Source organism: Labeo rohita, chromosome 9 (assembly GCF_022985175.1).
Source record: "Labeo rohita strain BAU-BD-2019 chromosome 9, IGBB_LRoh.1.0, whole genome shotgun sequence".
NCBI lineage: Eukaryota > Metazoa > Chordata > Actinopteri > Cypriniformes > Cyprinidae > Labeo > Labeo rohita.
In genome coordinates this window covers 20,825,539-20,947,434 of record NC_066877.1, presented here as the reverse complement: position 1 = coordinate 20,947,434, position 121,896 = coordinate 20,825,539, and the positions used below count along the sequence as shown (strand labels likewise).

The following is a 121,896-nucleotide window of genomic DNA, read 5'->3' as shown; positions in this document are numbered from 1 at the left end:
TATATTGTTTGTTCATTTAAACTGCATATTTTCAAGACACTATTTGGTAGACTAATCTTTTAAAAAATTTCAACTACCGACGTTGCAAACCTTTAGACGCTCCACTATCAGCACACTTTGGTTTCTTCTTCATCTGCTGTCCCATCATTCCAACACCGAGGCTAATTTAACAAGGGAGAATTAAGAGTGTAAAAAGTGCTTACACAAAGGTTTCCACGTTATTTGCTTGGAATTGATTTTAACACTTAAACAGAATCCTAACTAAGGGCTTATGTGTGCCAGGCCATCTGCATTTCGCCGTAAACGCACACACATACATATTAGTCTATGGATATCTATCAGAAATGCCAGCTGAAGCTGGCAATGTGTTTCCAAGCAAAGCATAATTTGTTTATTTTTACCCAACAAACATGTTCTACAGCGTCCTTATGAGCGATTAGCAATGTTGTTCTTCAAAGGTCCTTAAGAGGAGTTTGATGCAGTTCTTGCCCGTCCTCCCATTAATCCAAGCTCAGTTAAGAGTCTGCCATCTGGACGTGTGTTCCTAGCGATAAATATGATTTAGAGTTGATTCAGACATGTTTTCCGCACCAAGTGTGTGTGGATTTCTGAATTAAATGGCACAAACAAATGTGGAGTCGAGAGCAAATTAATATCTCTCGTTTTAGAGCTCCATAACAAAGCCGCACCCTTAATTACAGCCTGTAATCATTTCCTGAAACACAAATATCAAGGAATTCAATTACCATCATGCAGCTCTTACACAAATAAACTGATCTTATAAATGTAAAATATCTCCTGACGCTTGTTTAGATGATTCAGATTGTCCTGCAGGTAATTCTGAAACAACACTAGATGCTCAGTTGTCTCTCAGCTGATGCTGGATTCAAGTTATGTGAGCAATCAACACGATTTTGTGAAATATTAAGTGTATGTGTGAATATCAGATAATGTTGGATCTAATTACCTTCCTTTGAGCTTCAGTTGTTTTTCAGCTGTGCCAAGCAACAGTGACCTCTACAGGGATTGAAGATGGAAAACCCAGATACACTCTTGACTTCCTGCAGTAACCTCCTTAAAGAGAGAAAAAACAGATTTAAAAAGTATATTAAAAAGTCAAAATAAAACATATGCAGTAAAAAATACAGAGTGAATGCTAATCAAAACATTAGTTTACACACAGACAGTATATTGAAAAAAAATTTAGAAACAATTTTCACAATTTTTAAAGAAACAGCAAGCAACAGATTGAATAAAATGTGAATTTTTTTAAAGTAGAAAGACTACTTAGTCTTAGAGACTCAAGGTTAAAACCAGTAAAAAAATACAAATTAGAAGCCTTCTTTGCACATTTATGTGGCATATTTCTAGCATCTTAATATTTAAATATATTTTTAGAATTAAATAAAATACTAATAATTTATTCTGTAGCATGTCAAGATATTTTTCAAAATATTCCTTGCTAATTAATTTATAAATAAATAAAAACAGCTAGATTTTTAACCACAATATTTTAACAAAGTAATATTGAAAACTTCTAAGTAGCAGCTCTGTGTATCTAGTAAGCATTTCCACATCATAAATAAATAAACAATATTTAGAAATACAGTAAACAGTAAGACTGTTTCACAATGTTTTAATCAAAATGATACTGAAAACTGTCATTGTCAATTCTGTTGTTTACTGCAAAATAAACAAAGACGACTTCATTTGTCCAGCGTTGCAGGAGAAGATCTCCCTGTAGACAAAGTCTTGGCCACATCCAGGTGTAATGGCAGCAAACCCAGAAAGTGTTGCCAAGACGTTTCTCCCTCGCTTCTAAACTTTAGCACAGGAGGACAAAGTGTCTTTCACAGAGAGAGGGGGGTAGAAAAGAAAGGGTGCCAAACACCACAAGGCAGAGCCAAGCGCTGTATCAAGCAGGAGGAATGACTGATGGAAAGATAAGGGACAAACCAAAGAGAGCAGACCAAACAGGAAAAGCAAGCAAGCAGCAAATGGAGGGGTGTAGCCTGGGCCGACAAAGAGCGCATGGTGGACGCTCACGTTGCATGTGTCTGCTTTTGTTTAGAGTGGACAAGAAAGCAAATCTCATAAACACATTCTGCTAACTTTACTCTTTGTGCTGCATATGTAAAAACCTGAATAGCTAGCATGTATCTAGTATGCAAATCACTCAAAGCGTAACAAGTAACCTATCTAGGATTAAACTACGAATGCGGACGCATTCTGTGCTGATTTGTACAAAAGACACACAAGCCATGTTGTGCCCTATCCCCCACTGCTGCCGAGTTTTCTTTTATGCATTCACATTCACTTCGGCAGCATGGAATCCTCCAGAGAGCCAGCATTGTCCTCTTGCGTGTCCCCTGGGTTTCCCATCACATAGCTGCATCTCTCATGCACACAATATAACACCCAGAAGATCCAGCGGCGAATGGGCTCCTTTTAAGCGCTCGCACGCAATTTGAGGAAGATTAATTAAAATGCTATTAAAGCCACTGCTGATTGTGTTGATTCTCAAAGACTTTGCAAATTATTCCACTTTTACTGCGGCCTTAAACAAACGGATTCAATAGCCTTTCACTGATTTCTCCCTCTGAATAATAAACATCTGTTATGTCATTATGCGCAGAAATAAAAGGGACACATACTTTCCCCGGCGATGTGGAAAGAACGCTTCGCACAGACCTTCGACAGAAGATCTGCGACTGTAGTGTTATAAATATACGAGAACCGTGGTTTCATATCGACGTGGTTCAAGCGCTTTCAAAGGCCGGGGTTTGCTCTAGTGGACTTGAATGTGTAGTCTGTGGTGCATAAAGTGAAACGTAAGGCCTAGCAATGACGCTTTGTCTAATAGGATACCAAGCCCGGGGCATTAAGGAAAAAGCAAGCACCGTGGATATGAAAAAAAAACGTACATAAATGGGTGATTTAAAGTGATTGAATTAGCCTCCGTTTTAGTGCATCTGCTATATTTGTCTCTAACAGTGCTGGGGAAGCTACTTTGGGACTAAATGTACAGTCAAGTAACACTTTTTCTTACAAATAAATTGAAAAAAAAAGTAGTACATATTTTCCTTTTGAACCACAAATACTAAGAAATGTGAATTACTTAAAACTACATTTTAAAAAAAACACATTAGACCAACAGAATTCCCAACGCTAAAAATAAAGGTGCTTGTGCTTGTCCCGAGAAGGTCATGGACCTTTCTTGATCCCACCCCCTCTCTCTCTCCCACTCGCTTCCTGTCCGATCGCCACTGTCCTATCAAGAAAATTGCAGAAATGCCCAATAAATAAAATAAAATAAAATAAATAAAGGTGCTTCACAATGCCTTAGAAGAATCTTTTTTGTCTAAATGGTTCCATAAAGAACTTTTAGATCTGAAGAACCTGTCTGTTTCACAAAAGGTTCTATGTGGCGAAAGAAGGTTCTTCAGAAAGAGCTGGTTCTTTAAAGAACATTTGACTGAATGGTTCTTTGTGGAACCAAAAATGCTTCTATTGTGGCATCGCTGTGAAGAACCTTTTAAAGCACCTATTTTTTTAAGAGTGTATCTAGTGGCTAATTCATACGGATTCGTACAACTTCACTCGTAATTAGCCACCTCGTTAAATATGTACGAATTGCCATGAAATCATAACTAGCATGTTATTAGGAAAAGTGATTGCAGAGATTCATAAAAAAAACCTTATACTCACTTCTGCTGTAGGTGAAGCTGGATCACAAATGATTTGCGTGAACATAGACACATTTATGTAGTTTGGGAAGTGCATTCCCTTCACAAACAAACATAATCCACTGCTTCAGTAGTAAATGACAACCACTATGTTCATTATTACATGCAGCAACACAACACCTCAATCGCTCAATCTGAGATATTCTTGTCTAACTTACATCCCTGCTCCGGCATCGAAACAATGGAGGTTGGACTGTGACCATTTAGGGCAGGTCTGAGGTAAGAAGCTCATGTCAATCAACTATCGTGGGAGCGGCCTCTGTGGGTGTAACATCACACCGACAGGCATCTGAGAATGGCTCGATTTGAAAAAGGGGATATTGTTTTTACAGATTAATTAAAAACCACTGCATGGATTTTCATCATTATAGGGTACACTGTAAAAAACAATTTGTTGAGTCAACTTAAAATAATTTGTGGCTGCCTTAAAATTTTAAGTTCAGTAAACTCAAAAAATGTTTATTCAACTTGAAATGTTAAATTATACTAAGTGACAACTTAGATATTTGAGTTGAATCAACTTGAAATTTTAAGGCAGCTGGGTTACTTACCCATATGTTAAGTTTAGCAAACACAAATATCTAAGTTGTTACTTAGTACAACTTAACATTTCAAGTTGACTAAACTTATTTTAGTTGACTGAACTTAAAATTTTAAGGCAGCAGGGTAACAAATTATTTTAAGCTTACTCAACAAATTGTGTTTTTTATTTTTTACAGTGTAGATTTGTACATACACTGCCAACACACAATAATGTTCAAACAACATGTAAAAGTGAACTTTGCATCCGATGACCCCTTTAAGAGCTCATTTTGCACTTGTTGACTACGAACATTAATGTGTTGAGGTGTATGTAACCATTTAAAACTACATCCCAGATATATTTGATTTCTAATGTAATTACGCCTTCTGAAACAAATATAGCATTGTTCACTTCACATATTAAAGGAGAAGTCCACTTCCAGAACAACAATTTACAGACAATGTACTCACAATGCGGCTTCAAACGATCCCAAATGCGGTTGTAAACGATCCCAGCTGAGGAAGAAGGGTCTTATCTAATGAAAAGATCAGTTATTTTCATACAAATAATACAATTTATATACTTTTTAATGTCAAATGCTTGTCTTGTCTTGCTCTCCCTGAACTCTGTGTATTCTGGCTCAAGACAGTTAGGGTCGAAAAACTCTGACTGTATTTTCTCCCTCAACTTCAAAATCATCCTACATCGCTGATTTACCTTTTTTGTTAAGGGTGTTTGATCTTCTTTACATGTTCACTTGGCAAAGACTGGGTCGGTACTTCTGCAGCGATGTAGAATGATTTTGAAATTATTTTTGAAATGTTTTCCTCAAAAAACACAATTTCTTTATGACTGAACAGAAAATCTGTAGTTGCCAAATGGACCATTTCAAACCATTACAAACACATTCAAACTGCCAAAAAGTAGTGACTATTTTTTAAAATTGGGAGAAAGATATTAAAATGAGCTTATGTTAGTAGCATCACTATTTTCAGTCAGTTCCTTCTCTAAACTTTAACAATCCCTTCATAACGTGTGTGTCTGTGTGTTTTGTGTTATTACCACACATAAAACACTAGTGATCTTTCATCTTTCTATTATCTTTAAAATATCTTTGCTTTTAGTAATTCAACAAAGACTATGTACCAGTGGGTAAAACCAGCTCCGTTGTTTCATTATCTCCATACTCGCATATCACTTTGCAGTATACTTAGCCAGTTGTGCGATACAAATGCGCTCACAAGTCTGGTTACCCCTACAAAACTCTCCCCGAGGATTGAAAACTCTAAGTTCAGTCTCATTTCCCACTCGGCGCTCAGCAGTGGCGAGTCCTCGGCTCTCTGATCTTCTCTAGACAAAATGAGACACAGCAGCTCGAACAGAGGGAGCCTGGCGTACGCTATTCCCTGCGCTACTTGAATAGATAATGCTTCTCTTTACTTTCTTTATTCCTTCAAAAAAAAACTGCATCAGAGGCCAAATATTAATTCTCCCTGTCACCCAGCAAAAGCAAGGGGAGCGCGACGCACCCGGCATACCAGCCTGTGTTTTAGCATGATTAAGGCACACATAAAGGCCTTTCGCAGGCTGCTTTGAACCTTGCCATTCAATTCTTTTTGTTTTTTGCGCATATTCAAACTTATTCCCCTGCACTGCTGGAAGCTGATCCTGAAAGACAACGTTAATGAAACATATAACAGGTAAAGACAATGGGATTAGCGGCGTTCGAGCGCGGAGCATCTCCATCCGGGCTGGCAAGTCCGCTCTTCCCCCTTCCCCACGCCCATGAATCTCCTTTTAAAAAATGCCAATAGTTGTGATTGCTTAAAGCTCGATCCTTCGGCTCCATAAAGATGTGCGTGGAAAGAATCACATCAAGGAATGACATTGACAGAGGAACTGCTGACTCGCATCAGTGTTTGTCTTTTGATGTGAGAGATCAAATCGATGTACACACTCTCGTCGAACGGCATGCTGGGAGGGGGGAAGATGGGGATTAGCATTTCGCATCCCCGCGAGTCGAAGAGGTGCCTGCTTGCCTTAAATCATTAGCATTTATGTCCTCCTGCACCAAATAATCAGGAGTTTTCTTGTGGGGAGCTGGAAGGAGCGAAGTGAAAGATCCTCTTCGCTTCCTTAATTATTAAGTGGCTACATGGGAAATAGGGAAACATTAGCAGGTGTGTAAAAATTTTAAAAGATTAAGTGCTTCAAAAGAGTCACCCAGGGGAGAAAACAGGAACGTGAAACTGCTTTGGCAGTAACCAGGCAGTGAAACAAACGCTTGAGCAGAAAATGGTTATAGGAGATACACTGCCAAGAGTTAAGTGCATTTCTGAAGTTAAAGCAGTATAAATAGAGAGATATGAGAATGGTCCAAATGAAGAGTGCTAGGAAGAAGAAAACAAAATTCAAAACCTACAATACACTTCAAATACATATTGTCCTCAAAAGAATGGCCAATATCACCCACTTATTCCCTCAACAGTGTGTCTCAGTTATGCATTGTTCATGAGTTATGCAAGTTTTAAAAAGTAAGCAACAAACATTGGGCCTTATTCTTGAAACAGAACAAATTTCTATGCAAATAGCTCTTAAATCCATTTGTACGTAAACTGTGACATTTAAATATATCTGACAATTTATCTACAAAATGTTTTAATGCATGATTTACACTGAAATTTGTTTCACTTTATTAAATTGATGTGTGCAATACCTTATTCTGACTGGTCAGTTTGCCAAATCAAGATTATTATAGTTAACTAAAACTAAAACCATAAAAATAATTTTGTTACTTGAAATAAAATGAACCTTAACTAAAATTATATATATAGTATTTCACCTAATTGCCACAATTTTTCTTTTAATTTAATTTAACTTGATGCACTAAAATAACTAAAACTAAACCTGAAATAAAACTGAATGAAAAACAACTATTATTAAAACTTTAACCAAACATAAAATTAAAATGTAAAAATAAAACTGATTCAGAATATTAATAAAAACTATAATAGTAGCTCATTGTTAGTAAATTTATTTATTTATTTATTCATTCATGTTTTAATGCCATATCAGCAACAATGTCTATATTCATGGCAACATTAACGGTATCATTTTAATGCATCATTTAATATAACATTTTCTCAAGAAGTAAACACTATACAAAAACATGCAAGTAGCAACAATAGTACTGATAAAAATCACAGAATCTTTCAATTTAATCAATGTTAAAATTCTTACAGAGAGACCTTTTTGAAAATGCCTTTTATGATAGTAAAATAATACTGCATCAAATTATGCATATGAATTTACTGTACATACATACACACAGAAATATTACACACTATAAACATATATATACACAGTAACTATTACGATGTAAAACTGTTTTTCTATATTAAGATTCAAATTTAATTATATCTGTAATTAAAGTTGCATTTTCAGAATCTTTACTTCAGTCTTCAGTGTCATATGATCCTTCAGAAATCATTCTAATATGCTGATTTATTATCAGTGCTGGACACAGTTGCACTGCTTAATATTGTTTTGGAACCTGTGGTACTTTTTTCAGGTTTCATTAATCAATAAAAGTTTAAAAAGAACAGCATTTATTTAAAATAGAACGGTTTTCTAACAATACACATCACTGTTTAAAAATTTGGGGTCAGTACATTTTTATTCTTTCATTTTTTGAAAGAAATTAATACTTTTATTCACCAAGGATGTGTTAAATGAATAAAAAGTGATAGCGTAGATTTACATAGTTAGAAAAGATTTATATTTTGAATACATGCTGTTCTATTTAACTTGTTATTGATCAAACAATCCTGAAAAAAAGAATCACAGGTTCCAAAAATATATTCCGTTTCCAACACTGATAATTCTAATAATAAAAAAATCAGCATATTAGAATGATTTCTGAAGGATCATGTGACACTTAAGACAGCTGATGAAAATTCAGCGTTGCATCACAGGAATAAATTATATTTTAAAGTATATTAAAATAAAAACCATTATTTTATATTGTAATAGCATTTTGCAATATCAATGTATTTTTCTGTATTTTTAATCAAATACACTGCCCTCCAAAAGTTTGGAAACACCCCTGGCACAGTGTGGTTTTGGACAATATCAGCATTAATCCTTATCATTTTTTGGTGCAAATACATTAAAGTAACTTGACATTATAATTGAAGACCAGCAATAATAATTTTCATTTTGACTACATAATAATGGCAATATATACATGTCAAAGTCAGACATGCCCCTTTGCCAGCTGTGATGCCTGGTTACTGGTTTAAACTTGGCCCAGGTTTTTAAAAGATTTTTGGGTCAGCACACCATAATAGCTTCAACAATTGATTGCCAATTAAGTTTAGAAAACAATGAATTTATGCAGAGCTGTAATAGCTTCTGATGGTGGATATTTTGATAGTTTTTTCTATGTATAAACTGTTTATGTAATAAAATATGTTTTTGTAGTTTGTCCCTTATCAGTGCAAAATTATCACAAATTAAAAAGGATTCATGCCAATATTGTCCGAAACCCCACTTTTCTAGGGTGTTTCCAAACTTTTTGAGGGCAGTGTAAATGGAACCTGGATGAGCATAAGAGTCCTACTGATCCCAAACTTTTGAGCGGTAGTGTATATACATACATATATGGGGGAAGCCGTGGCCTAATGGTTAGGGAGTTGGGCTTGTAATTGAGAGGTTGCGGGTTCAAGTCCCAGGTCCAGGATTGAAGGTGGAGGGAGTGAATCACCAGCGCTCTCTCCACCCTCAATACCACAACTGAGATGAGTCCCTTGAGCAAGGCACCGATCCCCCAACTGCTCCCCAGGCACCGCAGCGATAGCAATATGGCTGCCCACTGCTCCGGGGGTGTGTTTGTTCACTACTCACTACTGTGTGTGCACTTGGATGGGTTAAATTTGAGTATGGGTCACGTCCTTTCACGCCCTTGCCCCTTTATATGGGGGCAGCCATGGCCTAATGGTTAGGGAGTCTGGCTTGTAATTGAAAGGTTGCAGGTTTGAGTCCCAGGTCCAGGATTGAAGGTGAGAGGAGTGAATAACCAGCACTCTCTCCACCCTCAATACACCGATCCCCCAACTTATAGCTTATAACTTTGCGATTGTTCTTCTCACATAATAAACGAATATTCTCAATAATATGTAAAAGTCCAGCAATTTATTTGGCACATAGTTGTGTAACGAATGTGATAATGTACAGTTACTCCACAAAATAAACCTCAGCAGTGTGGTCTTGTATCATCCTGAGTGGCTTTATTTTGCAATAATGATCATCTGACTGTATATTATTCCTTTACTTAACTACATTTCATGGCCTTGAATTCCTTCATTGTGTACTCATCTCTCAAGTAAAGTACTGCAATCCTACGGGCGGCTAATGAAAGTATCAGAGTGTGACATAGAACAAAGTTGTTAAGAGTGACTTTGCGGTTAGAGTATTGCGCTTTTCCACACTATTTGAATGCAGAGGGCTTGCTTGCAACTCTACGCTAATGATCAAAGTTGAGAGGGGAAAAATCTCCTGAGTGTAAGTTATGAGGATGAGACGAGCAGAGGAAAATGCTTTGCTACCCAGCTTTGAACACTTTTACACTTTCCAATAAGCTTTGTTTTTTAATTGGCTGAAATTAATCTTAGGGATGTAGATGCCTGATTTGCATTCATTAAAACTCAACCAAAGAAGTCATGCTTAATTCCAATCAAATTTGCTTAATTATGCATGGCGAAAGAATCCCAAATGAGCTGAGGATTTTTGTTAGCTTTCCTTTTTTTCTATAGCAAATAAAAAGCTTTTTTTTTTTTCTTTTTGTTTCCTATAGCAAATAAAATGTAATGAAGCTGTCTCTTTGTGTTCTGCTGAACGTTGAGGAGCTGGGCTGCGGCACCTTGAGTCTTTGTTGAAAAACAATATTATGGCTAAAGTAATTATAGGAATCTGCATTTTTCATTGTTAATTGTGGATGTCAGCATCATTAATTTTAATTTACAGCGGGCAATAAAATTAAGAATACTTTGTGCTGATGTTTTAAATCATGCCAGTGAAGGCGATGCATTATGCAACTTAAATTTCAAGAAGATATTGATTAGGGCAGATAGCCTTTTCTATGAATCTTAAACAGGCAGATGCAAGATAAAGCCTGAGGTATCACTTTCGCTCACTGTCACTGCTCCGGACGAGGGAAAGGACATCCATATTCCCCGTGATGCTACTTTGTCAGTGAAAAATAAGTGATGGGAATGAAATGTGGAATAAATATACAGGAGAAATAAAAAGGGACGCAGAGCTCATACTAGATTCTGTAATTTGTTGTAAGCAACCTCACTCGAGTATGCATCTGAAGACTATTTATAATATCAAAAGTACTGTTGCAATATCCAGAGTGAATACGTTTGTGCTATTAAAGTAAGTTATTGATCAAGCTCAGCTAAATCTTTGAAATAAATAATAAAAATGGAAATATGCAGTTGTGTGGTGGCAGAAAAAGATGGCCCAGAGAAAAAAAAATGTCATATCTTAAAATATTTCAATCAGTGCTTATTTGTCTCAGCCAGGCTCGCTTCAATATGTCCAGTGATCTACGTTTCTTTAGCTACAAAATATGTGCGACTGGCAGCGTAACAAGAGCACTTTAGGTTGTCTCTATTGTGCAGGACAACACAATGTGCTTGCACCAACACCATTTGATTAATAGCCTCTTTTCTTCTTTGGTGTACAGGATATATCCAGCTGCAAGAAGCTTTGGAGCATTGTACTTGGAAAACAAAGGAAGAATAAAATTGATCTTTCTGGAAACAGAAATCAATGAATAGTTATTTCCTGTTTCATGCATGTTATTTAGACAGAGTCACTGAGTTACAAGAATTCCCCTTTCTACTTTAAGAACAGCTTAAGGACTTGACGGTAAAGTGCAGAGGTACATTTAATGTTTTTGGCCTAATTATGTTCCAACACACTGCAACTTCAATGTGAAAAAGGAAACTTGTCACTTTTTTCTTCTGTGCAAAATAAAAGATATTTTGATGAAGGTTTGATGGAAGAATCTTTAAGAATTACATTTTCTACGTGAAGATCAATAAGGACTTGACAGGAAATGTAAAGCATAGAGGCATATTTAATGTTTTGGCCTAATTATGTTCCAAGACATTGCAACTTCAATGTGAAAAAAGAAAATTGTTGATTATATTTTGAATTACTAGTCATTTTAACAAAATAAAATCAAAAAAGTCAAAAATGTGGAAAGTTCAACCATGTAAATTGTTGCTTTTTTTCTTCTGTGGAAAATAAAACATATTTTGATTGAAGAATCTTTAAGAATTCTCTTTTTTACTTGAAGAATAGCAAGGACTTGACAGGAAAAGTAAAGCATAGAGGCATATTTAATGTTTTTGGCTACTTATGTTCCAAGACATTGCAATTCCAATGTGAAAAAAAGAAAATTGTTAATTATATTTTGAATTATTGTTCATTTTAAGCAGATAAAATCAAAAGTCAAAAACAAGGCAAGTACTTTTAAAGGGAAAGTTCACCATGTAAATTGTCATTTTTTCTTCTGTGCAAAATAAAAGATATTTTGATGAAGATTCAATAGAAGAATCTTTAAGAATTCCCTATTCTACTTCAAGAAAAGCAAAGACTTGACAGTAAATGTAAAGCATAGAGGCATATTTAATGTTTTTGGCCTAATTATGTTAAAGACATTGCAATTTCAATGCAAAAAAAGGAAAAAAATGTTAATTATATTTTGAATTATTGGCCATTTTAACCAGATAAAATCAAAAGACAAAAACAAGGCAAATACTTCTAAAGGGAAAGTTCACCATGTAAATTATCACTTTTTTCTTCTGTTCAAAATAAAAGGTATTTTGATGAAGGTATGATGTTATTGCCCCAATTATGTTCAAAACATTGCAACTTAAGTGTGAAAAAAAAAAAAACAGATTTATAATTTGAATTATTGGTGATTTTAACAAATTAAATGTCAAAACTGGTTAGTAATTGTGAAAAGAAAGATTTTAAAAGAATAGTTCACTCAAAAAAATGGACACACCTCCATGTTACTCCAAACCTGTCTGACTTTCTTTCTTCTGTGGAAAAAAAAAAAAAAGATTTTTGATGAAGGTTTTGATGGAAGAATCATGTAGAATTTGCCTTCATATTTTAACAATAGCAAGATCGTTATGGTAAAGGTAAAGCATAGAGTTATATTTAATTTTCTAATATGTTTTAAGACACTGCAACTCAAATGTTAAGATTTCTCTCCTCACATCACTCCAAACCTGTATGACTTCTTTTCTTCTGTGGAAAATCATAATAATATAGATAATTTGATAAAGGTTGGACACATTTACTTCATTTGTTTGGACAAAAAAGACATGTTCCAAATCATGACTATTTTTATTTTAAGTTGAACTGTCCCTTTAAGAAAGGGAGAAATGAAATTGTCAGATTTTTTTCCCCTTGTACAGAAACAAAAACATTACTGCCAAGGAATAAAAAAGACATCACAGCCAAGCACGGTTATAATTGCCATGTTTGTGGTCCCTGGTTAGATTTATGTCTAGAAAGATTTGCCTGTGCCTGTTCTGCATACAGGACTATTATTTCTTGGGGGTGATTGTGTTGCTATCACAAAAGCTTCTCTGCTCGATTGTTCTGTTTCGAAGTTGGAGGGCTGCCCGTGGCCTTTTTTTATTACTCAGGCAACTCCAACTATCAGCTCCATTTTCCTCTTCCTGCTTTTTTCCTGTCAGACACTGAGACAAGTCACTCCAATGTAACAATGAGGGTGATTTCATTTGACTTATCACACACACTAACTGCTAAACCAGCTGCCCGGACTTTGATCCAATGCACTTCCTGCAATGGATTTCCTAAAACAGGCGGTAAACAGGCTGAGACTATGCTGTCATTACTTCAGAGCAGCGAAAACATTTCAAATTGATTATTTTACCTGTTGCCTGCAGGGTCCCGTCGGACCTAGAAGAAAAAGCAGGCCTGGTGTAGCAGTGCTCCAACCTTCACATTTCCCCAATACAAATCTTGAGACAATGGTGTTAATTCAGCCACGTGATCAGCGAATTCCGCAGGGGCATTACAACAGGAAACCATACGAACGTGTAGCGTTAGCATGCCTCCGAAGGAAAAAAAAATAGCCCGCATGGATTGGGAAATGCCCTTTTATTCATACCACTGTCCTTCGTTCTCCCGAAGGTTAACGTGCAGCCATTACTTCATTGTATTGCGAATGAGAGAAAATAAGTCACACATGCTCTTAAGGGATTTTCCCTTTCTCCATTAACCATTCTTTTTCACGAGGGGCTAAATCATTGACATCGCTTTAGGCTTTCTGGTCAACACGGTTGAATATAAAAGACTCAAGATTAATTCGGCAATCTGTGACATCATTGTGTGAATAATTCATTCTGAAGGCCAGATAAGAAATGATCTGTGTGGAAATTAATAGCGCTTATTTAATAACATTCTCCCACGGATTTCTGGGCGCTACACAACAGCGGCGGAGTCGCGCAGAGCGAGTTCAAAAATCAAGGCGGATGATTCATTCGCACTCCTCTGGTAGTTGAGTTTGATGGATCATTCTTAAAAGCGTCGTCGCTAATCTTCGGCTCCTCTTTTTTAGGTTATTCACAGATCAGTGAGTTTTCCGGCTAATCCGGGTTTTGATGCTCCCCTGTCTGTGTACATGGTATTCATCATATCTTGACAAGAGGAGTCCTTCAGACAACAAATAACCTTCAGTAAGGGGACGTGAGCAGTAGATGTGCAGTTATTTTGGATATGTATCACAGAGGGGTAAGAACACAGCGGGAGATGAATGGTGTCCTTGTTGGCAGTGGGAATGGACCCCTTTTTTCGGTTCCTCGGAATAATCATTCTGAACCTTAGCCATGCCTTCGACAACTTAATCAGACAGCCTACTACCTGTAAAGTGGCTGGGCTGATTTGATTGCCATTTTTATTGGATCTCCCGCCCATAAATCAAAGCAATGGGGACGGCTCTACAGACATGACCACTCGTCATTCGCTAGTAGCCTTGGAAACATTGTTGCGGGAGTTGTGCGACTGTCAGTGGGGGTAAATCAGACTTTGGAAATTTTGCCCCTTCTCCAGAAGAGCGTTATGGTTAGAGTAAATCATCTTGAAAATTGATGTCACTTTGCCAAAGTGGTTCACCTATCCCTCGATGGGGCTCTGTCATCCCATGTCAATGTCAGCACTTTCATCTTACTTTCTAAAAAGTGGCTTTTCCACATGATGGGCGACTAAGGGATCGCTAAACTGCAGTGGGGAACTTTTCTCAAACAAACTGCTTGGGAACAATGCATCTTTAGAGTTCTCAAGATTTATCCTTATGGTGCGTTCACACCAAACGCGAAGCGAATATGCGCATCGCGTCACTCGCTCTAGATTACTTGAGGGATGTTTTCTGCATCACTCACGCAAATAACAACAAGGCGCGATCAACCATGATAGAGATAACTACGACTGATGCTTTGTACCTGCTGTTGAAGTCCCAAATACTCTGGAAAGCCAAACGCCAACGTGTCTGGGTTCACAGCACCATCCAGAGGTGGATGAGTAGCCTATTAAACCTGCATTAATGTGTGTTATATTTTTATGCTGTATATACACTGCTATTATTATTATTATTTTATTTTTAGCAGCATCTCTGTAGCCATGCTAATAAAATACAACTACCACTACAACTGATTTTAATTGTTTTCTATGATCCAGATACCTATATTATAAATTTTCTGGCTACAATAATGCTCTCTTTTATTTGCTGATTCAACCGGACTTGTCAATAAGCTCTTTGCTGATTGGCAAGAACGTGTCATGCAAATTTTCCACTCGAGTTGAAATTTTTTAACTTTCGTGGAAGACGTGTTTGAGGTAAATCTCGTGCATTCGTGGCAAACGCAAAAGGTTATTGAGGAAAACTTGCTAGGATTTTTTTACATATAGTGGAGTTTAATGGGGATCAATGAGTTGAAGGTCCAAATTGCAATTTCAATGCAGCTTCAAAGGGCTCTAAACAATCCAAGCCTAGGGTCTTATCTAGTGAAATGATCTGCCGTTTTCTAAAAAAAAAAAAATATATATATATATATATATATATATTTAACCACAAATGCTTCTTTCGCACTAGCTTAGTCTTGCATAGCCAGACCTTCAGACTGACGGCAGAAGGTCTGGAAACCTAGGCTGCTTTGAATGGCCAAGGCCCATCCAAGAGACTGAATGACTGACAGGTAAAGCAACCAATCACGTTTCGTTTTGTGCTGCATCATGTTTAGTGGCATGGAAATGTCACGACAATAACAGACTGGTGTGTAAAACTCTCTGACATATTTTAAAGATTATATATACTGCAAATTTAATTTTTTTCACATACTTCAAGCAAGCATTTAGTTGATCCTGAGGGGGTTTGACACCACATAATTTTTGTTTCCAGACGGAACGTTAAAGAATGCGACATGCATCTGCCTGAAATCCTGTATAATCTCACCAATCCGATGACGACTTCGAAACTCCTGAAGTATTTCATGCATGACGTCTGAGAATGAGACTAGCACTAGCTTGACTTCACGCATTACATAATCACACTGGAAAAGATCACACGTGACGTAGGTGGAAGTACCACCCCAGTGTTTGCAAAGAAAGACAAACGCCCTTTACAAAAAAAAAAAAAAAAAAAAAAAAAGGTAAAGCAACAATGTCAGACAATTTTGAAGTTGGGGGACAAAATGAGATGAAGTTTTTCACCCCACCCTGCCTTTTTCAACCAAAGTACACAGATGAAGAACTAACTGCGCATGACTCATAGACGCACATTGCAGAGCTAGTGCAAGCATTTGAGGTGAAAATCTGAAAAAAAATGTCTTTTTTTAGAGAAAATGACCAATCATTTTGCTAGATAAGACCCTTATTCCTCGGCTGGGATTGTGTAGAGCCCTTTGAAGCTGCATTGAAACTGCATTTTTAACCTTCAATCCATTGAGCACAATTAAAGTCCACTATATGGAGAAAAATCCTGGAATGTTTTCCTCAAAAACCTTAATATCTTTTTTGATTGAAGAAAGAAAGACATGAACATCTAGGATGACATGGGGGTGAGTAAATTATCAAGAAATTTTAATTCAGGAATGAACAAATATTTAAAGAAAGCAAGATATGAAATTGTCAGATTTGTTTTACATTCTTAAAAATCCAACATTTTTACTAATATTTTGATCTAGATGCTTTTTGAATATTCTCTTATATTCTGAAAAAAGTTAATTATTAACATAAAATAGGATGTAAATGACCAGTCACACTGAATATAAAATATTAATTTCAAAAAGTAATTTGATAGGGAGAAAAAATCTAATGAAAAGTATTAAAATATCAAGGGGCTCTATTGAGTTGTCCTTTCCAGTAGTGTGTCAAAAGTGAGAGCGCTAATGATATGCTAAGGATTGAAAATTACCATCTCGGATATGTCTAAACCAGTAAACTGGTAAACAAGCCTCCTGTTAGGAACAGGGATGATTTGAATCAACAAGGGTGAACAGATATGGATACTCCCTGCATTAGTGTTAATAGGAATAGATTATGGAGGGATTTGGCGATGTGACCTTCAGTGTACTAATTGAAATAGTATTCAGAGTCAGCAGTGGAGTAATCAAGTTAAACACAGAATCATAAATCATCATGAGAAGCGCTGTCACAACTAAGCCATTAGCCCCCTGTTTTTCATCCACACACCCTCATGGAAATATCTGCCACGCTGCTCCGTAGGTTAATAGGAACAGAAATGGCATTTAAAGTCTATTTGGATCAAATGTACTGCGCGCCTGAAAGTAGAACTTCGCTAATTTACAGGTAATATGAATTGATGTGGTTATGCTAGGGGATACTTGAGCCGACTGTGAAGTTGGACTTGGGACTGCTGGGAGTTCAGAGTAGCAAACAGGATTCAACAGGTAATCCTGCAATAAAATAATTTAAATAATTTAAAAAAATGTCATTTAAATATTATTAACTTAAAATCTCAGGAGGTACTTCAGGTGAACATTTCCAGCAATGAGGTTCATCTGATGAAAAATGAAAGTCTTTTGGAGCAAATCGGGCTGAATAAACTGTGACGTTCAGCATTTTCGGTCACTTGTGCCTCCTGTGATGCATACAGCGGCACTCTGTGACACTGGGTGGTTTGTCAAACTTCCTAACATCTTTATTGATATCAACAAGTACTCTCCTAGCAAATAGCTTTTTAATTGTTGCGAAATGAGTGAATTAGATACTAAACAGTCGGTTAGCGTCAATGAAACGTCTTTCACACAACAGTGACCACCAAACTTGTCAGAACGCTGATAAGAGGCTGAACTGGAATGCTTACATGGCATTAATCAAATAGCTACGTCTAATTAAACGGGTTTAAAACACGGCTTTTTCTAAATGTTGCTCAGGTATTGCAATAATTTTTGATCACCCAAGCCTGGAAGACAAATAATTAGAACTGCCACACCATTCTGATGAGTGATGTCAGCGTCTCGGAGTGACCTTCCCACTGCTAATTAATTTTCATCCCGAGAAAAAAAAGACCCTGTTGTTGCACATTATTAATTGAGTTCATGAAAAGATGCGGCTGATTAATTTTTGTTGATAATACTTGTCATTCCAGGGAGCGTTGGTGATCATTTTATGGCTTTTTGTTTTAGCGCTCCTCAAAGTTGGTCCGAGTCATCTGCGGTGCCATTAATTTGCTTCAAAGCTGGAATTACAGGACAAACTACATTTTAAGTTAATTACTAATGTGTTGCTTTGCTTTTGAAGTGTATTTACTGTGTATACCAAAAAAAAAAAAAAGCAATGCGTTCCTGTTAAACGTCTGCCAAGCAATGCGTTTCTGTTAAATGTCTGCCCGGTCATATAAAAATTACTGTCATGGACTAAAAAAAAAAAAGACTACATAGGTGGTCAAAATCACCATTTGCATATACTTAATTGCTAGTCACTTTATTTACATTAGCTGTGAGGAAAACTTAGTGAACCCTTCAGAATTATCTGGAATTCTGCTGAACTCACAGGACTGTCTGACTCCAATTACCCTCATTTCAAGCTGTCAATATCACAGAGCTTTATATCTATTACACTTTCATATCTATCTATCACAGCTCACTACGGCAAAATGGCCAGTAAAACATTGTCCCGTCAATGATCTTGATTGTTTAAACCATTTATTTAATAAAAGTATGGCAGTTCTTCTCATTATCTCAAATAAGAGAAGTGGTGCAGCGGTTTGCTCCAGAAATATGAGCACCAGAGTAAACCTGAGAGCGTTGGATCGTGTCATGACCCGATCCCACGCCCCCTTTTCTCTCATTCATTTCCTGTTCGGCCTAAATCAATATGTGAGGCATAAAAAGCTTCCCAAAATAAATAAAAAATAAGATCAACTTTAGTTATTACTTACAACAAGATCATATCACGCTTCAAAAGCCATGCACAGAAAAATCCAGAGAATTCCATATAGGCTACAAAGTTTCTTTCACAGCTGCATGGTGTGGTTGTAACCGTCTCCTAATGTTGTAGGCAGTCAATGGCACTCACAGAAATATTAGAGTTCTCAGGAGGCCTTTCTCAACATAAAATGAGTCCCCAGCTCAGAAGGGCTGCTATTCTTTGATAAGGTATAGCTGCAGAATGCTGTAAAGAAAACCATTATGAATTGATAATGCTGGGCACAGACTTGTTAATAGAAAAAAAAAAGTCATTTATCTGAAACGTCTCACAATCATCTGTGAAATGCAAGATGTCATTGAGCTGGTGAAAATGTGTCCCTTAATGAATATTCTGACAATTTCCAAGCATTGTCCTTGACGGCCTAAATGTATGTGAATAGCACAGCGTGTCATGGTTGTAAAATGACATTAATAGAACTGTAATTATACAGCAGCACTGTTATATTTCACTGCTGTATGTTATTATGCTTGGCATAATAAAATAATACTTGAGGACTAATAAACAGAATTCTCTGTGTCATTTCTATAGCGACGTACAGTTTACAATGAGCAACACTGGCCTCAGCCTGCAGTCTTAAAAGTGCTCAAAATATGATGATTTAAACTGGATAAATATTCTTTAATTAAGTCTCATGTGAATTGATAACACCTCAGTTGGAGGGAAACATAGACTTTATGGCTTTACAGTATTAATCCACTGGTTTGTGGTTTACCTTAATTGTCATTCCCAGAGAAGCTTAAAACACAACAACACATATACAGAGTGGTTTACATACAGTACTTATTTTTTTTTATAATTTTTGTCTTTTGTCTGACGTTTTGAACCCACTTTTTTGGAGCCTTAGTTCTGCAGGTTTTAAAGGGGTCATGAACTGAGAAATCAAAATTCCTAAACGTCATTACGTACTATAAAAACACCCTGTAAGTTTCAGAACTCACTTTTTTGTTAGTCTAAAAACAGCTTATATTGAAGCCAATCTGCAAAACAACAGGTTGAGGAATGTGCCACTTTATGACATAAGAGTGTGTCTAAACACCGCCTCCGCAGAAGATGATCAACGCCTGTTTCTACAGCACTGCCCGCTTAGCCCCGCCCACTGATTCGCGCATATAGTGTAAATAATGAGAGAGGCAAAGTCAGGTCTATGCAGAAACCAAACGATAAAGATGGTTTCAAAGATAAGAAGACACTGTGCAGTGCCAAGTTGTGGACAAACAGTCTTTGCATTGCCTTCCTTCTGATCCCAACGTTAGGAAAGAGTCGATTTACTTTTTTGAAGTTCCAGACTGTGTCGGTAAGAACTTGGTCCTTTGTTCAATTAATTTTACCACAGATTTGTTTACAAACAAAGCACAATTCGACAAGGGGCTTTCAGAACATTTGAAAGTAAAAGACAATGCTGTGCTGGCTATATTGAATCCGACAGTAACTGTTTTTATTATGTGGCCACTATTGCTTTGTCGGTTATTACAGATTGTTTGATATGTACTGAGTATTTATGCATCCATCTACAAAGGATGTAACCTGTCAAGCATACACAACTGTTAGCCAGTCATAGCACTGGGCGTTTACTTCCGAGTCTACAATCGGCCATGCCTATTCAAACAGAGTGTTCCAATGAGGGGGCTCAAAACAGAATAGAAAACAGCCTATTACTTATAAATTATGATGTTTTTTGATGTAAAAATCTTGATAACATTATAAGTGGACCTCAAAGAACAGTACAAAATAATAAAAAAGGCAGTTCACGACCTCTTTGATCCACCTTACTTTTTCTCAGAAAGCAAATAAAGAAGCATACACTGTGTAAAAAAACTCATATATCATAGTCAGTTGGTCCTGAAAGTCTTGTAAAGAAACAATAAAAATATTTCTGTGAAAAAAAATTAATGGGGTTTTTCTTCCGTATGCCTGTTACACAATACATTGAAACAACTGAAAGCATGCAACTTAACAAAACGACTTTAACTACAGCAAATACATACATTAATAAAAAGTATATAAGTCCAAAGTATGCCATGAAAATTCCTTCCAGGGTAATATATGGAATAACAAATATTGCACATGACTTCTGTATTTATACTACAGGTAATTTCTTCCTCATTGGTGAGATTTCCACAGAGCTGTATCTAGAAAATGTACTTCTAAGATGTGTTAAAGGATAAGTGTTAAAGTACATTATGTTTGTTAAGATGTTTGTTTTTCTTTCTTCAGCTGTAAAGAAATGATGTTTTTAGAGGCAAACATGGATTTTTCTCCATATATTGGACCTCCCAAAATGCATTTTAAATGCAGCTTCAAATGGCTAAAATGATTGGTTATTTTCTAAAAAAAATTACAATTTATATACTTTTTAACTTCAAATGCTCATCTTGTCCAGCTCTGTGTGAACTCCGGGCATTCCAGGTCAATACAGTTAGGGTACACTTAAAAAATAAAGGTGCTTCACGATGCCATAGAAGAGCCTTTTTTGTCTAAATGGTTCCATAAAAACCTTTAACATCTGAAGAACCTTTCTGTTTTACAACAGGTTTTTTGTGGTGAAAGAAAGTTCTTAAGATTATAAAAAGGTAAGAAAGAGATGGTTCTTTAAAGAACCTTTGACTGAATGGTTCTCTATGGAACCAAAAATGGTTCTTCGTATTGCATCGCTGTGAAAAACCTTTTAAAGCCCCTTTATTTCTAAGAGTGTATGTCGAAAAACTACATCGAAGGATGATTTTGAAGTTGGAGGAAAAAAAATGAGATGGAATTTTTTTGACATACCCTAACTGTCTTGAACCAGAGCGCCTGGAGTTAGCAGAGCTAGAGCGTTTGAGGTTAAAAAAGTATATAAATTATAATTTTTTTTAGAAAATAATGATTGTTTTGCTAGATAAGACTCTTCTTTCTTGGCTGGGATCATTTAGAGCCTTTTGAAGCTGCATTTAAACTGCATTTTGGAAGTTCAAACTTGCAGGCACCATAGACGTCCACTATATGGAGAACATCATTCCTCAAAAAAACAATTTCTTTACAACTGAAGAAAGAAAGACATGAAAATCTTGGATGACAAGGGGGTGAGTAAATTATCTGTAATTTTTTGTTCTGGAAGTGAACAACTTCTTTAAAGTTGTGCTAAGTTGTGCTAAGTTTGAGTTAAAATAATAAAAGTGGCAGACGTCTATAATAAAGTTATATAAAAACACACACACACACAACAGGCTCACTTTAAAGAGTCAAGACTTTGAAATGCTAAAGAGCTGAATAAAAGAATAAAAGTATTGGCGAGCAATCCAAGAGTCTAAACAGAGGGGATATCAGGGGATTAATGACTGATTGCCACTCATCTCTTAACCTGAAGGAGATCGGCTGCTTGATTCCTCCTTCTCTGGAGGTGAGCATATGGACAGTGCATCTGTTTTTGTGGCGAGTTGAGCGATTCTACGTCGAGTATAAAACTGGGATTCTGTCCAACTCAAGAGTAAGTTGTCCCCACCTGATAAATGCCGTACGCTTTCCAGATTGCACGTTTGACCGTCTAAACTTAATTAAACGCTAACGTTCAGAGATATCGTTTCATGTTGTTGGAGGCTTAAAAAGTGTTGTTTGTTTTCAAGTTCAGGAACAGAAAAAACTGGTAGCAATAAAAATACTACGCGCCACTTCAAGGCTGCTTCAAGTTTGGGCAGCCATACTGTAGTCAACAAGAGCAAGCGTTTGTCTTTGGAAACATTAACCAAACATTGAAAGCGATTCAGAAAAAAAAAAAAAAAAATCATTAGACTAGTTTCATTTGTCTCTTCAAACACAAGCCCCTGAATAAACCATGAGCGCTCCCCAAAACAATATAGCTTTCAGCACCACCCACTGGTAAGAAACGACCCATATAAAAACTTCATCCAACAGGACTGCAGAGTTTCTCTGAAATGATATTCTCACATGCTCTAATCTCACAAGACGTTGACCCTCTGTCATTTCAGAGCGCCTTTCACCTCTCACTCACCCCATCAGAGAGCATTCAATCATCTGTAATTGTGATCACACATCACCCTTACAAAACAACTGCTGCAAATGCAATCTATAACTGGACGCGAACAGGGGGAATGGAAATCCCATTCCTGGGAGCTCTAAAACAAACAATGTGTTAGTCCTATCAGTAACCTCTATCCTGAGAGGACAAGGTTAACATCGACACTCTGTGAATTGGTGCACCCAAAATAACAATCGCACCGAACAACACAATCAAAGCGCTCCCGCGTTCCCTCATTGTTTAATTTTCTGGTTTTTATCTGCGATATCTCCCAGCGTGCTCTTATCTTTGACCCTCAGCTTGTAGCTTTGTGGCAGCTTCCCTTTTAGATGGCTGATGACCTTGGGAGGGATGTCATTAAACCCTGACCCATTTGATGATCCCCTCATGTGGAATACATATGCCAAACAGGAGCCGCTTTCACGCAGCAGGGGTGACGTGAAATACTTACAAAAATATGACTTGACACACTTTATCAAATGGGGAAAGATGAAGACAAAACAGCTGCTGCTGCTGTCGTAAGCAATCTGGCCGTGATTGAATAAAAGTGTCAAGAAAAGGGCCGCTTGATGGTCTTTTGTTCTCTCCCATCCAGGTTGATGTTAGTTTGAGCTGTCAGGGGGGAATCACAGCTGTGTGATTTATCAATACTCCAGTGACCTTGTAGCCGGTGGAGGATGAGAGCACAGCGCCCCCCGTTTGAAATCTTGCTGAATGCCCAGAAACCATCCACATTTTGGCTCTGCGTGCCAACTGGCGCGTCGGCCAAAAAGAAGGGAGTTTGCTTGCATTGTGGATTTCTCTGAGAGTTGCAAAAAAAAGCAACACTAAACAAAAAGGCTCAATCAACAACAATTTTTGCGAATGATTATTATTGTAGCTTTATTTATAAATATACTATTGTTCATTCATTTTAATTAAACAAATTAAGAAAAGACACTAAAGGCAAAACTATTGTATTTTCAGGCAAGATTTTGGGCTATTTTACTATACAACTTGCCTTTGTTTAGACTAGTGAAAAGAAAACACATTTAAGTGTTTAATGTATTATACTTGGTCTACTTGCCTTTCATATTTCAAAAACATGCACAAAACTTTCCAGTTTCATTCCTATGTGTATTCTAAAAGTTTTTGGTGAATTGGGAAAAATATGGTAATATCTATTAGTTAAAGTATTTACCCTATTCACCTGTAGTGTCCTGCATTAACATTAAATAAATTAAATAATCATTTTAATAAACAATCAAATTAAGCCTTAATTACCAGAATAAGTTTAAAATAATAATAATAACACACAAAACATATTAAATATGATCATATATTACAGTTTTGTGGTAACACTTTACAATAAGGTTTGTTAGTTAACATTAGTTAACTACTTTAATTAACATGAACTAAGAATAAGCAATACTTCTACAGCATTTATTAATTAGTTAATGCCAATTTCAGAATTTACTAACTGGTTATTAAAATCAAAAGTTGTGCTTGTTAATATTAGTTAATGTGAACTAACGTGAACTTATTGTGAACTAACATGAACTAACAATGAACAACTGTATTAACATTAACAAAGATGAATAAATGTATTGTTAATTGTTTGTTCATGTTAGTTAATACATTTATTAATCACATCCAAAATAAAAGTTTTGTTTACACATGTGTGTGTGCAATGTGTATATTTATTGCGTATATATATTTATAAACACACACATATGCATGTATATATTTAAGAAAAATATGTTTATTTATTAAAAATATTTATATTTAATATCAATTATATGATTACAAATATATACATGTAAATACATATTAATAGTTAATATTTTCAAAATATATACTGCATGTGTGTGTATTTATACATAATAAATATACACAGTATACACGTTTTATGTAAATTTTTAATTTGGAAGTGATTAATCGCAATTATTAGTTTGACATAGTTACCGTCTGTCAAAAAAAAGATAAATATTTAAAAAAATATATATTTAAAATAAAATAAAATAATACAGGTACTTTATTCAAAGAAAAAAGACACACAAAGTCAACTAATTTCTGCCGCCATGTTTTTAAACCTGTTTAAAACAAAGTATCAAACACATTCCCACAAATGCGTCTTCATTTTTTTTCCAAAGGACAAGCATTGTTATGATGAACCAGATGTTATACCAGCATTGCACATTCATTACTCCCATAAACCCATCTGTGGAATAGATTTTATGCAAATTTTTCCGGAGATCTGCATAAATAAAGTCCTAATTAATACCTTTGAAGAAACCTCTGTACTGTTTGATACTAAAGTGTTCTTAATTATGAAGGGGAAGGTAAGATGCCCCCAGGTAAAACTCAACAAATGGATAGTGATCAAGAAACATGGCGAGTTTTGTACTCCGGACTCCTTTTGTTCTTCTGACCTGTGATGGAATAATAATTAAAATAATGCAGCCTAATGTATGACCCGCTGTGATCATTTCTCATCGGATGGCTATTTGATAGATTACTGCTTGTGTTATTTAAGTGGAACGCCAGCCTGCATGTTTAAATGCCGTAACGCATATAAGATGCTTAAAAAGAGGGGGGAGAATTGTTATAATTTATTTTATTATATTTCTACAGGCACACATGAATGTCCTACTTTGAATGAAAAAAAAAAATCCATTAGAAATAATTGCAAAAAAGAAAAAAAAAAAACGGCTTAGGAAAGTGTCCAAATGCATACATTGTATCCAAGAAGTGTGTCATATATATCTGATTACACTCAGTTCAGAACAATCACATTGAGCAATTTCCCAGGGTACACTGGAGTCTATTTAAAGAGGTTTTTGTATCAATGCTTCTAATAAAACCTAATTAATTTCCCCCTTTTTCACTAGGAATGCACAACATGTTTAACCAGATGCCTTTGGAGCAGTCCATTGATTGGCAGGTCTGTTTTTCACCAGACACTGATGGCTTTAATGGTGAAGGTGCCCCTTTGTTCAGATTTTATTGACTTGAGCCAGAAGAGGCTTAGCTTTATCATAGTATTCCACATCACTTTCAGGGCTTAACCAGCGCATTTCACATGACAGTAAATAATACTGTTGGTCAAATAATTCATTAGCACAACAATAAAGAGAATAATAATAGGCAAATCTGTGCATGTACTTGAAGCTGAACAGAGACGAGTGAAGGGAAGGGAGGGGTAGACAGAGGCTAATAGAGACAGCTTTGTCATGTGATTAGTGGTCTGCTCTGAAGGAATCTGGCCAATGACTAAACAGGAGGAGGTGTGGACAGATCAGCTAATGGCTCGGAATGCGGCGGCTAAAGAGGTACCAGTTACTCTTATATTTTCTCATATGCTTCAGCTCATATATCATATATAGCGGTTGACCAAATACAGCATATAAATTAGGTAAATAAACAGTGCAAAAGCAGTGAAAGCAGTTTTTTAGATTAATAAGCAGATAATCATAAATATTCTGAGTAACAGAATCTTAAAATTACATAAAAAATGTTTTTGGACACTTAGAAGTCACACTTAAAAAAAAAAAATTACTGCATTAGAATTACAATGCCAAACCAAGAAGCATCTGTTTTAAGAAAGACATCCCAATTTTAAAGAAATTTTTTTACGGAAAGTAATGGATGCACTACTGTATATATCTATACCATATTGGTTATTTTTTTAAATTATACTGGATATTTAATTGTGCATATTCGTCGTGCTTATTTTACATTGATCACTTAAAGTTAGTCTTTAAAGACAGTAATAATTTAAAAAAATAGTTCACTTTGGCAAACCTGTAAATGAATATTTTTGTGCTGGGCAAAGATTAATCATGATTAATCTCATCCAAAATGAAAGTTTTTGTTTATATAATATATGTGTGTGAACTGTGTATATTTTCTATGTATCAAGTCACATACATATATTCATATTTAATATTATTTAATATATAAACATAACATATATAATCATATCTTAAATATATACATCCATGTCTGTGTATTTATATATGCATAACAAATATACACAGTACACACACATATATTATGTACACAAAAACTTTTATTTTGGATGTGAATAATTGCAATTAATTGTTTCCCCCCCAATATTTTTTACTATTTATAATACTGTGCATTATACTTTTATGAGGCCTAAACACTTGCAGCATAATCTAGGCAAAATTGGTCCCACTTTATATTAGGTGGCCTTAACTACTATGTACTTACATAAAAAAATAAGTACAATGTACTTATTGTGTTCATATTGTGGGCTGCTATATGGGATATGGGTAAGGTTAGGGACAGGTTTGGTGGTATGGGTAGGTTTAAGTGTGGGTTAAGGTGTAAAGGATGGGTCAGCAGTGTAACTAAAAATGTAATTACATAAATTAGGTAATTTGTAATACACAAGTACAATGTAAATACATGTACATACACAATAAGTGCATTGTATCAAAATGATTCATTTAAATGTAAGTACATTGTAGTTAAGGCCACCTAATATAAAGTGGGATATACGTTATATTATATCAGCCATTTATCAGTCGTAACATGGATATAATTACTCATGTAATCATACACCTGTGGTACCTCGGCTAGGACACCTGTGTGAACTTAAAGGGATCTGACAGCTGGTTAAACGTAATTTCAAAAATGTCTGAGAAAGTTCTGAGAAAATCATTTGTTTGCAGATGCCGTTTGGCTGAATAAAATATGATTTGGTAATTTAAGTGTGGCTTAAGTGTCTAAATACTTTTTGGGGCCAGTGTAAGCTTTTTCAACACATAACATCTGTTGTGTAGAGTCTTTTTTCCTGCTGCCCTCAAAACTGGCAACTGTTTCCTCCAATCTCACAGCTGAATAGAGGCATAATGATCTGAGCCTTCAGTGAATATTACAGCATTATAATCTTATTCGTTTGATGCAGCAATTGGACAGATGTTCTCTTGATTTGACGCTTTTTCGGTTACAAAACGTCCTCCGTGAGGCTTACAAATATTTACCCATGTAGCAGCGTGAAACTCGTTATGCCGGAGTAGATAAGCTTTGTATGTTTGACTAAAGCATTGCTGTGCTGTTCCTTAATTGCTTCAAATATACAAACCGCTCAGAGACGTAAATACATTGTTTTGAAACAATGAGTTAGCGATAAGCTCACAAATTTAGCTTACTGTTTCAACACTCAATTTATGAATAATCATTTCCTGAAGAAACTTTCTTGAGTGGGTATCAGTGTGCAAAACGGAATTTCGTGAAAATACAATATGATTTCATGAAAATGTACTCTCAGGCTACACATGATGGATGTGTTTATTACAAACTTCACTAGACATTGTGAATTGTGAATTTTTGTTATGTTTTTATCAACTGTTATGACTCTCATTCTGATGGCATCCATTCACTGCCAATGTGTTCTGATGAAGAAAAACTTATCTACATCTTGAATGGCCTGATGGTGAGTACATTTTTAGCAAAATTTAATTTTTGGGTGAACTATTCCATTATGTGAATAAAAACAATTCGACAGACGGAGGTTTTCTTATATTTAACTTCATTTTTACGTTTTGTACTTACATACTGTACATGAAATATAAAATATCTCCTTTCAGGTTATTAGACATATATCTACAGTGTATATTTGAGTGTCCATAATAGAGAAAAATACTGTAAACAGGAAAAAATCATATTGCGTTTTGTTTTTTTTTTTATCTATTTTGTACTGCACTGTAAAAAACAATTTGTTGAGTCAACTTAAAATAATCTGTAACCTGGCTGCCTTAAAATTTTAAGTTTAGTCAGCTCAAAAAAAGTTTATTCAACTTGAAATGTTAAATTATACTAAGTGATAACTTAGATATTTGAGTTGAATCAACTTAAAATTTTAAGGCAGCTGGGTTACTTACCCATCTGTTAAGTTTAGCAAACACAAATATCTAAGTTGTTCCTTAGTACAACTTAACATTTCAAGTTGACTAAACTTATTTTAGTTGACTGAACTTAAAATTTTAAGGCAGCAGAGTAACAAATTATTTTAAGCTGACTCAACAAATTGTGTTTTTTTTTTTTTTTACAGTGTGGGGAATAAAAAGGGGAATTATTAGTCCATTAATGCTTTTCATTAACCTACAGGAGGTACCTTGCAAATTAAAATCTCAGATTTTCACGAGACGAGAATATCACTACCAGACTAGATGCTAGATCTTGTTCCTTTGAATTTGAGTGTTCCCATATCATTTTGTTCATTCCAGCTTTCAACAAAAAAGCAGTTTCTGCTATCAGATGAATCCTTTCTCTCTTTCCTAAACAAGGGATGGGTTGTCTAGCAAGGAGAACACCTGTATGAAACCGATGAGCGTACCTGAGCCAACCGTCCCGAGCGTCCCTGAGTCAATATGCAATTATTTCAACTGAAGATCCACCACTGTCCACATCAAACACTCCACATTCCTCAGGCAGATTAGCCAAAATTATCTTTTATTATTTTGGCCTGCATGGACGAATTGAAGTCTATCTGGTCGGCATTGCGATGAAATTCGAGACAGCTTGAATGGCAGTGGTATGTTTGGAGTTTAGATAATACTTACCTTTTATGAAAGGGCCAACGGCGGCGGGAGATTAATAACTGAACACTGAGTGCCTTTCACTGATACTATCCCTCTGGTCGTCTTGTAAAAGCCTGTTGAGAGGTTAAATTAAATTGCTGTAATAAATGTTTGGTTTCAGCGACGCTGTATCATTGAAAATCAAACAAACACCGACAGGCTTTTGTGCGATGAGGATCAGAGAGGGAAAATGAATAGGCGGCAAGGGGTGGGGGGCATGTAGGCAAGTATTATGTACATTTGAAACTGACTTGTTTTCACTTAAACATTAATTAAATTGGAGCTAGAGGAACAATTATATTGATGAATGTTTTCGGAGCTACTGTAATTAAATTAATCCATTTAATTAACAAATTATATTGAACTTTTCCCCAGAGAGCAACATTAGACTTGTGTTCTCTCTTACAAACAAGCAAAAATAATGTTGTGGAAATGATTGCAAGGATCAGAAGGAAATGAAGCTGTGTCAAATAAAATGCACAGACAAAGACAAACCGATGGAGTGTGCATTGTCATCCGTCGTAACACAATCACGGATGATTGTGAAGCACGGGGGAAAACATAATTGGATCAAAACTTTTTCATACCTTAATAGGCTACTCTAGAGAGATCCAGTTCCCTCATTTGCAAATTAAATTTGATAGCATTCTGACAGCACGTTGCAGCTCTATAAATGTATTTAAATCACTAAATTATTACAACAGCTTACACTATGCTCAAAGCAGCAGTTCAAATGGCTTAAAAGACTCAAACTTGAATTCACTGTGTACTGTATCAAGTAACTGAATTACATATAACACTAATAACACTTACATATACATATAATTCTAATAGTACTATTGTAATGCTACTACACTTTGACCCATTCAGTAACTACTAGCCTACTACTAATAAAATTATTAGTATTAGTACTATTAATAAGCATAAAAGCATAACAGAATATATTTGAACGGAATATGATCCTATTAATAAAAGAAAGTGTATTTTTTATTCATGTGATCATCACATTCAGCGTTAGATCCCAGATGACTGGCTGTCTGACGACTAAACAATGCCATCTAGAGGCAGAGGGCTGACACTACAGTAAGATTGACCCGTGGCCTGCCCTAGATCAAATTTTCACGATTTCGTGTCATTAATAAAAAACCATGGCGGACGAACCAATGATTGAAGGTGTTATGTGAATCTACGCTATATTAATCAAGACTTATGTACAAAATTACAGAAGTGACAAAACAAACATCATTAACATTCAGAGAAAGCGTTTCAGTAACATTGTAGGTTACCTCAAGCTGCGTTAAGTTTTCTTGTTGTGTCTCTTTTGGATGTTGATTCTTCTCATTTAAGTTGGGAGTCCGTCGGGCCTGTTTTAAATGTTGTTAGGAAAGTTATACCACATGTTAACCACTTCCGGTAAGAAGGGATATAGAATAATATTACCATAATAATCTTTGTCCTTCAAGAGCCTTCAAGATTATTATTGTAGAATCCCATAACGCGGCGTAAAAGAAAAACCAACGAAGTAGATGCCGGATGTTGATTAAACTAATTTTGTGTGGAAACAGCTTGACATTTCGGGTTATCTTTAACTTTTTACATATTTATGATGGAGTGTTTATTACAATATATATATTGTCCTATCCTAACGTATCTGTTAGGATAGGACAATATTTTAAAGTCTAGAATGTGAGGGTGCAAAAAAATCAAAATATTGAGAAAATTGCCTTTAAAGTTGTCCAAATGCAGTTCCTAGCAATGCATATTACTAATCATAAATTAAGTTTTGATATCTTTACACTAGGAAATTTGCAAAATATCTTCAAGGAACATTACCCTACTTAATATCCTAATGATTTTTGCCATAAGAGAAAAATCGATCATTTTAACCCATACAATGTATTTTTGGCTATTGCTACAAATATACCCGTGCTACTTATGACTGGTTTTGTGGTCCAGGGTCACATTTATGTCAGTGACTTTTTTGCTACAGGTGATTTAATGACATCAGATCCGTTGATTCGCTTACAAAGGCTCACGTGATTCACGCCACTTTCTCCAATGATAAGCTAAAGTTGTCATCTCCTACTTTAGTAAGAAAATCTTCAAGTGAAATCTTAGATTTCAGTGACAGTAGAGTCATTACTATGAATTCTTGTGTGTTAATTTATATATCATAAAACCTGTAGTGTTTTATATACTACTATAAAATATTATTTATTCTTCTCATATATAGTTTGCTGCTTATGTTTTCTCATTGAAACTCAGTTTGTGGCTCACATGTAGTTATGACATCCACCAGCAGAGGCTAACTGGTTCAGCCAAACCTTGACCTCTTGAGAAAATCCAGTTGCTTTAGAGCGCCAGCCCAGATGTTAGCAACACCTTTGTTCCCTTGAAAACACACACACACACACACACACGTTTGTTTTTGTGAATTGTGGGGACTTTCCATAGACTTCTATAGATTTTATACTGACCAAACGATATTGTCTATCCCCTAACCCAACCCTAACCCTAAACCTAGCCCTCACAGAAAACATGTTTGCATCGTTACACTTTCAGATAAACATCATTTACTATTTTTAATCATTTTTTAAGGCCGGTCCCCACAATGTCAAAAATTTCAGGTTTTACTATCCTAGTCCCCACAATGTAGCAAAAACAAGTACACACACACGCACACACACATACACAATAGCATTTCTCCATTGGCTTTTTAATTATTGCAGAAAATAAGATCTGTGACCAGCAGAAATGTAAAATTCTTGCGTGTTTCGTTTATCATTATAATCTTGACAAATCAATTTTGAAGCCTAAAAACAATTTCCAGACATAAACAAAAAACTAGACGTAGGCTTATAAACAAACTAAACCACCACCACCATTAGGCCAAGGTAAAAAAAAAAAAAAAAAGTGCCATAATGTACTTAAAGTGCTCTATTTACACGCACTAATTTTGTACTTAATATACTAAAAATTACTTCTTAGGATAAACAGAAGATCATCAAGTGTACTCAACCTTGCTATTTTGGGACACCATAAAAATCTGCTAAAAAAAAATAAAATGTACTTTTAACATAACACAGATACTCTGTATTTAAATAATGTATTAAGTTACCAGTTGTAGTACACTTGAACCCATCTTTCATATGCTAGTACACTCAAGTGGTAGCTAAATACATTTTTTAAAACACAGAAATAGTATGTTACAAGCACATTTTAGTTAATTCATAGTGTCCCAAAATAGCACAGTTGAGTACACTTAGATGATCTTATAAATGATGATCTTAAGAAGTACTAAAGAATAATTTTAAGCATATTAAGTACAAAATTAGTGCATGAAAATAAAGCAATTTAGGTATATTATGGCAGTGCAATTTTTTCACCTGGGGGCTTCCCACAACACTTTCAGTCTTGATTTAAAAGACAGAGTTAAAAGAGTTTGCAAGAATGTGGTTATAAACACAATGAGGCTGTGAAAGCAGTAAAGAGGTTTAGATGTTCATGATGATGATGTTTAATGTCCATGACAACCTCTGTTGTCATATTTAGTCACTTGAGGAAAACTTGAGGAAAAAAAATGGGAAGGTGGTATTAATGATGTATTTTATGCCAAAGAATAAAACGTGAAAATATTTTCAGCTTGTGTTAATCACAGACCTAAATTCATCTTTTTAAAATAAAACTCATTTAAAAAACCCACTGACTTCAGGACGACGGAACCCGAAGTGTTAAAATGCAGCAATGTAGCATTGCTATGACATTATTCTCTAAGAAGTAACATTATTTTGGTGGAAAAGCAACAAGAGGGGAAGACATGAATAGTCATGTATAGGTTTTATGAATAATCTGGCTGTGGGAAACCCAAAAATAATTTTCACATGATTGCTTTTTTATTACTTTCAAATTATCATAATTTGGCTTAAACTGCTTCTTAATTATTGTTTTCTACAGCTAGGATTGGTGAATTTGAAAGATCAAAGATCCATAAATGATGGCAGCCACACTTTCATACAAAAATTTGGCTGAAGTTTCATGCATTTGCTATGGCTTACAGTTTTAAACAGAAATGTCTACCCGCTCATAATTTCTAATCTGATAAATGCTGGTTGGTAAAACAGTCTACCGGTATTTTCATATAGTTATCACTCCATAATATAATTGTGTTGACAGAATTAATTGGTGGTTAAATGTGACTGTTATTGATGCATTTGGTGACCCTACACTTTATAACCAGACAAAAGATGATGAGCCAGCTAATGTGAGAGTTTTCAGATTTGTTTCACGTTTTCTCTAATGTAGCTCAGCCAAACGTGAGCCTGAGAGTAACCTATGATTGATATCTCCTGCCAGACAAGTTAGGTTGACAGTGTTTATATATAATCATACAAATCTCCTCATCAAAAGCCTAAGATTGACTCTCACTCCTTTTAGTCATTAACACGCAACCAGCTTTTGTTGTAAATTGCACTGAGAGTACATGCTGAACCTCTGATGACTTTGATACTTCTGTTGAGCCGTCATCTTTTAAAAAACAGCTTTGATATTTGTTTGCTATTCCGTGTTTTTTTTTTTCTCTCATATGCCTACATAACTGCTGTTAAATCCATATGTCCAATATGTTCATATTTAAAACGTAACAAGAACAAAACCAAATTACAATAATGTCTAGATGTCTCAGTGGTGCTCTGCTTTTTGCTTCTAACAGTTTGTACATGTCTAATCTACATTTCCCATGATTAGAAATCCCGAAGACGCCCATATTCATCAATAAAACCAAAGGTAATTTACACATATCTCTCTCTATCTGTTTTTTCTGTGTGCTAGTTCACGTCACATGAACACAAATACTCACATGGATTAAATAGGTCTTTTTCAGTGCCATCAAGCATTAAAAATTATCTTAAAAAGCTCTTTCAATAAGCCACCCATAATCCCACTGACAATGTGGGTTTCCTGACACACCACACCCTTTAAAACTACAACTTGACATTATAACCTGCTTTTTGAACATGGTGATCAAAACAATCCTTTTGAGAAAACAAAGAAAAATATTGATTTGAATTTCAGGATTAAACATCTTTCCTTGTGCATCAATATTTGTTGTAGAGCTTGAAATAACTTGACCACTTAATGCAAATGCTTTCACCATCATGCTGTATATATGCAATATTGTTTTAAAATAGAATCCATTTGCATTATACATGGCATTTACTATGACCTGCAAATGATAGACAATAAGAATTCACAATTCATCTGTGGTAAACAGTTTTTACTCATGTGAGTTTCACCTTATTAGTTCATGTACAGTAGATGCTCACTCACATGCTTTGCATTTTCTAAAGCCTGGCATCCAATTGTCGGCATATCCTGAGTTTTTAATGACATGCAACATGAATTACTTGCATTCATATGCGGATGTCCGTGTGCCAACATCAACAGATGCTCTCTGGCTGCTATGATCCTTAAATTCTCTAATGAGCAACAGAAAATACTCGCCTTTGATGCGCATTCACTGCATAACTAGATTCAGTGGATCCTGATTTAACATTTGGCAATGTGGCATAGACATGCCAAAACAAAATGTTGGTGCATGTTGTCACAAATAGACTTCATGACATCAATGAAATAAATGAAAAATCAGGTTTTTGCATATTTGTTTATGCTCCTCAATATCACAAGCAGTATTTTATGAAAGTCTGTTATATGGCAGCATATGCCTACCACAGTCAAACCATTATAGGGAACTTTTTTGTCCATACAATGAAAGTCAATGGGGTCCAAAACAAAACTGGACTCCATAGACATACATACATATACATACATACATATAAATGATGACGAAATGTTCATTTTTTAGTGAACTATGCCTTTACAGACAGAAGTATTATCTGATAATGCTGCCAATGTAAATAACTAGCAATTTTTAGAAAGTCTAACCTCACAAAGACAAACATCAGAGGTCCATCACATTGTTCCAGTTTCAGTGGTTTGTCCAGCTCCATAACAAATCTTCAAACCTGTCCAACGTGTGTCTTTGTTTTCTTAATATACCTGTGTTTGGTTTTCAAATACTTCTGTAAAGCAGGACAATGCAGGTTCACATATGAATGATGGGAACGGCCTTTATTTCGAGTTCACAATTCATTTGTCATGCTAACACATACTGTATGTTTCACGTATTGTAACATTGATTTCCTTTCATTGTAAAATGAAACTTTCAGGCAGAATTTTACTAATCAGGAACATTTTGACGGATAGGATTAATGTTTTCTACATACTTAACTAGAGCATGGAATCATCCTGCCACAATCATTCATGCCTGTTTGACTCCCTTTAACTGTAAATTTGAAATTTTTTGACATTTTTACAGCGTAACAGGTTTTATGAACTAAATTCTCCTTAAGTGACATCAAATTTGTCCACAAATCAGCCTACCAAGGCATTCCAAGTGATCGTTTATGATCGTGTGCTATTTTAATCAAAACATTCCTGATATTTGTCCCTGGCAGCAACTTTGCCTACTTCAACACTTCTCCTAGCATGTTGGCATAGAACACGCAATCCACACAGGCAGCTGCAGTGCAGTCAAGCCGTTTTGCATACCAGCACATATGGCCCAAGGGAGAAAGAGAGAAAGAGAGAGAAGAGGAGAGAGGGCATAAATGTGGATTAACCCATTCCATGGAATTCCATACTGTATTTACATGGAATAAGGGTCTTATCAGTCAAATACAAAAAGAAAAAAAAAAGTTTTAGTTGTGTGGTTTATCCAGACTGATTACCTTCAAGTTCTGTTATGATTAAATAATATTAAGATGATATTGCCATTCATTTAGCTTAAACATTTTTGTAACCAACAATTTAGATGTTTAATCTCACTTTATTTATAATATAAAAATGTATTCATTTTAATGGACGAATAATATAGAAATTCTAAAAGCATGTTATTTATTGTTGTACTGTAACATATATACCACATAAAATGGTATTTATACAATATACATACATCTACTGGAAAATTAAAAAAAAAAAAAAAAAGTATAAATTACCAAAAATGTACAAATGCACTATTTTTCCACCTTATCCCAGGGGGAGAATCCCTGTGCAGATCATCACATTTGTCTGGATTTTTCTTTAAAAAGTTAATGTATTTATTTAAAGTTTTGTTAATGTATTAACTAACATGAACGAACAATAAACAATCCATTTATTACACTAATTATTAATCTTTAATAATGTTAATTGTTTGTTCATGTTAGTCCGCATGTGCGTTAACCAATGTTAACAAACACAACTTGTGGTTTTAATAATGCATTAGTAACTGCTGACTAACTGCTGATTAACTAAGATTAATAAATTCTGTAGAAGTATTTTTATTCTTAGTTCAGGTTAACTAATGTTAACTAATGAACCTTATTGTAAAGTGTTACCGTTTCTTATTATGTTTTTGTCTATAGTGTTTTATTTTCTAGTTAATGCTCACTGAATTATTCAAGGATGTTATTATGGTGTTTTGTGTTTGTATGTGGGACACTGTCTTTATATTTTTTTCACAGCTGCTAAAAAAAATGCTATGAAATGAAGTCAGTTTTGATGAATTTTGAGTTTCACAGTAACAAACATTTTTAAAAGCTAAAATAGGATGGTGTGTAAAATTATATGATTTAATGGCATATTCACCACTAAAGATATGCAACACCAAAATATCTGTATTTGCATATTAAAGTTTTGTTAATCACAGCAGCCAATTTTAATCATATATAATAATATTTTTATTTTTATTTGTTTATTTCCTTTACAGTGCATCACCACGTTTTTTCTTTCTTTACAAGACTATTACAGATCCTGAAAACCTGTTTGGGTGAATTATTAAATGTATGATGACAAAGCCCCGCCCCGTTTTGAGGCATTGAAACGAGGCAGTTGCGTAATTTGTCTTGTCAAACGCGTAAAGCGCTTGACATCTCTGGCTGGCTGTCGTGTCGTTCTCATTTGCGGCATATTGAATGACGTGATCTCCAGCTTATTTCAGCGGAGGACATGCGGTTATGGGCAACGCTTTGTTGAGCAGGATCCACGGCTAGAATAAAACACCTCTAAGAACTGAGCGAGGCATTGAGAGAGGACGATTACAGTGGATTTAATGACACTCCATCAAAGCATCACATTCTGGTAGAGTGAATCTGTAATCGCATGTTACATTGGTAAACAGTGCTGGGTGGCAAGCTTTCCGAAACGCCTGTGTTATTTATGCTTTTGATCTAAAACATAACATAATCGCTGCAAAGCTTATATTTTACACTAATGTTTTCTATTGGTGTTCTCTGTCTAGTACGTTATATATGTGAAGCATGCTGGATGAATTGTGCTGAACTCTGCACTGACCTTAATCTGAAAACTCCATAACAGCAGAGCAGCTGTAGGCTCTAAATTCAGATGGAGTATTTCCTAGTTTATGGATGGCAGAGACAGAGAGAGAGAGAGAGAGAGAGAGAGCTTGCATGAGGGTTCCTTCTTCGGTGTAAGGTAGCAACAAGCCTGTGTATTTAGAGATGCACACAAGCTGACTTGAAAATGCCAGAAATTTAAGTTTAAGTTGATCTTTGAGTTTATAAGTGTGTGTGTGTATACATGGGAACACAATGGGCGAAAAAGTCAGGTTGGAGATGCATTCCAACAAACTTGTCTTGTAATTCTCAGAAATATGTGCATTGTTTATTAAAAAGGCTTAAAGGATTTATGCCAAAGAGGTAAATATAATAAGTGAAGAAAGCTATTCATTAGCATTGCCATGTCAATGACAGTTGCTTGGGTGAAAATATGCAATGTTTTAAACCAATCAGCTGAGTGGTAAATCCCATGTGACTAATGACTATAGAGTTTCATGCTAATGGAACCATAAGAGCCCACACAGTTCCAAAACCATCACTGAGCAACCGTCCTGAACTGTGATGAACACAGTTTGTGCCCTAAAAAGAATCATATACTGGTAAAACTGAAATATTTATGATTTTGGGTACGATTAGTTGCTGACAGGGACAATCAGCGAAAGCTTGATTTTTGCTACGTTATTGTTGTTTCTGTTCATGTATGCTTTTGTGGTGAATGAAACCCATTTTTTCTGTTCCTCAGATCAAAAGAGATATGGATGGGTACCTGCCGCCTCAGTTTCACACGTTGTCAGACCACAAGAAGTTTTGTCAAGAGAATTCCCTGACGATGGACCAAGGCACTCCATACAGCATAAACATGAATGTTTTTTTACCGGACGTCACCTATCTACGGACCGGCATGTGCAGACCTGTGAGGTCTGCGGCGCCGCAGATAAAGACAGAACCTCTACATTCGTCTTTCAACTACTCCAGTTGCCACGGCTCGGTTGCGCCCACCATGACGCACCCAGAGTACACAAACCTCTACAGCCCAGCTGCAGAAACAGGTAGCAATGTTTACGTGAAGCAAGAGACGCCATCCCTCGAATTCCCAGACGTTCCGCTGTTTCAGCTGTTGAATTCAGAGCTCGAGCCTAATGTGCCTGGTGGCACAGATTCCCACAATGCCGCATGCCCTCCGATGCCAACGTATAACGCCATTCATCCGCAACCCAGCCATATTGCGGAACGACCGCTTTGTAATATGAGCAGCAGTGGATATTCGCTAACTGCCCAGTTTGCTCAGCATCCTCAGAAGAGGGCGGCATATTTACCACCCTCTCCTCCAAACTCAGAACCAGGCAGCCCAGATAGAAGGAAAGAACTCATACAGAACTTATCGCCTCCTCCATCATATGCTGCCAGCATGGCATCTAAAATGGCAGGTCTTACCCCTGGACCAGCTATTTCTGTCCAAACACAAGCAGCACCTGCCCAATACAACCGCAGAAACAATCCAGACCTAGACAAGAGGAGAATACATCACTGTGATGTACCAGGTGAGACTGAATTTGGCATCTAGATGCTTTAGTACAGTACGTGACACTTTATTTGACAAAATATTCAAGGCCTTAAAAGGAATCTGCAGCTTTTTCCACATAGTCCGTATGACGCAGTACAGGCTTAAATAGCTATTCAGGTGATTTAATAGATATTGTTGAATTGATATTGTGGACTGACATGACTAAACTTTGGGCAATTACCGGTCTTTAGGTTGGACTTTGACTGACTAAGAGGCTTAGGACACAATGGTGAAACCTTTTGACATTGTATTTGAGGCCACTGGACAAGTCAGAGCTAGCTAGAATGTTAGTTCAAAGGGTAGTTCACCCCGAAATGATAATTTCCTCACCCTTGAGTTGTTCCAAACCTACGTGACACAAAGAACCTCTTTGACTTTATTTATGGACAAAAAACAGACATTTTTCAAAATATCTGCTTTTGTGTTTCTCAGAGGACAGAAGGTCATGCAGGTTTAGAACGAAATTAAGTTGAAGAAATCTATATTAATACTATCCCTGTAATGTTTATATAATAGATATGAGCCTTAATGTTCAAAATTATGATATATATTAACATTTATTGTCTTCTTATACGTCAGGATGTAAGAAGGTCTACACCAAGTCCTCACATTTGAAGGCCCATTTACGTACTCACACAGGTAAGACATTTAATAAGCAATATCACACAAGTTGTTCACCTGTCATCAAATGTCAAAAAATAGAAGTAGAGATGACAGATTTTGAGTCATTTCAGACATATAACAGTTACAATGTCCATTATGTCCACAAATTTTCTCTCAGCAAATGTTGAAAATTATACAAGGAGCCTTCTAAACAAACCCAAACTATGCAGTTCAACTGCTATTTATTTAACAGATATACTAATCAACACAACCAAAACTTATTTTTACCAACTGACATCATCTGTATTTATTTGTGAAACATTCTTATATAAAGTATTATACATCCGTATTTATTATTGATGCTTTTTTTAATGTCATCTATTCCAATGCTGAAAGTAATGATAAACTGATGTTGATTCAGTAGCCAGTCACAGAAATGGTGAGTTCAATCAATGAAAGATCCATAAGACTGATTCTGAGTCATTTTGAATGATTCATTAAAAGCACTGGCTCATAAGGGTCATTTGGTCATGAAAGGTACTACAGTGGTTGTGCTCCATTTATTTGATTCACTAAAAAGAACCAGATTTGTCATTTGTTTGTGTACCAGACTTTTTTATTGCATGCAGCCTGAGTGTGACTCTATAGAAAGACCTTTTCTTGCCATTATTATGCACAGGGTTTGTACAAGGTGCTTAAAGTGCTTGAAGAAGAAATTTAAGACCTGGAAAACTCGTAAAAATAATAATATTCCTGAAGGGGTACTTGAGTGTGCTCGAAAGTGCTTGAATTATTGAAACGCAATCTACCTATAAAATAAGTGTTAATTTTTGTCAATAAGCACATATCTTTCATGCAAAATTCACACAATTTCAAAAAGCAGCATACTTTTTCTGCTTATTTCAGTTAATGTCATAAAACTAGTGAGCTAAACCAGTAGTAGTACTGACAGTGTCGTGTAAACATGGATGAAGACGTGAAAAGAGAAACAGATTAATCAAATCAGTTAAGTGATTCAAGTCATTTACACTAAAACCACTCCAATTAATTAAAACTTTGATCATTTATTTCAAGCGATTTACTAGCAAAAACCAGATCAAATTAAAAGAGCCATTCATTTTCGAACTTCGGCATCGCTTTTCATGATTTTCAAGGAGCTGTTTGAAATTCCGAATCAGTTAAACCGTTGTGTTGCAAATTGATTCACTGTTTCGAAGCGCTCAAATCGGATCGCGATTCATTTGATTCAGATCGGGACTTCAGAGTGGGGTTGTAAATCATTCTGTGAATAAATGATTTGTGAATAAATGAGTCCTGATCTGAAATGATGGTTCGCAAATCATTATTCAGATCAGGACTTCAGAGCGCAGATCGCAAATCATTTGATTTAGATCGGAACTTCAGAGCGGGTTTGTTAATCTTTTACTTCAGATCGTAACTTTGGAGAGCAGATCTGAACTTCAGTGCGGGTTTGTTAATCTTTTACTTCAGATCGGAACTTCGGAGCACACATTGCAAATTATTTCATTTAGATCAGAATGGGTTCGTGAATCTGATTGCAAATTATTTGATTTAGATCAGAACTTCGGAGCGGGTTCGTGAATCTTTTTCTTCACATCGGAACTTCAGAGCGCGGATCACAAATCATTTGATTTAGATCGGAACTTTGGAGCGGGTTCATAAATATGTTGCTTCAGATCGGAACTTCGTAGCGTGGATCATAAATCATTTGATTTAGATTGGAATTTCGGAGTGGGTTTGTGAATTTTTGCTGCAGCTCGGAACTTCGAAGCGCAGATCGTGAATCATATGATTTAGATCGGAACTTTGAAACGGAGTCGTGAATCTTTGCTTCAGAGCGGAACTTCGAAGTGCGGATCGCGAATCATTTGATTTAGATCGGAACTTTGGAGCGGGTTTGTGAATCTGTTTATCTTTTTTTAGAATTTGAAAGATAAGACATTGTTTGATAAGTGAGATCTCTGAAGTGCTTGAAAATCCAAAAAGTAGTGCTTGAAAAGTCCTGGAATTTCGTTTTACAGTATCTGTACGAACCCTGTATGCAGTACATGCCGTTTTCTCTCATTATGTTGTTGTGGTGTTCTCCCCTAAACCTGTATTGGCCTGTGTTTTATTGCAGGCGAAAAGCCATACAAGTGCTCATGGGAGGGGTGCGACTGGCGATTCGCCCGTTCTGACGAGCTAACGCGCCACTTCAGGAAGCACACGGGGGCCAAACCTTTCCAGTGCGCCGTATGTAGCCGTTGCTTCTCCCGATCGGACCACCTGGCCCTCCACATGAAAAGACACCAGAACTAGAGCCGCCTGCTCTCGTTGTTCTGACGGTGCCGCAGGAGGGCTATCAGGACCTCTGCTGATGATACTAATTAGGATTTGGGTGTGTTGGTTAATCTTGGGTTTTGGCAGTTCATCAGGTACAACAGGACCAAACCCTGCCGTCGGTACGGCTCCTGTGGTCATAAAACCAGCTAATTGATGAGAACTTGGCTCATTTGCCAGATGGGACATTCTTTTGACATGTTTGTTTGTTTCTTTGTTTGTCTGCATACTTTAAGGTCATCATTTATGACGTAACTACTTTTAATGTGCCTTTTTTACCTTGTAGAATTGAGGTGCCACGTAAAATGTACAACGTTCAACAACTTGTGGGCAGTTTTAATCTTCTTCAAAGCAATATTCCAGGTTTAATACAAGTTGACATGTTATTGTGGCTATACCTACTGCAATTAATTTTTGTGGTAATCAACATTATGCCACAAGGATTATCAACTTTTATTGAACCCAGAATATTCCCGTAAATGACTACTCGTACTTGTATCACAAGGTAAATCATAAAATGAGCTGTAGTCGTGGTTGTAGAAGCAAACTCCAAGAATGTGAGCCACAAATGCTGAATCACAATGAATTAACGTCTTACAAAAGCAGCACTTGATAAGAAACAGAGCTTCAGAAATTTGTGCGGGAGCCGCCAGGTAATTAGAAAATTAAATGTAGCTTCAGAACACCAAAGAGTTGGATGAAATCCAAACTATGATATGTTTGAAGAGGATTCACTTGACGTAGGCAAAAAGAGCACAATCTGAGGACTGATCGAACTCCTTTATGTTAATCCCTGTGTTTTACTGAAATGCAATAAGTGGTACAAATGCTGTATTTTTCCTGGCAAGACGACAGGTCGGATATCGATTACTTCCATAGTTGTTTATTTTTCCTTACTATGCATTTGTTTGGGATAAATGATAGCTTTAAATGTACATATGACGTGTATTTATTTTTTTTTAATTTCCATTTTATAAAATGTAACTCAAGGCTTACATGCACCGGGTTACTGGGAAGTGGTTTGTTCAAACTACTAGTGCTCTAAATGGCCGCATTATGTGGAACAATGTGGCAGCTGATTGTTTACATTAGTTGGTTTGGCTTATGGTGTGTGTTACATCTGTATGTGTGGCCTCATAAAACCTCTTATTTTCCATTACAGTGATAAAAATGTTTTCCGCCTTATTTTTCAGAGATTGCAAATGTGTAACAGAAGGGAATCGTTACAGATGACAAGCTGATGTTGTTCCTGAGATGGAAGTAAAATAGATTGGGGACATATGGAGTTGGTTTTTATCTGAGGTAATGTAATGCGAGGATCCACGGTGTTTATGTGTTTTAGAGAGGGAGGAAGAACATATAGCTCTAGAAGTTCTTGATTCGGTGACCAAAACCGAAAGAGAAAAACTCAAATTGCTGTAATTAAAGGTTCAAACTGCTTAAGATTAGAATGTTAAACACACCCATTAATCACTCTAATTTGCAGCACTTAGATGAGTACAGTTACTGTTAAATATGTACATCATTACTGTTATTACACATAATATGGAGGCAGATCTTTAAAGTCTTAGTCTGTCGGGTTGAACTGGAGTGTCCAGTCATCCTGGCTCACATGTGATTAGGTGAATAAATGGAGGTGTGGTTACAGTTGCTAATACGGCCTGTCAGAGTTAAAATCACAGAGTTAAAAGTTGATGGTGTTGAGCGGCAACACCCAATTAAATTGATACTATAATTATCGCGCCTGTATACAAATCACTGAGTAACAGCAGAAAGGCCTCAGTCATTAAAAAAAATAACCTGACATTTTCACAATGCATTCTTTTCATCACTAGGGTGTATATTATTTTATGAATCAGTTCTTACATAAGCGACCCATTCTGAACATGAGCAATTCACTTATGCTATTGTCCAGAAATACATAACAGTTAGGCCCACACAGGAACAAATACACCAGAAACACCAACTGAATAGACTATGTTGTTATACTGTTACATTTCTTTACAAGAAACTTTCTCTCTAGGATTATATGTGTGGAGATAACAGATACTGTACTGTAACTTCACAAGTATGTATGCTGACAAATACTAAGATGGAAAGGTATTGGATTTGTAGTATTTATCAAATAAAAGTACAATTTTTACGTAAGATATAAGACAATCGCCACTTTTGAGGACGTATTGTCCAGCTTATGGTGTGAGCTTTATCTGTCTGGCCTCTTTTCAGCAAGGTTAGCATGCTAAGCACAGAAAATACACGGAAAATCTGTGTATTCAAAAACCGTTCAATCAATCCCGGAACATGTTTGCGTTCACACAGAAGGCTCTCCGGCAATTTTCCGGAATCAACGTGCGGCGTAAAAGGGGCTTTACTGTATTGCGCCGACTCGCTGGCCAAACAGACTGATGTTATTTGATTATTAGTGATCGCCGACTAGTAACTTTAAGACTCTGTGTTATATAATGCTTGTTAAACATGCTCGGAATCAGCAGAGCTGCTTTGTCTCTGAGGAAGATTGTTATCGTGAAGTCAATGCCTTCATGTTTCTTTGAAAAGCCTTGTGTCAATAGGGAACTCATTTATTTTCTTTCATGGAAAGGAACAATAGTTTAATTCACTATTTGACCTGACATTTAGATGATCTTTGCAGATGAGAGTATGGATCAAACAGTAGCTCAGCTGTGATCCTCTTTAGTGAATGCCATTTACTGAAAGCACTTCTAGGATCGCTGTGATGTTGCTCATACCCTTAAGGGAAAACTATCGAGTTATTCCCACAAAAATCACACTGAAAGCAATTTCAATGGAATGTTTCATGCAACACAAAAAAATGTAGTAATTCTATTTATATGTTGTTCATCTGACTCAAAAGTTTTATTTCTTATAAAGGCCCTGAGGTGTGGATAAATTGAGATTTTAAAGTTACAGTCTGTACAAGGCTGTATTTATTTGAACAAATTAGTTATATTGTGAAATAATACTACAATTTCAAATAACTGTCTTTTATTTTAATATTTTTTTATAATGCATTTTATTCCTGTGATGGCCATTACTTTACTGTTTAGTGTCATGCGATTTGTAAAATTCTGATTTGGTGCTTAAGAAAATGTTATTTCTATTATCAATGTTGAAAACAGTTGTGCTGCTTAATATTTCTGTGAAAACCATGATTTTATAAATGCATTTAAAACATTATAATTGCCTTTAATGTCACTTTTGATCAATTTAATGTTTGATTAACTACATTACCAAAAATAAAATAAAATAAAATTTATATGGTAGCTTTAGTAGGAACTAGCATGTTATGTTACTCAAATCCAAAAAAAAAAAAAAAAAAAAAAAAGAAAAAAAGAAAACATTAAAATTCTCATGGGAATCCACAGGGCAAAAATGCTAAACAAGTAAATGTAAATACATGACTTTATGCCAATATGTTCCATACAAAATGCAAGTTTATTAACTTCCATGCCTCCGATTAGATTATCAAACAAGTATAATGTGTAACCTCAATTTCAATTCACAGCTCAATCTTCTGGAAAAAAGAAAAGAAAAGAAAATACAGAGAATAGCAAAAAGCACAGAATATTTAGACAACTTCTGGAGAAGCAAAATAAAGCTGAAACACTTTTTAACCTCTAAAATGATTGGGACGTGACATCTTCCAACAGAATCCAATGGGAAGGGAATCCCTTTGAAGTGTAGTAGGGTAAAATATCACAACTTTACAGTAAAACCCAAAAATAAAAAGAAAAAAAAAGCTCTGAATATATTTACAATACACACACTATACATAAATACAAGAAAGATAATTACAGAATATCAGCAAAACAAGAAACAAAGGCCATTGAGTAAATACTTGATTTCAAAGAAAGTAAAGTAAATACATAAACAAAGGCAATATTTTACAGAGACTCGAGGGGGGAAATGCTGTTCACGGAGGAATTATGCCGTACCACCAGTGTCTTAACATTCAGATTTCCATAACTGGGGACGCATGAGAAGTTCACACGATTTTATAAAGTTAGAGGTAAACCAGAGTCCTGTTAATTAAGCAAATGTGTCCTTCTGTAGGTGAGTAATACCATATAAATCTTATGCAGCTTCCATAGGAGACACATAAAGAATGTTCAAGAAACACCAACCGGGATATTTACAGCTTCAAAATGGTTCATAAGGCTCAGTGCATTTCAAAGGAACATGTCTGGGTGATTAAACCAGGGAAACGGTGAAAATCTTTATAATACTAGGCACTCGTCATTATTGCATAACTTTGACCCTGTTTGCCTTTACAAAATTATGCCACAAAAAACATAAGAATGCCAAAGGGGAGGGGAAAGTAATGCAGAATTGAGTTAAACAAATTTTTAAAAATTGCAATCTTACCGGTGTAATATTAATCACTATACTTGTAAATTTGTGGCTCGTGACTCTTGAATACTATGTTGGAAACCCATTGTTTTTGCTTTCTTCACATTTTTAGAGTCAGTACTGTATAAAAACATTGAAATTGTTAAATATGAGGCAGCACCGCCTGAATACTGTAAAGAGCTGAACATTTGATTCGATTGTTCATAAAAACTGCATGCAACTGCAAGCGGTTTCACTCGAACCGGCTCTACATGTGTGTTTACAGGGATAGCTCAGTTGAAAATGAAAAATTGTCATCCTTTACTCACCTTCGTGTTATTCTAAATCTGACTTTCTTTCTTCTTTCTGAAGAGTGTTTTTGTCCTAAAAATGTCCAAACAAAATTCTTCTAAGTATCTTCTTTTGTGTTTCACAGAAAAGGTTTGGAATGACATGAAGGTGAGTAAATGATGACAGATTTTGTCATTTTTGGCCTAAGTATCCCTTTAAGATGACAAGCCTTTGTTGTTCTCACACACTGTTGAACGTTTTTTATTATAATAGCTGAATGAATGTCTCTGAAAAATCTGCATATTACGTATAAAGATAATCCCTTGTATTTTTAAAAAAAGCCCTATTTTAATAGGTATTTACAGCCTGTAAAACTGAGCAATATCTTTTCACTTTCACATATATTACAACATCTTTAAAAGTATTTTTTTTGTACAGAAAATAGTCATATGCAGATGAAGTGCCTCACATTACAGACACGCTTCAAAATACAGAATATGATGATAAGATACATTGGTGATTAATGTCACGTCTATCTTAAAATAATTACTTCCATACTTCATAAAAACAAGGTGCTCATGTTATGTTCAAGCCCATATACAACAGAATACGCACATGTGTACACAGTGAGGAACATAAAACATGGTGCATCATAATACTTCAGAATGAACAAACAAACAAGAAAATGTTAGAAATGGATTGGTCATCTCTAACGGACAAACGGTTACTAAGTAAAGAATGTTTCTACTGACACGTTTCCTTTCACAGCATTTAGCTTCCTTTTGTTGGTGACTAAATGTCCCTACATGCCCCAGCAACTGTGTGACTGATTGTAGATTTAGTCAGCGTGTTTGATCACCCCTGCATGCACAGGCAGACCGTGAAGTCAATGTGAATTCTAGTAATATGTAATCGTCTGAAAGTGGTCACAAGGCTTTCTGTGGCCACTTGAAAGTGCATATGGATCAAAGGGACAGAAGACTTCGACAGCTTATGACAGCTCTCCTTAAAAAAAAAAACTTCTTAGTGAAGACCTATGGAACACGGATCATACAGTGAAATTATCTGGGTACAGTATGTAAAAGAATTAGTTGTATTCACACGTGCGGCATATTGCTTTTTAAGTATCTTTTAGTTAGTGTAGTGTGTGTCTATATGTGTTTAAGTTAAGAAATCCCTCTTAGAAAGCTAGAACGAACGAACGAACGAACGATAGATAGATAGATAGAGAAGAAATTTCTTAACTAAACATTAGAACAGATTCTAAAAGAAACAGATATGGCTCAGTAAATATTTGAATCACTTTAAAGAAGATGTAAAAAAGAGAAGAAAACCACTAAGAGTCTGTCAGGGATCCTTTTGTAATTCAGCTCACTGACTGCACTCTACTGGTGACTTTTGAGATCGTTTAACTGCTGTGATGCTAGGATGAAATATATTTGAGTGGAAAAATGTATGAACGTTGGTAACACTTCACAATAAGGCCCATTTCATTAATGCATCAGGTACCATGACCTAACTATGAACAATACTTTAAAAGCACGTATTTACCTGGGTTACTGATACACCAATAGCCAAAACAACAAGTGCTAACTAACATTACTGTATGATGATCAAAGATAAATAGTGTAATATATCATGAATAGAATAATGGTATTTTATTTATAATTTACCTAGAATAAGAATTATTTAAAGTGTTGTACATTCAAAAGTTTGGGGACATAAGGATTTTTTTTAAATAATCATTATTAGGTTTCGCCATTAAAAGGATGCATTAAATTGATCAAATGTGACAGTAAAACATTTATAATGTTACAAAAGATTTCTATTTCAAATAAATCACTTTCTATTTATTTCAGAATCATTAAACAAAAACATACGAAGCACAACTGTTAATAGAAAATGTTTCTTGAGCAGCAAATTAGCATATTAGTATGATTTCTGAAGGATCATGTGACACTGAAGACTGAGTAATGAGCTTTGCCATTATAAGAATAAATTACATTTTATATTATAATATACATATGTATAGTATCTACACTACCAGTCGAAAATTCTCTTCTGCTCACCAAGCCTGCATTTATTTGATCCAAAGTACAGCAAAAATAGTAAAACTGTAAAATTTTTTTGCTATTTAAAATTAAATTAAAAATTAACTGCTTTTTATTTGAATATATTTTGAAATTTAATTTATTCCTGTGATTACAAAGCATCATTAATCCAGTCACGTCATCCTTCAGAAGTCATTCTAATATTCTGATTTGCTGCTCAAAAACATGTATTATTATTATTATTATTATTATTATTGAAAACAGCTGCGTAGAATTTTTCAGGTTTCTTTGATGAATAGAAAGTTCAGAAGAACAACATTTATCTGAAACAGAAATCTTTTGTAACATTATAAATCTTTATCATCATGTTTGAACAATTTAAAGCATCCTTGCTAAATAAAACTATTAGATTATGATTTCTCTCCCCCCCCCCCAAAAAAAAAAAAAAAAAAAACTGACTTTGGCTTTTGAATGGTATAGTGTATAATTTTATATCAGATAAATGCTGATCTTTGAATCTTTCTATTCATCAAGGAAACCTGAAAAAAAATATTAACAACTGTTTTAAATATTGATAATAATAATAATAGTAAAAAATGTTACTTGAACAGAAAATCAGCATATTAGAATGATTTCTGAAGGATCATGTGACTGGAGTAATGATGCTAAAAATGTAGCTTTGATCACAGGAATAAGTTACATTTTAAAACATATTCAAATAGAAAGCAGTTATTTTAAATAGTAAAAATATTTCAGAATATTACTGCTTTTGCTGTATTTTGGATCAAATAAATGCAGGCTTTGTGAGCAACAGAATTTGTTTAAAAAACATCAAATTTGTAATATTTTACAGACTGGTAATGTATATGATTATTTGAATTGATTAAATTGTAATATTAATTCAATATTAATTCATTTATATAATATTTTTAATCAAATAAATTCAGCCTTGGTGAACTTCAGAGATTTTTCAAAAACATTAAAAATTCTTACTGACCCCAAACTTCTGAATGGTAATGTACACTGTTAGTTCACTGTTACCAAATGCATTAACTAACTGAAGTTTTATCAAAATAATGATCAAATGGACACACTGATGATTGCAAAGACACTTCATAAATACAAAGCGAAGGACAAAGCCAATGACCAGTGCTGTTGTACTGACCATAACTGACATCAGGCTTCATAATTCAAAAGCAATCTCACAAAAGGAAAAGAAAACAAAGGACATTCAAGAGATTTCCTCAGCATATTCTAGAAAGTCGTGAGAGACTACACCTCCAAAATGTGGCAGTGAGAAATCCACTATAAATAGAAGAGGTATCTGAAATATAGAAAACAAAGCGGCACTGGTAGAAATCCAAAGTTTTGACTGTGTAGATGAGTGAGGACCAGGCCAGCTCACCCCTGTGGTGCTCAAAATAAGTATATTGCTCCTCCACCTTGAGTTACCTGACCCTCATTATCCAGATTTACACATATTTTCCTAATTAGTGAGTCAATGTGATAATATTAAGACAAATGTGGAGAGTAGACTGCAGAAGCCCACCTATGTTTTATCAAATTCAATCAATCAACAGAAGATATTATGACCAAAATGAACACTATGATAAATTGTTCGTTGTGTAATCTCATTCGCTGGTGTGTTAACCTGTAAATGGCAACTTCGGAAACCTCTAGAATCACTGGCCCAAAGTCTTCATCATTAGAAGATCCGCTAAATCCTTCTCAGATCTGGCTCTTGATGTTCCACAAAAAGGTAAATGTAAAAAACTGTGCAAGCATACCATTCACGGTCACGCTCCCCTGTCAGAACGACACGTAAAGCCATTCCACTCTTCATTTCTTCACATTGTAGATGTTGAGTGAGAAGCAGCCATGTTAAAACAGACCACACGGATGATTCGGAAAGGAAAAACCAGAAAACAAAACCGTTTGTCCGAGTGAAATAATCCTTTACACAGACACGAGACAATTAACATCCTGGACTCCAATGTTTCAGGCCTGTAGATGAGCCTCCTCCCTCCCTGACTGGACCCTGTTTAGCTCTGCAAATGTGGGGAAAGCATCATACTCCTCCTTCGCTTGCTCTTTTACCCTCTCTCTCGTTCTTTCTCAGGGGCAGGGATGGCCGTTTCGGTGTCCAGCCCAGCTGAACGCTATTGGGGGAGATCCAGCTCTCCCGTGTGTGTGAGCGAGTGGGTGGCTTCAAACCAGCATGTGTCTGCGACGGTGCAGGGCCAGATGGTCTGAGCGGGAAAAGCTTCGGTCGCAGTCCCCGCACTTAAAGGGTTTGACCCCTGTGTGCTTACGGTAATGCCGTGTCAACTCGTCCGAGCGGGCGAACTTCCATGTGCAGCCGTCCCAGGTGCACTTGTATGGCTTCTCACCTGGTGGATATAATGAGCCATATTTAAACAAAAATAAACACCAATGTAATTTTGGAAATATTGAAGAAGTTCCAAGAACCTTTGTCATCCAAAATGTTCATGTCTTTCTTTCTTCAGTCGATAAGAAATTATGTTTCTTGAGGAAAACATTTCAGGATTTTTCTCCATATAGTGGACTTCAATGGTGCCCCCAAATCTGAACTTCCAAAATACAGTTTAAATGCAGCTTCAAATGGCTCTAAATGATCCCAGCCGAGGAAAAAGGGTCTTATCTAGCGAAACGATATATACATATATATATTTTTTGTACCTGTAATGCTTGTCTTGTCTCGTCTAAGTGCACACATGTCTGTGTAATCCTGGTCAATATAGTTAGGGTATGTCGAAAAACTCCCATGTCGTTTTCTTCTTCAACTTCAAAATCATCCTACCCCGCTGTTTTACCTTTTTTTTTTTTTGTAAAGGGTGTTTGATATTCTTTGCATGTTCACTTTGTAAACACTGGGTCTGTACTTCTGCAGCGATGGGTGGCGATTTTTAAGTTGGGGAAGAAAACAAGATGGGAGTTTTTTGACATACAGATAAGACCCTTCTTCCTCAGCTGGGATCATTTAGAGCCATTTAAAGCTGCATTTAAACTGTATTTTGGAAGTTCAGATTTGCGGGCACCATTGAAGTCCACTATACGGAGAAAAATCCTGAAATGTTTTCCTCAAGAAACATAATTTCTTATCGACTAAAGAAAGAAAGCCATGAACATTTTGGATGACAAGGGGGTGAGTAAATTATCTGTACATTTTTGTTCTGGAAGTGAACTTCTCCTTTAAAGGGGTCATCGGATGCCCATTTTCCACAAGTTGATATGATTCTTTAGGGTCTTAATGAAAAGTCTATAATATACTTTGGTTAAAAATTCTCAATGGTTGTCTAAAACAACACCTTTTTTACCTTGTCAAAATCAGCTCTGCAAAAATCATCCCATTCTGAGGGACTGTTCCTTTAAATGCAAATGAGCTCTGCTCGCCTCACCCCTCTCTTCTCTCTGCTACTCAGAGAGATTGTTTACTTTAGCCACATTTAGCGTGTTTAGCCGCGAAACTTGCTAACTAGCACGTTATTAGAAAAGGTGATTGCAGAGATTCATTAAAAAAACTTATACTCACTTCTGCTGTAGGTGAAGCTGGATCACGAATGATTTGCGTGAACATAGACAGATATGCATCTGGGAGGCGCATCTACATATAGGCGCAAACGTAATCCACTGCATCTTCATCGGCTCAGATGTCGGGAATAAATGACGACCACTATGTTCATAATTACATCCAGCAACACAACACCTCAATCGCTCAATCAGAGATATTCTTGTCTAACTTACATCCCTGCTCCGGCATTGAAACAGTGGAGGTCTGACTGTTACAGCTGATCTGATGTAGAAGCTCATGTCAATCAACTATCGTGGGAGCGGCCTCTGTGGGTGTGACGCCACAGAATGGCTCATTTTGAAAAAGGGGATATTATTTTCACAGATTAATTAAAAATCACTGCATGGATTTTTATCATTATAGGGTAGATTTGTACATACACTGCCAACACACATTTATGTTCAAACAACATGTAAAATTGAAGTTTGCATCCGATGATCCCTTTAAGAAAATCCTAAATATATATATATACATATATATATATATATATATATGAAAATATGAAACAATCAAGACTGGTTAATGGTTAATGGAATAGTTTAGTGTTTCGTGTGCTGACGAACCTGTGTGTGTCCTCCGGTGTGCCTTTAAATGGGAGCTCTTGGTATAAACTTTATTACAGCCGGCAAAGTCACACCTGTGGATGCGTCTCTTCTTGGAGTCCGGAGATTCAGGTGGCTGTGGCCGTCGAATGCTCTCAATACTGAATGGTGACATGGAACTGAGAGAGAGAGTGGGATTTTAATCACCCTGTAGAGGGCATTACAATATCGCCAAGTGACCTTATTTAGCACACTAAGAAATTAACTGAGACAGCAACATGTATAGTTGAGGTCAAAAGTTTACATACACCTTGTAGAATCTGCAAAATGTTAATTGTTTTACCAAAATAAGAGGGATCATACAAAATGCATGTTATTTTTTATTTAGTACTGACCTGAATAAGATATTTCACATAAAAGACGTTTGCATGTAGTCCACAAGAGAATGTAATAGTTAAATTTATAAAAATGACCTAATTCAAAAGTTTACAAACACTTGATTCTTGACACTGTGTTGTTACCTTCCACAGCTGTGTTTTTTTTTTTTTTTTTTGTTTAGTAATAGTTCATTCTGAACAGTTAAACTGACCTTTCAGGTCCCATTTTTTCAGCATTTTTGTGTATTTGAACCCTTTCCAACAATGACTGTATCATTTTAAGATCCTTTAAGAGCTGGGGGGTGAAAACTTTTTGAATTTGAAGAACAGGGTAAATTTAACTTATTTATGGGAAACATGTATGTATCTTCTTTAGCCTCTGAAAGGCAGTACTAAATGAAAAAATATAATATTTAGGCAAAATAAGAAAAATTTACATATCTTCACTCTGTTCAAAAGTTTTCACCCCTGGCTCTTAATGAATCGTTTTTGTTCTGAAGCATCAGTGAGCATTTGAACCTTCTATAATAGTTGCATATGAGTCCCTCAGTTGTCCTCAGTGTGAAAAGATGGATCTCAAAATCATACAGTCATTGTTGGAAAGGGTTCAAATACACAAAAATGCTGAAAAACTAAAAAAAAAATATTGTGGAACCTGAAGGATTTTTCTGAAGAACAGCTGGTAGTTTAACTGTTCAGGACAAACAAGGGACTCATGAAAAACTATAACAAACAACAACAACAACAACAACAAAAAACAAAAAACAGCTGTGGATCATTCAGGTAACAACACACTCAATTTTATAAATTCAACTATTATTTTCTCTTGTGGACTGTATGTAAACATGTTTTATGTGAAGTATCTTATTCAGGTCAGTACTAAAAAAGTAACATGCATTTTGTATGATCTCTCTAATTTTCGTAAAATATTTGACATTTTGTAGATTCTGCAAGGTGTATGTAAACTTATGACCTCAACTGTACATAAGCTAACTGCTGCCACCAAGTGGTAAAATTATATAAAAACAACATTTTGAAGCAATAGTTAAGACCTGGGCCACGTTTTCCTCACAAAGAGGGTTAGGATTTTTGTGTTTCTGAAACAATTTGATCAAAAATACATTAATATTGTCAATTATTATTACCATTTAAAATAGTTGTTTTCTATTTATATATATTTTGAAATGTAATTTATTTCAGTGATGGCAAAGCTGAATTTTCAGCAGACATTACTTCAGTGTCACATGATCCTTCAGAAATCATTCTAATATGCTGATTTGCTGCTCAAGAAACATTTAATATCATTATAAAAGTTGAAAGCAGCCATGCTTCTTAATATTTTTGTAAAAATGGTGATACATTTAAAAAAAAAAAATCAGGATTTTTGGATAAATAAAATATTCAACAGCATTTATTTGAAATGAAAATTCTAAATGTCATTTTTGATCATTTTACTGCATTCTTGCTGAATAAAAATCTTAATTTCTTTCTAAAAAAATCTTATTAAAGAGATCAGCACACACATTTTCACAAATTGCCATGCCTCAGATTTATGAAAAAAAAGTGCTCAAAATGTGTGAACTGCATGAAACAAGTATTCACTAAGTAATATTTTACAAAATGTTCACTGATAAAAAAAATTAAATGTTTTTGACTGCTTGTCCATATTGCTAATGTTCTACTCATAATGTATCACTAGATGGCGCTGCAGACCTGATGCATTTTGCTGGTACAACGCAAACACTCAGAGGCCAAAAAAATCTTTTTATCTTACAAAACAAGTCATAATTCTTACAGAGAAATGACATTTGCTGCTTGTTAGCAACATTAAAGGGAATGTCTTGACATACTTATTCCAAAAATTATTACACAATATTGCACGATCAAATGAATAAACTGTACAGCACTAACACTGTCTGTTGTGATTGCTGTGAGAAAATGAATTATTGCCATTCCAGACGGTGGGACCGCTTTCAGACTGTAAAGCTGGCTCTCATTGAGAGGATTTGTACAAATCAACCAATGAGCTCACTGAACTGTTGGAGAAGAGCAGAGAGCCACGTAAGTGCGAGGACACGCTGTGTTTGAAAGCGAGAGAGCGTACGAGACGTTTTATTCCATTTCTCCCATAGGTAGAGACAGAGGAGAGCCTAATTACATTACATTGTCCTTGCTCGCCTTCCCTTCTAAGGTAATAAGAGCTCTATGTCCCCTGCTCCGCTGATTGGCATGGGCTGGGCCTGGCAATAAAGGCCGAGGGGGTGGAGCCAGACAACCCCTCCAGTGAACTGTCTCCACCACACGCAGCCCACTTCCTGTTTCTCCCCTGCTCCTGGGTCACCTGTTGGTGTTGGTGGGCTGCCAAGCGAAGGCCTAGCGGAAATGAGCCAATGTGTCAGAAATGAGGCTGAACTCTCTCTCGCTGCCTCGAGCAAACACACGCAGAGAGCGAAAGAGAGAGAGAGAAAGAGACCCAGGAGGGGAGAAGTGAAATTGAGAAGAGGAGACAAAGAGAAGCCGAGAAAGAGGCAATGAGCCAAACAGGTTGTTTTTTTTTTCTTTCTCTCTCTCAGAGAAATTACAAGAGAGCAAGAGAGAGAGTTTCTGTGAGAATGAAAGTTGGTGGCAGATAAAAATGGAGGGGGGCTGATGTTGGAAGGAGAGCTCGGAGGGAGTGAGGGAGCACGAAGGGAGTGACAGGATTTACAGTGGAAAGACTTTCAGCGGCGAACTCTCACAGGATGTTTACAGTCTGATATATTTCAGAGGGGACGCCACTGACATAAATAGTGATACAGTAGTCTGACTCGCGGGAAATGACTAGAAAATACACATCCACCTGACAGGTACAGATGGTTATTCTCCTTAATATAATGGGGATTCGTCACAAATCATATCTAGATGCTTGTCCAATACACATCAACCAATTTATCGAAAACTGTTGTGGTGGAAACTGGCACTTTTTTTTTCAGGTTTCTTTGATGAATATAAAGTTCAAAAGACTATGATTTCCCTTGCTTAATAAAGGAAATATATATTAAAAAAAAAAAAAACTTACTAACTCCAATCTTTTGATCACTTGTGTATATGCATATGATTTTATTATTTATTAATTGATTTATTTTACTCAATATTACTGGGATTCTTAAAACTGAATACATGGATTTTAAAAACTATCAACTAATTAATCGAAAACTGGACCACATGGACATAAGGATCTTAATTTGTATATATAAGAATAAATGAATAAATAAGTTTTCCATTGATGTATGGTTTGTTAGGATAGGACAATATTTGGCTGAGATACAACTATTTGAATATCTGAAATCTGCAAAAAAATAAAAAATAAAATAAAAAATTAAGATAATCGCTTTTAAAGTTTTCCAAATGAAGTTCTTAGCAATGCATATTACTAATCAAAAATTAAGTTTTGATACATTTACGGTAGGAAATTTACAAAATATCTTAATGGAACATGCTCTTTACTTCATGTCCTAATGATTTTTGGCATAAAAGAAAAATCAATAATTTTGACCCGTATTGTTGGCTATACTCATGCTACTTACGACCGGTTTTGTGGTCCAGGGTCACATATAATATAATGTAATAAACATTGGTCTCATACATCTCCTACTGTCCACAATAGGTGTCCTCTAAATTCAGGTAAGATCCAACAACACCAGTCTGGTACTAGGATTATTTGCCCAACTCAACCCTCACTTCCCTCAGCAAAAAGAGGACATCATGCTACTTTTAGTTCATACCCCACTGGCACTTTTCTCCCCACTTTTACTTAAAATTGTACTTAAATCAAAGCCTTTTGGTGGGTCCCACCACTGATCCAACCATGTCTGTTTTCACTCCACGTCAAAAAGTAACATATGCTAGTGCTGTCACCTACTGTAAAACAGTGCGGAGCTCTGCCACCCAGATGATGCCTAGACCTTTAAAACAGCTCTTGTGTGAACCCTGCATAACCCTGTCATCCTGGCTTTGTGCTTTTGTCTTTGTGTTTCTGTGTGGAGGGGGTGGGGTGTATGAATTCTTCTGTATGTTGAAATAGTCAAGCTCTCTGTCTTTTTGTCTCTACTCTCCCTTCAGAGTGACCAATGAAGTAAGCTTTCTCCTCAAGGCTCAGGGTGTTCTCTGATACACTCCTCTAAACATTTGTCACAACAAGACCTGCGTCTCGTCCAGGCTGCAGAAAGGAATGACAGAGAAGAACCAAGGAGGCAGGGAGAAATTACTGTAGGTCTACTCTAAGACTTTTACTGTATAAAATAAAATATATAGCATATATTTTAATATATAATATAATATACAAAACAATATTTCATAACTATACAACTGTATAGAAGAGAGAGAAATAAAATGAATATTTAAAAAAGTACTATATGTGACCCTGGACCACAAAACCAGTCTTAAGAAAAGTTGTCCAAATGAAGTTCGTTGCTGTGCATATTACTACTCAAAAATTAAGTTTTGATATATTCAAGGTAGGAAACAGGGTTGGGGTCAATTCAGGAATGAACTCAACAATTCCAATTCAAAGAAGGAAATGGAATTGGAATTCAACAACAATTACAGGAAACAGAGTTGGAATTGAAGTGGAATATTCAATTCAGGGAAATTCCACTGAATTCCGTTTATTGCTGTTTCTGTGCATTTATTTGTGATTGCATTTAGAGACATACATTTGAACTTTATTTATGATGCTTTACAAATACCAAGTAATGTATGAAATAGAGTTGATCAAACGCAAGTAAATAAAAATGAGAACTGTACATTATGAATTAATAATTGAATGACAGTGGTGATAAGTTTCTGGATGTACTATACATTCAATATATGATTACCACATAATATATGTCTCAACTCACAAAAAAATGAGTCATGTTCATTCATGTATTTCATTCACTTTTTATTGCATCGAATTATCATAATTTCCTGAAATTTGGCATCGCTAAGATTGCATCTCTCAGGCCTAAATATCTCAAGTGGAATTTATTTGATTTCAATTCTGTTTCCTGACATTCCAATTCAATTCCAATTCCATTTCCTGTCAGCTGCATGCAATTCCAATTCCAATTTCATTCCAGGAAGTGAATTGGAATTTACCATTCATTCTCAATTCAATTCATGAATGGCCCCAACCCTGGTAGGAAATTTACAAAATATCTTCATGGAACATGATCTTTACTTAATATCCTAATATAACAACCCCTTTCCAAAAGGGATTCATTGATAATGCAACACAGATGCATTTGTCACTCAGAATGCTCTCAGAGATGCAGAAGTTGGGCAATGACTTCTCGTCTATTCATTTGAAACTGATATCAGCAACTTAAATCCAGATATCAGCACATAACGGCATCTGGCCTCTCGCTCAGAGCGCCGTGTTGTGTGATACAGGGCTTCTTCAGCTGCATGGATATTTAAATTAAGTGCAGAGCTGGCAGTTCACTCTCTCCTAAATTGGCTCGTCTGGTGGTGAGGACGGTCTTATAGTGGAGACTGAGTCATTTTGGGTCGGCTGTGACTGGCCTCTGACAGGTCCGTGAGCCGAGGGGGTTATTTTAGTCCCGCGGGGCCTCGCGGTGCCAGCCAAACTCTGCAGCCACAAATTCGCCCCACAAGACAAGGCCATCATTCCTACTGTTAGATGCTCCAGTCTCATTGCAGGCTGCATTTTATTGCCTAGCCTTTGTAATTTTCTGGTTGGATTATTGTGCAAAAACACTGACCCAATTAAATGACAATATTCTTCATCAAACACTTCTTTGATGTGATAAATGCTTATTTGTTCTCGTCCATTGAGTCCGCCGTGCTATCGGTGTTATTCTTGTGGCGGCGCTGCCCACAATGTTATCTTATTTCACATGCTAGAATGAACACAGCTGCACACATGCCCTCTTTCTCCTTTTCTCTCTCTCTGTAAACAGCCAAAAGCGGCAGCTCTCTCCCAATAACACCATTCCTGTAAACCTGGTTAAACTGTGTTTTGGCATTCTGCTTCACCGGGGGGCAAAGTCCTAGTACTGTTCGTCCACAGCACACTCAGAGCAAAGGGAAACATTTACACGGTGTCAGTGCGAAGCTTTGACATACGGAGGAATCCTGGAATACTTTCCAAACCATTTGCCTAAATAACAGGCGGACGGCAGGGTGCTGGTAGGGGGGCTGGCTCATGGAAAACTCTTTGGGAGAAGTCCTGGGCTGTTTTTTACTGCCTGCAGGCTTGAGAGTCTTCTGGTTTTGATCATGTCACTGTCTTTAATGGGATGACTACCTCATCTGAGTGAAGACACATGGACTTGTGCCGCCAAGAATGGGAGGTGACAGCTAATGTTACCAAAGAGCCGGTATTACAAAGAAACACTTCACAATATGCACAAGTCTTGCGATGGGTGTTCATTTCCAACTCTTCAAAAATGATGATTGTCTTGCCTTTTCAGACCTGTATGACTTTGTTTAATAATAATAATAAATATATTTGTTTTATTTGTTTACCTGTATGACTTCAGCTGTTTTGTCCATGCAATCAGTGATGGGAATAATAGCGTTATAAATAAACTGCGTTATTTTTTTCAGTAACGAATAATCAGACAAATTACTGTTTCCCCCATTACAACACCATTACCATTACTGACAATAAAATGCAGCGTTACTATAATTTATTTAAATACTGGCCTCTGACAGATTATTATAAATATTATTCTAATTGTATTTTGCAGTTCATCTGAATGGATGCGCAGTGTACCTGTATTTGACGAACTGTAAACTCTAGTGTGAAGGCACATGACCAGTCGTCGCTTTGTCTCACGGACACGCAATGAAAGATACAGAGCGAGAGAGTCTCATTTACCATGAAGACTTAACGCTACATGTAAACAATATTCTTTGCTGTATTTTCCTGTCAAAACAACGGAGTTCCTTTGGACTTCTTCAGCTTTTCAGAAGTGCCAGTTTTGTTACATTATCAGTATTATTTTTTAGTTTTTTTCCTTTTTTATCCACCTTATTTTTCAATGCGGAAGTAAGCTGTTTTCTGTTAATAATCTGCCATAGAGAAATAACGAGAAGAATATTGAAGTGCCGTAAATGGCAAAACAGTTTGCACTACAAACTATTGTGCTCATAATTAAGATAATACATTAAAATAATATGGTAAGACACACCAATCTGCAATATCAAGCAGCAAAATTAGCTATTTTGTGCAGATAAACATAGCTGGACGCGGATGAGACCGGAAGCCAGACACATTAAATTTACAAACTGCCACTCTCGCTCTTACGGCAAAAACAAGGTGGATAGAAACACAAGATTAATCTTAAGCACCACCACCAGTTCAGTCAACATGACAAATATGCATTCATACATAGTTTTTCTAATTACTAAAACTTAATTACTAAAGTTTAATGCTAAATTATCATGATCTTATATTATAAAGCTTGACTGATTGATATTTATTGACCAGATATTTAATATTAGTCTGGTGAGTAAATGAGTAAATTTAATTCATTTAACATATTTAATATTGGGGGCATCCAAGTTATCTGACATATTTGTTATCTGACAACACAGTAGTTACTTTCCCTGGTAAATAGTTACTTATACAATGATATAACTCAGTTACTTAGTTATTATCTGTAAGTAGCAACTAGTAACTATAACTAATTACTTTTTTTAATTACACTGCATACAATGAAAATCAACCTTGATTGGACCCCATTGACTTTCAATTTGTGGACAAAAAAAAGGATTCATGTTTCAAAATGCATGTCTCCTTAAATGCTATTGAGCTCTGCTCACCCTCCGCCTCTTTTTTTTTTTTATGTATACGTTGGCGCATTACCATCAAAAACAAATGATGTCGGGACAAAATGAAGACTCTTATGTTCGCTTTTTACATCCAACTATTAAACACCTGCACTGCTTACAAGACGTTGTCGCTAGAGCTGCTTAAGTGTGGAGAAAATGGCAGAAACACGAGTAATAAGAGTCATTCAGCGGTCATGGGCAGGGCCCGAGGAAAACAAATTGAAAATTGAGACTGGGTTTCTTGGGGATTCAAAAAAGGAGTGAGTGGATTTTTATCATTGTAGGCTGGTTGTGTCCACACACCGCTAAGACACATTTATATGCAATACACCATGTAAAAGTGAATCTGCATCCGAAGTCCCATTTAACTACCATAATATGATGCATAGTTGGAGAAAGGAACTAACTAGTCACAACTGTTTCCCGAAAATGTCAGAACTTTGTTGCACATTCGTCATTCAAACCACATTGGTTAGAACTTTCATTAATGACGTCAAGCAGTTGGTGCAGTTACTCATTTTGAGATCAAATTAATGTCAAATTATTGCTATGAACAACAAACAACATCCGAGGACTGTTTAGCTATTTTTGTTCTCCGTTAATTTGCTGTATTTTGCTGGTTTGCTTACATCACTCCACAGTTCCTCTTTGGTTCCTCTTAAATTCTCTTAAACTAAAAGACGTAGAATGAAATTTGTATATGTATGGAATGAAAAATACAGATTGCACTACTTGTCAGCTTGCTTATTTTGCTTAAGTGCATGATCTATTTAAGTCCATATGTCTTACTAACATGAAACTATGCTTCTAACCACAGGTCCAGAGCTGTAGTTCCAACCACACAACTTTATGATGCTGTTTGCAAATGTTTGTTGGAACTATGGATTTACAAAACACTAAATCTAAGCTGGTAGTGACAGACCTTGCGACTATAATTGCCTAACTATGCTTTTGGGAAATGCACCCCAGGTCGGAAACAACACAAAGCTGAGCAAATGATGACATAATTGTCATTTTTGGGTTTAAAAGCAGTGTTTCTTATCCAGAGGACCCCAATAGGTCCAAATAATATTTATTTTTAGTTTTATTAACATAATTTTAATTAAATTGCTTTTATTTTTTAATTGATTTTAATTTACTTTTTTACAACACAAGGAACACATTAGCATAACTAGGGTAGCCTTTGAATATTGTCTTGGACAAAAGGGGGTTTTGGACTCAAAATGTTTAAGATCCACAAAGTAAAAAGCTGAATTTTCAAACACACTGTTAGCACTACATCAACACACTATTTTCTATCTGAAGACAGTCAGTGTGCATATGTTGAAGCTTGATTTCCAGTGTATGTGTTTGTAAGTGCGTCTTTAGAGAATACTCACTCCTGGACTGCTCGTGCTATAGACAGCGCCGTGGATCCTGTTTCATTAACACTGTCCAAGGTCACGTTTGGCAGGTCGTCATCATCACTGTCACTTTTGATTTGTCTTGGCGACAGGCCATTGGGGTCTGTTTGTGCTGCCGCAGGGGGAGGACAACAGAGGAGGAGGTTAGTTACATGACTGTAATATGCGTACCGCCCGAGGCTATTCTCAGGCCCATTCAGCGGCTCACAATATGCCACACGACACTGAGCAGAAATTAACACAGCATTTCAGGGTGTTTCTTCAACTTTTGGCACCTAAATGTCCCAAGGGTTGATTTTTATTAAAATGAACAGATTTCTGTTTTTTTCTGTTTACTACATTAAGGTCACATTAACTGTCTTAGAAACATTTTCATGCTCTCATTAATTATATCTGCTACTTTTCAAAACCACCATAGTAACTTCCACCACAGAGTGCTGTTAGACACAGTACACCACTTTGAGATGGTGGAAATGACACCACAGTTTACTTAAAAAAATGCACACATAAGAGTAAAAAGTAAACTTTGAATACAAGTGTCTGCCAAATGCATAAAATGTAATAAATGTTGCTTTATTACGTTGCACATGCTTGCAATGTAATACAACAGACAGCAGTTATTTGAATGTCATATGATACATTTTAGGTGTGCTTGTTTGTGAGTTTGTCATCAAATACAGGTTTTTAATTCAGACACACCTGTATATGACAGTGTTTCAGACTGGCAGTCACAGAACAGCCGTCTCTGATTACTGGATCTCATTCCCCACAGAACGAGAGCAGCATTCTCTCCCTGACTCCTAGCTTTGTTAATATTATGTGGGTTAGCCCAGGCTGCAGGGCCACGCTTCTAATTCGCTGCTCTCTCAGCAGTCTGTCAGACCTGATCCCGGATCAGAGGTGTCCGTGCTGTCTCCCAATCAGCCTTGGGCAGTGTGTCCTGCGGGCATGTCACCAGCACAGGCGATCAGATGCCCGGAGAGCGTCTGAAGACAACAGAGCTATGCTGCCACTCGCCCTTTGTTTCTAGGGTGTTGGACATAGCTATGCTGCCAATTTAGGAATTTCTGTATGAATGATGGGAGCACCTAAGATGGCAGCTATATGGTCTCAGGTGCATTTTTGAGTGAAACTTACAGTCAGGGCAGTCGAATGTCAGTGTTTTTTTTTTTGTGTGTGTGTGATTGATTATTGAAACAAATACATAAATGACCCATATGCAAATGTCATAAATTTCCTACCATCAGAGCAAGTTATTGTGAGCTGCTACTACAAACAATGGACCTCAGCAAACCAGACCACACACTGATATAATTAAAGGGATAGTTCATCCAAAAATGAAAAGTCTGTCATTAATTACTCACCCTCATGTTGTTCCAAACCCTAAGACCGAAGAAAATATGTTGTTGATTTTTTTTTTTTTGAGAGGAAAACATTTCAGGATTTCTCTCTGTATAGTGGACTTCTATAGTGCCCTCGAGTTTGAACTTCCAAAATGCTGTTTAAATGCAGCTTTAAAGGGCTCTAAAACAATCCCAGCCAAGGAAGAAGGGTCTTATCTAGCAAAACAATCTGTTATTTTCTAAAAAAATTACAGTTTCTATACTTTTTAACCACAAACGCTCGTCTTGGTCTAGCTCTGCGTGAACTGTCTGTATTCCTGTTTATGACAGTTAGGGTATGTCGAAAAACTCCCATCTGATTTTCTCCCCCAACTTCAAAATCATCTTACATCGCTGTTTTACCTTTTTTGTAAAGGGCGTTTGATCTTCTTTGCATGTTCACTTTGTAAACACTGAGTCGGTACTTTTGCAGCAATGTAGGACGATGATAAAATAAGATGGGAGTTTTTCAACATACCCTAACTATCATAAAGTTCACGCAGAGCTAGACCAAGATGAGTGTTTGCGGTTAAATGTATAAATAACAGATCATTTAGCTAAATAAGACCCTTCTTCATCGGCTGGGATCATTTAGAGCCCTTTGAAGCTGCATTGAAACTGCAATTTGGAAGTTCAAACTCAGGGGCACCATAGATATCCATTATATGAAGAGGAATCCTCAAATAAGAAAGACATGAACATCTTGGATGACAAGGGGGTGAGTATATTATCTGTACATTGTTGCTCTGGAAGTGAACTACTCCTTTAATGTTATGAAGCTACTCTCATGAATTATTACTCTCATTATTTTTGTTTTCTTTGCGTGCAAACAGTATTCTTGTAGCATCTTAAAATTAAGGTTGAACCACTGATGTCACATGGACTATTTTAACAATGTACTTACTACCTTTCTGGGCCTTGAGCATGGTAGTTGAGTTACAGGGTCAGAACTTTCTTGGATTTCATCATAAATATCTTAATTTGTGTTTGTGTTTGTGTTTGTAACACCATGAGGATGATTAATGTTTAAAAATACAAATACATATATGTGACCCTGGATCACAAAACCAGTCATAAGGGTCAATTTTTTTAGATTTATAAATCTGAAAGCTGAATAAATAAGCTTTCCATCAATGTATGGTTTCTTAGGATAGGACAATATTTGGCCGAGATACAACTATTTGACAATCTGGAATCTGAGTGTGCAAAAAAATTAAATATTGAGAAAATCCCCTTTAACGTTGTCCAAATGAAGTTCTTAGCAATGCATATTACTAATCAAAAATTAAGTTTTGATATTTTTACAGTAGGAATTTTACAAAATATCTTCATGGAACATGATCTTTACTTAATATCGTAATGATTTTTGGCATAAAAGAAAAATCAATAATTTTGACCCATACAATGTATTTTTGTCTATTGCTACAAACATACCCCAGCAACTTAAGACTGGTTTTGTGGTCCAGGGTCACATATACACTATAATCTCTGAAGGATCATGTGATATTGAAGACTGGAGTAAAGGCCTGTTCACACCAAGAACATTAACTATAAGTATAACTACATTAGCGCCCACACCACCGGATGATATCATCTGCTTTTTCTAAACGCACACTCGTTTGACGTTTTAAATTCTCAAGCTCGTTATTGTATGATTGATTCCATGATTCCAACAATATCGTTTTTCTGTGACTTTATCACTATAGCTGTGGTGTGGATTTTCTTTAATATTGAGAACGATTTTTAGAACTTTATCTTTATTTATTTACATTTTTAAATATCTTAAAATAGAAAAAACTATTTTCAATTGTAGTAATATTTAACAAAATTACCATTATTACTGTATTGCAGCAAAAGTGAGCATAAAAGACTTAAAAATCATTTTAAAATCTTACCAAGCCCAAACTTTTGAACAGTAGTGTATATTCATATAGTGATCCAAACACCACTCAATAGACCAGCATTCACTTTTTGACGTGCAACCCAACAGTCAACAACCATTAAGTTAAACATCACATCCACTGGCCTAACGTATTACCATACCTTTTTACTGTTAGTCATTATCAAATTCAGCACGAAACTGATTCCATGCCTTTCCGAAGGTAGTTTAAACATCCACTTTAGAGTCACAAACGCTCAGCAAAACTGATGGAGGATTTCAATGAAAGATTAATTGGACACATTACAAGAGCCTGGAGCTCTTCTCTCTTCTCCTCCATTCTATCTACTCAGGCTAGACACAAATCAGTTATAGCAGATGCTTTGAAACCTCTGTATATGGAGTCATTCAAAACCATTTACAACAATATATTCTACATTTCCTGCATTATTGTGGTACTAGATCAGTGTTCAAACTGATTTTTACTTGTATATTGTTAATTCCCCTGATTATTTTTAATGCCACATATATTTTTTTTTAACTTGCATGCATATTGTTATTAAAATTATATAATTTATGTTATTTATATATATATATATATATATATATATATATATACATATGTATATATATATACATATGTACATATATATATACATATGTATATGTATACATATGTATATATATATATATATATATATATATATATATATATATATACATATGTATATGTATATGTATATGTATATATATATATATATATATATATATATATATATATTTAAATAACTTGTTTTACAGCACTTTTTAATGTGCTATATAATTGAAATAAATTAGAAAAAAAAACAATAATTTTCAATATACTCTACAGTATGCATACTGTAGACAGCAACCGGAATAATATGGTTCATCTGTGCCTCTGCAGACTGTTTCCGCCATAATCCATTCACTCTACCTACAGTACATAGCTTGCCTGGATATTCCTCAAAAATGTCCATATAAAGGCAATGACAAAAGCGGAGTTCATAAGAGGTGGTGAAGCAAACCCCATGATTTCTTTCTCCTGTTGTTTCCAGCCATAGCCTGTTTCCATGGTAACTCAGCCGGAGACAGAGCTGTGGAGAAGGGCACACCCCCTCCCCACCTCCCCCTGGCAACCTGTACACGAGTATGCGCATGCAACTGAAAGTGTGCGCTGTCCATTGTGTTTCCAGCTGTCACCGGCCGTGACAAAAACATTTGTGAACATTAAATCGTTAATGTTCACACTGCCGATCGGTGCACTTCGGAACACACTTGAGTCTCAAAATAGTGGTAATGTTACCGTCAGTCACTATCATGTAAGCATATCATCGTCTGCTACCCATGTTGACCCCGCCCAGGTCTGACCCCATTTCCTCTGTGCTGCTCCAGAGAACTCTGGGTGGAGTCCATGTTGCTATGTGCCTGACTGCTCGCGGTGCCACCCATCTTCAATATCCGCCCCACCCCATTATGCAAACCTTGTTTTTCCTCTCTTTCCTCCCCTGAAGCTGAGCGAGACACCCAGTATTTAAATCCTTCTTCTAGCAGGATGCCCAGCCCTGCCCAACCATTTGGGACAGACACCCTTTCCAGATAAACAAGAGGTTGAGCAACAAACAGCTCCCTTGTGCCCTCCGCTCGGGCCGAACACCATTTGACAGCAACACCCAGAGCATCATGGCTTGGTGCCAGAGTATTAAAAGTCGCCTTACAGGAAACCAACCCTAAACAACGGTCCCAGAGTGCCGTCGGTGAGGTCTCGAGAGTTTGGGAAGGCACCGTGCAAGATGTGCGCGTCTGATTAGGGCATGTGGCGAGGGGCAGAGACCTGTCTGCATGACCTTGGACTTCAGACAACTACGCAGGTCCTGTTTGCAGAAAACACTTTTATTTAAACACTACTCTGTTTGTTAGAAAATCAACAATCCACAACTGTGGGCTTTACAGTAATTTTAGGGTGGGAAGTTTAATTTTTTACCCACCAGACAATGGCTGTTTTATCAACCACTGCTTTACAAGCAGTTTTTCAGTATAAACATATAAAACTCACAATATATGGGTGTTTCTTCAACTATGTGCACTTTTAGTCCTTTCGAATAACAAACTTAACACTCTCAGTAGTTCATTTAATTTGTCTACTAACAATTTCCAACAGTAGACATACAGGCATTCCACAAGAATTATGTCATTTTGTCATTTTTCTTCTGAAAGTCATGAATATTTCCACAAAATCTACAATGAAGAATTGTGTTTAATATGTGGTGGAAATGAGTTCTTTTAAACATTTTTTAAATAAAAAGTCTCCTTAAGAATTAGTCCACTCTTAAATTAAAAATTTCCTGATCATTTACTCACCCCCAAGTCATCCAAAGATGTCTATTTTTATTTATTAAAAAAAAAAAAAAAAAAAAAAAACTAAGGTTTTAAGGAAAACATTCCAGGGATTTTCTCCATATAGTGGACTTCAATGGGGATCTTTGGTTTGAAGGTCCAAATTGCAGTTTCACTGCAGCTTCAAACAGCTCTACATGTTTCCATCTGAGGGTCTTATCTAACAAAACGATTGGTCTTTTTCTAAAATAAAATAAAAATATACTTTTTAACCACTAATGCTCGTATTGCACTAGCACTGCGATGCACATCTACGACTTCATGCATTACATAATCATGTTGGAAAAGTCACACGCATTTAGTACTTCGTCTGTGTACTTCAGTTCAAAAAGGTAGAGTAGGACGAAACACTCCATCTCATTTTCTACTTCAACTACTTTTTTTGTAAAGGGCATTTGACTTTGCACGTTCGCTTTGTAAACACTGGGTCAGTACTTCCTCCTACGTCATGTGTGACCTTTTTTAACGTGCCTACGTAATGTGTGAAGCTGTGCATGCAGAGCTAGTGCAAGATGAACATTTGTAGTTAAAAATCTGTTAATTTCGTTGACAAATAATTTTCATCATAATTGCTGTCAACAACATTTTTTCATTGACGAAAACAAGATGATAGCAATACAAAAAAAATCATTTTGAATGACAAAAAACTGACAAAAATCTATTGACTTTTTCGACAACGAATAAAAACGAGATGAAAATGTTCAGACATACGGATAAATTTGACGACACAAAGGAAAACTCAGTTTGGTCCAGTTTTTTGAGCGTAGACACCGAAGCAGCGCCTCTCAAATAGCAGACGAGTACTCTTTAATGTTTAATTAATAGAGAAATACACACAAAATTATGTCGAACTGTCCATTTTGATGTGTATCGTGTAAACACACTCGGTTACGTCTTATGTGAACAAACAGTTAAGAAAATATATTGGTTTTAAAGAGACAGCAGCCTAATTTAGTTGCTATTGTCTGTGGCATTGATGTTAATCAAGCAACAAAGAAAGACAGAAAATCACTCACTGCTCTTGACTGAATCACAATAGTAGCCCTAATAAAAATGAATCTAAATTTATTTATAGAAATAAATATATTTGCTTGAAAGAACGAAGAATTTCGTAAACAAGTTGTTAAAGAATGCATTATAAGCCTATATAACCATTGGTATTTCATTGAAAATAAGACCATGTTTTTGTTTCTTTATGAAAAGTGGTTTTATTTCATTTTAATATAAAAGCATGTTGTGTGTCACAGCAGTTAAATCTGTGTCTATCATAAAACCTTAATATCAAACCTATGCAATGAGTTTGGTCATTTTAGACAAATGCTTAATAAATGCATTACACTAACTAAACGCATTCGATTTTAGCCAACCAAATCTATTGTAGATTTAGTCAACTAAAATCATATGATATTTAAAAGATTAAAACTAGACTAAAACTAAAACAATTCAGCTAACTAAAATATGACTACAACTAAATAGCATTTTAGTCAAAAGACTATGACTAAGACTAAATTAAAATTTGCTGTCAAAATTAACACTGTTAAAAAGTTTACTTTTTTTTTAAGAAAATGGCTATATAAGATCCTTATTCTTTGGCTGGGATCATGCTGAGCCCTTTGAAGCTGCACTGAAACTGCAATTTGGACCTTCAACCCACTGATCCCCATTAAAGTCCACTATATGGAGAAAAATCCTGGAATTTTTTTCTTAAAAACCTTAATTTCTTTTTGACTAAACAAAGAAAGACATGAACATATTGGATGATATAGAGGTGAGTAAATGATCAGAAAATTATAATTCTGGAGTAAACTAATACTCAAATCTTGTTATTTTCAGAGCTAACACATTGTGTATCCTAAATACACAGAAGTGAATTGAAATTACAGCATGAAATTATAGCATTTAACTTTTTTTTTTTTTTTTTTCACAGATCACATGGTTTTCATCTTAAGCTATTCACTGACACTGATGTCTTTCTTGTGTACACTTACTTTGTATAAAAGAAAACAGCTATAATCTGTTTTCAAGTCCTCTTGAAAAGAATTCAGACCTTTGATGTAAAATAAAACAAACAAAGTGAAATAGAACTGTTCTGTTCTGTTTTTATTGTTCCTTTTTATCTCAGTGTAATACTATTAGTATCCATTTACGCTATGTACTGCAATGTGAGATGAAATAAAGCAAGTGTGACAACACCTCACATGTTTGGGTGTGTTTGAAAAGAGCAGTGAGGTGCTATAAATATCTGAATATACAGATATAGCAATGACATGCACCTTGCCAGATGACTTCAAAATGTAAATGAAAGATTTAACAAACACACTTTTAAAAAATGTCTTTTGTCAAATGACAAAGCTGACATTTCTTACAGGTTGACTGCCACATTGGCTGGTACATAAATCAAAATTACCCAGCACTGCCCAAATGCTGGTGGCAGGAGTTAATTTCCCACTCTGCTTACTTGACTTGAAATTAAGCTTTTACTGTATATGTCTAACACTTTAAAAGCAGACAGTATGCCTGTCACACAGCACATACTCCCTAACAGCAGGAAGTACACAGACAGCTGAGGACAATCAACCCCATATCTGCATATCATTATGAGTACTACGGTGCTTTTCTGTGAAGAAAGGACAGAGGGATGCAGTTGTCTGAAGCAAGTCTTTTCCTAAAACAAATGTGAAGGGAACAGATGCTTTTAATCAGCTTTCATTTTTCCCCATTCCAGCTGATTTATTTTCCCCTGTGATCACGATTTCATAAGATTTCAACATTCCCTTCGGGGCAAGCTGATGTTAAGTGCTTCACCCAGGGGCACACCGGTGATCAAGTAAGTAATTCTCAAACTGTTAAGTTATTCCCACTCGCAAACCTCCAAAAATTATGTTCTCAATGAGTAATTTTTGTCTTTTTTTTTTCAGTACAAATATCTAAACATTCTTAAATAAAGATGCATTTACTTCAAAGGCAAAATGGCTTAGGTTAATTAAGTCTTATTTTCTGAAAATGTAATTAAGTTTATTTTTCTCACTCCTTTGGCATTTTACTTAATGTTAATGTTGATCTTTAACTTAATGTTCATTTTTGCTTCTCAACTAAATGTATCTTGATATTTGTACTGACCGACAAAAATATTGAGTAAGGAGGAATTAATACACTTTAACTACAATAAAATTAAAAAAATGAATCCATGACAATTATTAAACAATCCAGAAAGAGGTCCTCACCTTTGCCCTGGCACTTGACCTCATCCAGGAGAGGTAACATGATGGTTGAGTTGAGGGTTGAAGGGGAGCGTACGGCTGTGGTGTACATAAGGGGCAACGACTGCACCACCACAGGGATACGGTGCACCTGGCTGGGGAGTTTACTGGGGCTGGAAGGAGGGACGGGGTGGATGATGTGCAAAAATTGCTGGCCTCTAACTCCATGAGAAGATCCCACCAAGGGCCCGGGTGTCAAAACAGAGGGCATTCCCGAGGAGACTGAGGTGATGACGGAAGGTGACGACGATGATGAAGAGGAAGATGGAGAGAAGGCTGAGGTAATGGGTGAGGTGTTGGATGAAGGAGATGATGTCCTTGTCTTGTTGATGGACAGGTCTACGGGCTCTGTCTGGGTCTGGAACTGCTCGGATGAAAGCAGGTCTTCTGGAGGTTCTGCCTTCACTTTACTGAGTAGGAGTGGCACAGCCTCCATATCAGGATAGCCGTGCACTTTGGGTGACTGTAAAGAACAAAGAAATAATTGAATGTGGTGTTAATTTTGTTAATTAAAATTCTGACTTAAATATTGACTAATCGAGAGGGTATTTTGATTATGAATGTTTTATTAAATCCGTGTACATATATCTAAGTTAATGCAATTAATTAAATATTTAAAAAAATATACAGTTTAACAAATACACAAAGAAACTTTCTTAATGTCATTTATCAGAGGAAAAAAATGTTTTGTAATATCTATGCTTTATTACAAACAACACTGTTGTTTGTTGTTTTTTTCAAATCTAACTGAAAAATGACTCATGATTCAGTGAGAGAGTCAGCTGCGAATTCTGTAATGGCTCTGAATGATTCAACGACTGAGACTCGGACTCAAACTGGGTTTGTAGACTGTTTTGTGAATTTTTATATGAAATAACGCTATAAACAAGTAAATGATTCACTGATTGGAAAGAGTCTGACCCAAAACGGTTCAAAGAAGTAAATGAATCACTGACTGATTCACTAAGTTAATCTAAGTTAATACTACTCAAACTAAGTTAATACTACTCAAACTGGTTTGCAGACTGTTTTTTAAATGTTGACTCAAAAAAAAAAAAAACTTGTAAATCTTGATTTAAAAAAACAACTTGAACAAGTAAATGATTCACTGATTGAAAGAGACAGACCCAAACCGGGTTAGCAGACTGTTTTGCGTATCGTCATTTAAAAAAAACAGTTCAAAGAAGTAAATGAATCACTGATTCACTGAGTTGGACTCAAACTGGGTTTGCAGACTGTTTTGTCAATCTTAACTCAACAAAAAAAAAAAAAAAAAAAAAAAACAGTTTGAAACAAGTGAATGATTCACTGACTGAAAGAGTCTGTTTGAACAAGTAAACTAAGTAAACTGACTTTGAGTCAGATTTAGCCTGGGTTTGCAGACTGTTTTCTGAATATTCATAAAAATGACTGACTGATTCACTGACTCACTGACCGAACGAGTCAAACTCAAACCGGGTTAGCAGACTGTTTTGTGAATCTTCATTTAAAAAAAACTAATCGAATAGGTAAATGATTTACTGACTGAAAGAGTCAAACTCAAAACTGGGTTTTGAGAATCTGTGTTTAAAAAATGGTTCGAACATGTAAATGATTCACTGCCTGAATAAGTCAGACTCAAACTGGTTTAAAATGATTCACTGATTGATGATTGAAAATGATTCACAGTAAATGATTCACTGACTAAAAGAGTCAGATTCAGTCTGGGTTTGCAGACCGTATTGTGAATCTTCATTTTAAAAAAAAAACAGTTTGAACAAGTAAATGATTCACTGACTGAAAGAGTCAGACTCAAACCGGGTTAAGCAGACTGTTTTGTAAATCTTGATTTAAAAAAAAAAAACCTGAACAAGTAAATGATTCACTGCTTGAAAGAGTCAGACCCAAACTGGGTTAGTAAACTGTTTTGCGAATTGTCATTTAAAAAAAACGGGTTAACTGATTCACTGACTCACTGACTGAAAGACTGAAAGAGTCAAACTCCGTTTTGTGAATCTACATTTAAAAAAACTAATCGAATAGGTAAATGATTCACTGACTGAAAGAGTCAGACTCAAAACTGGGTTTGCAGACTGTTTTGAATCTGTATTTAAAAAAAAAAAAAATCTGTTTGAATAAGTAAATGACTCACTGACTGAAAAAGTCGGATTCAATACAGGTTTACAGACTGTTTTGTGAATATTCATTTAAAAAAAAAAAACAGTCATTTGTTTTTGAATCAAACATCACGTGTCACAGTTGTGGTCTGGAACGCAGATGAAATGTGGCTTTCTTATCAAAAAGATCTTCATGGAGACAGGATCTGTCAGCTCCACATGGGTGTCTTCCCAAAGAAAACAGCGTAAATAAAGTACTAGCAGACAGAGCGTTCCTCTCTGCTGCAAGCGCATGCAGTGAAATGATCGCTCCTGAGCAGGCGGCTAATCATGACAGAGCAGCTCATTAAACCGAGGGGAAAAGTTCTCGAATTGCGACGGCAGATGTGATAAACGGTCCGCTGCAGAATCGCGGCTCGACTTTGTTTATAGGCTCACTTTTCTTTATCCAGACTGAGTGGGCCTGTAGCAAATTACAGTTTCCCCCCCTGTGCTCATACTATTTTTACTCTGGACACGTGGAGTCACTCTGAGCGTTACCGACCCATGAATCAGCAGTATGCGGTACAATATAACTGCATTTGAATCCAAAAACAAACAAATGTCAGGCAATTATATATGCTGACACGACCCGTTAAAAAAAGCCCAGGCTGGGTCATTCAGGATTCAGAGGGCACTGTCACAGGTCAGGACACATGACCTCAAGGTCAGGGTCACAGTACTGATTGGACTGGACAGGGAAAGGAGCATTTCTTTTAGAACAAAGAGGCTCCTTTCTACAAAGTGTGACAGAGCTGACATCAATGGTGATTTAGTCTCTTTCAGGAGTTTTTGCGCTAAACAAAAAGCACAATGAAAGTTTTTCACAGCTCTACTCAACTGACTGGTAAGGCTATCATGGGATTATAGGGTCTGTAAATATCTACAAGTCAGTCTTTTCTTGTGGGTCAGCTGAAAGATTTACATCTTGCATTTGAAAACGTGTGGCTTTAAAATTTGTAATGCAGATAATCTTTTCCTCCAACTCTACAGCATTTTAAGCATTTGAATAATAAAAAAGTTGTAAAAAATAATAATTAAATTAAAAAGATTCTAAAACAACAACCAAATTAACGAAACATTATTAAACAAACACATAAACATGAGTAAACAATTAAAAAACAGAACAGACATATCCTTTTTGCTCAGTCTTCATGGGTCCAGTACAAGGTTAGGTAGTGTACAGTCTTCCCTATTTTTTGTAATAAATATGTAACATAGTCCAGTTTTTATTGAGTTTTAGTGTTTTGGTCTTGGAAAATGCTGCACAGCTGCACAGACAGGGTGGTAATCAAACCCAGTGAGTGAATTTCTATTAGCATAGCATGCAATCAGCAACCAACTAATGAGGGTTGTATGAAAGGGAAGGGAGGTGCCGCTAATGACCAATCAGCGTCATACTTAACAGGCTCGCTATCTAATTGAAAAACCTGCCTCGGTAATACCTAAGAGATCCTTTGTTGTTCCTAGCAAAAGGGACGAAACATTTCTGGTCAGTTCCTTCAAAAAAACCCTTGGAGCAGTAATGCAACCTCTGTATTTCCTGCTGAAAAAGATCACTCAGTAGTGTTTGTCTGTAGTGAACTCTCGCTCTAGTTCTATTGAATTTTGTGAGGTACCCTTTAGGGTATGCTTAAGAGGCTTTATATCGAGTACGTTTTTTTGTTTGTGTGTGTATATAGGACATCGTGCGGATCTGTGCCTGCGGCCGATGTAGCCTCAGGTCTTTGCAGCTCCTCTGAGACAAACCTCCTTCTCAAATAGATCTCATCTCCCCTCTTTACACTGTAGTCAATTTGGCCTTGTAGAGCTCTGAATTTTGTTTCACTGCATTTTCATTTTGCTCAAAGGCAGGTTCGAAGCACTTGAAGATAAAAACGGCAAATAATCAAGAACTGCACTCATGAGGTGCTCATGATTATTCAGATGGTATCGCTGGCTGATCCATTAGGCTGTACACTGTTTTCAAGATGAAATGCGAAAAGAAAATCGGATGAAACTGTAAACAATAGCAAACTGAAGCTGTGAACTATGAGGTACTGTAGCTTTCATGGAATAAAATGTAAATCAAAGGCTTGAGGTTATAAAAAGACATTTTGCATGCAGATTCCTGTTCTTGTTTGAACGTCAGTTTCTGTAGGAGTGTTTTTAAACCTCAACCGCTCTCTCTTCTGTACTTTCCACCTTGGCTCTTTGATGACTTTCACTTTATTTGGGGATCCTGCGTGAGATATCGGGCTAGCTGGTGAGGGCGTTAACTGGGGCAAACCATTCTCAGCAAGGTCTTGGCAGGTGGCCACCATAACGACGACCATGTTTGAGCGATGAGATGCACTTCAAAGAGTCATTGTGTAGGTTGCACACTTCCTGGCGCTTGGCAGTATTTCGACACATATGGATAAATATGTCTACCAGGCTTTCGCAGGAAGGAAACAAGGTGTTGCTATGCTGGCTTGTGAAGTAGAACACAACAAGGGTACGTTGTTGGCTCTCAGACGCAACTATTCACAAGTTCTCTCTCCAAGAAAATAGTGCATCTATCCATATCCGCTTTTGTGCATTTCTTTAATTGAGCAAATAATGCGGAGCAGTTCACTGAACAGTGTTTCAGTATGAACGACTGAATTACTCTGTTACTTGCGATGGGTCTGGTCATTGTTTGTGTACTTTCATGGCATAAAATCAACTTTAGATGCCAAGCCATGCCATCCTGAGTCAAAAGCTTAATGATAATGCTGACAGGTTAGTTACAGTTGCAATCGAAATTATTCAACCCCCCCAGCGACTGCAGTACCTTACAAATACAAGCTTTTCTGAAGATCCAGGACTTGCATTGTAAAAATTGCATTTACAACAGTGAATGTGCTGAATGGTCAGGTCAATAGAGCTCTCACATAAGCTATAGAGAAGAAATAGTTTTATTATATTAGAAAGTCTAAGGCTACATGAAGATTACCAAAACATTAGTTCCTAGAAATACAGCTGGCAGCATTATTTCTTAATTTAAATTGTGTTGTACCAGAAAACCTTTGAAGGTGTTGAAAAAGCACAATAACATAAAATGTTTGACCAGAGCAACTGAGAAAAACCTGCAATGTACAGGCAAAGACTTGCAAGGTGACCCGACAAAATGAGGAAAAATATTTCAATGCTGTGTATAAGAAGAACACTAGACAAGTGGCCTTCATGTTGAGGCATGTTGCTGAATACCACTCTTGACCAAGAAGAACAAAAAGGTCAGCCTGAGCATGCTAAAATTCATTTGGATAGACCTTTGGAGTTCTGGATGAATGTTTTATGGAGTGATGTGACCAAACTGGAACTTTTTGGACCTATGGATCAGCGGTATGTCTGGTGCAAAAAAGGCAAAACTTACAAGCAGAAGAACACCATCTCCATCATCAAACATAGAGGTGGGCTAGTCCTGTTATGGGGTTGTTTTACTGTAGCAGGAAATGGAAAACATGACTGTATGAAGGACATCATGGATTCTTTGAAGTATCAGGCCATTTTGGCAAGAATTGTGATGGCTTTGGTGCAAAGACTGAAGCTGATGATCAGTGGACTTTCCTGCAGGACAATCATCGCGAAGTATGCATCCAAATCTACTTATGCTTGTTTCAGGGATCAGTCATAGAATGTTCTTGAGTGGCCTGAGTCTCCAGATTGAATTCTCATTAAAAACATTTGGTTGATTTTGAAGAAAGCAGTGGCAAAGTAAAAACCAAAGATTATCAGTGATCTGGAAGCTTTTCAGGCGAGGAATAGGCCAAGATTGCAGTAGAGAGGTGACAGACGCTTCTAAGCACTTTCAAGCAGCGTTTATTGATGGTTTCAAAGAATAAAAAAAGATTCTGCACCAAATTTTACTTTTGGGGGTTGAATCATTTTGAACATGAACGTTTAGAGCCTATTTGTTTTTATCCCCATTATTCATCAACTTGCATTCTCAGAATTACGCAAATGTGTATTAATAAACTTTTTCAATAGTGTACTGATGCCTTTGTTGAATTGTTTTTACAAAATGTTGTTCTCTGCCACAAAATGTCTTGCATGTCAAGGGGGTTGAATAATTTTGATTGCAACTGTAGGAAGGAATTTTCAAACTATTTGATGCCAAGGACCATAGCATATGATGATCCCCTTGTGAGGGGCCACTTTTTTTTTTTAAATATAAATGCACTTTTGACTGAAACAGATGGAGATGAATTTTGGAATCCATTAGATTAATCAGTTATTTTATTCTATTGACAGCCTTAGCTTTTAACACTAACAAATAAAAACAAAATCTATAGTTTTGGGGGGTCAGTTTTTTTAATTAAAGACGTTTTGGAAAAGTCTAGTTCACTTCTAATTCCAAAATAAAAATTTCCTGATAATTTACTTGCTCCCATGTCATCCAAGATGTTCATGTCTTTCTTTCTTCATTTGAAAGGAAATGAAGGTTTTTGAGGAAAACATTCCAGGATTTTTCTCCATGTAGTGGACTTCAATGGGACCCAATGGGTTGAAGGTCCAAACTGCACTTTTTTTTTTTTTTTTTCACTAGATAAGACCCTTATTCCTCGGCTGAGATCATGTAGACCCCTTTGAAGCTGGACTGAAACTGCAATTTGGACCTTCAACCCATTGGCTCCTTATGGAGAAAAATCCTGGAGTGTTTTCCTCAAAAACCTACATTTCTTTTCAACTAAAGAAAGAAAGACATAAACATCTTGGATGTTTAAGTCTCACAAAGACTGCATTTATTTTATTAAAAATACAGCAAAACAACAATATTTAAAATATTATAAAAATCTAAATAACTGTTTTCTATCTTAATATATGTTAAAATATATTTTATTCCCCTGATGGCAAAGCTGAATTTTCAGTAGCCTTTACTTTAGTCTTCAGTGTCACATGATCCTTCAGAATGTTGTGCTTCTTAAAATTTTGGTGGTAACTGTGACATATTTTTCATTGTTCTTTGATAAAAAAAGTTTTTAATTGACAGTCCTAAAATATACAGTACAATACATAAAACATCTTTTAAAAAATCTTCTGAAATGCTTCAGAGACATCCCACACTCAGAAGAAAAGGCACAAAAGCTGTCACTGGGGTGGTACCTTTTCAAAAGGCACACCTTTGTACCATATTTATCCCTAAAGTGTGCATGTTAGTACCTAAAGTGCACAAATTACCTTCTGAAAGTACCTTTGAAAATACCTTAGTACCTTTTGATAGTACCTTTGAAACCACCCTAGTGACAGTTTTTGTACCTTTTTTCTGTGGAGCATTTAAGGCTGTTTCTGAGAGTGCAGCACTCTCTTGCGGGCCCAAAAGTTTGCAAACCCCTGAGAGATACTCTAATAGTGCCTGGAGGTGAGCCTGGATGATCATGTACAGTCCATGTGCACTTAAGTAAGCAACATATGAAGAAATAATGACAAAAAAGAGAGTCTGACTCCCTACAGCAGTGTCTCTGCATCTGTGCTTTGAGCCCTGCCAAAATGGCTGCCCTGGCTGCAGTGGCCCTGACTACAAGCCCTGGGAGCATTCCTGCTCCAGCTGTGGCTCTCCACATCAGGGCTGCTCCGCACACACACAAACACACACACAAGCGCCTGGGAGTAATTAGGGGTATCACAGCGAGGGGGTGGGCGTGTGAGGGGTGAAAGAAGTAGAGGGTGGTACAGGAGTGTAGATGGGAGGTTAGGACAAAATTGTATGAAAAACAACTGTTCTCTTACCCCTCTCTCAGATTCCAGAGGTTCTGCTTTGACTCGGACTGCAGGCATTCCGTCTAGCATTAACATCCTGTTATTGATGGCGTCTGCAAGCCGAGAGAGAGAGAGAGAGAGAGAGAGAAAGAGAAAGGCATGAAAAAGCTGCTGCGTGTGACTCCTCTCACCTTTTCCGTGATTGAGTCAGACCTAGCAAGCTCCGAACAATAGCGCAGGCTACAATGCAACAGGCAATGATGTCATCACGGTATGCAGTTAGTAAACAGTTCAGGTTTATGGCCGAGGGTAAACAAATGCATCTGGGCTGTATTTCGGCTGGGATTTTACACCTAAATGGCTGTGAAGAGTGAGTGACACAGAATGTAGCATAGCAAGAAAGCCATAACACTACATCATGTCAGTGCTGAGAGAATACAGAATAAATACAGTATCAAGTATGTTTTTATGTGAATAAACACCAATAATTCTATCCTCCTTAAATCCCAAAGCTACTCCGTCAGCTCAGACAATATGTTGTGGTTACTCTATTCTGTGCCTGGTTAAAAAGTAACAAAAAACAGTCAATCAAAATGTATATTTATGATTTATAGATATATATCACCAAAGTCCCTTTAAGATGTTTCCTATCTCTTTGAATGGGGAAACATCAAATTCTCCAAAACTGTTCATCAAGCTTGCAATTAAAGTTTAGCAAGTTTGCGAATGCTGCCTGTTTCTACTAAACGACTGGCTCTTTTGTTTAAAGGGCGGGGCTTATTCGCCATATTGGGTATTGCACGTTCTCCCATTCATAAGTAACAGGAGTGCAGTCTTCCTATATATAAAGTCTTTGATATCACGTCATATTATATAGCTGAAGCTAAAAATGGTTGAATTAAACATTCACCTTTTGTGGTTTCATTAGCCTTCAGTTAGCAATCTAATAGCTTAGCAGGGGCTAAATGCACACCCTAAGAAAAAATAACAGATTCTGAGTGAAAACAGATTCCAACAGATTCTGAGTGAAAATAAATCATTCTAGTTGTTATTTGTGTGTACAAAATCTCATAAATGTATGAGGTGGCAAGGGGGGCACACAGTATTGATACAAATACTACTAGCTAAAATAATGTTTTTTTTAATAATGTCTAAGTTAATACTTGTTCAAAACAATCACTTTAGCAAAGTTTGTACTGTTTTCTGCTCATTTTGATAAATAAAAGAATGATTTTTTGTTCAATAAATATACTGTCATTAAAATATGTTCATTTAAAACATGTTTTAAAATACAGAAACAAAATTATTTTAAAATCTAAAGATTCTGAAAGCATTGAAGGAGACCCCATAGTAATTTAATATAGATTTACAGTAGTAACAACAAATTATATTTTATTATATGATATGATTAATATCATGCTTTTATATATGATGATTTCATTCTAAACACGGTGATTATCTCTAAGATGGACACCCAACATAATATATGATATTTACCATCTGAATCTAACAATGTCATGTCAACTAATGGAAAAGTCAGCCTTTTATTAATTATCATGTTAATTATTGTGCCTTTTAGCCCCAACAGCAGGGGTGCTTTTTACCCCAAATACCATACTTTTTTCGTTATTTAAAAACTGCTGCTTTAATTACCTTAAACAAAACTGAAAATCATTAAGAAGACCTTTGTCTCAAGATATGTTCAAAAATTTCAGCGATTCTCAGAATCGACTCTGCGCTGCTGCCCACGATCGCATCAAAGATCAGACAAATTTGCACGTGCATCTTGAAAAGCTGATGTTTTGGAAGTTTTTCTGCCATCTAATGGTTTAGAGGAAAATAATATCAAAGGCGTCTTTAGCCCCGTTGTACCTTAGCTGTAACTGCCAAAAAAATATATATATGTAAGATATAATTATTCATTTTTAAATATCAATTTTTGCTAAACCCATTAAAAAGGAAAAAAGGAAAATGAGTCTAATCCATCCAAATAAGTCAATAAGTAATTAGATAATGCTGAGCAAATCACAGAAGCAGTGTCATTTGTCCTTTTCTAACATGGTAAAAGCATTGTTCTGAAAATTGTGCCATTATTGCTTCCAAACCCATAAGACCTTCGTTCATCTTAAAAACACAAATTAAGACATTTCTAAAGAAATCTGAGAGCTTTCTGACCCTACATAGACAGCAACACAACTACCACGTTCAAGGTCCAGAAAGGTAGTAAGGACACTGTTAAAATAATCCATTATAGTCTTGCTGCAGAAAAAAAAAAAACATCAGTAATGACTTTGCTGGTTATCAAGATGCCAGTTCCTAAAATACTTGAATTATATGATGTTCTAAATCTCATCAAAATTCATAGCAGGCCACCTTTTGTTGTTTTCAGTGTTTTCTGTTCACTGGAAACACATTAATGCCAGGTGTAAAGGATGCCTGTAGATAGGAATGAACATTCAGCATCACCTAGTCAAGCTGCTGCATGTCTTTAGGGTAGAGCATTGCTAGCAACACACACACACACACGTATCTACATACATGCGCGCAATCAAGGCTGTCGCTGCTATCAGAGTCTCCTGACATTTCTCTTCTTGTAAATTCACACAAATGACAAGACTTTCTAACAGAATCCACGTCTTTGTGCAAACTCCCCTCAGGCTTCTGAGTCTCAGAACAAAGACTCTTGCCTTGTTACGGCTCTGTGCTTTACAGTGGGCATTCCTCTACCAGACTCCCACATGAAAAAAAAAGTGGCCACCTCCCTCAACATCCAAGGGATGCACAAGGAGACAGCTTTAATGAACTGGTGGAATCTGATTACTAGTTAATATGGCTCTTGGAGCACTGCATGAAGGGGAGATGAGACGCTCCAGCACTCCCACCAAGACAGTTTCTCTCCCCCGTCTACTCAATTTACCATGTTTAACACCATAAAGGCGCAGTAATAGACGCATGAGCATCTTGGGAAATGCAATATTCATCTTTCCTCATGTTTGTTCGGGTTTCGGCTGTCGGATGGCACAAGCCCTCACACAGACAGACAGATAGGTGACTTGTCTTGAGGATGGAAAAGAGTGAACATAAATCTCTGCCTGTCAAAATGACTTTCTCAGATATGACAGATGCTCCTACGATCCGCACACGAATGTTGCAAACAGGGTCAGTGTGGCTTTCGGAGTTGTTACGCTTCTTAGAAAAGGGAACCTCACGAATGAGCCAATCACAACAATGCGATTGTGGCTCAGAGGGAGGTGTCCTGAAGTAACCCGTGCACTTATTATTTTAGCAGCAGCACATGATGGAATGCAAGCAAAGCAGATACGCTTTAAACATCTCTATTACACTTCACTCCTGGCATAGGCGACAGGAAATGAGGCCCAGATCTCGACTCAGCACTTGGGCTGAAGATGAGACAACACTACGGTCCACCGGATGAATCAACATTTTCACGCTTTTACAAGCAGTGTTCACTTTTACACATTGCTTTAGTCATAGTTACTGTGCTTTCACAAAATTTTAGCCAACATTTTGATTGTTATTTGATATTCAGTCATTTTAGGCTAAAAAATTACAACAGTCAAACAGTAACATACCAAACTGTAACTAAATTTTCCAATATTTTGAAAAATATGAGACATATCTGAGATATATCAAAACTTTACTTCAGTTTGTGAAAGGTTTTGTATGGAAGGTTTTCATCACTTAATTAAGGATAAAAAAGGTAACTGAGACTTTTTTCTTGCAATTGCGAGTTTACATCTCACAATTCTGACTTTTTTTTCTCAGAATTGCATGATACAAACTCACAATTTTATTTTTCTCAAAATTTAGATATAAACTCACAATTGCGAGTTATAAAGTCAGAATTGCATGATATAAACTCATAATTCTGAGAAATAAAGTCAGAATTGCGTGATATAAACTCCAATTCTGAGACATGAATTTGGAATAACAAGATATAAACTTGCAATTCTGACAGAACTGTGTGATTTAAACTCTTGCGACTTAAAATTAAATTTAAATCTCACTATTCTGACTTTTTAACTTGCAAATTTGAGTTTATATCATGTAATTCTGAGGTAAAAAAAAAAATCTGAATCGCAAGATAAAGTCATAATTACCTAATTTTTATTATTATTTTTTTATTCAGTGATTTTTTTTTTTTTAGTAAATTAAGTAAATTAATGCCATTAAATTGATCAGCAGTGAATGTAAAGAAATGTATAACATTACAAAATATTTCTATTTAACCCTCTGGGGTCTGAGGGTTGGGGAAGTTTTGACATGCCCTGACATTTGTGCTTTTTTCAGTATCTTAAAAACATATTAATGGCTAAGTGTCTAGCACTTGCTGATTGTAATTTACTATCTTATCGCCACTATTGCTAACAAAAAAATCTTCAACGACAATTTCCATCAGTAATTTCATTGCAGAGATCAACACTGTATTTAACAAGCTTTCTGGCTTTCCTAAGGAAAGACTCTTATTTACGTGTAGTTAAAAGCAAAATACAATTTCTGTGTGAATTTGTACCCTACGCTTGTGTCATTGACGAAGTGTGCTTCCAAGCTAATCTGTGTGCATTGGATTGATATTGTGATCAGGATGTCCAATGGCTCCAGGTAGTGGTGGGCTGAGATAATGTTGCCATGGCAACTCAAGTTGGAGCTCAGAGGGTTATTGTCCTTCTGGATTGACATGCGAGGTTTCACAGTTGACCAGGGTACTCGCTGTTTTACAGCCGGTTATTTGTTTGCGTCCAAGGAGCTGTCATCACGCTCGTGTGTATTGTGTAAGCATATCACTCGGAGACATTGATCATTAGATCAGATAAATGAGCCAACCTCTTGCCTAACTAACCTTGTCCCTTAAGAGAGCTCCAAATGGGAAATCAATACCAAGAGCAAGGTCTCAGTTGTTTCATTAACCATCAAATGAACAGATTATTAGCATAATTGAGTACAGCACCATGAGGTTAACATTTAGGCACAATTTGTCTATCTTAGCCCCAATTGATTAACACTTAATCAAGAGGTTGTGATGGAGGATGGTGTATCGCCAACTGTAGTTAACAGTGCCAAGCCGAGAGTAGCGATGACTAATTCTAGATCTGTTATCCTCCAAACAGCATAAATGTTCTTTGTCAAATCTGTGTTATTTATCTAATGCAGTATACCGTCAGTGTATTACCCTTAGGACCCTAAATGTAATAATACTGTTTATGGACAAAGTTTACTTTTAATACCATTTGTTTGCTATGGCCTGTCTTCAGTTTGATCAAACACACAGAACAAGAGATCTGTATGCATTTCCCTCTACTGAAGAACACAAAAGATATTCTGAAGAACTGTTTTTAACCATTCAAGAATTAAAAACAACTTTGGACCTCACTGACTATCACTGCATGGGGGCCATACAGTTTTGGAAAGAAATCATTATTTAAGTATGTTTCATTTGTTTATATCCATACAACAATAATAAAAAAAAAAAATTAAAAAAAAAAAAAAACGTTTGGACCCCACTGACGCTCATTATATGGACTAAATAAATAAAAAAATATATTGACACATTTTTCAAAATATCTTCTTTTGTATTCCCCAGAATAAAGCCATACAGGTTTGGGAAAACATTCTTATTTTAAAGAAAGTTTCATCTGTTTTTATCCATACAGTAAATAAAAACAAGTTTGGACCCCATTGGCTTTCATTGTATGGTCAACAAAAAAAACAAAACAAAACATTAAGACGTTTTTCAAAATATCTTCTTTTGTGTTTCATAGAAGGAAGTCAGTCATACAGGTTTGGGAAAACATTCTTATTTTAAAGGAGGTTTCATCTGTTTTTTATCCATACAATAAATGAAAACCAGTTTGGACCCCATTGACTTTCACTGTATGGTCAAAGAAAAAAAACAAAAAAAAAAAAAAAAAAAAACATTGAGATGTTTTTCAAAATATCTTCTTTTGTGTTCCACAGAAGAAAGTCAGTCATACTGGTTTGGAAAGACCTTTCTTATTTTAAAGAAAGTTTCATCTGTTTTTATCCATACAATAAATAAAAACTGGTTTGGACCGCATTGACTTTCATTGTATGGTCCAAAAAAAAACAAACAAAAAAAAAAAACCCCCTTTTTTTTTTTAAATCTTCTTTTGTGTTTCATAGAAAGCGTCAGTCATACAGGTTTTGAAAGGCATTCTTATTTTAAAGAATGTTTAATCTGTTTTTATCCACACAATAATAAAAGGTTTGGAAACTACTGACTTTCATTGTACGGTCAAAAAAAAAAACAAAAAAAAAAAAAAAAAAACACTGAGACATTTTCAAAACATCTTCTTTTGTGTCCCACTAAAGACAGAAAGGCATACAGGTTCGAAATGACACGAGGGTCAGTATTTGATGACAGAATTTTAATTTTTGGTCAACTATCCCTTTAAAGATCTGAAGAAATGGAAAGAGAGCAATCGTGCGAGAGAGAGATTAAGATCACCTTTCCATTTCACAGGGACGCTGAAATGAAATGGTGATCCCAGGTGTGAGTGTTATGAGCATGGGAGGTGCAGTAGCTGAGTGCTCAGGCATCTCATTGCCATGCACGGCTGGAGCCGTCCCCCGAGAGGCTCCCTGAGAAGAATGAGGGCAATTCAACTGGAAACGGGGCAACAGGGAGGGGGCCCGCCTGGGATTTGATTCCGGCTGAAGATGGGGGAGCCAGGGGAGGGGATTGGCTGGCACTCCCATGCCCAGCCATAGCTCCAGAACTCCCCGATGGACGTGGGTGCCGACAGAGACACGGTGCGGGGGGCGGAAACGCTGAGCGGACCCCGACGAATGACGAGCGGATCAATATGAGGTGACAGGCTTGGGTGGAAAAGCCTGACCTTCCTGGACCCCACGCTGACCTTGCTACACAATGATTTAAAGAGCATTCAACTTGTCCCCTGGAGCCGGTTGCATACCTCATTGTGTAACTTTCTGCCTTGCCAAGCCTGGTGTGGCATTGATGTGAGGGGCGTTACAGTGCACAGGAGGAACCTCTATTTAAGTGGTTTGGAGGTATTTCTAGAGTAATGTAAATCTGTCAAGGCTCGAGGTGTATAAAACTTGTCTGACATTTAAAATGCTGGTCAATACCGATAAGCCGATAATTGTTTTTGTGTTATGTCTGATATTAAATTCCTACACTGTTTTACCCAAATAAACTGAAAAAAAAATACAAAAAACTTTTTTACTGTTATTTTAATATTTTGAATTAGATTTTATTTTTATTTTTTCAGCTTTCTGTCTAGTTTTAGTTTAGGTTTTAGTAATATGGTTATGTTATTTTGTCATTTTTTATATTTCTAAATATTAATATATAGTTCTATATTCAATTTTATTTCAGTAATTTCAGTAGTTTTACTTTAGTTAGTTACCAAGGCAAATTTCAAATTTGCCTCAAATGAAGTTTGCCTCAAATGAAGATGAAGTTTCTCATGTAAAGTTTATATTTTGTCAGCTTGATTACTAGTGAAATTAACGAAAACCAATTTTAAGAATTTTCATTTTGGTTAAAAATAACAACACTGCCATGCACAACTGAATATTCAACATACTGTACAGTAGGCCAATATGTATTCAACATCCATTTAAAAAATTTGTAATATCAGCCGATAACTGATATGTTACTGTACCGATATATTGTTTAATGAAAACCATTTTTAATCATTTTCATTTTGGTTAACAATAACAACACTGCCATGCACAACTGAATATTCAACATACTGTGCAGAAGGCCAAAACGTATTCAACATCCATTAAAAAAATCTCTAATATCAGCCGATAACCGATATGTTACTGTATTGATATATTAATTAGTGAAAACCATTTTAAAAAAAAATAATTTTCATATTGGTTAGCAATAACAACACTGCCATGCACAACTGAAATATTCCTCATACTACACAGTAGGCCAATATATATTCAATTTATTCCATTAAAAAAAATCTCTAATATCAGCCGATAACCGATATGTTACCGTACCGATATTAGTTAGCAAAAAAACATTGTTAATGATTTTCATTTTGGTAAACAATAACATCACTGCCATGCACAACTGAAAAATTCAACATACTGTACAGCAGGCCAATATGTATTCAACATCCATTAAAAAAATGTCTAACAGCAGCCGATAACTGATGTGTTACTGTACCGATATATTATTTAGTGTAAACCATTTTTAATCATTTTCATTTTGGTTAACAATAACAACACTGCCATGCACAACTGAAAAATTCAACAAAAATTCAATACAACTGTAGGCCAATATGTATTCAATATCCATTAAAAAATCTCTAATATCAGTCAATAACCAACATGTAACTGTACTGATATACTACCCTAGAATAAAATATTCAAAAACACCAAGAAATTTCAGAATAACAAGACAAAATTCATTTGGAACATGAGCAGAAAAGAAAGAGGAGCAGGATGATCATCCTACTGCTTGGAGGCGTTTCATATCTGAAATTTTTGATTTTTGCACTGGAGGAGTAGCACACTAACAGACGGGTTCCCTTGGTCCTGCCAATGCTTTGTTCCCATGTTGAGAGCCCTCAGCAACTGTGGGCATCTGTGGCACAGAGGCTGGTCCTGCTGCCACGGGCCGAAGGGGGAAATGCGGATGGGGATGAGAGGAGGAGGAGGAGGAGGAGGAGGTGGTTGGGGAGGGAGGTAGGGATTTAAGCACTGGAGCCCAGCCAAGAGCCAGACAAGAACACTGAACTCAAACATGCCAAGAGAGCCTCTCAAGCTCAACCAGAGCAAAAGAACAGCATTTTACGTAACATCAGACTCCACACTGAGGAGAAGAGCTATTGAGAGCTGCTCCCCGCTGAGCTCTTGTAAATAGATTACCTTGTCGTTTGAGTTGCGAAAAACGAACACTTTGGAAATATTAAAGATGAAGTGCAATCTAACTGTCTATAAAGAGGCTTCTTGAAGACTGCTTAGACAACAGTCTTCTTCTGGTTGGAAAGACAGTCAAACCTTTGTACTCTTTTTTACATTTAAGCATTTTAGAAAAGAAAGTTCCTGCTGATCTTCCTCAGAAAAGCCTTGTAACCACTTATTAAGTAAAAAATTGCATTTACATACAGAAAGTCCACATGCTGCAATGAGAATAAGGCTTCCTCTGGCCACTGTCAGACAATGTCTGCAAGAGAGAACTCAGCTCAAGCTCACTTCCCTCTTTAGACACCCTATAAACAGCAAATATGACGAGTCAGCACTCTGTCGTCCCCAGCAGAGAACATGCTAGCTAAATACCACCTTTCCATCTACTGTCATGTCGGACATAGGAACTCCTTAAAGGATTAGTTCACTTCCAGAACAAAAATTAACAGGTAATTTACTCACCCCCTTGTCATCCAAGATGTTTTTTAAGGAAAACATTTCAGAAAGTTTCTCCATATAGTGGACTTGGACATATGGTGGCCATGAGTTTGAACTTCCAAAATGCAGTTTAAATGCAGTTCCAAAGGGCTCTAAACGATCCCAGCTGAGGGATCTAGCGAAGCGATCAGTTATTTTCTAAAAAAAAAAAAAAAAAAAAAAAAAAAAAGTTTACAATTTATATAGTTTTTAACCTCAAATGCTCGTCTTGTCTAGCTCTGTGATGCACATGTGTACTCTGTGCACCCTGGTTAAAGACAGTTAGGGTATGTCGAAAAACTCCTATCTCATTTTCTCCTCCAATTTCAAAATCATCCTACGTCACTGTTTTACCTTTTTTTTTTTTTGTAATGGGCGTTTGACCTTCTTTGCATGTTTACTTTGTAAACACTGGGTCAGTACTGCAGCAATGAAGGACTATTTTGAAGTTGGAGGAGAAAATGAGACAGGAGTTTTTCAACTTACCCTAACTGTATTGAACAGGAGTGCGTAGAATACACACATCTTATAGATGAGAATTTGAGGTCAAAAAGTATATAAATTGTATTTTTTTTAGAAAATAACTGAAAATAATCGTTTTGCTAAATAAGACCCTTCTTCCTCAGCTGGGATCGTTTAGAGCCTTTTGAAGCTACACTGAAACTGCATTTTAGAAGTTCAAACTCGGGGCACCATAGAAGTCCACCATATGGAGAAAATTCCTGAAATGTTTTCCTCAAAAAAAATAATTTCTTTATGACTAAAGAAAGAAAGACATGAACAGTAAATTATCACTATTTTTTTGTTCTGGAAGTTCTGGAATTTTGTGATGAGCTAAGTTTGTTGCATTGTCAAGAATTTTTTTGTTCGCACATGATCACTTTTGAGATCTATTGTCAACCATTAATCAGCATATATATAACTTGAAAGGAACTGACATTTGATGAATATATGACATATGTTATAAGATAAAAAAATACTGATTTCTCTATTTTAATCGATTCTCATTTTTACGAAACAATATTGATTCTTAAATCTCTAGAATCGATTAGTCTAATCTGTTTTCAGTTTTTGAACGCAACAGTTGCAGCGCACCTCCCATCCAATAAATCGCAATAAGCTTTGTGATTTGTTACTTTTTATATAAAAACAGTCTCAGATTTCAAATTCTGTCAATTTTATTGCAGTATTCAAACAATAAATGTTTTGGTGCTGTTTAATGAGGAGTGACTGATCGCTGTAGCGCCTCAGTTCAACAGAAGCGGCAGCGTGAAGCGCACGGGAACTGATAGTCTGCTCTGCGTTATACCAGTTTCAGCACAAAATAAACATGAATAAACATCTGACGGTATGTTAAAACAGAGTGCAAATTACTGAAATCCGTATCCAGTCTCATGTAATCGCTCAATCACGCAATGTCACACAATTACCTCAGAAAAAACATATTCGGTGACCATAAACTCATTAGTCAGCTAGAAAATTTAACTCTAAAGAGAAGAGCATTTTGCTAAAAATATGCACCATATAAGAGTTCATTATATTTTTTTCTGTTCTTCAATGTTTAATGTTTGAATAAATCCATCAAGTTATGACAGCCACCATTTAAATGGTTATATTTTAAAAAACGAATTGGAGTAGAAAATAATGTAATTGTAACTTTATCATAAAAACTTAATTCAGTGCAATTTAAGCGCTTGTATACGACCTTCAATATTATAGTAATGTAGTACCAGCTGACTTATGTATATTTTACAGCATTAGTTAAGAGATTGTTTTCTTTGAGAAACTTTGGCATGTACTGTGCCTGATATATATCCAAAATAATCGGGAATCGAAATCGAATCGCAAGCTAGTGAATCAGAATCAAATCAAATCATGAAATTTGTGTCAAAACCCAGCCCTAGTATATGGCACTACCACACTTCAAACTTTTTCACAAGTGCAGCATCAAGCTCATCTCATACATGCAAGGTCATGTACTGCATTTCAAAGGGAACTTAATTTTTGATGACTAAAAAAGAAAAAAAAATGAACTTCTACCCTTACACAAAGTGAACAGCGAATGAATTTCAGAAAACATACAATCACACCCACATTCCCATCTTTTCCTGGTGGATATCATGGATTCTAACCCCAATGCTTCCCATACTTTGGTGCGGACTGTATTTCTTGGTTAATCTTTTCTGGCATACTGTGAATGACTTCAGACTTTCCATTTCATAAGGCGCATTTTCCTTGGCAGGCAAGTCTGCCCTAAGACTCTGGCCGCTTTTGGGACCTTTTTTGATTCGAGCTCTAGAGAGATGTGCTGCTTCAGTACCAGCTGAGTTTGTGGATAAGTAATGTGAGCGTGTGTTCTCCTCCCTGCGCATCCAGACGGTAGCGCTTCACCTCAGGGAGCCCACTTTGCCATTTTCCTCTGGCTAAAAACAGCCACACAACAATGCCTGTCATTCACTCGGGCCCCCAACCAAGCAGATTTGCTGTCTTGTAGCTCTCTTTATTTTTCTGAGTGTGACAAATGTACTCTGACTCAGAGACGAACAGAAGAAGTGCTGAAAGACATGACCAGATAAATTCTTCTGAACAAGAAATGAGGTCACAGGGGAACGCACTACTCATTTTAGAACCACGTCAATGCAATCAAGATGCACTGAGCACAATCCAGTTCACCCCGAAGAAGCCCTAAAGCCCATCAGCACAGTCAAATGCTGGAGCCAGCTGTCAAAAGACTCTGTACAGTACATCAATTTTACCCCATTACCCCCATCACTAGGCCTCACACACCTGATAGGAAGTGAGAGACCTTTAATAGAACGCAGAGGCTCTTGTAAACACTAGGCCAACTTTCCAAAACACAGGCTGACGGAAGCACTCGTAGTCCAGCAAATTGCCCTTGGGCGCTGGCTATTTCTGCACGGGGAGATCCTGTGTCAGTGATCCAGTGAGGATAAGACAGCTCAGCCCATGAGATACTGCCCTAGCCCGCACCACTCGCTTATAAACGGCTGGACACAGTTACATTTTGGTACTGCTGTACCTTTGGATCAAGAGAAATCATGGCTATTTCTAGAATTCAGAAAAGGTAAGAAATCTGGTATTAAAATGTCCCGTAGGATTTCAAACAGTTGCATGAAATGCAACTATTATTCTCAAATCTTTTCCCATATTACATAATATTAAGAGATAAAATATATCAGCCAGGTTTATTTGCTGATTGGTCAGTGCTATGGGGGTGAGAGGTCATGAGTGTTGAAAAGGGGAGTCAAGGAGAAGAGAGGACAGAGTCCATTCTTAACACATGCTTTTTTAAAAAAAAAAAAAAAAAGTGGAACCAATGCTAAGATAAACACTAGTACAAGAATTTTCTGTATTATTTAAGAAAAGAAAACATACATCACATACATTTGTATTATTTAAGAAAACATACATCACCAACACAGTTGAGCAATATTTGTATCCTGATCAGCTGTTCCCGATCAGCACTTTTAGCTGAAAAATCTGTGTCAAAGTTTATGAAAACAAAATTAAAGGGCTTTGTATTAGTACACACATCCATAACACATTTAGTCAAAGCTTAGCTATTTTGTTTGAAGTTTCAGGATGTAGAGTCATAGGCTTTTCACTTAGCAAAGGGGCGTCTTTACCGCTAAAGCAAAGGCATTGTGGGGTTTTTTCATTCACGTGGTTTTGCAGCTTCTCGAAAACATGTCTGGTTTCCTGAGCTTTAGTTCCTCTGCCAAATCTGTCTGACCTCTGACAAATTTCTCATGATTTTCCAACTTATCACCCCTGTACATATACAGCTGAGGTCAAAAGTTTACACGCACCCTGCCGAATCTGCAAAATGTAAATTATTTTACCAAAATAAGAGGGGTCATACAAAATGCATGTTCTTTTTTATTTAGTACTGACCTGAATAAGATATTTCACATAAAAGACGTTTGCATATAGTCCACAAGGGAAAATAATAGTTAAATTTATAAAAATGACCGCGTTCAAAAGTTTACATACACTTGATTTTTAATACCGTGTTGTTACCTGAATGATCCACAACTGTGGATTTTTTGTTTAGTCAGTTGTTCATGAGTCCCTTGTTTGTCCTGAACAGATAAACTGCCTGCTGTTCTTCAGAAATATCCTTTAGGTCTTACAAGTTCTTTGGTTTTTCAGCATTTTTGTGTATTTGAACCCTTTCCAACAATGACTGTATAATTTTGAGATCACACTGAGGACAACTGAGGGACTCATATGCAACTATTACAGAAGGTTCAAATGCACACTGACGCTCCAGAAGGAAACACAATACATTAAGAGATTGGGGTGAAAACTTTTTGCATTTGAAGATCAGGGTAAATTCAACTTATTTTGTCTTCTGGGAAAAAGATAAGTATCGTCTGCATCTTCTGAAGGGCAGTACTAAATGAAAAAAATATGATATTTAGGCAAAATAAGAAAAAAGTACACATCTTCATTCTGTTCAAAAGTTTTCACCCCTGGCTCTTAACCTTCTGTAATAGTTGCATATGAGCCCCTCAGTTGTGTGTCAGTGTGAAAAGATGGATTTCAAAATCATACAGTCAATGGAAAGCGTACAAATACACAAAAATGCTGAAAAACCAAAGAATTTGTGGACCAGAAGGATTTTCCTGAACAGTGGACAGTTTAACTGTTTGGGACAAACAATGGACTCATGGACTCTATCACTAAACAAAAACAAAACACTACAGCTGTGGATCATTCAGGTAACAACACAGTATTAAGAATTAAGTGTATGTAAACTTCTGAACACGGTCATTTTTGTAAATTCAACTACTTATTTTTTCTTGTGGACTATATGTAAACGTCTTTTATGTGAAATATCTTATTCAGGTCAGTACTAAATAAAAAATAACAAAAACACAGTGTTAGGCTTGTTTTGCTCACTGTATTTATTTAATCATTAAATACATTTGTGTTGGAAATTCTGGACCTGTTTTTGTCTTCGAGATACGTGACGCATTAAACATTCAGAGAAATGACAAAAGATATCTTTCTTAGCTATACAGCCCAGCCCTAAAATTAAATACATAGAAACCTGCTGTTACCTACACACTTCTAATCTTCAGTGGTAGTCTGCACAAGAGAGGGGCGACCCCGGCTACTGCTATAGCACACCTCTTCCCTTCCCCCTTTAGTTAAAGTGCAGTGGTTTCAGTGGCCCGTGCTTTAAAATAGACTTGACACAAAAACCTTGATTGCTCCGAGAGGTATGGAATGGGCGGAGTGGTCACCGCAGAGGGATTTAGCTGGGGAGAGGTGGACTTAAATGCTGATGATGTGTGCTGGATCAATAAGGAATGTGCATGCTCTGATATGCTGTTCCTACTTCATATTTTCTCCCTCCAAGCCTTCAGTTTGCACAGGAACTGGAAATCCAACCTCATCTCCAATTCAGAAAAGGAAGCTAATGAACTGCCTCTGACCAGCAATGCCTCACAGCTCTTGCTCTCTTTCTCTCCCTTTCAGAGTGTGTCACGTCTCAAGTCTGCAGTTGGCGTACTGTAAGGTGACCAGATTTTCCAGAGATATTTCTAGTTTAGTAGTGGTATTGTTAACAAAAATGATTGGTAACTGAATAAAACCAAATAATATAATGTAATATAACATAACAGCTGAAAATAATGAATATACATATATACTAAAACTTAAAAAAAAAAAAAACATAATAAAGTAATAATCCCCAAGAACTCATGGTTTCATGGGTTACTAATAAATGTGACCCTGGACAACAAAACCAGTCGTAAGTAACATGGGTATATTTGTAGCAATAATACTAAAATAACAGACTCACATTTAGACATTAATGCACAGCACTCTTATAAAACCTGAAGACTGTTTTGCATCCAAAACAATGCATTACAGGGAGTTACTATACTGAACTGCTATGTAATGCTACTTACACAATCTATAATAATGCAACCTAAAGCTACAAACCCAAACTGCTAAGTCATCTCTATTGGCTCTTTTGTTTACAAGATCTAAAGCATGTTGTGTTTTTACTATATGAACTATATTATTATATTATACTAAATGTTTGCATAGCAGTTTGACAGACAAACATATTCATAAAGGCAAAGATTTTGATTCTGTTCTTAAAACGAAATAAATACATAAATGGCAATGGGAAATATCTTGTGAGCTTTTAATCCACAGTTTTAAAAAATTAGGACAAGTCTGAGGACAGCTACAGTCTGGACAGGCCACCAAAAACAGGGGTGTCCACAAAAAAAAAAAAAAAACGAGGACGGCTGGTCACCCTGGAGGTGCTGTGAAAAAGTGAAAAATCCAACCACTGTGTTTTTCTTGTGACAGGTTATTGTGACTAACGGGTAGTCATGTAGTGGTAATGTCACATTGATTCATGTCATTAATCCACTTTTAATAAACCCAGCCCATTGTAATCAGTCTTGTCACTGACATGTGACCAATACATTCACAGTCTTGACTGTCGGTAATGTCACTGCAGTACAAAAATCCTTCCACTGTCTCAGAGGATAAACAGGGTGACTTTTTAACAATTACAATTAAAAGCTCTGCTGTACATCAGGCTTATTTGGGAAATCAAGTCAGTTCCCTGGCTATTATTTAAAGGGACAGTTCACCCAAAAATTAAAATTCTGTCATTAATTACTCACCCTCATGTCATTCAAAACCTGTAAGACCTTCATTCATCTTCAGATCACAAATTAAGGTATTTTTGATTAAACCATGTCCTTACTATCTTTCTGGGCCTTGAACATGTTAGCTGTGTTGCTGTCTATGCAGGGTCAGAAAACTCTCGGATTTCATAAAAAAATATTTTAATTTGTGTTCTGAAGACAAACAAAGGTCTTGTAGATTAGGAACGACATGAGGCTGAGTAATTAAAGGAGTAGTTCACTTCCAGAATAAAAATTAACAGATAATGTACTCACCCTCTTGTCATCCAAGATATTCATGTCTTTCTTCTTTCAGTCATGAAGAAATTATGTTTTTTCAGGAAAACGTTTCAGGATTTTTCTCCATGTAATGGACTTCTATGGTGCCCCTGAGTTTGAACTTCCAAAATGCAGTTTAAATGCAGCTTCAAAGGGCTCTAAATGATCCCAGCTGAGGAATAAGGGTCTTATGTAACAAAACGATTGGTTATTGTTTAAAAAAATGTTCTTTTCAACCTCAAACCTTCGTCTTGTGTAGGTCTGCATGAACTTTTTTTTCTAGTTCAAAACAATTAGGATATGTCGAAAAACTCCCATCTCATTTTCTCCTCCAACTTTAAAATCTTCCTAAATCGCTGAAGTACCGACCCAGTGTTTACAAAGTAAACGTGCAAAGAAAATCAAACGCCCATTACAAAAAAAAAAAAAAAAAAAAAGGTAAAACAGCAATGTAGGACGATTATGAAGTTAGAGGAAAAAATTAGATGGGAGTTTTTGTACTGTATTGAACCGGAAAAAACAGAGTTCACACAGACCTAGACAAGAAGAGCATTTGAGGTTAAAAAGTATGCAAACCGTATTTTTTTTTTTATTTAGAGCCCTTTGAATCTGCATTTAAACTGCATTTTGGAAGTTCAAACTCAGGGGCACCATAAAAGTCCATTATATGGAGAGAAATCCTGAAATGTTTTCCTCAAAAAACACAATTTCTTAAAACTGAAGAAAGAAAGACATGAACATATTGGATGACAAGAGGGTGAGTAGATTTTCTGTACATTTTTGTTCTGGAAGTGAACTACTCCTTTAATGACAGAATTTCCATTTCTGGATGAACTTTCTCTTTAAATGCATAAATTAACAAACAAACATGGGTGCAACAAAGCTCTCCCAATTAGTAACGCACATCCTGTTTGTCATCCAACCACAAATGCTTGTGATGTGATAGACAGTTAAGAACAACACACCACCTCTCAAAGGCTTACGCCTGCTAAGAAGATGCTCACAGCTGTCCTCACCATTCAAGTAAATCCATTTAAAGGTGTCCAAAACTAACTTTTAAGGGCCATCTGTGTTCGTACCAGCTGTGGACCGCAGGGTAGCTCTGTTTGCTGGAAAGGTAGAAGTTCCATCCAAAGAAAACATCACACACAGATGAGCAAACAACAATACTGTTTCACACTCGAGCTGTGCACTGTCAGATGCTTAGGGCAAATATTCACCTTTATACTATTCTAATATAAAGCTTATAAAAAAGCACATACATATTATATACACTACTACTGTTTGAGGTTGGTAAGATTTCTTAAATCTTCGGAGCACAGATTAAGATATTTCTGATGAAATCCAAGAGCCTTCTGACCCTGCATAGACAGCGACGCAACTGACACATTCAAGGCCCAGAAAGGTAGTAAGGACGTTGTTAAAATAGTCCATGTGACATCAGTCGTTCAACCATGATTTTATGAAGCTACGAAAACACTTTTTGTGTGCAAAGAAAACAGAAACAATGACTTTATTCAGCAATTTCTTATCTTCTGTGTTATGTGGTGTTGCCTTAGCATCACAGTTGTTAGCTTAGCCGTACTAACACTATCTCTTCAGAAAATCAAGTGTTGTTATACCACACGTTTTTATATCAGAACTAGTACTTTCCTGCAAATAATAGCAATTCAATGGTGGACTTAAATGCCACTTGTAGTTACACAATTGCCATCATCGTCATTTAAGGAGATCAGCTCTGGGCCTTTCATTCATAGTCGTTCTACTGGTTGCCGAACATCACATGGAAATAAGAGCAGTCGTACTATGTATAGCAGCGTGGGTTATACAATGTAGTGAGTCTGTTAAGTGTGTTTGCGGAGGTGGATGGGAGGAGGGCTGGAGGTCTGTGGGTGGAGGTGGTGGAGTGTATTATGATCAGTACAATAACCCACTCCTCATGTCTCGGGGGGCCGGCTGCATCCTCCAGCCTTAATGGTGAAGAGGTTCTTTAAGACGCCTCTCTGCAGCCTTTCAATGCCTTGCGCACCGGCCCCCTCCCCCTACACACACAAACACACACATTCAGATCACCAAACCAGGTATGAATGCACAAACTTACTTGCTAGATTGAAACTAACCACCTACAGAATTTTAGTAAGTTTGATGTGAACAGGATGGAGATACACAAAAATCTCCCTTGTGTAAACCAGATTCACAATTTCAGAACGTGCATATTTACATAGCTCACATCCTCTTGTAGAACCTCCTACACACGCTCTCTGATTGAGCAATGGCATTTATGCCAAACAAGAACACACACTATCACAACACGCATACACCAAAACGAGGCACACAGTCATCTCGCACGTTCTGTTTTTCTCTGCAAATCTATAACCGTTGCTCTTGCCACACTGAGTAAAATAACAACTACAGAGGAAAAATTCAGAGTTCAACTCACTTGAACATTAAGTAATACAGGAAGTCCTTGTGAGGGTATTTTTAACCTGAAATTTGACCCATTCCGGCACCCATAGCCTCACTTAATAGAATAAGCAGCTGGGTTTATATTCATGCTTCATATGCAGCGTCTGCTTTTCAAGTTTATTTTTCCAGATTTTTTGCTAATATCCTGATTTAGATGCTAGGCTTGAGTCTAAGCATAAAATTACACAAAGATTTCATAGAAACTGAATTAAAAAAATAGAATAGAATAGAATAGAATAGAATAGAATAGAATAGAATAGATCAAATAGTCGCCTTTTTTAGAAGAATATCATCAAGTGTAAAATGTAAATAATGAAGTGTGAAATTAAACGTAAAAAACAAACATGTCATTATAATAATCTCAGGGTGTCACCTTGCTCAGAAACATATTTCACATGGAAAATGGCCTAAAATTGTTCATGATACAATTAACAAAATTATGATCATGACAGTCTCAGATCGTACCTTAAAAATGGCCAAAAATTGTTCTTGAAACAAATAAAAACATAAATGATACCATGATAATCTCAGATTTGACATTTTCTTAAAAAAAAAAATAACTAAATTAAATTAAATTAAATTTTAAAAATAAAATAAAATAAAATAAAATAAAATATTCTGGCACCTATAGGCTTACTTAATAGAATAAGCAGCTGGGTTTATATTCATATTTCATAAGCAGCATCTGCTTTTCAGTTTACTTTTCCAAATTTGTATGTATGTATTTATTTATTTAATTTTATTTCTTTTTTTTTAAATGAATATCCAGATATTCAGATTGAGGTGCCAGGTATGAGTCTGAGCATAAACAGATAAAAAAAAAAGTGTATGTAATATAAACTGAATTAAAAAAAAAAAAAAAAAAAAAAAGAATGATATAATATAATATAATATAATATTATATTATTCATCTCAGATAGTTGCCTTTTTCAGAAAAAAAAATCAAGTATAAAATGGCCTGAAACGGTTTATGAAATAAATAAATAAATAAGCAAGCAAGCAAGCATGATGATTATGATCATCTCTAGATGTCACCTTACTCAGAAACATATATCATATATAGCCTAAAATTGTTTATGACATAAATAACAAATTTATGATTGTGATAGTCTCAGACTGCACCTTTCCTAGAGTATAAATATCAAATGAAAAATGGCAAAAACTTATCTTAAAATCAATAAATATATACATACGTACATACTCATGATAATCGCAGATTATATATTTTCTTAAATAAAATAAAATAAAATAAAATAAACCATACCATTCTGGCACCCACAGCCTTTCCTAATAGAATAAGCAGCTGGGTTTACATTTATGCTTCACAGGCAGCATCTGTTTTTCAGTTTTCTTTTCCGCGTTTTCCGCTAATATCCAGCATTAAGCGCCAGGTATGTGTTCAAGCAAGTCGCCAGAGGGAAGTTATACTATATGACATGGACTTACGTTTGAGTCTCTCAAAGCTGCGCCACGCATGCTGTGCTTTGCCTTTGGATCGTAATTGACTCCATATGTTGTTTGCATAATTTCTCAACCCCCCGAACGCCGGACCTACAACTGCTAACAAAGTTCATGCATATCTCAGAACATCCTACTGATGGTTTCTGAGTCCGCTGACTGAAAAGAAGTCAGAGCAAATCCTTAATGTATTGTTATGCGTTGAGGGATTAAACTGAATCTACTTTTTTTCCATTAAGTTCCCAAAAGTCATCTCAGGTTAAGGGACGGCAGCTAGGTGCGCTAACGGTGTTGTCATGACGACAGGCAGAGAACAGCACACAGATAGTGTACGGCGCAGGTCTGGTCGTCTTTGATTTCTCTTATTCTCAGGCAGAGCCATACCATGTCTAATTACTAAAACAACATATGTAAATACATCACTACAGATATTCATACCATAAAGAGTGATGTGAATACTGTACATGACAGAAACACAGAGTGTAGGGAATATCCAGAGTCACTGATAGTGAACAGTGACAGTTGTCGTGAATCATTTGTGTACTTGAAGTAGATGCAGAATTCCACGTCTTGCTTTCTGTGTCAGAGTGTTCAACAATCATCCCTCCCCCCCTCACCACACACAGCTTCAGTAAACAAACCAGGGCTGGACTCGAGGGTCAAGGGTTGAACACACCAGAGGACACGCACTAGAACATTTTGTCAGCTTAGCAAAATGTTGAAATGAGGAGGAAGAATATCATCAGACCTACGCAGTTACCCACAAATCCTTCTTTCACCTACACTTCTTTTGGTTTGTTTTTATATTAATTCTAATCACAGACACTGTTGAAGAATCGTTGTGACAATCTCAGATCTTCTTTTTTCTTAGAAACTTACAACAAACAGAAATTATTAAATAAATATTTAGTTAATAAATGCATAAAAAATATTCATGATCACAATCTGAAATCGTCCCTTTTATCAAAAACATGTATCAAAAGAAAATGGCCTGAAATCGTTCAATCAATTAATAAAATGTATGCAAACAAATAAAATGATGTAAATAAAAAATAAAGAAAATGTTTCTAAGAAAATATGTACATAAAATGTACATATTTATCAAATGGAAAATGGCCTGAAATGGGTTCCTAAATAAGTAAATATATAATTCATTTTAATTATAGATTTATTTATGGAACAAATGTACTTATATATTTTCTTAGAAACATATCAAATGGAAATCTATTCATCTTTCCATCCATATTTATTTATTTATTTATTTATGGAACAATTTCAGACAGGCCACTTTAAATATTATTTATTTAAAGAATTTTATATATTTATATAATTTATCTTTTTTATGTATTTATTTTTAATTATTTATTTACTTATGGAACACATTTATTTACTTACTTTCTTAGAAACGTATCAAATGGAAAATGGCCTAAAACTGTTCCTTCCATCCATCCATTTATCCATTAATAAATAAACAAATAAATAAAAATATTAATTGTAAAATATTAAAACATTAAAATATTACTTATTTACATATTTATTTATTTACTTATGGAACAATTTTATTTACTTATTTTCTTAAAAACATATAAAATGGAAAATTCAGGCAGGCCACTTAAAATTTTATGTATTTACATAATTTATATGTATTTATCTTTATTTATTTATGGGATAATTTTACTTACATATTTTTTATAAACATATCAATGGAAAATGGCCTGAAATTGTTCAATCCATCCATCCATTAATAAATAAATTAATAAATAATAAAATTTTATTTTCAATTATTTATTTATGGAACTTATTTATGGAATTTATGGAATTTTTTTTTAACAAATTTATGGCCTGAAATGGTTAAATGAATAAATAAATAAATAAATAGTCTGTGGAACAATTTCATGCCATTTTCCATTTGATGTTTCTAAGAAAAGATAAATATATTTTATTTATTTATTTTCTTAGAAACAAGTCAATTGGAATATGACCTGAAACTGTTTAATCAATCAATCAATCAGTCAATTAATACTAATGATAATCTCTCATTATGATCATTATGTATGATCATAATAATCACAGATTGTCCCATTTCTTAATAACACACACACACATATATATATATATATATATATATACATATACATATTTTCTCATCCTTTTCTTAGGGTGTAAAATAAAATAAAATTATAAAATAAAATACTTGATAATTTCAACATCATTCCTTTTAAACAGCATAAGATGGAAAGTAGGTGAATATACAAAGTAGTGGCATTCATATCCCTCCTGTATTACCGAACAATCATAACATTCCCTTCTGAGTTTGCAAACATTTGTGAGTCATTTTTCTATTGAAGGACACACTCTGTCTCTGTCACATGCTTCAGTTTACTCACTGACATGCATGAAGCCAGCCTCGGCGCAAACACATATTGTATGTCATGATACAATAAGGAATGACAAATTATTTTTCATACCATTTCATAGTATGCACCACAGAAATCATTCAGTTTAGTCTGGCTATACACACACCTGGATCTGCCAGTGCAGTGAAGGGTATCATTAAAACGACACGCTCTCTGTCCCTCCAGACAGGACCGGTGACAGACCCAACATTAACTCAACATGTTCGCGCACTGAGTGTGTTGTGCTCTTTAGCTGTTCGTCACTAAAGCGGGATTGAGGGCAAAGCTGAACATTTGATCAGCTGGGGCCGACAGCTATGTAGACCACAGGGGCATTCCTCCTGAGTCCCCTGGGTTGAGCCTAGGACAGATGGGGTCGGTTTGGGACTGAATCCAGCCCAGGAAGCTGTGGGGGTATCTTTCGAGGATTTCCCAGATAATCCCTTCGGCAAGGTGTCCAGTCTCAGGCAAGTCCCATCAATAATTCACTATCCCCGACCCACCTGTGTGAAGCTCCTCCGAGCACAAGGGCGCTAACCTTTAATTCCCCATCCACATGGCCAGCAGGGCCCAGATGTGTGGCTAGAGAGACCGTTTTAATGGAATCCTCCAGCACCACGTAAAACAGGTGATAAGCAGATTCGCTGTCCTGTGATTACTGGGTCCCATTATTGAGCCCTCTATCTGGCTGATTGCTATCTCGGAGCCACGGATAAAATCCTCCAATACTCTTCTGATAGAGGCCGCAGAGTCAAACAAATATACTTCACAAAGTCAATGAATCAAATTAAAGCTTGGATTTTTATCAGAGTGTGTCCAACATGCTTTTGTATATATAATGTTAATCGTATTCAACGTTTAAAAGTTTTTCCCTTTGATGTATGCTGTAAGAAAAGGGATGATCTGAGATTATCAGGAGTATTTTATTTTATATTATTTTATTTTGTTTTTATTTAATATTTTATTTTATTATTTTATTTATTTTGTTTTTTATTTAATATTTTATTTTATTTAAAAAAACGTTATATTGGTTTTATATTATATTTTATTTTATTTATTTTGTTTTATTTTATATTTTATATTATTTTACTTAACTGTAATTTTATTTATTTTGGTTTTATTTTATTTATTTAGTTTTGATTTTATAGTTTATTTTATTTAACTTTATTTAACTTTATTTTATTTTATTATTTATTTTGTTTTTATCTTATATTTTATTTATTGTATTTAAATCATTATAATTTAGTTATTTATTCTTATTTTATGCTCAAAAGCATTTCTTTTTATTATCAATTTTAAAAAACAGTTGTGCTGTGTAATATTTTTCTGAAAATTATTTTTTAAGATTATTTAATGAATAGAAAGTTCAAAAGAACCACATTTATTTAAATTATAAACTTTTGTAACATTTAAAATGCCTTTACTGTCACATCTGATCAATGTAATGCATCATCAGTGAAGACGGATATTAATTCAATAGGGCTGGCAAACGATTAATCGCAATTAATCGCATGCAAAATAAAAGTTTGTGTTTACTTATATGTATTAATTATGTATATATAAATGTAGGCGAGTGTTTATATATACATAATACATATACACAGTACACACATTTTATATAAACAAACTTTCATTTTGCATGCAATTAATCATGATTAATCGCATGCAAAATAAAAGTTTGTGTTTACATATATATATATTATGTTTTTTATAAATGTAAGTGTGTGTTGATATATGCATAATAAATATACACAGTACATACACATATTATATAAAAACAAAACTTTTTTTTTCAAGTGATTAATCATGATTATTTGCTTGACAGCCCTAATTATTATTTTTTAAATATACTGACCTTAAAATTTTGAGTGAAAACATAGATTTGGATCTAAAATTATCCAAATACATTTAAAATAGATGTCTGAAACATGAACAGTTTCCCAACAACAACAAAACATTAATAACTGTCCATCAAAAAGACGCTAAAACGAAAACTGCTCCATTTGTCTTTTCTGTGCGAAACTCACCGCCACAACGCTAGGGTGGTTGCCAGGGCTTTGGTTGCGGTTGCTAAGGATGGTCTAAGTGGCTTGTAGCATGTTGCTATGCAGTTGCTAAGGTGTTCTAAGTGGTTGCCAGGTGGTTACTTACCGACCCAAGACATGAGACCACCTCAAAGACGCGCTCTCTCAAATATCCTTTATTCACTGTAAATCTATGGGCTTTTTCCCCATCTGTTTCATGCCCCACCAGGTGAAATCCTTAAATCTGATCACTTAGTACAACTCTGAGGCATCACTCAGATACCTAACCATAAAAATGAGGAATAATAACAGGAACGGTTGCTTACTAAGCAGCACAAAAAACCATTTGTGGTCAACATGAACTCCAGTATCAGCAGCAATACTATCATTTCCTAGTGTTTTAGACAATACACTCACTTTAGCAAGGGTCTTAACCGCAGTAAGAGCATTAAATAACCTAATTTCTCTGGCAGAATAGCCTTGAGCAGCAGTGGCTGCCTCACAGTTTAAGGCTGAGTGACCAACATTTGCACTGTGTGGAATCACAGTTACCGTATTAAAGTACACACACACACTCATACTCATAGGGGATCCTACCTCCACCCACAATTACACACACACAAATGCACATCGACCTCCACACCACTCTCTCCGTGAACAAATGCCTTCGCTGTCAGTTGCGGCCAGGTCTGCCGTAATTGAAAAGAACAGCCACGGGCCAGCCCACAGACACGGCGCACCAAGCTTGAGCCCGTCACTGACAGCCAGCCATCAATACCAATGACTGTTCCTTGAGGAGCAGATGACATCCACGACACCACCCATGCAACACCCCGGCGCACACATACAAACGCTTGCCTCCCGCCCCCTCGCTGTCCTTCCTCCGCCACTTGAGTCTCTGATTCCTACCCCAGTTTGTCACCACGGTAACTCCACTCACCGGGAAGCCTGTCATCGCTTCGGAGATGCACGTGCCATCGGCAAACGCACACATACGCGCTCGCGCTCACTTACGCTCGTGCATGCATGCCCAACGAGGGGGATCAAACTTTTTGCGAGAGTGGAACAGTGGCCGCTTACAGACGTCCGCCTCAGTTCCCTCGCGCACACACTTTTCTCACAGTGTGTCAATATTTAACCCAGAAAAACACTTTCCCTGAATCTTTTCTAAACCACGTATATAACACACACACTTTGTGAAGCTGAGAAACAATTCAACTCTGTTGAGATACTTCAAAGCACTCTCACATCGTGCATAGCACTTTAAGAACACAGTAGATAAATAACATCTCATGTCTTTAGCCACCTGCATTGTACAATTGTTATATCAGGCTGGACAGCATCAGACTTGTCATTTGGCGTAACACTACAGTGACAGCTGAACAAGATGCACGGAGCGGACACAAAACAACCAAGACAGAGGCATTCGCAGAAGAAGAGGAAAAGCAAACAAGCAAAGAGAATAAAATATACACAGACCTGACCAGGAGCTGCAGAGCGACAGAAACTGTCTTCCTTATACAGTCCTCTCTGTCTGTCTCTCTCTCGCTTGCTCTCTCTCTCTCTCTCTCTGTGTGTGTGTGTGTGTGTGTGTGTGTGTGTGTGACTCCCTCCCCTCTCAGCTCCTCTCAGCTGCTCAGGGCAGTTCTCAGGAAATGAATGGGAGCTCACAGAGAACTGTTGTACTTGCAAATGACTTACCACGGTCACATGATCCGCTAAATGTAGGGTGGGCCGGTGGGTGGAGGCTTCATAAGCAAGAGAAGACAATATACTCTAAGCTTTAACAGCATGCATCGAATTACACGGGGCCCCTCGTGGGAGGTTTCCGACATGTCTCTGAGCCCAGGCAGCGGAGAAATGCTAGAGTACCTCCCCGTTTAAAGGGGAAGAGAGAGAGAAAGAGAGAGAGATGGGGGGGGGAGAGAGAAAGAGAGTAGGTATATTTCCTCACAAAAAGTGCCTTGCTTTATATAAGTTTAGAATCTGACAGTAAAAAAAAAAGATTTAAAAGGGAAAAAATGTAAACATTTTTATTTGTTGTAATTAAATTTATATTTTAAGTAATTTATAACGTAAATATGATTACATATTAGCAGTATTATCATTATATTATTATTAAACTATCAAGCTGTATTATAGTCTTATATTCCACTCCAAAAAATGTTGGGTTAAAAACAACCCAGCGATTGGGTGGTTTTGACCCAGCTGTTGGGTTAAATGTAACCCAACCTTCTGTGCAGTTTTACTGAACTATTGTTTAAAAATGACCAATGGCTGGCTTAAAATGAATAGAAATTTTTAATTGTAATGATTTTTAATTGTTAATTAAAAATTAGACACAATTACTAGAGGCATCAGCGATAATCAAAACGTAAACATTTATTAATAAGCAAATTATTATTTAATGGTTATTTACTCAACATACTAATAAATGTTCATTTAACATATTAAAGGAGAAGTTCACTTCCAGAACAAAAATTTACAGATAATGCACTCACCCCATTGTCATCCAAGATGTTCATGGCTTTCTTTTCTCATAAAGAAATTATGTTTTTTGAGGAAAACATTTCAGGAATCATCGCCATATATGGACTTCTATGGTGCCCGCACGTTTGAACGTGCAAAATGCAGCTTCAGAGTGCTCTAAGCAATCCCAGACGAGGAATAAGGGTCTTATCTAGTGAAATGATCAGTCATTTTCTAAAAAAAAAAAAAAAAAAAAAAAAAAAAATTACAATGTGTATACTTTTTAACCTCAAATGCTCGTCTTGTCTAGCTCTGCAATATGCATGTGTAGTCTGTGTAATCCGGGTCAGTACAGTTAGGGTATGTTGAAAAACTCCCATCTCATTTTCTCCTCCAACTTTAAAATCATCCTACATAGCGGTTTTACCTTTTTTTGTAAAGGGCGTTTGACCTTCTTTGCATATTCACTTTGTAAACACTGGGCAGCGATGTAGGATGATTTTGAAGTTGGAGGAGAAAATGAGATGGGAGTTTTTCAACATGCCCTAACTGTGTTGACCCAGATTATACAAAGTATGCATGCGCATGGCAGAGCTTGACAACACAAGCATTTGAGGTTAAGTATATACATCTTTTAGAAAATGACTGATTGTTTTGCTTGATAAAACCCTTCTTCCTCGGCTGTAGAGCACTTTAAAGCTGCATTTAAACTGCATTTTGGGAGGTCAAACTCAGGGGCACCACAGAAGTCCACTATATGGAGATAATTCCTGAAATGTTTTCCTCAAAAAACATAGTTTCTTTACAACTGAAGAAAGGAAGACATAGACATCTTGGATGACAAGAGGGTAAATTATCTGTAAATTTTTGTTCTGGAAGTGAACTAATCTTTAACCAAACCTACTGGGTAGTTTCACTTATCTCAACTATTGTTTAAAAAATTATATATGGATAGCTTAAAATGAACAGAAATTTGTAATTGTAATGATTTTTAATTCAGACACATAATTACTAGAGGCATCAGCAATAATCAAAAGGTGAACATTTGTTAAGCAATTATAAAATTGTATAATATTTAATGATTATTCATTCAACATACTAATAAATGTTCATTTATTGAACATATTAATAAAATGTTAATTTCCAACCTTATTTGGGCTCATTTGAAGCAAGAAACAAGCAATTTTAAGCAATAGTTGAGTTAAATAAAACTACCCAGAAAGCTAGGTTAAACATTTAACCCAACCGCTGGGGCAACACAACCCAGTTGCTGGGTTTGTCCATATTTCACCCAGCATTGTTCTGAATGTACTTTAATCTACTGTAACATCGCAAATTTAAAACATGAAAATTTGGGTTTATTATCCTACAGTAATTAACCATAGGCGTTTAGCATACAAAGAATTACAGTGAAACTTTTAATTTTGAGTCTGTATTAAAAGGTTAGTTAGTCATCAATGGAACACAAATAAAGATATTTTTGATGAAATCCAAGAGCTTTCTGACCCTCCATAGACAGTAAAGGTCCTTCCACATTCAAAGTCCAGAAAGGTACTCTCCAAAATGGTGCTAGGGTGACGCAGGGGAGAAGAAATATTGAATAAAGTTTTTTTTTTTTTTTTTTTTTTTTTTTGCCCTTGTTGTCTATAGAGAGTCTATGGAGGGTCAGAAAACCCTCAGATTTTATAAAAAATATCTTAATTTGTGTTCTGAAGATGAACGAAGGTCTTACGGATTTGGAACAGCATGAGGGTGAATAATTAATGACGCAATTTTAATTTTTGGGTGAACTAGCCCTTTAAACATAGTTTCAGTAAGAAACTGTCTGCTAAGAACGTTAAAATAAAAGTATAAATGCCAAACACACACAGCTCTTAATTGGCTCAATTTCTATTAGTCACCAGACATTGCTCTCCTTTAGACTACGAATGCATCTCTACTGAAATTCAACAGAAGCCATTTATTTCTGTTCACGTAAGCGTGCATAAGGGAATGTTGTGAAAGCTCAACCATGGTTTCTTGAGGAAGCAGCTACGTTTTTTTAAGATGCAGATTCCCTCTTCTGGGAATCCTAATTAATGTATAGGAAACAGAGCTAATTTGCATCACTGATAGACTTTGTGTTCTGCACACACACATGCTGATGGTTGATAGTGTTTTGAAGAATACTCTGTCTATTTTAGACTTCACTTAATCCCTATCAGGGAAAAACTATTAATGGCTTATTTCATATTTGAAATTAACTTTATGCAATGAAGACTTAAATTTGGTGCACAATCTTTAAGAATTAAGTAGCAATAAATAGTCAATTTTCTAAATATACTGATTTTAGAAACTGAGGTGTAACACAGTGAATATTTTGACACTTAAGACATGCAGATAAAATTCCTCAGATCTAAAAAGAATGATGTAATATTGATTCCCGCAAAGTAGAACTGTTGTAACTGTGTGATAATTATAAGATATATCAATACAAGATCATCACTGTGAATTACACGGGAGAAAACAAAGACTTGTATTCTTGTGTCGGACAAAATGGGCATTGAAATACCGCTCTCAATGCTGATTAGCCCTGATGCTTCTTTATGAAATGCTATACCACCCAGCTGCAGCCTCTGACAAGAGTGGCAATTTCCCCAGCAATAATGACATCTCGAGGAAGCGGTCCCGCTCTGCCCGCACACCCAGCCCAGCCTGGCACACAAAGGGTCCTGGCATGTCTTGTAAAGGGCTGAACTGGAATCAGGCGTTCCAGTGGGAGGGTGAGCCGTGTATGGAACTCTGCCAGAGAACATGGCCCCATCTTAGCTCCCCTGCGAAGAGGAGAGAGAGAAAGAAAGACAGAAAAAGAGTGAACACCCTTGATTACAGCTGTGGCACGGAAAGGACCCAAGGCGATTAGGTGGGATCCAATGTCCGTGTTTACCACGGTTAAATACACAGCAGGCAAACAGTTGCTGTAAGGTGATAAGATTAACCAAGCCCATGTAGGCCAATATATACACATTTACATTTCAGCCATAAATTACATGCCAACAAAGATTTCAGTTCCACCAGCATTGTCCAAAGTATAAACGTGACTGTCATCCCTCCAGCAATCCTAATCTATTCCAGCATTAGAAAGGACAAGTCTACAGAGTACATTTTAAAGGGATAGTCTGTCATATTCATTCATTCATGTCATGTTCAAACCTGTATGACCTTCTCTCTTGTGTGAAACACAAAAGGAGATGCTTCGCAGACTATCCAAGCTGCTCCTTTCTATACAACGAAAGTGAATGGTGACAATGACAGTCCCTGGTCCACATGACTTAACATTCTACTAAACATCTCCCTTGTGTTTTACACAAAAAATTATAGGACTGAAAAGTGACATTTTTGAAAATAAGAACCAAAGAAACGAATCAAAACAATGACTCCAATGTCCTAGTGTGAAGAACTAGCTTTTGATGAGGGCATCAATAAACAAAGTACTTAGCGATCTAAGGCAGAGCGTGGAAGCTGGGAAATGCGTTGATGGTGCATTAGCCATACAGCTTTCCCGGCTGCATGAGAGACCCGGTCGCTGCGCAATAAATGCGTCTCCCGCTGGGTAACTTACCGCTGTCTGTGAGCCTGCCCTGCACAGAACAAGAAAAGGAATTACTTCACAGCATTTCACTGTCAAATTTGACTGGAATATAAATATCATGACATTATGTGCACTTCCTTTGTAGATGTAATTGAGAACTGTCACTCTGATAATAGATTTTTGTTTTTGCGTACTGGCTAAGAGTCTATTTATTGTTCATTTTCAAATTAAATCAATCACAGGGAGATTCAAAGTGAAATTAGATCATATATATAGGATTAGAAATCAGATTACACAGAGGTACATTCAGCCCCTACAGTAAATTTAGAAGCTAATTGAAAATTATATTCTTGAAAGCTTATTATATTCTTTGAATTTTAATGCGATCAAACGCCAATGATGTATGACAAGGCTCTTTCTCTGTTTTAGAGTTTTAGACTCTTAGAAACAAGTAGCATGATATTATCAGGTTATTTGTATCATGGTTATAGTGCTGAGCTGTTTGACCAAAAATCTTTATCAGGTTTTCTTAAGGATCCAGGTGGTTTATCATGTTTTTTTTTTTTTTCCTGACGGTGCCTTTATGAATCAGAATGCATGAAACAGTTGCAGAACCACTTTTAAAAATTAAAGCAAAAACAGAATGGTCTGACCTTAGCTTCGCAAAATTATGCTACTCAAAACATCTGCATGAAACAAAAACAGCAGACGGGCTTAATGAGACGCAAATTCACTCTCTGACAGCAGGTGGCGCTTATGGAACAGCAGCAATACAGCTTTTCTTTGGTAACTGCTGTAAACAAAGCAGCCCTGTGCTTTTAAACACTACATTGATATGCATTATAAAGAGGTAAGATGAAAAGAAAATACAATCTAAACTTTTCTGAAGACAGTCAGTTCCCATCTGAGATACATTCATATCAACCTGCAATTCAAAATTTGGATTTTCTTCCCATATTTCATGCATGGTGAATGACGTTGCTATGCATGCTACAGTATTCTCTCTTCTTTGCGTTCATCTTACTTTGGTTTGTTGATTTATTTGGCCAGTTAAAGAATTAGTTGTATTATTAATAGTTCTAAAATAGTTTTCTAACAATTAGTCCATTAGTCAGAAGTGTATGCAGTTGACAGGGATCCCCTCTTAATTTATAACGCTGTTTACGATGTTTGGGCACTTGTACCAGTATGCCAGTTTTTTGGGTTTTTTTTTTTTTGCCGTTTGTTCATATCACATGCAAAATTCAAACTTGTTTACCATTTGAACCGATATATCAATATATCGTCATTTTGACAGACAAGGTCGTAAAAATTCTGTCATAATCTATTATTACCCATCGTTTTAATTTTCATATTTTAATTATAATAACACATTTAATTGCTTTTATTTTTGTTCGCATTTTCATTTTTAGTCATGAACCTACAGTATGACAGCGCAGTGTTTAAAAACAACAACATATAAAGGCTTGGTTAAAAAAAAAAAAAACGATTTCTCGATTTGAACAGATTCTCATTTTGATGAACAAATATTGATTCTTAAATCCCAATCGATCTTTTGATCTATGATGTTTTCAGCTGATGAATAAACAGTAAATAGTGCGCCTTCGTTCCAATAAATAGCAATAGGCTAGGCTTTGTATTACTTTTGATATGAAACAAAGTCTCAGATTTCAAATTCAGTCCATTTCATTAGGAAATTCAAGCAATAAATACCGTTTTGGCGCTCTTTAGTGTGGCACGATAGATCATCATAGCTTCTGTGTACTCCTCTGTGCGTAACAAAGTGCATAGCAAAAGATTTGTGACTGTTTCATTTTTGTTCTGGATCCCCTGCTCTGCTGCTACACTGGAGCGCACTCGCCACCAACTAGACAGGGGTGGGAATTACGGCTACAATTTTCAATAGATCACCCTCTGTGTAATCTGTAAAGGCCTTCAGATTTTTCCATCACTGATAAAAAAAATTCTGTCAATGACGGACAATTTTCGGTTAACGCGACCTCTGCTATAGACATATTTTTCATGTCTGTAAGGCAAGCATACACGGAGTTTCAAAGTAACGTGCTTAAGTTCACAGAGACAAAGCGCATCCTGCTTTAATTATTTTACAAAAGCGCAATGTTTTGTTGTTATTGTGAGTGCACACAAATAAACATAGTCTTTACAGACTCAAAAGATGTATTGCTTTTATCTGTATGACCAAAAACGACAGAGTATTTTTTCATGCAGTGCACGCACTACCATTCAGCTTCCACACTCCACACAGACACTTCAATACTGCACATTTTTCTATGTTAACATTAGATTGAGCTGCCATGTAAAGTTGCTACTACATACATCTTTCAGATGAAAAGCCATATTTGAGGTCGATGAATGATAGGTGAATTTTGGTTGACCAAGCCACTTCTCTTCGTTTAATAATTAGTCGACTATTAGGGGGCAGCCCTAATTATCAACAAATTATTTTCACACATGTAAGAACAACTGAATCATGAGAGAACAGGCCAAATAATATTTTCAATGTAAGATCCGTCATCTGTTCCATGTGCGAAATAAAATGTTGTTAATTCAAAAAAAGCTAGTTTAACACAAATTTAAAAATCTGGTTTGCTTCAGTTATTAAAACAATATGTGAATTTTGTGGGTGAGGTCATGCTCAGAGGTCCACAGCTCAAATCAGCCAGAAGATCTGAGAAAGACAAGTCTGTTGTGACAGGGTGTTCCTCCATGTTGTCCAGTCACTTCATTTATATGAGCTCTGATCTCTTAAGCATGATGAATGGTTTGCTACAATTCTGGGAGGAACCTTGTGTTTCCTCAGTGGCATGCTTATTCAACTCAAGTTTAGTATTAAATGTTTGAACATTCCTCTGTCTAGGATCTATAACACAAATACATACCCATACAGTAACAGCACATACATTTAAAAATGATTTTGAAATAGCTGACGCCAGCATCACTACTATTTTTGCTCATTGTTTGGGTTATGGATGTGTTTTAAACTAAGACGAATAACACAAATACAAATGAAGATGTAGTGTCTAAAGCAGAGGTGTGCAGTTACTTTTCAAAGTGATCAGATTCATGATTTTAGCCTGTCAGAGGATAATTCAAGCGAAAAATCCTGCATACTTATACTCAAAGAGGGAGCTGAGCCATATCTAGGGACCAAAAAAAGCATAGCGACTTGTGCCTTTTTTTGACTTGGTCCAGTTAGCAACCTCCCAGAACAGCCTAGCAACCACTCACGACACCTTAGCAACCGCATAGCAATGGCTTGGCAACCACTCACAACACCCTAGCACCAAGAACCACTCACATTTCCAGACACTCAGTTATGGAAGGTTTACTGCGAAATCTCCACTAATTTTCAATGACAGAAAGCCAAGAAAGGACCACAGACCATAAAAGGACTGGAAAAACGAGATCAGGGACTTGGGGTCAATGGTTTTATTTCTTTAACTAGTTTAAAGATGCATTAAATAACCTTTTCGTGAAGTCTTTGCTGAACCAGGCAGTCTTTTTCTGGCTAACAAGTGCATTATTCTAGTAAACGTTCTTCAGGTTGGAGTTCAGAAGCACATGACATGTGCATGCTTAAGGGCCAGGGCTCTTCAGGAGGCAGTGTCTGTGTGTATTTATGTGTGTGTGTGTGTGTGTCCACCTGCACAGACCCTGGCTGTAAAGAGGGGCTCTGGCTGGTCTGGCTGCAGGGTCTGAATCGGGTCTGCATCTATGTACAGTGGCCAAGGTCAGCACATCACCGCGGGGCAGAAGCAGAGGCAGGGGCAGGAGCGGGGGCGGCTGCCTAAACACCACCACTACCTCTTCTGTGTCCAATAGCAACTGCATCTGCAGAAGGAAGAAGTGTGCAGTCTGTGGGCAACTGCCAACACCGGCATACACAGACAGACACTAAAACATATACATCACTGCTGATGTTTGTGGACATGCACAAACACAAAAAACTACTGGAGAAATGAAGCTTTGCAAAGGACAGCTGTGAAAGTATCAAGCGAGAGCGGTGTGTTCTCAGACTGCAGGTTGGGTATTATGTGATCTCCGCTCAGATCTATTACCTGGATCGTTTTCCCTCACAGGGTCTGACTTAGCAAAGGCGGGGCTGACATTTAACCCCCAGCAAACTGCTACCAAAGTCATCTGAGCATGAGCGATGGGCGCAGATACGGCTACCCAACTTCATTAATAAATAATATACAGTCATTCGCACATTTTCCTCTTCTTTTTGAGAATTTCGCAGGCTACTGTGGTTAATTTAGCTAGCAAGGCTGAGATAAATGCTCTGTTAGTAGACTGTCCACAAGCTAGCCTTTAAAGGTATCACAGTAATTCTCAATACCTTTTACTGTTCTAAAAGGTAGGCAATGTAATTATGCCTCCCAAGATAACTTGTTTTAGTCATATTCTAAGGCAGAATCACACACATTCTCCACAGAGAAGCTATTTCCAGAATACAATGCGACAGACTAATTTTAAAAAATATAAATCAAAGATGAAAGTGAGAGAAACTTACTATAAATATGATATTTCAGTCACAACAAATTTTCAAAAGCAAAAAAGGTCCTTCGTCCTTCCAGATTGTTTGGATACCTATTGGATTTTGCCTATAAAAATTCTCAAAACATCAATAAATGTGACTGCACCTTGAAAACTACATATCAAATATTCTTATTTTTGTATTACATGCCCATAGACAACTGGATCAACAGAGGAATGGAACCAAAATCAAAAGTGCATTATGGGTGAAGTAAGTAAAAAGGAAGGTCACAGCTCTTTTACCTCAGCTTTCTCCAGTCAAAAACACCAAAGTAAAAAAAAAAAAAATTGCTACTGCATAAACAGCCAAGTTTTATTAAAGGGGTCATCGGATGCCCATTTTCCACAAGTTGATATGATTCTTTAGGATCTTAATGAAAAGTCTATAATATACTTAAAAATTCCCTATAGTTGTGTAAAACAACACCCTTTTTACCTTGCCAAAATCAGCTCTGAAAAAATCATCTTATTCTGGTCGAGGCTGCTTTAAATGCAAATGAGCTCTGCTCGCCCTGCCCCTCCCTTCTCTCTGTGGAAAGACGAGCCTGTTTACTTTAGCCGCATTTAGCCGCTAAACTTGAGAACATCTGACATCTGAGAATGGCTCGATTTGAAAGAGAGAATATTACTTTTACAGATTACTTAATAACCACTGCATGGATTTTTATCATTATAGGGTAGATTTGTACATACACTGCCAACACACATTAATGTTCAAACAGCATGTAAAAGTGAACTTAGCATCCGATGACCCCTTTAAAAGCCTATTCATCTTATTTTTCCTGTAAGAGCATGGGTGGCCATTTGTAAATTTAATGTGCCTGGCTTCCGGTCTTATCTGCTTCCAGCTGTTTTTAGCTGTATGAAACAGTTTGTTTTGCTGCTTGATATTGCAAACTGGTGTGTCTTAACATATCATTTAATGTATTATCTTAATTATGAACACAGTGGTTTGTAGTGCAAAGTTTACTGCACTTCGTTATTCTTCTCGTTATTTCACACAGCTTAATTCCGCATTGAAAGATAAGGTGGACATTGCTAGCTGTGAATTCTTCTTTAAAGGGGTCCTATTATGCTTTTTCACTTTTTGAATTTTAGTCAGTGCGTGGTGTGTATGTTTGGGCATAAAAAAGATCTACAAAGTTACAAATCTCAGAGTCCACTCCAAAAGGAGATATTTCGTTTTTAAAAAATCCCTTTTCAAGAACTACAATGAACGGCTCCTTTGAACTACAGCGTTTGTTTTCCAGATGTTATGATGTCACAACGCGGCCCATTAGAATATAATTAAAATAAATCCTGCCTATGGAAATTCGAATGGTTGGGGGGGTCGGTAGGGACCGACTTCTGAGACGCTTCAATGTGCCGCAGCACAGCGGGTATAAACACAAGCATTGACTAGAGTGGTCGCGATCTACTCCGGTGGCCTCGTCAGAGCTGTAATGCGCCACAGACGTGTGTAGTGTGTGGTAAGAGATTTATTCATCAAACAGTGTAGATAGCTTCACTTATAATGCATGTTATTTAAAATGCATAAACTTGCACTAGGCTAGGCCAGGCTAGGCTAATCAGTGATTCTGATTTTTGATAATGTTATTGTTAGGCTGCTTTTAGCCTTATGCTGGAGCTGGTTTCAGGCAATGAAACTAAGTATGTAAATAATTAAATAAATTAGCACAATAATATCATGTATCGGTGATCTGGCAGGCTGATGATATGACCCAACACTACTGTAGCGTATTATGTACTCACCCTCCATGCATCCTAGGTGTATATAACTTCCTTCTTTCAGATGAATGCAATCGGAGTTATATTAAAAATTATCCTGGCATAGACGGGTGTTTCCCTTCATCAGTCCAAACCAAGTCTAATAAAGTTAATCCATCCAAAATAAAAAAGTGCCTCACACGGCTCCAGGGGGTCAATAAGAATCACTTTAATCTAGCTTGCGCTAACAGCATGCCTTCATCAAACCCGGAAATAATCGAGCCATTTGTGCCAGGCTGGGGAGAAAGGTATTGTAATAATGTAAGTTATGTGAAAAATAATGCATTTTTCGAACCACCAAGCATGAAAGCATGTTCTAGTACAACCCCAAAACAAAATCAAGACTTTGTAAAAGAGCATAATAGGACCCCTTTAAGTACTGTATATTATTGATTATTTTACCCAATAAACATGGATTGAATATTTTTGAGTATTACACTATTTTGCTTGTGGCAAAAATGCCCCATAAATTCAAGACAAAGGGACAAAAAATGCCCCTGCACAATTAAACAAAGTATTACGGCTGCTGCGATTAAAATGAAAAGTGAAAATGAATGAAAAATGGATGAATGAAAAAATTAATTTCATAGCTTCAGTGATTATAACGGGAGTTTTTACATAACTTGTGCTAGACTTGGCTAACATCATGGACTCAATAATGTTTCTTCGTAGTTTTCTCCTTTCAGTTTTGTACATAAGGATTGTATGTTACATCTAATGTTGTTAAATTAATGTTTATTGCATTATTTCAGTTTCATGTGTGTTACCATGATGGTCTTTAGTGTTTGTGTGAATGACACTGTGCATCTTCTATATATGTTAATATTTAAAAGATGGCTTCTTTCTTTCTTCAGTTGTAAAGAAATTATGTTTTTTGAGGAAAACATTTCAGCATTTTTCTCCATATAATGGACTGATATGGTGCCCCGATTTTGAACTTCCAAAATCTAGTTTAAATGCGGCTTCAAACAATCCCAAATGCGGTTGTAAACAATCCCAGCCGAAAAAGAAGGGTCTTATCTAGCATAACGATCAGTTATATTCATAATACAATTTATTTTTAATTTTATTTTCAATAATACAATTTATATACTTGTTAATGTCAAATGCTCGTCTTGTCTTACTCTGCCTGGACTGTTTTTTTCTGGTTCATGACAGTAAGGGGATTTTGAAAAACTGTCATCTCATGTTCTCCCTCAACTTCAACTTTGCTGTTTTAGATTTTTTGTTAAGGGTGTTTGATCTTCTTTGCATGTTTACTTTGCAAAGACTAAGTCGGTACTTCTGCAGCGACGTAGGATGATTTTGAAATGATTTTTGAAGTTAAGGGAGAAAATACGACAAATTCGACATACCCTAATTGTCTTGAGCCAGAATACACAGAATTCAAGGAGAGCAAGACAAGATGAGCGTTTAAAGTATATAAATTGTATTATTTTTATGAAAATTGTTTCGCTGGATAAGACCCTTCTTCCTTGGCTGGTATCATTTACAAACGCATTTGGGATCATTTTACGCCTCATTTAAACTGCATTTTAGAAGTTCAAACTCAGGGCACCATATCAGTCCATTATATGGAGAAAAATGCTGAAATGTTTTCATCAAAAAACATAATTTCTTTACGACTGAAGAAAGAAGACATGAACATCTTGGATGACAAGGGGGCGAGTACATTGTATGTGAATCTTTGTTTTGGAAGTGGACTTCTCCTTTAATGGAAAAGTTCATGATTTTACTATAGTAACTCTATATATAGTGACACTAACTGCAGAAACCATAATTAATTTGGGTCTAAGTATTACATTAAACACCCCGCCCCTCCCCCCACTGTTTTACCTGCTGTTACTATGGTCTTAACATAAATACCACAGTTCAACTACAGTTGCTATATGGGCAATTTTAATAAGGACTCATTTAGTTTCAGCAGAGTTGAATGCAAAGGCAATGCTAATCAACCTGTCATAGCCCCTGGCATCATCTTGAAGGGCCAAATACTGTATACAGAGCGTATCCATCACCCAGCCACATGGACACAAGAAGAGCACTGGGTTTGTGTTAAACCTTTTGTTGCTCTTTCCCCAGCCAGCAGCCTTGGTTTAGTAGAAGAGAGACCTCCCCTTGTTTCCAAGCAGCTCCACCCCTCCCACCCAGGCTCAGGGTTGGGAACAGCCAGTGCTGTTCATTGTGGGGGCTTTCGGTACACGGAGGAGGCTGCCAGCAGGTAGCCATGGCAACAACATTGCTTTCACTCTCTACTTTTTTTGTGCTTTAAAAGGGGACTGTGGAGAATTGGAGGGGCCCTCATCACAGGCCAAATTAAAGAGGTCACAGTCATTTGCTGGCACCAGTTGAAATAATCATAGAGACGGATGTGTTGCAAAGCAACGGTGAAATGGAAGGAAAAAAATGAGCATATTAAGCAGACAGCTCGTTCAATTGTAATATGATTAATTTATGTTGCAAGTGGGAAATTGGAAGAGAAATTACAAGAAATGCATTTGTCAGAAGAGTTTGGGGTAATTATGAGCGCAAGCGTTCTGTGTTAACATAAGGGAACAGCATTCTTCTCAGACCAAAGTCGACTTGGTCGGGTACGCAAACGTCTAAGAAGTGCAGACAAGCTTTATCTTTCAGCAAACACCTCAAATCAATAGCCGTGAGTGCTGTTTACTCGAACACTACGTATTTACAATCAGGAGGGAATGACTGCTCTGCATGCACGCTTGCAGCGTTCTGCGCACATACTGATTTTTACTCAATTTCTCGCATAGTGTATGAGCCAAACCTTATAATCCAGATCATGTATATTTACATTTTGGCAAGGGTTAGAATTCCACAAGCCACAAAACCCTCGACTCTGACTGGGTCTATTTCCTGTATTTTCATCAGCTTTTTTGTGTCTTTAACTCGGCACGGGTGTAAAACAGGAAAACCGATATCACCGTAAAACGCTGGAATGTCTCATATTGGTGAAGGCTGTTTTGACTTTATGATACTGACCAGGGCAAGTCACTCAAAGCTGCTTATTTTTAGTTGGATTTTACTGAACTTAATCAGGAGTAGGATTTGATTTATTGCCAACGTAAATCAAACACTCAAAGAGGTGCATGCAGCCAAGCCTCGGGTGAATTGCTGTAAAGAATATTACAATTAGATTACATCACATCCAAACCATTTCTATTTTTACATTCTGATTAAACACAATTTGTCATATCAAGAATTTCCAGAAGTGAGGTCCAAAACTGGACGTAAGGCTTCCCGCTCACGCAAGAACAGTTAGTTTATGAGGACATTGTTATAGTAAGCTGTAGGAATCCTTTTTCCACAAGCTCTTTCTTGCCAAAAGCATTTAGTTGAGATCTCATATAAGGTCATTTTGGGTCAATGACGTTATGCTCACTTTTTTGTTCCAAAATATACATTACAAATGCTGTGCATAAAAATGTCAGAGTGGTACAGCTGTCCAGGTATCATAATGAAACGAAAAAAAAACTGAGCTCACTGAGAAAAAAAAAATCAATAAATAAATAATGTTACAAAAATTCTAGTTTTAAACTGCTTTATATATATATATATATATATATATTTTTTTTTTTTTTTTTGTTAAACTCTCATGTAACTTAATTTATACATTCTGAATAGCAATGCACAATAACAAATCATGATGCTGCTACATTAAGTATGACATCTCAAAGCAAAACCACCTTTTAGCATTGTCCACTGATCTTAAAGGGGTAGTTCACCCAAAAATAAAAATTCTATAATTACTTACTCACCCTCATGTCGTTTCAACACTGTAAAAAAAACAGTTTGTTGAGTCAATTTAAAATAATTTGTTACCATGCTACCTTAAAATTTTAAGTTTAGTTAACTCAAATAAGTTTAGTCACTTAAAAATTAAAAAAGTAACTTAAAAATGTTGCACAAAGTGACAACTTAGATATTTGAATTGACTTAACAAAAATTTTGGTTTGTCAAACTTAAAATCTGGGTAAGTTAGCCAGCTGCCTTAAAATTTTAAGTTGACTCAACTCAAATAGTTGTTACTTGGTACAATTTTTCAAGCTGACAAAACTTTGAGTTGACTGAACTTAAAATTTAAAGGCAGCCAGGTAACAAATTATTTTAAGTTGACTCAACATATTGTTTTTTTTTTAACAGTGAAACCTGTAAGACCTCTGTTTATCTTTGGAACAAAAATTCTGATATTTTGAATGATATCCGAGAGCTTTCTGACCCTGCACAGACAGCAATGCACCTGAAACATTTTATGGCCCTGAAAGGTATAAGAACATTGTTAAAGTAGTAGATGTGACATCAGTGGTTCAACTGTAATGTTATGAAGCTACAAAAACACTTTTTTGTATGCAAAGATAACAAAAATAACAACTTTATTTAACAATTTCTTCAGTTTTGAGTCAGTCTCCGCCACTCTTAGGTCTTAGGGGTTTGTAACAACATGAGGGTGAGTAATTAATGACAGAATTTTTATTTTTGGGTGAACTATCCCTTTAAGCCAGCATCATTTAGCATAAGACCGCATTTTAAACTATGAGCCATCACATTTCCCGTTTTATCAGTTGTCAAAAATGGTAATTCATGGTTCATATTAAAATGCAAAAAATTCATACTAAGACAATAAAAGAGAAAGCACAAGCAACATGTTTCATCAAGTTACATATGACTTAGCTTCACAAGCCTAAAACACTGGATCACTTGCAAGCCATGACATCATTCTACCCATTTCGCCCACCTCTAAGTTTAATTATCTTTCAGCACGGTTGTGCTTGTGCATACCTCAATTATTCACACTATTCTGAACATTTGCTCTAAATTGCCTTTTATTTAGGGTGAGATCTCAGAACGATCGAGAATCTTTCGAACGCCACAGTGCTCTAACTATATGACTGACACGTGTGCACCTTGCTCACAAACTCCTTTACTCGTCTTTCGCACTCTGCCTCCTCCCTTTCCTGTGTGATAGGCTAACAGGAGACATCGCCCAACCTCGTGCTTGACTTCCCCTACATTTGCAGCAGATGGCCCTCACCATCAAGTCTGATGGAGGAATTCATCTGGCAGGGCTTCCTGACCAGGGCCGCCCCTCCTCTACAACACTGACTGACCTATTTGTATTCTCTGCACAGCAGATGAGGCACCCTGCCCTCTTCGCTCTGGGCATCTGGGGACTGGCTGTGGGAACCAGAGCCAGCCTTCCCTGGCAGGAGCTCGCCGTAACCCTCTGAAGCTTTTCGACATGCTTATACGCACAGAGAGAGAGAAAGTCCAGCCT

The 121,896-nt window shown here is 36.2% G+C and overlaps 2 protein-coding genes and 1 long non-coding RNA gene across 7 annotated transcripts; 1 reads left to right on the top strand and 2 right to left on the bottom strand.

Annotated features, from left to right (window-relative positions):
- Positions 1-415: 415 nt before the first annotated feature.
- LOC127170669 (uncharacterized) lies at positions 416-30,808 on the bottom strand. Its single transcript, XR_007828389.1, has 4 exons — positions 30,720-30,808; positions 29,416-29,507; positions 968-1,074; positions 416-544 (listed from the first exon to the last, which is right to left on the bottom strand). It is a non-coding gene; the product is annotated as an uncharacterized LOC127170669 (long non-coding RNA).
- Positions 30,809-37,372: 6,564 nt separating this feature from the next.
- Positions 37,373-45,521, top strand: klf5b (Kruppel-like factor 5b). The gene is made up of 4 exons (XM_051118827.1): positions 37,373-37,608; positions 38,569-39,367; positions 39,970-40,029; positions 42,134-45,521. Exons 2-4 carry the CDS (start codon positions 38,581-38,583, stop codon positions 42,310-42,312), a joined length of 1,026 nt encoding a protein of 341 aa, XP_050974784.1. The 5' UTR covers positions 37,373-37,608; positions 38,569-38,580; the 3' UTR covers positions 42,313-45,521.
- Positions 45,522-49,943: 4,422 nt separating this feature from the next.
- klf12b (Kruppel-like factor 12b) lies at positions 49,944-106,097 on the bottom strand. 5 transcript variants are annotated; one of them, XM_051118823.1, is made up of 6 exons: positions 105,941-106,097; positions 79,559-79,641; positions 71,658-72,156; positions 62,734-62,869; positions 53,178-53,335; positions 49,944-51,412 (listed from the first exon to the last, which is right to left on the bottom strand). In XM_051118823.1, exons 2-6 carry the CDS (start codon positions 79,622-79,624, stop codon positions 51,231-51,233), a joined length of 1,041 nt encoding a protein of 346 aa, XP_050974780.1. In that variant the 5' UTR covers positions 79,625-79,641; positions 105,941-106,097; the 3' UTR covers positions 49,944-51,230. The 5 variants fall into 5 exon arrangements, with proteins under 5 accessions (XP_050974780.1, XP_050974778.1, XP_050974782.1 ...); XM_051118821.1 differs by lacking the exon at positions 105,941-106,097 and adding an exon at positions 105,719-105,861; XM_051118825.1 differs by lacking the exon at positions 105,941-106,097 and adding an exon at positions 105,180-105,712.
- Between the last annotated feature and the right edge of the window lie 15,799 nt (positions 106,098-121,896).

What these genes read in the sequence shown, in the direction of transcription:
- klf12b (XM_051118823.1), bottom strand. Translation starts at nt 79,624, where the DNA reads ATGTTAATGCTAGACGGAATGCCTGCAGTCCGAGTCAAAGCAGAACCT. An exon ending in GGTCAAGTGCCAGGGCAAAG is followed by an intron (nt 62,870 to 71,657) that starts GTGAGGACCTCT and finishes CCCCTGCGGCAG; the next exon opens with CACAAACAGACCCCAATGGC. An exon ending in ACACCGGAGGACACACACAG is followed by an intron (nt 51,413 to 53,177) that starts GTTCGTCAGCAC and finishes TATATCCACCAG; the next exon opens with GTGAGAAGCCATACAAGTGC.
- klf5b (XM_051118827.1), top strand. Translation starts at nt 38,581, where the DNA reads ATGGATGGGTACCTGCCGCCTCAGTTTCACACGTTGTCAGACCACAAG. An exon ending in ACATCACTGTGATGTACCAG is followed by an intron (nt 39,368 to 39,969) that starts GTGAGACTGAAT and finishes CTTATACGTCAG; the next exon opens with GATGTAAGAAGGTCTACACC. An exon ending in CCATTTACGTACTCACACAG is followed by an intron (nt 40,030 to 42,133) that starts GTAAGACATTTA and finishes GTTTTATTGCAG; the next exon opens with GCGAAAAGCCATACAAGTGC.